The following is a 132,530-nucleotide window of genomic DNA, read 5'->3' on the forward strand; positions in this document are numbered from 1 at the left end:
AGTTATAGTAGTGGTAGTGACTGGTTATAGTAGTGGTAGTGACTGGTTATAGTTATAGTAGTGGTAGTGACTGGTTATAGTAGTGGTAGTGACTGGTTATAGTAATAGTAGTAGTAGTGTCTATAGTAGTAATGGTAGTGACTGGTTATAGTAGTGGTAGTGACTGGTTATAGTTATAGTAGTGGTAGTGACTAGTTATAGTAGTGGTAGTGACTGGTTATAGTAGTGGTAGTGACTGGTTATAGTAGTGGTAGTGACTGGTTATAGTAGTGGTAGTGACTGGTTATAGTTATAGTAGTGGTAGTGACTAGTTATAGTAGTGGTAGTGACTGGTTATAGTTATAGTAGTGGTAGTGACTGGTTATAGTAGTGGTAGTGACTGGTTATAGTAATAGTAGTGGTAGTGTCTATAGTAGTAATGGTAGTGACTGGTTATAGTAGTGGTAGTGACTGGTTATAGTTATAGTAGTGGTAGTGACTGGTTATTTATTTTTTATTTATTTTATTTTTATTTTACCTTTATTTTACTAGGCAAGTCAGTTAAGAACAAATTCTTATTTTCAATGACGGCCTAGGAACAGTGGGTTAACTGCCTGTTCAAGGGCAGAACGACAGATTTTGTACCTTGTCAGCTCGGGGATTTGAACTTGCAACCTTTCGGTTACTAGTCCAATGCTCTAACCACTAGGCTACACTGCCGCCCCCTATAGTTATAGTAGTGGTAGTGACTGGTTATAGTTATAGTAGTGGTAGTGACTGGTTATAGTAGTGGTAGTGACTGGTTATAGTAGTGGTAGTGACTGGTTATAGTAATAGTAGTGGTAGTGTCTATAGTAGTAATGGTAGTGACTGGTTATAGTAGTGGTAGTGACTGGTTATACTTCAAATAGTGGTAGATAGATGGGAAAATTGATTGATTGATTGATTGATTGGTTGGTTGGTTGGTTGGTTGAATTGGATATCCTGAACATGTGAAAGTTGGTTTTATACTTGAATGGTTGAAGAGTTACTGTTGGTGTGTTATGCTAATATTGCAATGTTATATTTTATAGTTGATTAAAGAAATCTAGTTGTGCTTTGCCTTCAGCACGTTTCATTTGATTATTGTAGCGTCTGTTCTGTTATTTGTCGGCTATGCTGGACATACGAACCCTACATTGACAGGCATGACGATGTCTAGCTTCCTCCTTTTGTTATTCTGAGCAGATTGTTCTCCGGCTCTGCATCACTCCTTGCTGTGGTGACGTGCTGTGCTTGGGAGCTGTCCCAGGAATCATGGCACTGAAACTGCAGCGTGAGCACAAAATCACCAGCCAATGATCACACAGACAGACACCTAGAAGGAATGCATGCGCCTAACATTAGGACAGTCTGAAAGCTGGGATGAAATATAGTTCATGGATACACACGCACCATTGTGTTCTTTGAGGATGGAAATTCGGTGGTTGCGAAAGCGCCGGGGATGTAAAACTAACGACAGCTCCCTGGAAGCTTTGAACAGCACGCCAACGACAGACAGAGTTTCGCTTTGGATAGTTATCTATGAACAGATTCTTTGATTCATCATTTGTGATGAATGGCACATCTATGAGAAACCCATACAGATATTCTCAACCAGACTTCAACAATGAACCAATGGGATGATGCCTGTCTCTTGGACCACTCTGGAAGATACTGTGGGAGTAGATTCATCTTTGGGGATGAAATTATGAAAGCCTGTTTTAACTATTTGTTGATGTTCTAGCCGAAACGACCCGAATATCCAATGTGTTCAGATACTTGTTTGCGCCAATGGAATATGTTATTAATGGGAAAGGTGCCAAGGCAGTTTAGACTTTTTTTAGGGGGTAACACTTCCTGTAAGTAGACATCACATTTTATTCAATGATTTGTAGAGGAGCTTTTTAGCCTTCGTGTCATCGCATGGTGCTGCTAATTCCTCAGTGATGCTGCGTGGTCCAGACATGCTGAAGAGCCGCTGCTGCGTCCTATTTGGTGACCTGAAGGTGCTGTTACTCCGGCCCCCGTCTCCGGTAACGGTATTGATCCCCATGACCGGACACGTACCGGACAGCCATGGGGTCCCTTCAGACGTCAGTGGACCGGACAACAACACGTTAATGACCCATCAGGGTCCGGGGGACATACGGACTGCCCCGCCACCGGGGGGTGCTAGCGGGCCGGAGAGAGACAGACTGGCGGGGGGCTCAGGCTGGGTTGATGCGGCAGAGCCATCGGGGGTATTACGCTGCAGCAGCTCCTCTGATAGCTGGGCTAAGGACAAGCTGGAACAGAGGTTCTCCTTGTGCAGTTATAGTGAGAGTGGCAGCCTCAGGACACCTGTCTGCAGGATCTGCTTCCAGGGACCTGAAACGGTGATATTGGATAGACCCTTAACACAACACTGGCTTTGTTTTGCTGTTATGATCTGAGTCCTCAGGTGGCATCACCCAAGAGCCACGGTAGGGTTGGTGTCAGAATCGTCAGCTGTCATGTGGCTGAGGAGCTTTTCATCTCAGTAAAGGCTACTTATTCTAGAAGGTGTGACATTTTGTCTGAATTAATGGCCCTTAGACGTTCCTTTGAGTAATAATCCTACACCGCTCCAGTACTCTCAGAATGGCTCCCCTGCAACCCGCATCCATCTGTAAGGCATGCCTGGAGAGAGCCCAAATAAGTGGGTGGTCTGTGGTCTCTGGGTAAACAGGGGTCACCATATCAGTGATCGCTGGGCAGATAAACCTGCTGTCCCTCTAGTTGATTAATTAGAGACAAACAGAACTACCAAAACAGATTATAGACTGACATTGAGTGTGAACATAAAACATAGAAACAATTACATGCAGGAGAAATCAAATAATGTTTCCCACTCATTCACACACTGCCTGAAACAGTACAGGACACTGGGAAGTCGGGACCTGTACCTAGGACTATAATTATCCCATCTTTAGTCATGCTATTGTTTGTCTTGGAGACGATATTGATTAATATGTCTCACTACACTATTCAGGAGGAACATGAGAGACAATAATTTAAGGTTGAGAGAAATCATCCAACTCATCATGTAATGCAAACTGGAACCCTTGTTTTTCACATCTTCCAACAAGTTCCAATTTCCATTCTTCACTTTAGTTTTCAGGTTGTCCTCTCACCCAGTTGTTCTGTTCTTAGCTGGAGTGCTGACTAGTTATCAGGTTGTCCTCTTAACTCACCCAGTTGTTCTGTTCTTAGCTGGAGTGCTGACTAGTTATCAGGTTGTCCTCTTAACTCACCCAGTTCTGTTCTTAGCTGGAGTGCTGACTAGTTATCAGGTTGTCCTCTTAACTCACCCAGTTGTTCTGTTCTTAGCTGGAGTGCTGACTAGTTATCAGGTTGTCCTCTTAACTCACCCAGTTGTTCTGTTCTTAGCTGGAGTGCTGACTAGTTATCAGGTTGTCCTCTTAACTCACCCAGTTCTGTTCTTAGCTGGAGAGCTGACTAGTTATCAGGTTGTCCTCTTAACTCACCCAGTTGTTCTGTTCTTAGCTGGAGTGCTGACTAGTTATCAGGTTGTCCTCTTAACTCACCCAGTTGTTCTGTTCTTAGCTGGAGTGCTGACTAGTTATCAGGTTGTCCTCTTAACTCACCCAGTTGTTCTGTTCTTAGCTGGAGTGCTGACTAGTTATCAGGTTGTCCTCTTAACTCACCCAGTTGTTCTGTTCTTAGCTGGAGTGCTGACTAGTTATCAGGTTGTCCTCTTAACTCACCCAGTTGTTCTGTTCTTAGCTGGAGTGCTGACTAGTTATCAGGTTGTCCTCTTAACTCACCCAGTTGTTCTGTTCTTAGCTGGAGTGCTGCTCATTATTGGAATTTTTCTCCTGCAGTCAAGTTACAGTGCTTGACACAGCTGGGTTTGCATCCCAATGGCACCCTAATACCTTTATGGTGGACTACTTTTGACCAGGGCCGATAGGGAATAGGGTGCCGTTTGGGACCCTTAGTGTAAAGAATGAGAGTACCCAGTAGTTGAGAGGCGATGTGACATGAAGTGACCCTCTGAAATCCCTGGAGTTTAATAATAAATAATATGTTAAATTCACCCCCGACACTAGAAACCTTTTACACTGTTAAAGCTTTGAAGTTTTTTTTCTCAGCCAGGAAATTGATATTCAACACAAGCCAGAGAGGAAGCACGCATAGAGAGGAGGGATTCTTCAAGGCCACACTTCACTTAGAGTGATTCACACGGAGCTTGTTTTATTCAGTAGTGTTCTCTCAGGTGTTGTCCTAAATGGCAGCCTATTCCCTGTATAGTGCACTACTTTTGTCCAGTGTCAAAAGTACAGTGTCTCTGTATTTCTCTGTATTTCCTCTCTACTCTGTATTTCCTCTCTGCACTGTATTTCCTCTGTATTTCCTCTGTATTTCCTCTGTATTTCCTCTGTATTTCCTTTCTTATCTGTATTTCCTCTGTATTTCCTCTCTGCTCTGTATTTCCTCTCTACTCTGTATTTCCTCTCTACTCTGTATTTCCTTCTGCTCTGTATTTCCTCTCTACTCTGTATTTCCTTCTGCTCTGTATTTCCTCTGTATTTCCTAACTGCACTGTATTTCCTCTGTATTTCCTCTCTGCACTGTATTTCCTCTGTATTTCCTCTCTACTCTGTATTTCCTCTGTATTTCCTCTCTGCACTGTATTTCCTCTGTATTACCTCTCTGCACTGTATTTCCTCTCTGCTCTGTATTTCCTTCTGCTCTGTATTTCCTCTGTATTTCCTCTCTGCTCTGTATTTCCTCTCTGCACTGTATTTCCTCTGTATTTCCTCTCTACTCTGTATTTCCTCTCTGCTCTGTATTTCCTCTGTATTTCCTTTCTTATCTGTATTTCCTCTGTATTTCCTCTCTGCTCTATATTTCCTCTCTGCTCTGTATTTCCTCTGTATTTCCTCTCTGCACTGTATTTCCTCTGTATTTCCTCTCTGCTCTATATTTCCTCTCTGCTCTGTATTTCTTCTGTATTTCCTTTCTGCTCTGTATTTCCTCTGTATTTCCTCTCTACTCTGTATTTCCTTTCTGCTCTGTATTTCCTCTGTATTTCCTCTCTGCTCTGTATTTCCTCTCTGCTCTGTATTTCCTTTCTGCTCTGTATTTCCTCTCTGCTCTGTATTTCCTCTCTACTCTGTATTTCCTTTCTGCTCTGTATTTCCTCTCTGCTCTGTATTTCCTCTGTATTTCCTCTGTATTTCCTTTCTGCTCTGTATTTCCTCTCTACTCTGTATTTCCTCTCTGCTCTGTATTTCCTCTGTATTTCCTTTCTGCTCTGTATTTCCTTTCTGCTCTGTATTTCCTTTCTGCTCTGTATTTCCTCTCTGCTCTGTATTTCCTTTCTGCTCTGTATTTCCTCTCTGCTCTGTATTTCCTCTGTATTTCCTCTGTATTTCCTTTCTGCTCTGTATTTCCTCTGTATTTCCTTTCTGCTCTGTATTTCCTCTCTGCTCTGTATTTCCTCTGTATTTCCTCTGTATTTCCTTTCTGCTCTGTATTTCCTCTGTATTTCCTCTCTACTCTGTATTTCCTCTCTGCTCTGTATTTCCTCTGTATTTCCTCTCTGCTCTGTATTTCCTCTCTGCTCTGTATTTCCTCTCGACTCTGTATTTCTTTTCTGCTCTCTATTTCCTCTCTGCTCTGTATTTCCTCTCTGCTCGGTATTTCATCTGTATTTCCTCTCTGCTCTGTATTTCCTCTGTATTGCCTCTGTATTTCCTTTCTGCTCTGTGTTTCCTCTCTGCTCTGTATTTCCTCTCTACTCTGTATTTCCTCTGTATTTCCTCTCTGCTCTGTATTTCCTCTCTACTCTGTATTTCCTCTGTATTTCCTTTCTGCTCTGTATTTCCTCTCTACTCTGTATTTCCTCTCTGCTCTGTATTTCCTCTCTACTCTGTATTTCCTCTCTGCTCTGTATTTCCTCTCTACTCTGTATTTCCTTTCTGCTCTGTATTTCCTCTCTGCACTGTATTTCCTCTGTATTTCCTCTCTGCTCTGTATTTCCTCTCTGCTCTGTATTTTCTCTCTCCTCTCTGTATTTCCTCTGTATTTCCTTTCTGCTCTGTATTTCCTCTCTGCTCTGTATTTCCTTTCTGCTCTGTATTTCCTCTCTGCTCTGTATTTCCTCTGTATTTCCTCTCTGCTCTGTATTTCCTCTCGACTCTGTATTTCCTTTCTGCTCTCTATTTCCTCTCTGCTCTGTATTTCCTCTCTGCTCGGTATTTCATCTGTATTTCCTCTCTGCTCTGTATTTCCTCTGTATTGCCTCTGTATTTCCTCTGTATTTCCTTTCTGCTCTGTGTTTCCTCTCTGCTCTGTATTTCCTCTCTACTCTGTATTTCCTCTCTACTCTGTATTTCCTCTGTATTTCCTCTCTGCTCTGTATTTCCTCTCTACTCTGTATTTCCTCTGTATTTCCTTTCTGCTCTGTATTTCCTCTCTACTCTGTATTTCCTCTCTGCTCTGTATTTCCTCTCTGCTCTGTATTTCCTCTGTATTGCCTCTGTATTTCCTCTGTATTTCCTTTCTGCTCTGTATTTCCTCTTTGCTCTGTATTTCCTCTCTACTCTGTATTTCCTCTCTGCTCTGTATTTCCTCTGTATTTCCTCTGTATTTTCTCTGTATTTCCTTTCTGCTCTGTATTTCCTCTCTGCTCTGTATTTCCTCTCTGATCTGTATTTCCTCTCTGCTCTGTATTTCCTCTGTATTTCCTCTGTATTTCCTTTCTGCTCCGTATTTCCTCTCTGCTCTGTATTTCCTCTCTACTCTGTATTTCCTCTGTATTTCCTCTCTACTCTGTATTTCCTCTCTGCTCTGTATTTCCTCTGTATTTCCTCTGTATTTTCTCTGTATTTCCTTTCTGCTCTGTATTTCCTCTCTGCTCTGTATTTCCTCTCTGATCTGTATTTCCTATCTGCTCTGTATTTCCTCTGTATTTCCTCTCTATTTCCTTTCTGCTCTGTATTTCCTCTCTGCTCTGTATTTCCTCTCTGCTCTGTATTTCCTCTCTGCTCTGTATTTCCTTTCTGCTCTGTATTTCCTCTCTGCTCTGTATTTCCTCTCTACTCTGTATTTCCTCTCTGCTCTGTATTGCCTCTGTATTTCCTCTCTGCTCTGTATTTCCTCTCTGCTCTGTATTTCCTCTGTATTTCCTCTGTATTTTCTCTGTATTTCCTTTCTGCTCTGTATTTCCTCTCTGCTCTGTATTTCCTCTCTGATCTGTATTTCCTCTCTGCTCTGTATTTCCTCTGTATTTCCTCTGTATTTCCTTTCTGCTCTGTATTTCCTCTCTGCTCTGTATTTCCTCTCTACTCTGTATTTCCTCTGTATTTCCTCTCTACTCTGTATTTCCTCTCTGCTCTGTATTTCCTCTGTATTGCCTCTGTATTTCCTCTGTATTTCCTTTCTGCTCTGTGTTTCCTCTCTGCTCTGTATTTCCTCTCTACTCTGTATTTCCTCTCTACTCTGTATTTCCTCTGTATTTCCTCTCTGCTCTGTATTTCCTCTCTACTCTGTATTTCCTCTGTATTTCCTTTCTGCTCTGTATTCCTCTCTACTCTGTATTTCCTCTCTGCTCTGTATTTCCTCTCTGCTCTGTATTTCCTCTGTATTGCCTCTGTATTTCCTCTGTATTTCCTTTCTGCTCTGTATTTCCTCTTTGCTCTGTATTTCCTCTCTACTCTGTATTTCCTCTCTGCTCTGTATTTCCTCTGTATTTCCTCTGTATTTTCTCTGTATTTCCTTTCTGCTCTGTATTTCCTCTCTGCTCTGTATTTCCTCTCTGATCTGTATTTCCTCTCTGCTCTGTATTTCCTCTGTATTTCCTCTGTATTTCCTTTCTGCTCTGTATTTCCTCTCTGCTCTGTATTTCCTCTCTACTCTGTATTTCCTCTGTATTTCCTCTCTACTCTGTATTTCCTCTCTGCTCTGTATTTCCTCTCTGCTCTGTATTTCCTCTCTGCTCTGTATTTCCTCTCTGCTCTGTATTTCCTTTCTGCTCTGTATTTCCTCTCTGCTCTGTATTTCCTCTCTACTCTGTATTTCCTCTCTGCTCTGTATTTCCTCTGTATTTCCTCTCTGCTCTGTATTTCCTCTCTGCTCTGTATTTCCTCTGTATTTCCTCTGTATTTTCTCTGTATTTCCTTTCTGCTCTGTATTTCCTCTCTGTCTGTATTTCCTCTCTGATCTGTTTTTCCTCTCTGCTCTGTATTTCCTCTGTATTGCCTCTGTATTTCCTCTGTATTTCCTTTCTGCTCTGTATTTCCTCTCTGCTCTGTATTTCCTCTCTACTCTGTATTTCTCTGTATTTCCTCTCTACTCTGTATTTCCTCTGTATTTCCTCTCTGCTCTGTATTTCCTTTCTGCTCTGTATTTCCTCTCTGCTCTGTATTTCCTCTCTGCTCTGTATTTCCTCTGTATTTCCTCTGTATTTCCTCTCTACTCTGTATTTCGTCTCTGCTCTGTATTTCCTCTGTATTTCCTCTGTATTTTCTCTGTATTTCCTTTCTGCAATGTATTTCCTCTCTGCTCTGTATTTCCTCTCTGATCTGTATTTCCTCTCTGCTCTGTATTTCCTCTGTATTTCCTCTGTATTTCCTCTCTGCCCTGTATTTCCTCTCTACTCTGTATTTCCTCTCTGCTCTGTATTTCCTCTCTGCTCTGTATTTCCTCTGTATTGCCTCTGTATTTCCTCTGTATTTCCTTTTGCTCTGTATTTCCTCTCTGCTCTGTATTTCCTCTCTGCTCTGTATTTCCTCTCTACTCTGTATTTCTTCTGTATTTCCTCTCTGCTCTGTATTTCCTCTCTACTCTGTATTTCCTCTCTGCTCTGTATTTCCTCTGTATTTTCTCTGTATTTCCTTTCTGCTCTGTATTTCCTCTCTGCTCTGTATTTCCTCTCTGATCTGTATTTCCTCTCTGCTCTGTATTTCCTCTCTGCTCTGTATTTCCTCTCTACTCTGTATTTCCTCTGTATTTCCTCTCTGCTCTGTATTTCCTCTCTACTCTGTATTTCCTCTCTGCTCTGTATTTCCTCTGTATTTCCTCTGTATTTCCTCTGTATTTCCTTTCTGCTCTGTATTTCCTCTCTGATCTGTATTTCCTCTCTGCTCTGTATTTCATCTCTGCTCTGTATTTCCTCTCTGCTCTGTAGTTCCTCTGTATTTCCTCTGTATTTCCTTTCTGCTCTGTATTTCCTCTCTGCTCTGTATTTCCTCTCTCATCTGTATTTCTTCTATGCTCTGTATTTCCTCTCTGCTCTGTATTTCCTCTGTATTTTCTCTGTATTTCCTTTCTGCTCTGTATTTCCTCTCTGCTCTGTATTTCCTATGTATTGCCTCTGTATTTCCTCTGTATTTTCTTTCTGCTCTGTATTTCCTCTCTTCTCTGTATTTCCTCTCTGCTCTGTATTTCCTCTCTGCTCTGTGTTTCCCCTCTGCTCTGTAGTTCCTCTGTATTTCCTCTCTGCTCTGTATTTCCTCTCTACTCTGTATTTCCTCTCTACTCTGTATTTCCTCTCTGCTCTGTAGTTCCTCTGTATTTCCTCTGTATTTCCTCTGTATTTCCTCTCTGCTCTGTATTTCCTCTCTGCTCTGCATTTCCTCTCTGCTCTGTATTTCCTCTCTGCTCTGTATTTCCTCTGTATTTCCTCTCTACTCTGTATTTCCTCTGTATTTCCTCTCTGCTCTGTATTTCCTCTCTGCTCTGTATTTCCTCTCTACTCTGTATTTCCTCTGTATTTCCTCTCTGCTCTGTATTTCCTCTCTGCTCTGTATTTCCTCTCTGCTCTGTATTTCCTCTCTACTCTGTATTTCCTCTGTATTTCCTCTCTGCTCTGTATTTCCTCTCTACTCTGTATTTCCTCTGTATTTCCTCTCTGCTCTGTATTTCCTCTCTGCTCTGTATTTCCTCTCTACTCTGTATTTCCTCTCTGCTCTGTATTTCCTCTGTATTTCCTTTCTGCTCTGTATTTCCTCTCTGCTCTGTATTTCCTCTCTGCTCTGTATTTCCTCTGTATTTCCTCTCTGCTCTGTATTTCCTCTCTGCTCTGTAGTTCCTCTGTATTTCCTCTGTATTTCCTTTCTGCTCTGTATTTCCTCTCTGCTCTGTATTTCCTCTCTACTCTGTATTTCCTCTTTATTTCCTCTCTACTCTGTATTTCCTCTCTGCTCTGTATTTCCTCTGTATTTCCTCTGTATTTTCTCTGTATTTCCTTTCTGCTCTGTATTTCCTCTGTATTTCCTCTCTGATCTGTATTTCCTCTCTGCTCTGTATTTCCTCTGTATTTCCTCTCTGCCCTGTATTTCCTCTCTACTCTGTATTTCCTCTCTGCTCTGTATTTCCTCTCTGCTCTGTAGTTCCTCTGTATTTCCTCTGTATTTCCTTTCTGCTCTGTATTTCCTCTCTGCTCTGTATTTCCTCTCTGATCTGTATTTCTTCTCTGCTCTGTATTTCCTCTCTGCTCTGTATTTCCTCTCTACTCTGTATTTCCTCTCTGCTCTGTATTTCCTCTGTATTTCCTCTGTATTTCCTCTGTATTTCCTTTCTGCTCTGTATTTCCTCTCTGCTCTGTATTTCCTCTCTGATCTGTATTTCCTCTCTGCTCTGTATTTCCTCTCTGCTCTGTAGTTCCTCTGTATTTCCTCTGTATTTCCTTTCTGCTCTGTATTTCCTCTCTGCTCTGTATTTCCTCTCTGATCTGTATTTCTTCTCTGCTCTGTATTTCCTCTCTGCTCTGTATTTCCTCTGTATTTTCTCTGTATTTCCTTTCTGCTCTGTATTTCCTCTGTATTGCCTCTGTATTTCCTCTGTATTTCCTTTCTGCTCTGTGTTTCCTCTCTTCTCTGTATTTCCTCTATGCTCTGTATTTCCTCTCTGCTCTGTATTTCCTCTCTGATCTGTATTTCCTCTCTGCTCTGTATTTCCTCTCTGCTCTGTATTTCCTCTCTACTCTGAATTTCCTCTGTATTTCCTCTCTGCTCTGTATTTCCTCTCTACTCTGTATTTCCTCTCTGCTCTGTATTTCCTCTGTATTTCCTCTGTATTTCCTCTGTATTTCCTTTCTGCTCTGTATTTCCTCTCTGCTCTGTATTTCCTCTCTGATCTGTATTTCCTCTCTGCTCTGTATTTCGTCTCTGCTCTGTATTTCCTCTCTGCTCTGTAGTTCCTCTGTATTTCCTCTGTATTTCCTTTCTGCTCTGTATTTCCTCTCTGCTCTGTATTTCCTCTCTGATCTGTATTTCTTCTCTGCTCTGTATTTCCTCTCTGCTCTGTATTTCCTCTGTATTTTCTCTGTATTTCCTTTCTGCTCTGTATTTCCTCTGTATTGCCTCTGTATTTCCTCTGTATTTCCTCTGTATTTCCTCTCTGCCCTGTATTTCCTCTCTACTCTGTATTTCCTCTCTGCTCTGTATTTCCTCTCTGCTCTGTATTTCCTCTCTACTCTGTATTTCCACTGTATTTCCTCTCTCCTCTGTATTTCCTCTCTACTCTGTATTTCCTCTCTGCTCTGTATTTCCTCTGTATTTCCTCTGTATTTTCTCTGTATTTCCTTTCTGCTCTGTATTTCCTCTCTGCTCTGTATTTCCTCTCTGATCTGTATTTCCTCTCTGCTCTGTATTTCCTCTCTGCTCTGTATTTCCTCTCTACTCTGTATTTCCTCTGTATTTCCTCTCTGCTCTGTATTTCCTCTCTACTCTGTATTTCCTCTCTGCTCTGTATTTCCTCTGTATTTCCTCTGTATTTCCTCTGTATTTCCTTTCTGCTCTGTATTTCCTCTCTGCTCTGTATTTCCTCTCTGATCTGTATTTCTCTCTGCTCTGTATTTCCTCTCTGCTCTGTAGTTCCTCTGTATTTCCTCTGTATTTCCTTTCTGCTCTGTATTTCCTCTCTGCTCTGTATTTCCTCTCTGATCTGTATTTCTTCCTCTGCTCTGTATTTCCTCTCTGCTCTGTATTTCCTCTCTACTCTGTATTTCCTCTCTGCTCTGTATTTCCTCTGTATTTCCTCTGTATTTCCTCTGTATTTCCTTTCTGCTCTGTATTTCCTCTCTGCTCTGTATTTCCTCTCTGATCTGTATTTCCTCTCTGCTCTGTATTTCCTCTCTGCTCTGTAGTTCCTCTGTATTTCCTCTGTATTCCTTTCTGCTCTGTATTTCTTCTCTGCTCTGTATTTCCTCTCTGCTCTGTATTTCCTCTGTATTTTCTCTGTATTTCCTTTCTGCTCTGTATTTCCTCTGTATTGCCTCTGTATTTCCTCTGTATTTCCTTTCTGCTCTGTGTTTCCTCTCTTCTCTGTATTTCCTCTATGCTCTGTATTTCCTCTCTGCTCTGTATTTCCTCTCTGATCTGTATTTCCTCTCTGCTCTGTATTTCCTCTCTGCTCTGTATTTCCTCTCTACTCTGTATTTCCTCTGTATTTCCTCTCTGCTCTGTATTTCCTCTCTACTCTGTATTTCCTCTCTGCTCTGTATTTCCTCTGTATTTCCTCTATATTTCCTCTGTATTTCCTTTCTGCTCTGTATTTCCTCTCTGCTCTGTATTTCCTCTCTGATCTGTATTTCCTCTCTGCTCTGTATTTCCTCTCTGCTCTGTATTTCCTCTCTGCTCTGTAGTTCCTCTGTATTTCCTCTGTATTTCCTATCTGCTCTGTATTTCCTCTCTGCTCTGTATTTCCTCTCTGATCTGTATTTCTTCTCTGCTCTGTATTTCCTCTCTGCTCTGTATTTCCTCAGTATTTTCTCTGTATTTCCTTTCTGCTCTGTATTTCCTCTGTATTGCCTCTGTATTTCCTCTGTATTTCCTTTCTGCTCTGTGTTTCCTCTCTTCTCTGTATTTCCTCTCTGCTCTGTATTTCCTCTCTGCTCTGTATTTCCTCTGTATTTCCTTTCTGCTCTGTGTTTCCTCTCTTCTCTGTATTTCCTCTCTGCTCTGTATTTCCTCTCTGCTCTGTATTTCCCTCTCTGCTCTCTATTTCCCCTCTGCTCTGTAGTTTGTCTGTATTTCCTCTGTATTTCCTCTCTGCTCTGTATTTCCTCTCTACTCTGTATTTCCTCTCTACTCTGTATTTCCTCTCTGCTCTGTAGTACCTCTGTATTTCCTCTGTATTTCCTCTGTATTTCCTCTCTGCTCTGTATTTCCTCTCTGCTCTGTATTTCCTCTGTATTTCCTCTCTATCTGTATTTCCTCTCTGCTCTGTATTTCCTCTCTGCTCTGTATTTCCTCTGTATTTCCTCTCTACTCTGTATTTCCCTCTCTGCTCTGTATTTCCTCTCTACTCTGTATTTCCTCTGTATTTCCTCTCTGCTCTGTATTTCCTCTCTGCTCTGTATTTCCTCTCTGCTCTGTATTTCCTCTCTACTCTGTATTTCCTCTGTATTCCTCTCTGCTCTGTATTTCCTCTCTGCTCTGTATTTCCTCTCTACTCTGTATTTCCTCTGTATTTCCTCTCTGCTCTGTATTTCCTCTCTGCTCTGTATTTCCTCTCTGCTCTGTATTTCCTCTGTATTTCCTCTCTACTCTGTATTTCCTCTCTGCTCTGTATTTCCTCTCTGCTCTGTATTTCCTCTGTATTCCTCTCTACTCTGTATTTCCTCTCTGCTCTGTATTTCCTCTTTATTTCCTCTCTGCTCTGTATTTCCTCTCTGCTCTGTATTTCCTCTCTGCTCTGTATTTCCTCTCTACTCTGTATTTCCTCTGTATTTCCTCTCTGCTCTGTATTTCCTCTCTGCTCTGTATTTCCTCTCTACTCTGTATTTCCTCTGTATTTCCTCTCTGCTCTGTATTTCCTCTCTGCTCTGTATTTCCTCTCTGCTCTGTATTCCTCTCTACTCTGTATTTCCTCTATATTTCCTCTCTGCTCTGTATTTCCTCTCTGCTCTGTATTTCCTCTCTACTCTGTATTTCCTCTGTATTTCCTCTCTGCTCTGTATTTCCTCTCTGCTCTGTATTTCCTCTCTACTCTGTATTTCCTCTGTATTTCCTCTCTGCTCTGTATTTCCTCTCTGCTCTGTATTTCCTCTCTACTCTGTATTTCCTCTCTGCTCTGTATTTCCTCTGTATTTCCTTTCTGCTCTGTATTTCCTCTCTGCTCTGTATTTCCTCTCTGCTCTGTATTTCCTCTGTATTTCCTCTCTGCTCTGTATTTCCTCTCTGCTCTGTATTTCCTCTCTGCTCTGTATTTCCTCTGTATTTCCTCTCTGCTCTGTATTTCCTCTCTGATCTGTATTTCCTCTGTATTTTCTCTGTATTTCTTTTCTGCTCTGTATTTCCTCTCTGCTCTGTATTTCCTCTCTACTCTGTATTTCCACTGTATTTCCTCTCTGCTCTGTATTTCCTCTCTACTCTGTATTTCCTCTCTGCTCTGTATTTCCTCTGTATTTCCTCTGTATTTTCTCTGTATTTCCTTTCTGCTCTGTATTTCCTCTCTGCTCTGTATTTCCTCTCTGATCTGTATTTCCTCTCTGCTCTGTATTTCCTCTCTGCTCTGTATTTCCTCTCTACTCTGTATTTCCTCTGTATTTCCTCTCTGCTCTGTATTTCCTCTCTACTCTGTATTTCCTCTCTGCTCCGTATTTCCTCTGTATTTCCTCTGTATTTCCTCTGTATTTCCTTTCTGCTCTGTATTTCCTCTCTGCTCTGTATTTCCTCTCTGATCTGTATTTCCTCTCTGCTCTGTATTTCCTCTCTGCTCTGTATTTCCTCTCTGCTCTGTAGTTCCTCTGTATTTCCTCTGTATTTCCTTTCTGCTCTGTATTTCCTCTCTGCTCTGTATTTCCTCTCTGATCTGTATTTCTTCTCTGCTCTGTATTTCCTCTCTGCTCTGTATTTCCTCTGTATTTTCTCTGTATTTCCTTTCTGCTCTGTATTGCCTCTGTATTGCCTCTGTATTTCCTCTGTATTTCCTTTCTGCTCTGTGTTTCCTCTCTTCTCTGTATTTCCTCTCTGCTCTGTATTTCCTCTCTGCTCTGTATTTCCTCTGTATTTCCTTTCTGCTCTGTGTTTCCTCTCTTCTCTGTATTTCCTCTCTGCTCTGTATTTCCTCTCTGCTCTGTATTTCCTCTCTGCTCTCTATTTCCCCTCTGCTCTGTAGTTTCTCTGTATTTCCTCTGTATTTCCTCTCTGCTCTGTATTTCCTCTCTACTCTGTATTTCCTCTCTACTCTGTATTTCCTCTCTGCTCTGTAGTTCCTCTGTATTTCCTCTGTATTTCCTCTGTATTTCCTCTCTGCTCTGTATTTCCTCTCTGCTCTGTATTTCCTCTCTGCTCTGTATTTCCTCTCTGCTCTGTATTTCCTCTGTATTTCCTCTCTACTCTGTATTTCCTCTCTGCTCTGTATTTCCTCTCTGCTCTGTATTTCCTCTCTACTCTGTATTTCCTCTCTACTCTGTATTTCCTCTCTGCTCTGTATTTCCTCTCTACTCTGTATTTCCTCTGTATTTCCTCTCTGCTCTGTATTTCCTCTCTGCTCTGTATTTCCTCTCTGCTCTGTATTTCCTCTCTACTCTGTATTTCCTCTGTATTTCCTCTCTGCTCTGTATTTCCTCTCTGCTCTGTATTTCCTCTCTACTCTGTATTTCCTCTGTATTTCCTCTCTGCTCTGTATTTCCTCTCTGCTCTGTATTTCCTCTCTGCTCTGTATTTCCTCTCTACTCTGTATTTCCTCTATATTTCCTCTCTGCTCTGTATTTCCTCTCTGCTCTGTATTTCCTCTCTACTCTGTATTTCCTCTGTATTTCCTCTCTGCTCTGTATTTCCTCTCTGCTCTGTATTTCCTCTCTACTCTGTATTTCCTCTGTATTTCCTCTCTGCTCTGTATTTCCTCTCTGCTCTGTATTTCCTCTCTACTCTGTATTTCCTCTCTGCTCTGTATTTCCTCTGTATTTCCTTTCTGCTCTGTATTTCCTCTCTGCTCTGTATTTCCTCTCTGCTCTGTATTTCCTCTGTATTTCCTCTCTGCTCTGTATTTCCTCTCTGCTCTGTAGGTCCTCTGTATTTCCTCTGTATTTCCTTTCTGCTCTGTATTTCCTCTCTGCTCTGTATTTCCTCTCTGCTCTGTATTTCCTCTCTGCTCTGTATTTCCTCTGTATTTCCTCTCTGCTCTGTATTTCCTCTCTGATCTGTATTTCCTCTGTATTTTCTCTGTATTTCTTTTCTGCTCTGTATTTCCTCTCTGCTCTGTATTTCCTTTCTGCTCTGTATTTCCTCTCTGCTCTGTATTTCCTTTCTGCTCTGTATTTCCTCTCTGCTCTGTATTTCCTCTCTGCTCTGTATTTCCTCTCTGATCTGTATTTCCTCTCTGCTCTGTATTTCCTCTGTATTTCCTTTCTGCTCTGTATTTCCTTTCTTCTCTGTATTTCCTCTGTATTTCCTCTGTATTTCCTTTCTGCTCTGTATTTCCTCTCTGCTCTGTATTTCCTCTCTACTCTGTATTTCCTCTCTGCTCTGTAGTTCCTCTGTATTTCCTCTGTATTTCCTCTGTATTTCCTCTCTGCTCTGTATTTCCTCTCTGCTCTGTATTTCCTCTCTGCTCTGTATTTCCTCTCTGCTCTGTATTTCCTCTGTATTTCCTCTCTGCTCTGTATTTCCTCTCTGCTCTGTATTTCCTCTGTATTTCCTCTCTACTCTGTATTTCCTCTGTATTTCCTCTCTGCTCTGTGACTGAGATGCTGCTCCTGCTGTCATAGACACCGGCATCCTGTTTCTATTCATCCAGTCCCTCTAAACAAAAAGGCTATGTAATCCTGTTCAACATACAACAACAGTCTAAAGTTTGGACACACCTTCTCATTCAAGTGTTCTTTTCTTTATTTCCTACATTGTAGAATAATAGTGAACACGTCAAACATATGCAATAACACAGATGGAATCATGTAGTAACCAAAAAGTGTTAAACAAATCAAAATATATTTTATATTTAGCCACCCTTTGCCTTGATGGCAGCTTTGCACACTCTTGGCATTCTCTCAACCAGCTTCATGAAGTAGTCACCTGGAATGCATTTCAATTAACAGGTGTGCCTTGTTAATTTGTGGAATTTCTTTCCTTATTTTCCTTTCCTTGAGTGAATCAGTTGTATTGTGACAAGGTATGGGTGGTATACAGGAGACAGACCTATTTGGTTAAAGACAAAGTCCATATTGTGGCAAGGTATGGGTGGTATACAGGAGACAGACCTATTTGGTTAAAGACAAAGTCCATATTGTGGCAAGAACAGCTCAAATAGGCAAACAGAAATGCCAGTTACTTTAAGACATCCCTCAACTCAAGGCCCATTTAACCAACATGGCTACCACAGCATTCTGCAGCGATACACCATCCCATCTGGTTTGCGCTTAGTGGGACTATCATTTGTTTTTCAACAGGACAATGACCCAACACACCTCCAGGCTGTGTAAGGGCTATTTAACCAATAAGGAGAGTGATGGAGTGCTGCATCAGATGACCTGGCCTCCACAATCACCCGACCTCATCCCAATTGAGATGGTTTGGGATGAGTCGTACCGTAGAGTGATAGAAAAGCATCCAAGTGCTCAGCATATGTGGGAACTCCTTCCAGACTGTTGCAAATGCAGGTGAAATTGGTTAAGAGAATGCCAAGAGTGTACAAAGCTGTCATCAAGGCAAAGGGTGGCTACTTTGAAGGATTTGTTTAACAGTTTTTTTGGTTACTACATGATTCCATATGTGTTATTTCATAGTTTTGATGTCTTCACTATTATTCTACAATGTAGAAAATAGTAAAAAATAAAGTTTTACTTTTGACTGGTACTGTATTATGCCAGTGAGGAATTATGGGCCTTTGGTTTCAACTGCTGTGTAATGTAATGTGTCCCACAGGGGGAGCTGCTGAGCCCATGTCGCTGCAGTGGGTCGGTCCGCTGTATCCACCAGCCCTGCCTCATCAAGTGGATCAGTCAGAGAGGATCCTGGGCCTGTGAGCTCTGCTACTACAAGTACCAGGTCATCAGCATCAGCACCAGGAACCCGCTACAGGTGAGCTACCACGCCAGCGGTAAAACAAAATACACCCTATTGAACAGCGGGAATGTGACGAGACAGACACACAGGCACAGACACACGCATACACACACACAGGTACAGACACACACATACACACACACAGGTACAGTACAGACATACGCATATATACACACACACATAGGTACAGACACGAGCATACACACACACAAAAGGCACAGACACACGCATACACACACACAGGTACAGACACACGCATACACACACACAGGTACAGTACAGACACGCGCATACACACACACAGGTACAGTACAGACACGCGCATATATACACACACACAGGTACAGACACATGCATATATACACACACACACACAGGTACAGACACACGCATACACACACACAGGTACAGACACGCGCATACACACACACAGGTACAGTACAGACACGCGCATACACACACACAGGTACAGTACAGACACGCGCATATATACACACACACAGGTACAGACACATGCATATATACACACACACACACAGGTACAGACACACGCATACACACACACAGGTACAGTACAGACACACGCATATATACACACACAGGTACAGTACAGACACACGCATATATACACACACACAGGTACAGACACACGCATACACACACACATTGATCCTGTAGATAAGGGGTAGTAGAGTGGTGGCCTGAAGGCACACACTGAATCAAATCACATCAAATGTATTTATAAAGGCCTTCTTACATCAGCTGATGTCACAAAGTGCTGTACAGAAACCGAGCCTAAAACCCCAAATAGCAAGCAATGCAGATGTAGAAGCACGGTGGCTTGGAAAAACTCCCTAGAAAGGCCAATACCTAGGAAGAAACCTAGAGAGTGCTACAGTGTGTTGTGAAATCTGTTGTGAATGTATTGTAATGTTTTTAAAATTGTATAAACTGCCTTAATTTTTTGGGACCCCAGGAAGAGTAGCTGCTGCCTTGCAGGAACTAATGGGGATCCATAATAAACCCCAGGAAGAGTAGCTGCTGCCTTGGCAGGAACTAATGGGGATCCATAATAAACCCCAGGAAGAGTAGCTGCTGCCTTGGCAGGAACTAATGGGGATCCATAATAAACCCCAGGAAGAGTAGCTGCTGCCTTGGCAGGAACTAATGGGGATCCATAATAAACCCCAGGAAGAGTAGCTGATGCCTTGGCAGGAACTAATGGGGATCCATAATCAACCCCAGGAAGAGTAGCTGCTGCCTTGGCAGGAACTAATGTGGATCCATAATAAACCCCAGGAAGAGTAGCTGATGCCTTGGCAGGAACTAATGGGGATCCATAATAAACCCCAGGAAGAGTAGCTGCTGCCTTGGCAGGAACTAATGTGGATCCATAATAAACCCCAGGAAGAGTAGCTGCTGCCTTGGCAGGAACTAATGGGGATCCATAATAAACCCCAGGAAGAGTAGCTGCTGCCTTGGCAGGAACTAATGGGGATCCATAATAAACCCCAGGAAGAGTAGCTGCTGCCTTGGCAGGAACTAATGGGGATCCATAATAAACCCCAGGAAGAGTAGCTGCTGCCTTGGCAGGAACTAATGGGGATCCATAATAAACCCCAGGAAGAGTAGCTGATGCCTTGGCAGGAACTAATGGGGATCCATAATAAACCCCAGGAAGAGTAGCTGCTGCCTTGGCAGGAACTAATGGGGATCCATAATAAACCCCAGGAAGAGTAGCTGCTGCCTTGGCAGGAACTAATGGGGATCCATAATAAACCCCAGGAAGAGTAGCTGATGCCTTGGCAGGAACTAATGGGGATCCATAATCAACCCCAGGAAGAGTAGCTGCTGCCTTGGCAGGAACTAATGGGGATCCATAATAAACCCCAGGAAGAGTAGCTGATGCCTTGGCAGGAACTAATGGGGATCCATAATAAACCCCAGGAAGAGTAGCTGCTGCCTTGGCAGGAACTAATGGGGATCCATAATAAACCCCAGGAAGAGTAGCTGCTGCCTTGGCAGGGACTAATGGGGATCCATAATAAACCCATTACAGCAGTAGATCTCATTTTCAAACAGACAATGGTGCATTTGTGTTTACAGTATCTCTGTCCCTCCCTCCCTCAGTGGCAGTCCATCTCCCTGGCGGTGATAGAGAAGGTTCAGATAGCTGCAGCGGTTCTGGGGTCTATGTTCCTGGTGGCCAGTCTGTCCTGGCTGGTCTGGTCCTCCTTCAGCCCCTCGGCACGCTGGCAGAGACATGACCTGCTTTTCCAGATCTGCTACGGCATGTACGGATTCATGGACATCGTCTGCTTCGGTGAGACTGAGCCCTGTTCTAGTTTACAACCGTGGCTCACTGACAGTCAATGTAATGGATGGCAGTTGCTTGTTCTTCAGATGATCTCACTCTGAAATCCCCTTTCTGTGTGTGAATGGAATGCTATAGACACTGAGAGAATGAATGGCAGAAATTATGAATGATCAATTTGATAGATCTGTATAGTTTTGCCTACAGGTCTAACGTGAGAATTCTTTGTCATTATATATTGATTTAGCTCATCTGGGCTTCAATCCTTTACTCCAGAGGTAGGCAACTCAGTTCCTTTCTTCATCTGTTTTAGAGAGTTTCTAGCCTTTAATCCTTTACTCCAGAGGTAGGCAACTCAGTTCCTTTCTTCATCTGTTTTAGAGAGTTTCTAGCCTTTAATCCTTTACTCCAGAGGTAGGCAACTCAGTTCCTTTCTTCATCTGTTTTAGAGAGTTTCTAGCCTTTAATCCTTTACTCCAGAGGTAGGCAACTCAGTTCCTTTCTTCATCTGTTTTAGAGAGTTTCTAGCCTTTAATCCTTTACTCCAGAGGTAGGCAACTCAGTTCCTTTCTTCATCTGTTTTAGAGAGTTTCTAGCCTTTAATCCTTTACTCCAGAGGTAGGCAACTCAGCTCCTGGAAGTGCCTCAGGAACTGTAGGATTTTGTCCCCACTCGGCATCACACCAGAACAGCTAATTGATCAGATCAGTGAATGACTAAATTCAACACACCTGGTCTTCCAGGTCAGTTCAATCAAAAACATGAAGTGGCTCCAGTGCCTGTGATCCTCCAGGACCAGGGTTGTCTACGCCTGATGTAGGACCAGGGTTGTCTATCCCTGATGTGGGACCAGGGTTGTCTACCCCTGATGAAGGACCAGGGTTGTCTATCCCTGATGTAAGACCAGGGTTGTCTCTCCCTGATGTAGGACCAGGGTTGTCTACCCCTGATGAAGGACCAGGGTTGTCTAACCCTGATGTAGGACCAGGGATGTCTACCCCTGATGTAGGACCAGGGTTGTCTACCCCTGATGTAGGACCAGGGTTGTCTACACCTGATGTAGGACCAGGGTTGTCTACGCCTGATGTAGGACCAGGGTTGTCTACCCCTGATGTAGGACCAGGGTTGTCTACCCCTGATGTAGGACCAGGGTTGTCTACCCCTGATGTATGACCAGGGTTGTCTACGCCTGATGTAGGACCAGGGTTGTCTACCCCTGACGTGGGACCAGGGTTGTCTACGCCTGATGTAGGACCAGGGTTGTCTACGCCTGATGTAGGACCAGGGTTGTCTACCCCTGATGTAGGACCAGGGTTGTCTACCCCTGATGTAGGACCAGGGTTGTCTACGCCTGATGTAGGACCAGGGTTGTCTACCCCTGATGCAGGACCAGGTTTGTCTACCCCTGATGTAGGACCAGGGTTGTCTATCCCTGATGTAGGACCAGGGTTGTCTACCCCTGATGTAGGACCAGGGTTGTCTACCCCTGATGTAGGACCAGGTTTGTCTACCCCTGATTTAGGACCAGGTGTGTCTACCCCTGATGTAGGACCAGGGTTGTCTATCCCTGATGTTGGACCAGGGTTGTCTACACCTGATGAAGGACCAGGGTTGTCTAACCCTGATGTAGGACCAGGGATGTCTACCCCTGATGTAGGACCAGGGTTGTCTACCCCTGATGTAGGACCAGGGTTGTCTACGCCTGATGTAGGACCAGGGTTGTCTACGCCTGATGTAGGACCAGGGTTGTCTACCCCTGATGTAGGACCAGGGTTGTCTACCCCTGATGTAGGACCAGGGTTGTCTAACCCCTAATGTAGGACCAGGGTTGTCTACGCCTGATGTAGGACCAGGGTTGTCTACCCCTGACGTGGGACCAGGGTTGTCTATGCCTGATGTAGGGCCAGGGTTGTCTACGCCTGATGTAGGACCAGGGTTGTCTACCCCTGATGTAGGACCAGGGTTGTCTACCCCTGATGTAGGACCAGGGTTGTCTACGCCTGATGTAGGACCAGGGTTATCTACCCCTGATGTAGGACCAGGGTTGTCTACGCCTGATGTAGGACCAGGGTTGTCTACGCCTGATGTAGGACCAGGGTTGTCTACCCCTGATGTAGGACCAGGGTTGTCTACCCCTGATGTAGGACCAGGGTTGTCTACCCCTGATGTAGGACCAGGGTTGTCTACCCCTGATGTAGGACCAGGGTTGTCTACCCCTGATGCAGGACCAGGTTTGTCTACCCCTGATTTAGGATCAGGTTTGTCTACCCCTGATGAAGATAGTGACTGTGGCCCTCCAGGACCAGGGTTGTCTACCCCTGATGTAGGACCAGTGTTGTCTACCCCTGATGAAGATAGTGACTGTGGCCCTCCAGGACCAGGGTTGTCTACCCCTGATGAAAATAGTGACTGTGGCCCTCCAGGACCAGGGTTGTCTACCCCTGATGTAGGACCAGAGTTGTCTAACCCTGATGAAAATAGTGACTGTGGCCCTCCAGGACCAGGGTTGTCTAACCCTGATGTAGGACCAGGGTTGTCTAACCCTGATGTAGGACCAGGGTTATCTACCCCTGATGTAGGACCAGGGTTGTCTACGCCTGATGTAGGACCAGGGTTGTCTACCCCTGATGTGGGACCAGGGTTGTCTATGCCTGATGTAGGACCAGGGTTGTCTACGCCTGATGTAGGACCAGGGTTGTCTACCCCTGATGTAGGACCAGGGTTGTCTACCCCTGATGTAGGACCAGGGTTGTCTACCCCTGATGTAGGACCAGGGTTGTCTACACCTGATATAGGACCAGGGTTGTCTACCCCTGATGTAGGACCAGGGTTGTCTACCCCTGATGTAGGACCAGGGTTGTCTACGCCTGATGTAGGACCAGGGTTGTCTACCCCTGATGCAGGACCAGGTTTGTCTACCCCTGATGTAGGACCAGGGTTGTCTATCCCTGATGTAGGACCAGGGTTGTCTACCCCTGATGTAGGACCAGGGTTGTCTACACCTGATGTAGGACCAGGTTTGTCTACCCCTGATGTAGGACCAGGGTTGTCTAACCCTGATGAAAATAGTGACTGTGGCCCTCCAGGACCAGGGTTGTCTAACCCTGATGTAGGACCAGGGTTGTCTAACCCTGATGTAGGACCAGGGTTATCTACCCCTGATGTAGGACCAGGGTTGTCTACGCCTGATGTAGGACCAGGGTTGTCTACCCCTGATGTGGGACCAGGGTTGTCTATGCCTGATGTAGGACCAGGGTTGTCTACGCCTGATGTAGGACCAGGGTTGTCTACCCCTGATGTAGGACCAGGGTTGTCTACCCCTGATGTAGGACCAGGGTTGTCTACCCCTGATGTAGGACCAGGGTTGTCTACGTCTGATATAGGACCAGGGTTGTCTACCCCTGATGTAGGACCAGGGTTGTCTACCCCTGATGTAGGACCAGGGTTGTCTACGCCTGATGTAGGACCAGGGTTGTCTACCCCTGATGTGGGACCAGGGTTGTCTACGCCTGATGTAGGACCAGGGTTGTCTACGCCTGATGTAGGACCAGGGTTGTCTACCCCTGATGTAGGACCAGGGTTGTCTACCCCTGATGTAGGACCAGGGTTGTCTACCCCTGATGCAGGACCAGGTTTGTCTACCCCTGATGTAGGACCAGGGTTGTCTATCCCTGATGTAGGACCAGGGTTGTCTACCCCTGATGTAGGACCAGGGTTGTCTACCCCTGATGTAGGACCAGGGTTGTCTACCCCTGATGCAGGACCAGGTTTGTCTACCCCTGATTTAGGATCAGGTTTGTCTACCCCTGATGAAGATAGTGACTGTGGCCCTCCAGGACCAGGGTTGTCTACCCCTGATGCAGGACCAGTGTTGTCTACCCCTGATGAAGATAGTGACTGTGGCCCTCCAGGACCAGGGTTGTCTACCCCTGATGAAAATAGTGACTGTGGCCCTCCAGGACCAGGGTTGTCTACCCCTGATGTAGGACCAGAGTTGTCTAACCCTGATGAAAATAGTGACTGTGGCCCTCCAGGACCAGGGTTGTCTAACCCTGATGTAGGACCAGGGTTGTCTAACCCTGATGTAGGACCAGGGTTATCTACCCCTGATGTAGGACCAGGGTTGTCTACGCCTGATGTAGGACCAGGGTTGTCTACCCCTGATGTGGGACCAGGGTTGTCTATGCCTGATGTAGGACCAGGGTTGTCTACGCCTGATGTAGGACCAGGGTTGTCTACCCCTGATGTAGGACCAGGGTTGTCTACCCCTGATGTGGGACCAGGGTTGTCTATGCCTGATGTAGGACCAGGGTTGTCTACGCCTGATGTAGGACCAGGGTTGTCTACCCCTGATGTAGGACCAGGGTTGTCTACCCCTGATGTAGGACCAGGGTTGTCTACCCCTGATGTAGGACCAGGGTTGTCTACGCCTGATATAGGACCAGGGTTGTCTACCCCTGATGTAGGACCAGGGTTGTCTACCCCTGATGTAGGACCAGGGTTGTCTACGCCTGATGTAGGACCAGGGTTGTCTACCCCTGATGCAGGACCAGGTTTGTCTACCCCTGATGTAGGACCAGGGTTGTCTATCCCTGATGTAGGACCAGGGTTGTCTACCCCTGATGTAGGACCAGGGTTGTCTACCCCTGATGTAGGACCAGGTTTGTCTACCCCTGATTTAGGACCAGGTTTGTCTACCCCTGATTTAGGATCAGGTTTGTCTACCCCTGATGAAGATAGTGACTGTGGCCCTCCAGGACCAGGGTTGTCTACCCCTGATGAAAATAGTGACTTTGGCCCTCCAGGACCAGGGTTGTCTACCCCTGATGTTGGACCAGAGTTGTCTAACCCTGATGTAGGACCAGGGTTGTCTAACCCTGATGTAGGACCAGGGTTATCTACCCCTGATGTAGGACCAGGGTTGTCTAACCCTGATGTGGGATCAGGGTTATCTACCCCTGATGTAGGACCAGGGTTGTCTATCCCTGATGTAGGACCAGGGTTGCCTACCCCTGATGTAGGACCAGGGTTGTCTATCCCTGATGTGTGACCAGGGTTATCTACCCCTGATGTAGGACCAGGGTTGTCTACCCCTGATGTAGGAACAGGGTTGTCTAACCCTGATGTAGGACCAGGGTTATCTATCCCTGATGTAGGACCAGGGTTGTCTAACCCTGATGTAGGACCAGGGTTGTCTAACCCTGATGTAGGACCAGGGTTATCTATCCCTGATGTAGGACCAGGGTTGTCTACCCCTGATGTAGGACCAGGGTTGTCTAACCCTGATGTAGGACCAGGATTGTCTAACCCTGATGTAGGACCAGGGTTGTCTAACCCTGATGAAGATAGTGACTGTGGCCCTCCAGGACCAGGGTTGTCTCCCCCTGATGTAGGACCAGGGTTGTCTACCCCTGATGTAGGACCAGGGTTGTCTACGCCTGATGTAGGACCAGGGTTGTCTACCCCTGATGTGGGACCAGGGTTGTCTATGCCTGATGTAGGACCAGGGTTGTCTACGCCTGATGTAGGACCAGGGTTGTCTACCCCTGATGTAGGACCAGGGTTGTCTACCCCTGATGTAGGACCAGGGTTGTCTACCCCTGATGTAGGACCAGGGTTGTCTACGCCTGATATAGGACCAGGGTTGTCTACCCCTGATGTAGGACCAGGGTTGTCTACCCCTGATGTAGGACCAGGGTTGTCTACGCCTGATGTAGGACCAGGGTTGTCTACCCCTGATGCAGGACCAGGTTTGTCTACCCCTGATGTAGGGCCAGGGTTGTCTATCCCTGATGTAGGACCAGGGTTGTCTACCCCTGATGTAGGACCAGCGTTGTCTACCCCTGATGTAGGACCAGGTTTGTCTACCCCTGATTTAGGACCAGGTTTGTCTACCCCTGATTTAGGATCAGGTTTGTCTACCCCTGATGAAGATAGTGACTGTGGCCCTCCAGGACCAGGGTTGTCTACCCCTGATGTTGGACCAGAGTTGTCTAACCCTGATGTAGGACCAGGGTTGTCTAACCCTGATGTAGGACCAGGGTTATCTACCCCTGATGTAGGACCAGGGTTGTCTAACCCTGATGTGGGATCAGGGTTATCTACCCCTGATGTAGGACCAGGGTTGTCTATCCCTGATGTAGGACCAGGGTTGTCTACCCCTGATGTAGGACCAGGGTTGTCTATCCCTGATGTAGGACCAGGGTTATCTATCCCTGATGTAGGACCAGGGTTATCTAACCCTGATGTAGGACCAGGGTTGTCTAACCCTGATGTAGGACCAGGGTTGTTTAACCCTGATGTAGGACCAGGGTTATCTATCCCTGATGTAGGACCAGGGTTGTCTAACCCTGATGTAGGACCAGGGTTGTCTAACCCTGATGTAGGACCAGGGTTGTCTAACCCTGATGTAGGACCAGGGTTATCTACCCCTGATGTAGGACCAGGGTTGTCTGACCCTGATGTAGGACCAGGGTTGTCTGACCCTGATGTAGGACCAGGGTTGTCTAACCCTGATGTACTCTGTTGAGTCTTTAGTTTTAAACATACTGTAACGTATTCCTTTCTGCAGATAAACTAATCCTCTGCAGTGTTTTATATACACTGACTAGAGTCCTTGTTAGGGCTGGAGAGTGAGTCTGTCTGATAGATGACTGACGAGAGTCCTTGTTAGGGCTGGAGAGTGAGTCTGTCTGATAGATGACTGACTAGAGTCCTTGTAAGGGCTGGAGAGTGAGTCTGTCTGATAGATGACTGACGAGAGTCCTTGTTAGGGCTGGAGAGTGAGTCTGTCTGATAGATGACTGACTAGAGTCCTTGTTAGGGCTGGAGAGTAAGTCTGTCTGATAGATGACTGACTAGAGTCCTTGTTAGGGCTGGAGAGTGAGAGTCTGTCTAATAGATGACTGACGAGAGTCCTTGTTAGGGCTGGAGAGTGAGTCTGTCTGATAGATGACTGACGAGAGTCCTTGTTAGGGCTGGAGAGTGAGTCTGTCTGATAGATGACTGACTAGAGTCCTTGTTAGGGCTGGAGAGTAAGTCAAATCAAATCAAATCAAATTTATTTATATAGCCCTTCGTACATCAGCTGATATCTCAAAGTGCTGTACAGAAACCCAGCCTAAAACCCCAAACAGCAAGCAATGCAGGTGTAGAAGCACGGTGGCTAGGAAAAACTCCCTAGAAAGGCCAATACCTAGGAAGAAACCTAGAGAGGAACCAGGCTATGTGGGGTGGCCAGTCCTCTTCTGGCTGTGCCGGGTGGAGATTATAACAGAACATGGCCAAGATGTTCAAATGTTCATAAGTCTGTCTGATAGATGACTGACTAGAGTCCTTGTTAGGGCTGGAGAGTGTGAGGCTGTCTGGTAGATGGCTGGAGTGTAAAACCCCAAACAGCAAACAATGCAGATGTCGAAGCACCTCTGCTGTTTCTACAGAAGCCCCCTCACCCAGCCACCCCTCCCAGCCCCCTCACCCAGCTAGCCTGCCCTCCCAGCCCCCCCTCCCAGCCCCCCTCCCAGCACCCCCTCCCAGCCCCCCTCCCAGCCCCCTCACCCAGCCACCCCTCACACAGCCAGCCCACCCTCCCAGCCCCCTCACCCAACAAGCCCGCCCTCCCAGCCCCCCTCCCAGCCCCCCCTCCCAGCCCTACCTCCCATTCTCTCCACCCAAGCCAAGACAAGCCTGTACCTACCTCCCATCCTCACCCACCCAAGCCAAGACAAGCCTGTCCCTACCTCCCATCCTCGCCCACCCAACCCAAGACAAGCCTGTCCCTACCTCCCATCCTTGCCCACCTTTGCCCACCCAAGCCAAGACAAGCCTGTCTCTACCTCCCATCCTCGCCCACCCAAGCCAAGACAAGCCTGTCCCTACCTCCCATCCTCGCCCACCCTTGCACACCCAAGCCAAGACAAGCCTGTCCCTACCTCCCATACTTGCCAACCCTTGCACACCCAAGCCAATCCAATCTTGGCCTATCAGCTAAGCCGAGAGCCCATGTGCTATTTAAGAGTGTCTGGCCCACTGCTCCAGTTGTATTGAGAAATGTGGAGGGTCAACTCATTTGATAGTTCCATAGTTTGAAGGTTACAAGGCGTTGGGTATTTAGCGTTCTTCTGTTCCACGTCGATCCTGTGGCATTGCTCTAGATCTTCTGGTGATAAACCAACATCAAGTTCCTCTATCACTTCGACAAAGTAAAAGGTCTCATTTTTCCTTGTCTTCCAGACTGGCCTCATAGACTAGACGAAACAAAGTAAACGTATATCTGGGACACTCAAACTAGTATGATATGTTACACTTGTTATGGTTACATAAGACCGACGTTTACTTAAGGCAAAAGTGAAAGTAGGGTGGTTGGTTGAGGTGGATGGAAGCACGTATAACGCGAAAGTCTAGCGACCTAAAGGTTGCATGTTGGAATCTCCTCACGGACAACTTTAGCATTTTAGATCATTAGCAACTTTACCTTCTACCTTTGAGCTACTTTGCAACTACTTAGCATGTTAGCTAACCCTTCCCCATAACCTAACCCTTTTATCAAAACCTTCTTAACATGAACCCTTTAACCTAACCTTAACCTCTAAACCCTACAGCTAGCTAATGTTAGTGTTAGCCACCTAGTCATCTAGCTAACGTTAGCAACAACAAATTTAAATTCTTAACACTAGTTTAGCAAATTTGTATCATATTGTTCATTTTTGCTGATTTGTAACATATTGAACAAATTGTAATTCGTAACATCCACAAATTAATACATACCATACGAAACGTAACATGTCATACTAAATTAATTGTCTGCAATTTATATACAGAATAATACGAAATGCTCAATATTGCGTCAATATTCTCAAGGACAATGTTCTCATGTTTCGTCTTATTCTGTTTTCTTGTTGGTCCCATTCTTCTTCTAAAGTTTGCAAATTTGTTTCCTAAATGCTATTTTTTTTTGTCTTGTTCATTCATGTGCACACCTTGTTTTGTGCATTTATGATACGATAGCCTCTACTGTCTTTTAGAGCTAATCAATTTCTTTAAACAGATTGTAGCAAGTTGTTGTGAGCGTTGAACATATTAGCTGTGTTTTACCAGATAGCATTTAGTTGTTCATTACTCTCGTCTCCAAGTGGCTCTTTGTCTTTTCCTGTTAGGGAAGCCATGACTTGTTGGATTATTGCACTGTTTTAGAAACTGATTGGGTCGCTGTTGGACAAAACAAATCACTCACACTCTCCCAGTTATGTGAGGATATGTTGATTTATCAAGTTGAGTCTTGATTTCAACTCTGTCTGGTTTCAGCATATAACCACAGTTGTGTTGGTACACGCAGAGCTACTCCCTCCCCATGCATCAACAACCAATCAGACAGAGCTACTCCTTCCCCAATGCGCCAACAACCAATCAGACAGAGCTACTCACTCCCCATGCGTCAACAACCAATCAGACAGAGCTACTCACTCCCCACGCATCAACAACCAATCAGACAGAGCTACTCCCTCCCCATGCGTCAACAACCAATCAGACAGAGCTACTCACTCCCCATGCGTCAACAACCAATCAGACAGAGCTACTCACTCCCCATGCATCAACAACCAATCAGACAGAGCTACTCACTCCCCATGCGTCAACAACCAATTAGACAGAGCTACTCACTCCCCACGCATCAACAACCAATCAGACAGAGCTACTCCTTCCCCAATGCGCCAACAACCAATCAGACAGAGCTACTCACTCCCCACGCATCAACAATAATCACATCTGACACCTGAGATGAGATATTATCGGGAACCCCTCTGTACGAATGTTTCACCTGTGGAAATCCCAGAACACAGATGTTGGCATGTCTCACTCACTGTCACAAACAGCGTATAGTATCATATTTATAATATCTTATGGGAAGGTTTATGGATCATATCAGAGCCATTTACTTCAAATGTGTCTAGATGTATCTATGCAGTAGGACTCTATGCAGTAAGACTCTATGCAGTAAGACTCTATGCAGTAGGACTCTATGCAGTAAGACTCTATGCAGTAGGACACTATGCAGTAAGACTCTATGCAGTAGGACTCTATGCAGTAAGACTCTATGCAGTAAGACTCTATGCAGTAGGACTCTATGCAGTAAGACTCTATGCAGTAAGACTCTATGCAGTAAGACTCTATGCAGTAAGATCCTGACTGTGCTACTGATTGTTTAATGCAAGATCATCTGACTACTATTCATATCTCTTATCTTCCCGCTGCAGCTCTAATCATCCATGAAGGACCTTCAGTGTTCCGTATCTTTAACCGGTGGCAGGCTGTCAACCAGCAGTGGAAGGTTCTCAACTACGACAAGACCACTGACAGTGAGAACCTGAAGACAGCAGCCACAGTGCGGACTCTCTCTCAGCCTCAGTCTAGCCAGAGAAACCAGGCTGGGACAGGATTAGGACCCTCCTCTGCCACCTCCCCTCTGGCTGCTGCCACCACAGCACCGGACTTAGCTACAGCATCACCAACCACAGGGATTGGGCTGGTCACACAGGGTTCCACTGAGCAGGCCAGGGGGACAGCTGGACCAGACCAACACTGTGCTGCCTACAATATCCTCCACCTTCTCAGCCACCTGAGGCAGCCAGAGGCCCACGGCTACCCCAGCCACAGCACCCGGGAGCTGGTCATGAGAGTCACTACAGTCTGAGGCTCTGACTGAGGCCTTGTCAAGGAGAGATTTGACATTGAAATGGAAGGCCTTGGTCTAAAATGACCAACAATGTTTAAAATGCACCATTGATGACCTTAAAGACAGTGTGTGTGTGGGGGGGGGGTCATTAAAAAAAATGAAACATAAAAAACATGATTCCCCCTGTGGAAACATCAGTGGGGGGGTGTCTCTGTATATATTAAAGCCCTTTTGTGTGGTAAAACTCATTCTGATTGGCTGAGCTCCCCAGTGGGTGGGCCTATGCCCTCCCTGACCCACCCATTGCTGAGCCCCTGCCCAGTCATGTGAAATCCATAGATTAGGGACTAAAACATTTATTTCAATTGACTGATTTCCTGATATGAAGTGTAACTCAGTAAACTCTTTGAAATTGTTGCATGTTAGCTTTCCTATTTTTGTTCAGTTTATTAGACTGGAGTGGATGAACACGTGTAGGTAGTCTACAAGAGACTACAGGAGACTCTACAGGAGACTCTACAGGAGACTCAAGGAGACTCTACAGGAGACTACAGGAGACTCTACAGGAGACTCTACAGGAGAATACAGGAGACTCTACAAGAGACTCTACAGGAGACTACAGGAGACTCTACAGGAGACTCTACAGGAGACAACAGGAGACTCTACAGGAGACTCTACAGGAGACTACAGGAGACTCTACAGGAGACTCTACAGGAGACTACAGGAGACTCTACAGGAGACTACAGGAGACTCCAGGAGACTCTACAGGAGACTCTACAGGAGACTACAGGAGACTCTACAGGAAACTACAGGAGACTACAGGAGACTACAGGAGACTCTACAGGAGACTCTACAGGAGACTACAGGAGACTCTACAGGAGACTACAGGAGACTCCACAGGAGACTCCACATGAGACTCTACAGGACACTACAGGAGACTCTACAGGAGACTTTTGAAGCATCTCCATCATATTAAACTGTTGTGACAGGTTGTGTTTGTCACATAAATGCTAATACGTTTCATTTTAAAAGTTAAATGACACATATTTAGGCTATATTGAAGCGTTATTCAAATGACATTTTCACTGCAGTTTACAGTCTAGAGTATAATTGTACTCACTAGAAAACAATAATGCAATATGCATTGTATTGTGGTGCTGTAGGTGTTCGAATCAGTGCGACCTGCACATTCATTAATTCAGAACCTATTTTTTAAGAGTCTAAAATCCTGATTTGGTCAAACAGTAAAGTACATTATCCTCATATAGTGAAAGCGTCTGCCTGCCTCTGTACCTGTTTTGCTTCTGTGTCAAGTGAGTCACTCTCTTTCTCTCCTTTCCTGGGGGAGAAAAATCCTGGAGATAGTGATCTGAGTTTACACTCAGTTGGTGAATCAGCCTATGACATTAGAGCACATAAAGATGAAGCCAATCTGTTGAACAAAAAAAACATCTGAACATTCGGGAGCCCAAATGTAACAGTAAAATATAACAATAACATAACAACCATCATGACAATCGCTGGATTAGAATGCACATTTTCTACATTCAAATATTTTTCATCACAACATGAAAAGATGAAGCGTGTTAGTCTGGAGCTACAAGGTGAATGTCCTCCATGTTAGTCTGGAGCTACAAGGTGAATGTCCTCCATGTTAGTCTGGAGCTACAAGGTGAATGTCCTCCATGTTAGTCTGGAGCTACAAGGTGAATGTCCTCCATGTTAGTCTGGAGTTACAAGGGGAATGTCCTCCATGTTAGTCTGGAGTTACAAGGGGAATGTCCTCCGTGTTAGTCTGGAGTTACAAGGTGAATGTCCTCCATGTTAGTCTGGAGTTACAAGGGGAATGTCCTCCATGTTAGTCTGGAGTTACAAGGGGAATGTCCTCCATGTTAGTCTGGAGTTACAAGGGGAATGTCCTCCGTGTTAGTCTAGAGTTACAAGGTGAATGTCCTCCATGTTAGTCTGGAGTTACAAGGTGAATGTCCTCCGTGTTAGTCTGGAGTTACAAGGTGAATGTCCTCCGTGTTAGTCTAGAGTTACAAGGTGAATGTCCTCCGTGTTAGTCTAGAGTTACAAGGTGAATGTCCTCCATGTTAGTCTGGAGTTACAAGGTGAATGTCCTCCGTGTTAGTCTGGAGTTACAAGGTGAATGTCCTCCGTGTTAGTCTGGAGCTACAAGGGGAATGTCCTCTTAGTCTGGAGCTACAAGGGGAATGTCCTCTTAGTCTGGAGCTACAAGGGGAATGTCCTCTTAGTCTGGAGCTACAAGGGGAATGTCCTCCATGTTAGTCTGGAGCTACAAGGGGAATGTCCTCTTAGTCTGGAGCTACAAGGGGAATGTCCTCCGTGTTAGTCTGGAGTTACAAGGTGAATGTCCTCCATGTTAGTCTGGAGTTACAAGGTGAATGTCCTCTGTGTTAGTCTGGAGTTACAAGGTGAATGTCCTCCGTGTTAGTCTGGAGCTACAAGGGGAATGTCCTCTTAGTCTGGAGCTACAAGGTGAATGTCCTCCGTGTTAGTCTGGAGTTACAAGGTGAATGTTCTCTTAGTCTGGAGCTACAAGGTGAATGTCCTCCATGTTAGTCTGGAGTTACAAGGGGAATGTCCTCCATGTTAGTCTGGAGTTACAAGGTGAATGTCCTCCGTGTTAGTCTGGAGCTACAAGGTGAATGTCCTCCATGTTAGTCTGGAGTTACAAGGTGAATGTCCTCCGTGTTAGTCTAGAGCTACAAGGTGAATGTCCTCCATGTTAGTCTGGAGTTACAAGGGGAATGTCCTCCGTGTTAGTCTGGAGTTACAAGGTGAATGTCCTCCGTGTTAGTCTGGAGTTACAAGGGGAATGTCCTCCGTGTTAGTCTGGAGTTACAAGGGGAATGTCCTCCGTGTTAGTCTGGAGCTACAAGGTGAATGTCCTCCATGTTAGTCTGGAGCTACAAGGTGAATGTCCTCTTAGTCTGGAGCTACAAGGGGAATGTCCTCCATGTTAGTCTGGAGCTACAAGGTGAATGTGCTCTTAGTCTGGAGCTACAAGGGGAATCTCCTCCGTGTTAGTCTGGAGCTACAAGGGGAATCTCCTCCGTGTTAGTCTGGAGCTACAAGGGGAATGTCCTTCATGTTAGTCTGGAGCTACAAGGGGAATGTCCTCTGTGTTAGTCTGGAGCTACAAGGGGAATGTCCTCTTAGTCTGGAGTTACAAGGTGAATGTCCTCTTAGTCTGGAGCTACAAGGGGAATGTCCTCTTAGTCTGGAGCTACAAGGTGAATGTCCTCTTAGTCTGGAGCTACAAGGTGAATGTCCTTCATGTTAGTCTGGAGTTACAAGGGGAATGACCCTCATAAAGTTTATAAACGTTTGTGAAGGTTTGGTGTGGTCGGTCTGGCTATCAGCCGAGTAAACTATGGTGTGAAGGCAGTATCTAACAATATAATGTTTATCTTTATAACAAATATATTATTGTAGAAAATGAACAAATTTGCCTCCTTCTGTAATTCATGTTGGTGTCGTAGCCACAGGCATATCTCTCTCTCTCTGGGGCCAGACCTTAGCTCCTCATCCTGTAGATGTCTCTCTCTCTCTCTCTCTATCTGGGGCCAGACCTTAGCTCTCTCTCTCTCTCTCTCTCTCTCTCTCTCTCTCTCTCTCTCTCTCTCTCTCTCTCTCCACCTCTCTCTCTCTCTCTCTCTCCCCCCCCCACCTCTCTCTCTCTCTCTCTCTCTCTCTCTCTCACTCCTCTCTATCTGTTCTCTCTCTCTCCCCCCCACCTCTCTCTCTCTCTCTCTCTCTCTCTCTCTCTGTCTCCTCTCTCTCTCTCTCTCTCTCTCTCTCTCTCTCCCCCCCACCTCTCTCTCTCTCTCTCTGTCTCCTCTCTCTCTCTCTCTTCTCACTCCTCTCTCTCTCTCTCTGTCTCCTCTCTCTCTCTCTCTCTCTCTGTCTCCTCTCTCTCTCTCTCTCTCTCTCTCTCTCTCTCTCTCTCTCTCTCTCTTCTCTCTCTCTCTCTCTCTCTCTCTCTCTCCCCCCCACCTCTCCTCCTCTCTCTCTGTCTCCTCTCTCTCTCTCTCTCTTCTCACTCCTCTCTCTCTCTGTCTCTCTCTCTCTGTCTCCTCTCTCTCTCTCTCTTCTCACTCCTCTCTCTCTCTCTCTCTCTCTCTCTTCTCACTCCTCCCTCTCTCTCTTCTCACTCCTCCCTCTCTCTCTCTCTCTCTCTCTCTCTCTCTCTCTGGCTCCTCTCTCTCTCTCTTCTCACTCCTCTCTCTCTCTCTGTCTCCTCTCTCTCTCTCTTCTCACTCCTCTCTCTCTCTCTGTCTCTGTCTCTCTCTCTCTGTCTCTCTCTCTCTCTCTCACTCCTCCTCTCTCTCTCTCTCTCTCTCTCTCTTCTCACTCCTCTCTCTCTCTCTCTCTGTCTCTCTCTCTCTTCTCACTCCTCTCTCTCTCTCTCTCTCTGTCTCTCTCTCTCTTCTCACTCCTCTCTCTCTCTCTCTCTCTCTTCTCACTCCTCTCTTCTCACTCCTCTCCTCTCTCTTCTCACTCCTCTCTCTCTCCCTCTCTTCTCACTCCTCTCTCTCTCTCTGTCTCTCTCTCTCTGTCTCCTCTCTCTCTCTCTCTTCTCACTCACTCCTCTCTCTCTCTCTCTCTCTCTCTCTCTCTCTCTTCTCACTCCTCTCTCTCTCTCTTCTCACTCCTCTCTCTCTCTCTCTCTCTCACTCCTCTCTCTCTCTCTCTCTCTCTCTCTCTCTCTCTCTCTCTCTCTCTCTCTCTCTCTCTCTCTCTTCTCACTCCTCTCTCTCTCTCTGTCTCTCTCTCTCTCTGGGTCTTTATTTTTTAAACATGAATATCACACAGTGGACATCCAAGTAAAACAATAGGCTATAAAGTTTTGAATATGTTCTGATGGCCTAATGGGTTATGCACCCAATGCATATAGATGACCGGTAAATTCATCATTTTTTTTACGGAAACCCTGCTATTTAGGATAATTGTATTGTCATAAAATAAAAGTCGTACTTTTATATAATAATATTAAACAACTCACCTAGAAGTGTTTCCTTCAGTCTGATTACTATAATCTAATGAGTTGCAATGTCCCAGAAATGGGGCGGCAGGTAGCCTAGTGGTTAGAGCATTGGACTAACAACCGAAGGGTTTTAAGATCGAATCCCTGAGCTGACAAGGTAAAAATCTGTTGTTCTGCTCCTGAACAAGGCTGTTAACCCACTGTTCCTAGGCCATCATTGTAAATGTTCTTGTTCCTAGTTAAATAAAGGTAAAATAAAAAAATGGTTCACCTGTCTTGGAGTACCTGATGGTCAAGTGCCAACCTGTCTACCTCCTGAGGGAATTTCAGCGGCACCTTCGTCACTGGTGGTGCCTGTGTCTGGAGCCTGATCTTCCTGTACCTTCATCACTGTGTCTGTGGCCGTAGTGACTATTACTATGAATTCAAAGTTGACGTCTCCAACCTTCCGTCCCTGCTCTGGATCGAGCAACGGGCTCAAGTTATCCCGCCTCTCGCACATCCATAAAGGGTTCTCCGAATCCTGTGAAGCATGGGAGTGGGTTGATATCCTCGTCCTTCTCGCCAGCAGTGATTTTGTGCAGCTGTTTCCTAATGTACTAGGTCAGAACATGGAAATCGTTCTATCGTAGTTCATATGGGGTTTAATGACATTATGAAGGGCAGCTCTGAACAGTTGAAACTGGATTGAGGAACACGATCTCCGACCGCGGTCCTCAGTTCTCGTCCCGGTGCTGTAAGGCATTCTGCACACTCATTGGGTCGTTGGCCAGCCTGTCTTCCGGGTTTCACCCCCAGTCTAACGGCCAGTCGGAACGAGCCAATCAGGACCTGGAGACGACTCTTCACTGCCTCGTCTCCACCAGCAACCTGGATCCAGCAACTCCTGTGGGTGGAATACGCCCGCAACACCCTCCCCTGCTCAGCCACTGGTCTCTCGCCTTTCCAGTGTTCGATGGGTTATCAGCCCCCGCTCTTCACTGACGAAGAGGTCAGCATAACCTCGGCCCAGATGTTTGTCCACCGCTGTCGCCGTACCTGGAAAAGAGCCCGGTCTGCTCTTCTCAACACCACCTCCAGGTATCAATGACAGGTGGACCACCACCGGACCCCGGCTACCCGTTATCGTCTTGGGCAGAGGGTATGGCTGTCCACTCGGGATCTGCCCCTCCTGGTGGAATCCTGCAAACTTTCCCCCCGTTTTATCGGCGCTTTCCCCATCTCTGAGGTCCTTAGCCCTTCTGCTGTGTGTCTTCTGTTGTCCCGCACCCTCCGTATACATCCCGCTTTTCATGTAGTATCAAGGATTAAACCTCTGTCTACTCTTTCCAACGCCGTTACCCCGGTCAACCAGGTGTGTGCCCAGGTAGGGGGGGTACTGTTACACCCTGATCTCTTTCACCTGTCTTGTGCTTGTCTTCACCCCCTCCAGGTGTCGCCCATTTTCCCCCATTATCTCCTGTGTATTTATACCTGTGTTTTCTGTCTGTTTGTTGCCAGTTCGACTTGTCTCATCAAACCTACCAGTGTGTTTTTCCGAACTCCTGATATCTTTAGTCCCTTTTTTCAAGTTCTCCCGGTTTTGACCATTCTGCCTGCCCTGACCCGGAGGCTGCCTGCCGTTCTGTACCTTATGGACTCTGCCTGCCCTGACCCGGAGGCTGCCTGCCATTCTGTACCTTATGGACTCTGCCTGCCCTGACACGAAGGCTGCCTGCCGTTCTGTACCTTATGGACTCTGCCCTAGATTACCGACCTCTGCCTGCCCTGACCCTGAGCCTGCCTGCCGTTCTGTACCTTACGAACTCTGCCCTAGATTACCGACCTCCGCCTGCCCTGACCCTGAGCCTGCCTGCCGTTCTGTACCTTACGAACTCTGCCCTAGATTACCGACCTCTGCCTGCCCTGACCCGGAGGCTGCCTGCCGTTCTGTACCTTACGAACTCTGCCCTAGATTACCGACCTCTGCCTGCCCTGACCCTGAGCCTGCCTGCCGTTCTGTACTTTACAGACTCTGCCCTGGATTACCGACCTCTGCCTTGACCTGTCATTTGCCTGCCCCCTGTTTTGTAAATACACTTCTGTGATTTCAACTGTGTGCATCTGGGTCTTATCCTGAGTTCTGATTTAGACCTGGGACACCAGGTGAGTGATATTAATGATCAGGTAGAACAGAAAACGAGCAGACCTCGTAGGGTCAGATTTGAATACTCCTGATGTAGAGGACAGGTGTTGACTATACAGTACAGTCTACAGAGCCAACATATATATTATTAGTATTTTTGAGGTCATCTGAGGTCATCTGATGCCGCACTACATCGCTCTCCTTCTTGGTCAAATAGCCCTTTCACAGCCTGGAGGTGGGTTTTGGGTCATTGTCCTGTTGAAAAACAAATGATAGTCCCACTAAGTGCAAACCAGATAGGATGGCGTATCGCTGCAGAACACTGAGGTAGCCATGCTGGTTAAGCGTGCCTTGAATTCTAAATAAATCACTGACAGTGTCACTAGCAAAAGTTCCCCCACACCATTACACCTCCTCCTCCATGCTTCATGGTGGGAACCACACATTCGGAGATCATTGGCTCACCTGCTCTGTGTCTCATGGAGACACGGCGGTTGGAACCAAAAATCTCACATTTGGACTCATCAGACCAAAGGGCAGATTTCCACCTGTCTAATGTCCATTGCTCAGGTTTCTTGGCCCAAGCAAGACTCTTCTTCTTATTGGTGTCCTTTAGTAGTGGTTTCTTTGCAGCAATTCGACCATGAAGGCCTGATTCGGCAGGGTAGCCTAGGGTTAGAGCGTTGGACTAGTAACCGGAAGGTTGCAAGTTCAAACCCCCGTGCTGACAAGGCACAGATCTGTCGTTCTGCTCCTGAGCAGGCAGTTAACCCACTGTTCCTAGGCCGTCATTGAAAATAAGAATTTGTTCTTAACTGACTTGCCTAGTTAAATAAAGGTTTTTAAAAAATCACGCAGTCTCCTCAACAGTTGATGTTGACATGTCTGTTACTTGAACTCTGTAAAGCTATTTATTTGGGCTGTAATCTTATTCTCTGAAGCAGAGGAAACTCTGGGTCTTCCTTTCCTGTGGCGGACCTCATGAGAGCCAGTTTCATCATAGCGCTTGAGGGTTTTTACGACTGCACTTCAAGAAACTTTCAAAGTTCTTGACATTTTCCAGATTGACTGACCTTCATGTCTTAAAGTAATGATGGACTGTCGTTTCTCTTTGCTTATTTGAGCTGTTCGTGCCATAATATGGACTTGGTCTTTTACCAAATAGAGCTATATTTTGTATACCACCTTGTCACAACACAACTGATTGGTTCAAATGTATTAAGAAGGAAAGAAATTCCACAAATTAACTTTTAACAAGGCACACCTGTAAATTTAAATACATTCCAGGTGATTACCTCATCTAGCTGGTTGAGAGAATGCCAAGAGTGAGCAAAGATGTCATCAAGGCAAAGGGTGGCTACTTTGAAGAATCTCAAGCTTAAAATAGATTTAGATTTGTTTTCCATTTTTCGGTTCCAACATGATTCCATGTGTGTTATTTCATAGTGTTGATGTCTTCACTATTATTCTACAACATAAAAAATGTAGAAATAAAGAAAAACCCTTGAATGAGTTGGTGTGTCTAAACTTTGGACTGGTACTGTACATCAAAACATTTTTTTCTAAAAGTAGTTCACTGGACCTTTACTAGTCCTGTATTAGAGGACCTTTACTAGTCCTGTATTAACAGACCTTTACTAGTCCTGTATTAACAGACCTTTACTAGTCCTGTATTAACAGACCTTTACTAGTCCTGTATTAGAGGACCTTTACTAGTCCTGTATTAACAGACCTTTACTAGTCCTGTATTAGAGGACCTTTACTAGTCCTGTATTAACCGACCTTTACTAGTCCTGTATTAGAGGACCTTTACTAGTCCTGTATTAACAGACCTTTACTAGTCCTGTATTAACAGACCTTTACTAGTCCTGTATTAGTGGACTGATATAGCAGTCTGTAACTCTGGGCCTTTACTAGTCCTGTATTAGTGGACAGATATAGGCGTCTATAGCAGTCCGTTTTTAAGCACCTACCCCAGATTACTTCATGCGGCTATGGTAGTAGGAACAGTAAGGACAGATACCACACTCTTCAAGACACTCTGACCTCCTAAACGGCACCCTATGGGCCCTGGTCAAAAGTAATGCACTACAAAGGGGTGCCATTTGGGACAGGAGAGGAGTCTCTCTCACTGCTACCATATAAGGTTAAAACCAGACATTTGGGACAGGAGTGGAGTCTCTCTCACTGCTACCATGTAAGGTTAAAACCAGACATTTGGGACAGGAGTGGAGTCTCTCTCACTGCCTCCACCTAAGGGTAAAACCAGACATTTGGGACAGGAGTGGAGTCTCTCTCACTGCCTCCCCCTAAGGGTAAAACCAGAGAGCTGTGAGGCTGAACTTCCACAGAATCCTGCTAAGTTTATACCAACCCAGTTCACCAACTACTTCTCAGACAGAGTTCAGTGTGTCAAATCGGAGAGCCTGTTGTCCGGACTTCTGTCAGTCTCTATGGGGGTGCCACAGGGTTAAATTCTCAGGCCGACTCTTTTCTCTGTATATGTCAATGATGTGGCTCTTGCTGCTGGTGAGTCTCTGATCCACCTCTACGCAGACGACACCATTCTGTATACTTCTGGCCCCTCCTTGGACACTGTGCTAACAAACCTCCAAACAAGCTTAAATGCCATACAACACTCCTTCCGTGGCCTCCAACTGCTCTTAAATGCTAGTAAAAACTAAGTGCATGCTCTTCAACCGATTGCTGCCCGCACCCTCCCACCCGACTAGCAACACTACTCTGGACGGTTCTGACTTAGAATATGTGGACAACTGCTAGGTGTCTGGTTAGACCTATTTCGCAACAATGCCTTCTTCACTCATGCTGTCAAACATACCCTCGTCAAACTGATTATCCTACCGATCCTTGATTCTGCGATGTCATTTACAAAATAGCCTCCAACACTCTACTCAGCAAACTGGATGCAGTCTATCACAGTGCCATCCGTTTTTGTCACCAAAGCACCATGTTCTACCAACCATTGCGACCTGTATGCTCTCGTCGGCTGGCCCTCGCTACAGATTCGTTGCCAAACCCACTTGCTCCAGGTCCTCTATAAGTCTTTGCTAGGTAAATCTCCGCCTTATCTCAGCTCACTGGTCACCATAACACCCACCCATAGCACACGCTCCAGCAGGTATATTTCACTGGTCATCCCCAAAGCCAACACCTCCTGGGAATCATACTTAGGTAGCCTTTTTCCCTGTTGTGATTGTGGGTAGTTGTCTTTGTTAGGGGCACTATAGCCCTTGTTTGTTGCTTCACGGTCGTTTTCTTTATTTCTTGTTTTGTTGGTGACATTCTAAATAAAAAGGGAAAATGTACCACGCTGCACCTTGGTCTCATTCCGACGACGGCCGTAACAACTACCTACCTCATCCCCATATTGTTTTTATTTACTTTGTTGCTCATTTGCACACCAGTATCACTACCTACACATCATCATCATTGTAGCTTCTTCATCATCATCTCCTGCACATCTATCACTCCAGTGTTAATGCAATATTGTAATTATTTTGCCTCTATGGCCTATTTATTGCCTTACCACACTCTTCTGCATTTGCACACATTGGACATAGATCGTTCGATTTTTCTATTCTATTGTATTACTGATTGTATGTTTGTTTATCCCATGTGTAACTCTGTTTTGTTGTTTAAGTTGCACTGCTTTGCTTTATCTTGGCCAGGTCTCAGTTGTAAATGAGAACTTGTTCTCAACTGGCCTACTTGGTTAAATAAAGGGTTATGGTTATATATATATAAATACCTGGTTAAATAAAGGGTTATATACATAAATACCTGGTTAAATAAAGGGTTATATATATAAATACCTGGTTAAATAAAGGGTTATATATATAAATACCTGGTTAAATAAAGGGTTATGTATATAAATACCTGGTTAAATAAAGGGTTATATACATAAATACCTGGTTAAATAAAGGGTTAGGGTTATATATATAAATACCTGGTTAAATAAAGGGTTATATATATAAATACCTGGTTAAATAAAGGGTTATATATATAAATACCTGGTTAAATAAAGGGTAAATAAATAAAACATAGAATCCTAAAACGGACTGTAATTGTGTTACTCCCAAGTGGTACCTTATTCCCTAGGTAGTGCGCTACTTTTGACCAGGACCCTGGGAATAGGGTGCCATTTGGAAAACATACCAGGTGTTTACTCCCACCAGCTGCTCCTCTTGATATGAAAGAGAGAGAGAGAGAGAGAGAGAGAGAGAGAGAGAGAGAGAGAGAGAGAGAGAGAGAGAGAGAGAGAGAGAGAGAGAGAGAGAGAGAGAGAGAGAGAGAGAGAGAGAGAGAGAGAGAGAGAGAGAAAGAGAGAGAGAGAGAGTAATGTATAAACCCTGCTGCATTCCCCACCACAATCTTCTCCTATACCTTCCTTTCTACTTTCTTTTATGTTCAAACTAATTACACTGTAAGAGATAACAGCAGGACTTACAGGGAAACCTCTGGCTGTCTTACATGGTTAAAGAATTTACCTTCCAGAAGGCAGAGACATATAAACTAAATAAACGTCACTGTCAACTGGGTTTATTTTCAGCAAACTTAACATGTGTAAATATTTGTATAAACATAACAAGATTCAACAACTGAGACATAAACTGAACAAGTTCCACAGACATGTGACTAACAGAAATTGAATAATGTGTCTCTGAACAAATCTTGGGTCAAAATCAAAAGTAACAGTCAGTATCTGGTGTGACCACCAGCTGCATTAAGTACTGCAGTGCATCTCCTCCTCATGGACTGCACCAGATTTGCCAGGTCTTGCTGTGAGATGTTACCCCACTCTTCCACCAAGGCACCTACAAGTTCCTGGACATTTCTGGGGGGAATGGCACTAGACCTCACCCTCCGATCCAACAGGTCCCAGACGTGCTCAATGGGATTGAGATCCGGGCTCGTCACTGGCCATGGCAGAACACTGACATTCCTGTCCTGCAGGAAATCCCGCACAGAATGAGCAGTATGGCTGGAGGCATTGTCTTGCTGGAGGGTCATGTCAGGATGAGCCTGCAGGAAGGGTACCACATGAGGGAGGAGAATGTCTTCCCTGTAATGCACAGCGTTGAGATTGCCTGCAATGACAACAAGCTCAGTCCGATGATGCTGTGACACACAGCCCCAGACCTTGACGGACCCTCCACCTCCAAATCGATCCCACTCCAGAGTACAGGCCTCGGTGTAATGCTCACTCCTTCAACAATAAACGCGAATCCTACCATCAAATCAAATCAAATCAAATGTATTTATATAGCCCTTCGTACATCAGCTGATATCTCAAAGTGCTGTACAGAAACCCAGCCTAAAACCCCAAACAGCAAGCAATGCAGGTGTAGAAGCACGGTGGCTAGGAAAAACTCCCTAGAAATGCCAAAACCTAGGAAGAAACCTAGAGAGGAACCAGGCTATGTGGGGTGGCCAGTCTTCTTCTGGCTGTGCCGGGTGGAGATTATAACATCACCCCTGGTGAGACAAAACCGCGACTCGTCAGTGAAGAGCACTTTTTGCCAGTCCTGTCTGGTCCAGCGACGGTGGGTTTGTGCCCATAGGCGACGTTGTTGCCGGTGATGTCTGGTGAGGACCTGCGTTACAACAGGCCTACAAGCCCTCAGTCCAGCCTCTCTCAGCCTATACAGTCTGAGCACTGATTGAGGGATTGTTCGTTCCTGGTGTAACTCGGGCAGTTGTTGTTGCCATCCTGTACCTGTCCCGCAGGTGTGATGTTCGGATGTGCCAATATTGTGCAGGTGTTATTACACGTGGTCTGCCACTGCGAGGACAATGAAGATCTGTGAAGTTATTTGGATTTTTACGAATTATCTTTGAAAGACAGGGTCCTGAAAATGGGACCATTTATTTTGCTGAGTTTATAAAGGCCAGTCTGAAGCATACTCTGTGACAGGATGTTGATATGAAGCTGTGTCTGTATACCTCTGTGACTGACAGGATGTTGATATGAAGCTGTGTCTGTAGCAAACCTCTGTGACAGGATGTTGATATGAAGCTGTGTCTGTAGAATACCTCTGTGACAGGATGTTGATATGAAGCTGTGTCTGTAGCATACCTCTGTGACAGGATGTTGATATGAAGCTGTGTCTGTAGCATACCTCTGTGACTGACAGGATGTTGATATGAAGCTGTGTCTGTAGCAAACCTCTGTGACAGGATGTTGATATGAAGCTGTGTCTGTAGAATACCTCCGTGACAGGATGTTGATATGAAGCTGTGTCTGTAGCAAACCTCTGTGACAGGATGTTGATATGAAGCTGTGTCTGTAGCAAACCTCTGTGACAGGATGTTGATATGAAGCTGTGTCTGTAGCAAACCTCTGTGACAGGATGTTGATATGAAGCTGTGTCTGTAGCATACCTCTGTGACTGACAGGATGTTGATATGAAGCTGTGTCTGTAGCAAACCTCTGTGACTGACAGGATGTTGATATGAAGCTGTGTCTGTAGCATACCTCTGTGACTGACAGGATGTTGATATGAAGCTGTGTCTGTAGCAAACCTCTGTGACAGGATGTTGATATGAAGCTGTGTCTGTAGCATACCTCTGTGACAGGATGTTGATATGAAGCTGTGTCTGTAGCATACCTCTGTGACAGGATGTTGATATGAAGCTGTGTCTGTAGCATACCTCTGTGACTGACAGGATGTTGATATGAACCTGTGTCTGTAGCAAACCTCTGTGACTGACAGGATGTTGATATGAAGCTGTGTCTGTAGCATACCTCTGTGACTGACAGGATGTTGATATGAAGCTGTGTCTGTAGCATACCTCTGTGACAGGATGTTGATATGAAGCTGTGTCTGTAGCATACCTCTGTGACAGGATGTTGATATGAAGCTGTGTCTGTAGCATACCTCTGTGACAGGATGTTGATATGAAGCTGTGTCTGTAGCATACCTCTGTGACAGGATGTTGATATGAAGCTGTGTCTGTAGAAAACCTCTGTGACAGGATGTTGATATGAAGCTGTGTCTGTAGCAAACCTCTGTGACAGGATGTTGATATGAAGCTGTGTCTGTAGCATACCTCTGTGACTGACAGGATGTTGATATGAAGCTGTGTCTGTAGCAAACCTCTGTGACAGGATGTTGATATGAAGCTGTGTCTGTAGCAAACCTCTGTGACAGGATGTTGATATGAAGCTGTGTCTGTAGCAAACCTCTGTGACTGACAGGATGTTGATATGAAGCTGTGTCTGTAGAAAACCTCTGTGACAGGATGTTGATATGAAGCTGTGTCTGTAGCAAACCTCTGTGACAGGATGTTGATATGAAGCTGTGTCTGTAGCAAACCTCTGTGACAGGATGTTGATATGAAGCTGTGTCTGTAGCATACCTCTGTGACTGACAGGATGTTGATATGAAGCTGTGTCTGTAGAAAACCTCTGTGACAGGATACTGCAGTGTTGTTGACATCAGGGAAAACCAAAGGGAGAAATAGCAGAGTGGCTGTTGACGTTGAGAATAAGCCAAAGACAACACTCAGTTAGCTTCTCTTCAAAGCAGAGCAAGACAGCAATTCCAAAGTGCATTGTGTTTGGGTGAAGCTTACACAAATCAGACACTTCTTTTACATCAATATCCACAAACTATCTCTTCTCTGTAACCCTGATATACATCTCTCTGTCCATCTCACTTCTCACGCTGGATATTACATAGGGATTATTACATAGGGAATATTACATAGGGGATATTATATAGGGGATATTATATAGGGGATATTATAAAGGGATTATTACATAGGGGATATTACATAGGGATTATTACATAGGGGATATTACATAGGGGATATTATATAGGGATTATTACATAGGGGATATTATATAGGGATTATTACATAGGGATTATTACATAGGGGATATTACATAGGGGATATTATATAGGGGATATTATAAAGGGACTATTGCATAGGGGATATTATATAGGGGATATTATAAGGGATTATTGCATAGGGGATATTACATAGGAGATATTACATAGGGATTATTACATAGGGGATATGACATAGGGGATATTACATAGGGGATATTATATAGGGATTATTGCATAGGGGATATTACATAGGAGATATTACATAGGGATTATTACATAGGGGATATTACATAGGGGATATTACATAGGGGATATTACATAGGGGATATTACATAGGGGATATTACATAGGGGATATTACATAGGAGATATTACATAGGGATTATTACATAGGGGATATTACATAGGGGATATTACATAGGGGATATTATATAGGGATTATTACATAGGGATTATTACATAGGGGATATTATATAGGGGATATTATATAGGGATTATTACATAGGGATTATTACATAGGGATTATTACATAGGGGATATTACATAGGGGATATTATATAGGGATTATTACATAGGGATTATTACATAGGGGATATTATATAGGGGATTATTACATAGGGATTATTACATAGGGATTATTACATAGGGGATATTATATAGGGGATATTACATAGGGGATATTATATAGGGATTATTACATAGGGATTATTACATAGGGGATATTATATAGGGATTATTACATAGGGATTATTACATAGGGATTATTACATAGGGATTATTACATAGGAGATATTACATAGGGATTATTACATAGGGGATATTACATAGGGGATATTATATAGGGATTATTACATAGGGGATATTATATAGGGATTATTACATAGGGATTATTACATAGGGGATATTACATAGGGGATATTATATAGGGATTATTACATAGGGATTATTACATAGGGACTATTACATAGGGGATATTATATAGGGGATATTATATAGGGATTATTACATAGGGGATATTACATAGGGGATATTACATAGGGATTATTACATAGGAGATATTACATAGGGATTATTACATAGGAGATATTACATAGGGATTATTACATAGGGGATATTACATAGGGATTATTACATAGGAGATATTACATAGGGATTATTACATAGGAGATATTACATAGGGATTATTACATAGGAGATATTACATAGGGATTATTACATAGGAGATATTACATAGGGATTATTACATAGGGGATATTACATAGGGGATATTACATAGGGGATATTACATAGGAGATATTATATAGGGGATATTACATAGGGGATATTACATAGGGGATATTACATAGGAGATATTACATAGGGGATATTACATAGGGGATATTACATAGGAGATATCATATAGGGGATATTATATAGGGGATATTATAAAGGGACTATTGCATAGGGGATATTATATAGGGGATATTATAAGGGATTATTGCATAGGGGATATTACATAGGAGATATTACATAGGGGATATTACATAGGGATTATTACATAGGGGATATTACATAGGAGATATTACATAGGGGATATTACATAGGGATTATTACATAGGGATTATTACATAGGAGATATTACATAGGGGATATTACATAGGGGATATTACATAGGGGATATTACATTGGGATTATTACATAGGGGATATTACATAGGGATTATTACATAGGAGATATTACATAGGGATATTACATAGGAGATATTACATAGGGGATATTACATAGGGATTATTACATAGGGGATATTACATAGGAGATATTACATAGGGGATATTACATAGGGATTATTACATAGGGGATATTACATAGGAGATATTACATAGGGGATATTACATAGGGATTATTACATAGGGATTATTACATAGGAGATATTACATAGGGGATATTACATAGGGGATATTACATAGGGGATATTACATAGGGATTATTACATAGGGGATATTACATAGGAGATATTATATAGGGGATATTATATAGGGGATATTATAAAGGGACTATTGCATAGGGGATATTATATAGGGGATATTATAAGGGATTATTGCATAGGGGATATTACATAGGAGATATTACATAGGGGATATTACATAGGGATTATTACATAGGGATTATTACATAGGAGATATTACATAGGGGATATTACATAGGGGATATTACATAGGGGATATTACATAGGGGATATTACATAGGGATTATTACATAGGGGATATTACATAGGGGATATTACATAGTGATTATTACATAGGGATTATTACATAGGGATTATTATATAGGGATTATTACATAGGGGATATTACATAGGAGATATTATATAGGGGATATTATATAGGATATATTATATAGGGATTATTACATAGGGATTATTACATAGGAGATATTACATAGGGATTATTACATAGGAGATATTACATAGGGGATATTACATATCCAGCCTGAGCCTCCTAACTCCGTACCACAGAATTTAATAAACCACTGTGACTTCCCAGCAAACCAATAACTGATTCTGTAGAATTTCTCAAAAGATTTGTTAGATTGCAGCAATGCTCTCGGTCAGATCATACTGAGGATTATTAGAGACATGAGTTACAGGGAGTTGTCTGGTATTCACATGTTGTTCTTTAAGAAGTTACGCAGAACTTTCCCACAGTGTTCCACATTTTCCAAATAAGCCTGTTTTTATGACGTTCGTAGCAGGGTTAACATAATGTACCATTTGTACGTTAACACTTTATTTTACACCTAGCGTCATAAACATGTCATGACACGGTCATAACCATGTCATAATATTGTAATGACACATATATTTAGACCTGTTGTGACCAATGATGTTGTGATATGTAACAGTTAAGCTTCCGTCCCTCTCCTCGCACCAACCCAGGCTCGAACCAGGGACCCTCTGCACACATCAACAACTGCCTCCCCACGAAGTATCGTTACCCATCGCTCCACAAAAGCCGCGGCCCTTGCAGAGCAAGGTGAACAACTACTTCAAGGTCTCAGAGCGAGTGACGTCACCGATTGAAACGCTATTAGCGCTTACCACCACTAACTAGCTAGCCATCGGTTACACATATTAACCCTAGATTGCTGTTGCTAAGTGTTGGCCAGTGAGAGGCTTTAAGCCACTCCACAGTAGAAATGAATGGAATTCTACAGTCACATCCTGACCTTAGTTCCTTTTTTATGTCTCTGTTTTAGTTTGGTCAGGGCGTGAGTTGGGGTGGGCATTCTATATTTTGTGTTCTATGTTTTCTATTTCTATGTGTTTGACCTGGTATGGTTCCCAATCAGAGGCAGCTGGCAATCGTTGTCTCTGATTGAGAGCCATACTTAGGCAGCCTGTTTTCCTACTATGGGTTGTGGGTAGTCATTTTCTGTATAGTGTTTTTGTTGCACCTTACAGAACTGTTCGTTTGTCGGTTAGTTGTTTTTGTTCAGTATTCATCTTTATTAAAGTTATTATGAATACGTACCACGCTGCTCTTTGGTCCTCTTTCGTTACAGCATTAAAGCATCTCTATGCTCCTAGCCCTGCCCATGAGTACAGCACAGACTTCAGCACAGCCCAGTTCATGATCTCATCTCAGCTATTTTAATCTCATCCTCTGCCTCCTAGACTGTTGACCACAGCCCAGACCCGTCAGAATACCCAGATGGAAGATATCTGACCCCAGATATATAAGCTGTGTGTGTTTGCAGATACAGTAGGATTCTTTGGTGCTAGGTTGTCCTCGGGTTCGTCTTAGGTGGAATTCCATGTAAATCCACTTGTGTGCTTTTGGGTCTTTGCTTTTGGGTCTTTGCTTTTGGGTCTTTGGCGATTACTTGGGGTGAGTATTATATTATTATATTATATTATTTGAACGGTTTTATGGATTTTCATGATCAAGTTTTGTGAATTGTGTGGAAGGCTCTTAATGTTTGTTACCGTTGCTGCCGTCACATTCAGAAAGTCTATTCCAACGTGACTTATCAGTGTTTACGGAAAGTACTGTATGTTGATTTAAACTTAACATTGAGGCGTGTATGCACGCATGGCTATTCGTCACGTAGGATAAAAGCATCTAGCATAAATAACATGTTGTGGACGATCACTTTGATGTAGAGCACATTCAATTAATTGAGTAACTACAGCCATACATTGGCATGCACTTAGAAGAAGTAGGCTCACTTATTGGTCATACAACTTAAAGATGATTTCCCAGGTATACTGAATTAATTGATCAATCAACAATAATGTGATACTAGAGTGATTAAGTAACTAACCTACTTCTCAAGGTAATGTACATCTCAGTTAGGGTTCTGTCTTTAAAACAGATGCTACTGCAGATTCTACAGTATTGAATGTTTGTTGTTAGGCTACACAACAAGTCTCTAACTATGTCATAACAATTGTACAGTTGTAAAGATGTCATGTTTAATGTACAGAATAGTTAGCTTTGACAGTGGTTATCTGTTTGGAGAAATGTCCTTTCCTCATATCTGTGTCCCAAATGACACCCTACTTCCTATATAATGCACTACTTTTGACGAGATAGTACACTACTAGTGTACAGTGTACACTGAGTCTAAAACATGTACAGTATACAAATGCATCATTGGTCAAAACTGGAGGGAACTATTTATACATCCCAAATGGCACCCTGTTCCATAGAGTCCTATGGGTCCTGGTCTAAAGTAGTGCACTGTATAGGGAATAGGGTTTGGGACAAAGCCATAGTGCTCTCCTGTTTAGACTCCGGGTGTCAGTTCTCTGTCATCCCGTCATCTCGGTAACACTTTATTTGGATAGTCCCAAATAGATGTTTTTTTAGATGCTTTAATATATATATATATATATTGTATATATATTACCTTTACTTAACTAGGAAAGTTAGTTAAGAACACATTTTTATTTACAATAATGGCCTACCCCAGACAAACCCGGATGATACTGGGCCAATTGTGTGCCGCCCTATGGGACTCCCAATCACGGCCGGTTGTGATACAGCCTGGATTCGAACCAGGGTGTCTATAGGAGAGTCCATAGATTCCAACATTTCAACTAATTATCCACTAACCACAATCTTAACCTATATCTTAACCCTACCCTACCCCTAACCTTAATCCTAATCTTAACCTGTATCTTAACTCTACCCTACCCCTAAACTTAATCCTAATCTTAACCCTTATCTAAACCCTACCCTACCCCTAACCTTAATCCTAATCTTAACCTGTATCTTAACCCTACCCTACCCCTAACCTTAATCCTAATCTTAACCCTTATCTAAACCCTACCCTACCCCTAAACTTAATCCTAATCTTAACCTGTATCTTAACCCTACAATACCCCTAACCTTAATCCTAATCTTAACCTGTATCTTAACCCTACCCTACCCCTAACCTTAATCCTAATTTTAACCCTTATCTAAACCCTACCCTACCCCTAAACTTAATCCTAATCTTAACCCTTATCTAAACCCTACCCTACCCCTAAACTTAATCCTAATCTTAACCCTTATCTAAACCCTACCCTACCCCTAACCTTAATCCTAATCTTAACCCTTATCTAAACCCTACCCTACCCCTAATCTTAACCCTTATTTTAGCTTCTTCCCCTACCCTAACCTTAATCCTTATCTTAACCATAATCCTAACCCTAATCTTAACCTATATCTTAACTCTGCCCTAACCCTTAAACCCGACCAGGGCTACAAGTAGAACACAAATCATTTGACATAAACAGTTGCGTTAACCCTAAACTCATTCATGAGTTTTATTGACAAATATCAATAATAAAAACATGGTCCTTCAAGCAAAAACCTGATCATGAATTTATAAGAATGTTGTAAGTACAGAAATTGTTTGCTGAGTGGGAAATAAATATCTAACTAGTCAGTGATAACTGTGTGGAGTTTGGAGTTTGTGACAGCAACTATGTGATCTTATTACAGTATTATAGACACTATGACCTGGGATATACTATGGTCTACTATGTAGAAGAACCCCTTACAGTATTATAGACACTATGACCTGGGATATACTATGGTCTACTATGTAGAAGAACCCCTTACAGTATTATAGACACTATGACCTGGGATATACTATGATCTATGTAGAAGAACCCCTTACAGTATTATAAACACTATGACCTGGGATATACTATGGTCTACTATGTAGAAGAACCCCTTACAGTATTATAGACACTATGACCTGGGATTTACTATGATCTATGTAGAAGAACCCCTTACAGTATTATAGACACTATGTCCTGGGATTTACTATGATCTATGTAGAAGAACCCCTTCCAACAACTATACGGTGGCTTGTGAGGGTCAAAGAGCAAAAATGACATGTACTGTACGTGTTTGTGAGAGTCTCAGCTTTTCATAGATGGGTCACAATAGTTTGTATCCAAAACAATTCTGTCTCAACATACAGTGCATTTGGAAAGTTTTTTTGACTTTTTCCACATTTTGTTATGTTACAGCCTTATTTAAAAATAGTTTTTTAAATCGATCAATCTACACATAATATCCCATAATGACAAAGCAAAAACAGTTTTTTATTTTTTTTATTTGCAAATTTACACAAGTATTCAAATCCTTTATTCAGTTGAAACTCCTTTGGCAGTTTTTTACCTTTATTTAACTAGGCAAGTCAGTTAAGAACAAATTCTTATTTACAATGACGGCCCACCGGGGAACAGTGGGTTAACTGCCTTGTTCAGGGGAACAGTGGGTCAACTGCCTTGTTCAGGGGAACAGTGGGTCAACTGCCTTGTTCAGGGGAACAGTGGGTCAACTGCCTTGTTCAGGGGAACAGTGGGTCAACTGCCTTGTTCAGGGGAACAGTGGGTCAACTGCCTTGTTCAGGGGAACAGTGGGTTAACTGCCTTGTTCAGGGGAACAGTGGGTCAACTGCCTTGTTCAGGGGAACAGTGGGTTAACTGCCTTGTTCAGGGGAACAGTGGGTCAACTGCCTTGTTCAGGGGCAGAATGACAGATTTTTACCTTGTCAGCTCGGGGATTCGATCTTGCAACATTTCGGTTACTAGTCCAAAGCTCTAACTACTAGGCTACCCTGCCGCCTCTACACTCTAACCACTAGGCTACCCTGCCGCCTCTACACTCTAACCACTAGGCTACCCTGCAGCCTCTACACTCTAACCACTAGGCTACCCTGCCGCCTCTACACTCTAACCACTAGGCTACGCTGCCGCTGTAAGGCAGTAATTGCAGCCTCGAGTCTTTTTGGGTATGACGCTACAAGCTGGGCACACCTGTATTTGGGGAGTTTCTCCCATTCTTCTCTGCAGATCCAGTCAAGTTATGTCAGGTTGGATGGGGAGTGTCACTGCACAGCTATTTTCAGGGCTCTCCAGAGATGTTCGATCGGGTTCAAGTCCGGGCTCTGGCTGGGCCACTCAAAGACATTCAGAGACTAGTCCCGAAGCCACTCCGGAGTTGTCTTGGCTGTGTGCTTAGGGTCGTTGTCCTGTTGAAAGGTGAACCTTTGCCCCAATCTGAGGTCCTGAGCGCTCTGCTGCAGGTTTTCATCAAGGATCTCTCTGTACTTTACTCCGTTCATCTTTCCCTCGATCCTGACTAGTCTCCCAGTCCCTGATGCTGAAAAACATCCCCACAGCATGATGCTACCACCACCATGCTTCACTGTAGGGATGGTGCCAGGTCTCCTCCAGATGTGGCGTTTGGCATTAGGCGAAAGAGTCCAGTGTGGTTTTATCAGACCAGATAATCTTGTTTCTCATGGTCTGAGAGTCCTTTAGGTGCCTTCTGGCAAACTCCAAGCGGGATGTCATGTACGTTTTACTGAGGAGTGGCTTCCGTCTGGCCACTCTACCATAAAGGCCTGATTAGATGGTTGTGCTTTTGAAAGGTTCTCCCATCTCCACAGAGTAACTCTGGAGCTCTGTCAGAGTGACCATCAGGTTCTTGGTCACCTCCCTGACCAAGGCCCTTCTCCCCCGATTGCTCAGTTTGGTCGAGCAGACAGCTCTAGGAAGAGTCTTCGTGGTTCCAAACTTCATCCATTTAAAAATGATGGAGGCCACTTTGTTCTTGGGGACCTTCAATGCTGCAGAAATATTTTGATACCCTTCCCCAGATCTGTGCCTCGACACAATCCTGTCTCAGAGCTCTATGGACAATTCCTTCGACCTCATGGCTTGGTTTTTGCTCTGACATGCACTGTCAACTGTGGGAACTTATATAGACAGGTGTGTGCCTTTCCAAATCATGTCCAATCAATTGAATTTACCACAGGTGGACTCCAATTCAAGTTGTCGAAACATCTCAAGAATGATCAGACTGCACCTGAGCTTAATTTCGAATCTCATAGCAAAGGGTTTTTCTTTATTTTTACTATTTTCTACATTGTAGAGTAATAGTGAAGACATCACAACAGACACTATGACCTTGGATTTCCTAGTATCTTCTATGTAGAAGAACCCCTTACAGTATTATAGACACTATGACCTGGGATTTCCTATGATCTTCTATGTAGAAGAACCCTTAACAGTATTATAGACACTATGTCCTATGTTATACACTATGTTATATAGACTGTGAAATAACACATATGGAATCATGTAGTAACCACAAAAGTGTTAACAGCTTTGCACACTCTTGGAAACATCTGTGTCTTAACATTACTGTCAGATGAGAAACACCGGTCTTAACATTACTGTCAGATGAGAAACATCTGTGTCTTAACATTACTGTCAGATTAAAAACACCGGTCTTAACATTACTGTCAGATGAGAAACACCGGTCTTAACATTACTGTCAGATGAGAAACACCGGTCTTAACATTACTGTCAGATGAGAAACATCTGTGTCTTAACATTACTGTCAGATGAGAAACACCGGTCTTAACATTACTGTCAGATGAGAAACACCGGTCTTAACATTACTGTCAGATGAGAAACACCGGTCTTAACATTACTGTCAGATGAGAAACACCGGTCTTAACATTACTGTCAGATGAGAAACACCGGTCTTAACATTACTGTCAGATGAGAAACATCTGTGTCTTAACATTACAGTCAGATGAGAAACATCTGTGTCTTAACATTACTGTCAGATGAGAAACACCGGTCTTAACATTACTGTCAGATGAGAAACACCGGTCTTAACATTACTGTCAGATGAGAAACATCTGTGTCTTAACATTACTGTCAGATGAGAAACACCGGTCTTAACATTACTGTCAGATGAGAAACACCGGTCTTAACATTACTGTCAGATGAGAAACACCGGTCTTAACATTACTGTCAGATGAGAAACACCGGTCTTAACATTACTGTCAGATGAGAAACATCTGTGTCTTAACATTACAGTCAGATGAGAAACATCTGTGTCTTAACATTACTGTCAGATGAGAAACACCGGTCTTAACATTACTGTCAGATGAGAAACACCGGTCTTAACATTACTGTCAGATTAAAAACATCTGTGTCTTAACATTACTGTCAGATGAGAAACATCTGTGTCTTAACTAACTTCCCTCTCTTTTATCTCCTTCTCCAGACCTGGAGGAACACGGCTATGAAACCAGTGGCTGTGTTAATGTGCTGCCTTGCAGCGACCCTTTCACAACAGCCTGGAAGACTAGACCCACATAATGATCCAAAAAGTCACGAAGGACCAGGACCCCACACTCACACTCACACAGAAATCATCACCATCATACGCAATTGGACCCACGAAGATGTCCATCCTCCACCCCCTCCTCCATCCCCCTGTGATGGTAAGTCTTTTAGAGCCCTGTCTGTGACCATCCCCCTGTGATGGTAAGTCTTTTAGAGCCCTGTCTGTGACCATCCCCCTGTGATGGTAAGTCTTTTAGAGCCCTGTCTGTGACCATCCCCCTGTGATGGTAAGTCTTTTAGAGCCCTGTCTGTGACCATCCCCCTGTGATGGTAAGTCTTTTAGAGCCCTGTCTGTGACCATCCCCCTGTGATGGTAAGTCTTTTAAAGCCCTGTCTGTGACCATCCCCCTGTGATGGTAAGTATTTTAGAGCCCTGTCTGTGACCCTCCCCCTGTGATGGTAAGTCTTTTAGAGCCCTGTCTGTGACCATCCCCCTGTGATGGTAAGTTTTTTAGAGCCCTGTCTGTGACCATCCCCCTGTGATGGTAAGTCTTTTAGAGCCCTGTCTGTGACCATCCCCCTGTGATGGTAAGTCTTTTAAAGCCCTGTCTGTGACCATCCCCCTGTGATGGTAAGTCTTTTAGAGCCCTGTCTGTGACCATCCCCCTGTGATGGTAAGTCTTTTAGAGCCCTGTCTGTGACCATCCCCCTGTGATGGTAAGTCTTTTAGAGCCCTGTCTGTGACCATCTCCCTGTGATGGTAAGTCTTTTAGAGCCCTGTCTGTGACCATCCCCCTGTGATGGTAAGTCTTTTAAAGCCTTGTCTACGACCTATCCTATCTTAAATTTATAACATGGCTACATTGACACAAATAATAAAACCACATAGAATTTAAATAAACAATTAGAGTAAAAATTACAACATGGCTATGTACAGGAAGAACCAGGTAATAACATGGTTATATACAGGAAGTACCAGGTAATAGCATGGCTATATACAGGAAGTACCTGGTAATAGCATGGCTATGTACAGGAAGAACCAGGTAATAACATGGTTATATACAGGAAGTACCAGGTAATAGCATGGCTATATACAGGAAGTACCTGGTAATAGCATGGCTATGTACAGGAAGAACCAGGTAATAACATGGTTATATACAGGAAGTGCCAGGTAATAGCATGGCTATATACAGGAAGTACCTGGTAATAGCATGGCTATGTACAGGAAGAACCAGGTAATAACATGGTTATATACAGGAAGTACCAGGTAATAGCATGGCTATATACAGGAAGTACCTGGTAATAACATGGCTATATACAGGAAGTACCTGGTAATAGCATGGCTATGTACAGGAAGTGCCAGGTAATAGCATGGCTATATACAGGAAGTACCTGGTAATAACATGGCTATATACAGGAAGTACCTGGTAATAGCATGGCTATGTACAGGAATAACCAGGTAATAACATGGCTATATACAGGAAGTACTAGGTAATAACATGGTTATATACAGGAAGTACCCGGTAATAACATGGCTATATACAGGAAGTACCAGGTAATAACATGGCTATATACAGGAAGTACCAGGTAATAACATGGCTATATACAGGAAGTAGATGTCCTCTGTCTTCCTGTATAAGTGACTGAGTGTCCCATTGATCTGTACTTCAAAAGCAGTGCACTATGTATTGAATAGGGTGCCATTTGGGAAACAGATAATATGATGTCCTCTGTCTTCCTGCAGAAGTGACTGAGTGTCCCATTGACTTGTACTTCGTGATGGACTCCTCTGAGAGCATCGCCCTGCAGCAGCCCCCTCCAGGAAGCCTGGTGAAGAAGGTGGCAGATTGGACAAGGGAGTTTGCCCTGAGGCTCCGGGAGGAGGTGTACAACAGACAGGTGAAAATCAGCTGGTTTCTGGGGGGACTCCACTTCTCCCAGACACAGGAGCTCATCAGTGAGATCACCAGCAGAGAAAACTTTGTCAGGAAAATGGATGGCATTGACTGGTTAAAGTCTTACCTGGGTAAAGGTAAGATCGCCAAGACTCATTTGCATGCTTCTTCTTCATGGATCTTCTGTTGTTTTCTTCCATTGAATATGTGACTCTGGGATGTCATTGATCTGTACTGTAATGTGTTGAGAGCCTGTCAGTCATCATGTCATTGATCTGTACTGTCAGTCATCATGTCATTGATCTGTACTGTAATGTGTTGAGAGTCTGTAAGTCATCATGTCATTGATCTGTACTGTAATGTGTTGAGAGCCTGTCAGTCATCATGTCATTGATCTGTACTGTCAGTCATCATGTCATTGATCTGTACTGTAATGTGTTGAGAGTCTGTCAGTCATCATGTCATTGATCTGTACTGTCAGTCATCATGTCATTGATCTGTACTGTAATGTGTTGAGAGTCTGTCAGTCATCATGTCATTGATCTGTACTGTCAGTCATCATGTCATTGATCTGTATAGTACTGTGTATCCTGGGCATATGACAGATAAACATTGATTTGATTTGAGGTACCTACACTGACTGTGCCCTGGACAAGATGACCGAGGAGATGCAGCGCCACGACCTCCGGGGACACAACTCTGTCCGCTTCGCTGTGGTGGTCACTGACGGCCATGTGACTGGCGCCCCCTGTGGGGGGATCAAGGTGTCTGCAGAACGGGCTAGAGACCAGGTAAGAGGGACAGACACAGGAGAGGGTTTTGTTTTTAGCCTTTTAATCAGTGATGTTACTGTCATTCATCTCCTGAGATTGTTTATTTGATTTGACCAGCGCATCAGCCTGTTCTCAGTAGCTGCCTCCAAGGTGGTGGAGGAAGCAGGGATGGAGCTGATCGCTAGCTCGCCTGCGGGGGTCTACCGTTCCAACTACATGGCTGTCAATGTCACAGGTGTTTAACCTAACAAGTCATTTCATTGGTTACTTGACAGATCATGTGATTCTAACTCTGTGTATTTATAGTCCAGAGGCGGAGCCCAGGGTTTTTAGCATGTGACTTGCTTTGTGGATAATGGAATTGTTTGAGCTATGGAGATGATGGACGTCTAACTCTTGGGCTGCATCACTTGCTGTATCCCTTTACATTGTCTTGGTTTGTTTTGTTTGTTGGTCTGATTTAAACTAGCATAGTTGTTAGAGTTCAAAAGTAAGAGAAATTATATTTATAGAAACAAAAACATTGAACAAAAAATGGGAACTGCAATGTGTTTGAAACTAAATAAATGTTGAAAAATGTCCTTTTGTTTTCTACCTCTTCTTCACTGTGCTCAACCCAGACCTTAACACCTGTCACAGTCCACCATGTGACGCCCCCACTGGGAAAATAGTCACATCATCCATCAACCAAATTATCAACGCTATGGTGATTATATGTTGTGTTTTATCCAGCTTTGAATATTCATGTCCGAAGCATTTTCTATTACCATTTATCTAGGGCTGTCAAACTATTTGCAATTCATTCGCAAATTCAGAATTAGCTCAAAATGAGTTGTAATTGTAAGATTTTTCAGTCATAAGATTTTTGTCTATAAGTAGGAAAATTGGGGATATCCCACTTTATTTAACCTAAGTCAACGTAGCATTGTAGATTTGAGTTGTATAGATATATTTTTGGTACCATTGTTCCCCCCCCCCCCAAATATATTTTTTATTGAAGTCTTTTTGTTTGTCCTTCTCTACAGAAATATCAAGCCTATTTGCAGGTAACTAATAGTTATTCTCAGGGATGCAGTCAGAATCTGTAACGTGACGCTTCTAAGCCTTTCTATCAAACTGATCTTCATTTTCCTGCTGTGAAATGTTGTTTCGTTCACAAAGTTTTTAATCCATCATTATTCCAGTGCTCCAAACTCCAGTGTCTGGAGCTTCCAGGACCCCCTGGTCTGAAGGGAAACCGAGGACTAAAAGTGAGCTCCTTTGTTAATAATAAGTAAAACATCTGAGATATTTGCAAGAATGAAATGTGTTTATTCATGTTTGTTTTATGAACAGTTTGTTGTTTATGTTTATCTTAAAGTATCTGTTTATTGTAGGGAACGAAAGGAGGAGTTGGACTTGCTGGCGCTAAAGGGACCAAGGGCAAACAGGTGGACTGGGCGTTCTGACCACGGAAACACTGACAAGAGAACCTAAACATTTATATATATATATATATATTGTTGTTGAAATAACATATTTTCTTCCACAGAATGTAGATGATAGTGTTGTTATTATTTGTGCCACAGGGGGACTCTGGTATTGAAGGTGCAATCGGTCCCGCAGGTCACAAGGTTGGTGTCCTCTCTAACCAATACGGATATTCACCTTACAGTGTATCCTGACTATTTTAACAACCCGTCTTCTATTTGCTTCTGTTTAGGGTGCGATTGGCCTGAAAGGTGAAAAGGTAAGAAGAACTAAACATTATTCTAGTAAATATCATGTGTAAATCTTACATGAGATATGCTTTTTTTATCAACGTTTTTAAACATTATTTGATGAATGGATTTCATCTTTCCCCAGGGTGAATTTGGATCAGATGGAACCAAGGTAAACTACATGATTGACTCTGACAGTATACAGTACGTTCTGTGTGTGTACAGATACACCTTTTAGTTATGTCTCGCTGGATATGCTTACTTTCATCGTTAACACACTCCGAATGACCTCTCAATCACCAGGGAGCGTCAGGAGGACACGGCAGGAATGGAACGGATGGGCAGAAGGTAAGAGACCATCACTAGGTGCTGCAACGCTTTCCCTTGAACTGTAACAGGAGCCAAGGGTAGCCCTGAGACTGTAACAGGAGCCAAGGGGGGCCCTGAGACTGAAACAGGAGCCAAGGGGGGCCCTGAGACTGAAACAGGAGCCAAGGGGAGCCCTGAGACTGAAACAGGAGCCAAGGGGAGCCCTGAGACTGAAACAGGAGCCAAGGGGGGCCCTGAGACTGAAACAGGAGCCAAGGGGAGCCCTGAGACTGAAACACGAGCCAAGGGGAGCCCTGAGACTGAAACACGAGCCAAGGGGGGCCCTGAGACTGTAACAGGAGCCAAGGGGAGCCCTGAGCTTTCAACTCAATGAAGATGACCACTGACCTGGCACACTGTTACAGGTCCATTGGGTCTATACAGGAGTGTTGAATCATGTTGAACCTAATAGGAATCTTTTCTGTGTTAATTCTCAGGGTAAAATTGGTCGAATCGGAACTTATGGTTGTAAAGGAGATCCAGGAGAAAGGGTCAGTAAAACGTTGTCCTACACACACACACACACACACACACACACACACACACACACACACACACACACACACACACACACACACACAATAATGAATGCAGTAAAACGTTGTCCTACACACACACACACACACACACACACACAATAATGAATGCAGTAAAACGTTGTCCTACACACACACACACACACACACACACACACACACACACACACACACACACACACACACACACACACACACACACACACACACACACACACACACACACACAATAATGAATGCAGTAAAATGTTGTGATAAAAAGGAATTGTCTCTGATGTTTTTTGAAAGGGCCCAGATGGTTATCCAGGAAGTGCTGGTGATATGGGACTGGCCGGTGTCAACGGAGAGAAGGTACCTGAGAGAACCTTCAGTCTGTCAAGGCTACTACAATACCTTCTGTACTACACAAACTCCAGACTCCAGACTTTATGTACAGTGTTTTATAGACCACTGGGTTTACTAAACCTAGTTTATGTACAGTGTTTTATAGACTAGTGGGTTTACTAAACCTAGTTTATGTACAGTGTTTTACAGACCAGTGTGTTTAATGTGTGATGCTGATATTCCTAGGGAGACCCTGGTCATAACGGAAAGCCAGGTCCCACTGGCCCTCTTGGAGAAGCTGGACCACCGGTACAGTAACGACATCATAACACACTCTTACCTGGACCTAACAGAAACATCATGCAGATTTAATGTGCACTAGCTAACGACATCACAGCTCAAGAAGGATTCTCTCTCTGAAGATGTCATGAAGAGCCACTTGTTATCACATTGATAAATCATCTAATCTTTCTTCTTCCTTTCAGAGTTATCCAGGAAGTCCTGGGATTCCAGGCTCACCAGGAAGGAAGGGAATACCAGTGAGTGACTTATAGACCTGGCTATCCTTGTCATTAACCGTTCTGTAATTGAGTTCAGTAGTTCATTGGTTCAGTAGTACTGTAGTTCAGTAGTGCTGTAGTTCAGTAGTGCTGTAGTGCTATAGTTCAGTAGTGCTGTAGTTCAGTAGTGCTGTAGTTCAGTAGTGCTGTAGTTCAGTAGTTCAGTAGTGCTGTAGTTTAGTAGTACTGTAGTTCAGTAGAGCTGTAGTTCAGTAGTGCTGTAGTTCAGTAGTGCTGGTGTTCAGTAGTGCTGTAGTGCTGTAGTTCAGTAGTGCTGTAGTTCAGTAGTTCAGTAGTTCAGTAGTGCTGTAGTTCAGTAGTTCACTAGTGTTGTAGTTCAGTAGTGCTGTAGTGCTGTAGTTCAGTAGTGCTGTAGTTCAGTAGTGCTGTAGTTCAGTAGTTCAGTAGTTCAGTAGTTCAGTAGTGCTGTAGTTCAGTAGTTCTGTAGTTCAGTAGTTCAGTAGTTCAGTAGTGCTGTAGTTCAGTAGTTCACTAGTGCTGTAGTTCAGTAGTGCTGTAGTTCAGTAGTGCTGTAGTTCAGTAGTTCAGTAGTGCTGTAGTTCAGTAGTTCAGTAGTGCTGTAGTTCAGTAGTTCATTGGTGCTGTAGTTCAGTAGTGCTGTAGTTCAGTAGTTCAGTAGTGCTGTAGTTCAGTAGTGCTGTAGTTCAGTAGGGCTGTAGTTCAGTAGTTCAGTAGTGCTGTAGTTCAGTAGTGCTGTAGTTCAGTAGTGCTGTAGTTCAGTCGTGCTGTAGTTCAGTAATGCTGTATTTCAGTAATGCTGTAGTTCAGTAGTGCTGTAGTGCTATAGTTCAGTAGTGCTGTAGTTCAGTAGTGCTGTAGTTCAGTAGTTCAGTAGTTCAGTAGTTCAGTAGTGCTGTAGTTCAGTAGTTCTGTAGTTCAGTAGTTCAGTAGTTCAGTAGTGCTGTAGTTCAGTAGTTCACTAGTGCTGTAGTTCAGTAGTGCTGTAGTTCAGTAGTGCTGTAGTTCAGTAGTTCAGTAGTGCTGTAGTTCAGTAGTTCAGTAGTGCTGTAGTTCAGTAGTTCATTGGTGCTGTAGTTCAGTAGTGCTGTAGTTCAGTAGTTCAGTAGTGCTGTAGTTCAGTAGTGCTGTAGTTCAGTAGGGCTGTAGTTCAGTAGTTCAGTAGTGCTGTAGTTCAGTAGTGCTGTAGTTCAGTAGTGCTGTAGTTCAGTCGTGCTGTAGTTCAGTAATGCTGTATTTCAGTAATGCTGTAGTTCAGTAGTGCTGTAGTGCTATAGTTCAGTAGTGCTGTAGTTCAGTAGTGCTGTAGTTCGGTAGTTCAGTAGAGCTGTAGTTCAGTAGTTCAGTAGTGCTGTAGTTTAGTAGTTCAGTAGTGTTGTAGTTCAGTAGTTCAGTAGTGCTGTAGTTCAGTAGTGCTGTAGTTCAGTAGTGCTGTAGTTCATTAGTGCTGTAGTTCAGTCGTGCTGTAGTTCAGTAGTTCAGTAGTGCTGGTGTTCAGTAGTGCTGTAGTTCAGTAGTTCAGTAGTGCTGGTGTTCAGTTCTGCTGTAGTTCAGTAGTTCAGTAGAGCTGTAGTTCAGTAGTGCTGGTGTTCAGTAGTGCTGTAGTTCAGTAGAGCTGTAGTTCAGTAGTGCTGTAGTGCTGTAGTTCAGTAGTTCAATAGTTCAGTAGTGCTGTAGTTCAGTAGTGCTGTAGTTCAGTAGTGCTGTAGCTCAGTAGTGCTGTAGTTCAGTAGTGCTGTAGTTCAGTAGTTCAGTAGTTCACTAGTGCTGTAGTTCAGTAGTGCTGTAGTTCAGTAGTTCAGTGGTGCTGTAGTTCAGTAGTGCTGTAGTTCAGTAGTTCAGTAGTGCTATAGTTCAGTAGTGCTCTAGTTCAGTAGTTCAGTAGTGCTGTAGTTCAGTAATGCTGTAGTTCAGTAGTGCTGTAGTTCAGTAGTGCTCTAGTTCAGTAGTTCAGTAGTGCTGTAGTTCAGTAATGCTGTAGTTCAGTAGTGCTGTAGTTCAGTAGTGCTGTAGTTCAGTAGTTCAGTAGTGCTGTATTTCTTCATTCTAAACTAACTGATTCCTAATTCTTTCAGGGACTCAACGGTGAACCGGGACTAAAAAGCCAACCAGTACGCAAACTTGGCTAAGTGATACATTCTGAAATGATAAGTTAAATATTAAATGCGAAGGGATGACCTTTGTTAAACAATAATTATTGTTTATATGTCTGTCGTTAGGGGAGACCAGGAGACCCTGGACTTAAGGGACTTAACGGACCAGGCGGACCTAAAGGAGGCATGGTCCGTCACCGTTCACACCTCTAAGCTTCTGCTATGCCTACAGAGGGTGGTTGTGTGATACAGTAGATACTACATAGGAATGTTATGCTACAGTCTTAGAAATGTTTCTTCCACCTACATCCTATAGCTTTCATTGGCTGTTCCTGTGGGAGAACCCTTTGAAGAAGTAGAACCCTTTCCGCAGAGGCTTCTAAATGTCTACATGGAACCCAAAAGGGTTCTTAAAAAGGCTTTTCCCATGGGAACCTTCATTTCCAATTGTGTACATGCTGTAATACCAATAGATGAAATACCATCTGTTTCAGTTCCTGCTGCATTCAGACACATTCCAGGCAAACTGCCCATAAGAAGAACAATGGCTGACTGAAAATATGATGTCTGTTTGTGTAAATATTTGACCATGAATATTGAGGTCAAACAAAGGCTAACATGTATTCTGTCATTCCCAGGGTGAAAATGGTCTACAGGGGAAGCCAGGTCTTCATGGGGATCTCGGCCCCAAAGGATCCAAGGTCAGAGAAGCTTCCTCTTTAATGGTGGGGGAGCAGAGGAGAATTTTGCATTGCATTCTGGGTACATGATTCAGCAGTAACTCTCAGGGAAACAGACAACATGGGGAGTTTCTCCACTAAGATACAGTACACTCCTTCTTTCATAGAACATTGTGTGTGTGTGTGTGTGTGTGTGTGTGTGTGTGTGTGTGTGTGTGTGTGTGTGTGTGTGTGTGTGTGTGTGTGTGTGTGTGTGTGTGTGTGTGTGTCCTCCCTCTGTTTGTTTAGGGAGGTCCAGGGCTGCCCGGTCCAAGAGGACATCAAGGAGATAATGGGCCAGATGGACAGATCGTATGTTGCTACTATTACTAATGCTTCTACTAGAAATACTACTCTACGACTCCTACTCTACTATTGTTAATATATTGTCACTGCTAATCTAATAATCTACTAATCTGCTAATCTAATAAAACACTAATCTACTAATCTGCTAATCTAAAACACTACTAATCTGCTAATCTACGAACCTGCTAATCTAATAAACTACTAATCTGCTAATCTAATAAACTACTAATCTACCAATCTGCAAATCTACTAAACTACTAATATGCTAATCTAATAAACTAATAATCTGCTAATCTAATAAACTACCAATCTACTAATCTGCTAATCTACTAATCTGCTAATCTAATAATCTACTAATCTAATAAACTAGTAATCTACTAATCTGATAATCTACTAATCTGATAATCTAATAAACTACTAATCTGATAATCTTTTTATCTGCTAATCTGCTAATCCACTAATCTGCTAATCTAATAAACTGCAAATCTACTAATTTGCTAATCTAATAAACTATTAATCTGCTAATCTACTAATCTAATAATCTAATAAACTGCTAATCTGCTAATTTAATAAACTACTAATCTGCTACTGCTTATACTATACTGCTACTACTAATGTTGTTGTATTGTCACTACTAAACTACTAATCTGCTACTGCTACTTCTATTGCTACTGCTACGAAACTACTACTCTGCTACTACTGTTACTACTACTTCTACTACTACTCTAGCTACTGCTACCACTACTTCTACTTGTACTACTAATACTACTTCTACTACTACTACTACTACTTATTCTACTACTACTAGTACTACGACTACTAGTCTACTTCTAATACTACTACTTGTTTACTTCTACTACTACTACTACTACTAGTCTACTACTACTACTACTACTACTAGTCTATTACTACTACTACTACTACTACTACTACTATTAGTCTACTACTACTATCACTACCACTACTACTACTACTACTAGTCTACTTCTACTACTACTACTACTACTACTATTACCACTTCTACTACTACTTCTTCTATGACTACTTCTACTACTACTACTAGTACTACTACTACTACTACTACTACTACTACTACTGGCATACTTCTACTACTACTAGTCTACTTCTAATGCTACTACTTGTTTACTTCTACTACTACTACTACTACTACTACTACTACTACTACTACTACTACTACTACAACTACTACTACTACTACTACTAGTCTACTACTACTAGTCTGCTAGTCTACTTCTACTCCTACTACTACTACTAGTCTACTTCTAATACTACTACTTGTTTACTCTCTACTACTACTACTACTACTACTAGTCTAATACTACTAGTCTACTACTACTACTACTACTACTAGTCTATTACTACTACTACTACTACTACTAGTCTACTACCACTACTACTACTACTACTACTACTACTACTACTACTACTACTACTACTACCACTACTACTACTACTACTAGTCTACTTCTACTACTACTACTACTACCACTACTTCTACTACTACTACTACTACCACTACTACTACTACTTCTACTACTACTACTAGTAGTAGTCCTACTACTGGTCTAGTTCTCCTCCTCCTCCTCCTCCTACTACTACTACTACTACTAGTCTACTTCCACTACTACTTCTACTACTAGTCTACTACTACTACTACTACAACTACTGGTCTACTACTACTACTACTACTATTACCACTTCTACTACTACTACTTCTTCTACTACTACTAGTCTACTTCTACTACTACTAGTAGTATTACTACTACTACTACTACTACTACTACTACTAGTCTACTTCTACTACTACCACTACTTCTACTTGTACTACTACTACTACTTCTACTACTACTACTACAACTACTGCTGCTACTGGCCTACTTCTACTACTACTAGTACTATTACTACTAGTCTACATCTAATACTACTACTTGTTTACTTCTGCTACTACTACTACTACTACTACTAGTCTACTACTACTAGTCTACTTCTACTACTACTGGTAGACTAGTCTACTACTACTACTACTATCCTACTTCTACTACTACTACTATCCTACTTCTGCTACTACTACTACTACTACTACTACTACTACTCTCCTACTTCTACTACTACTACTACTACCACTACTACTACTACTTCTACTACTACTACTAGTAGTAGTCCTACTACTGGTCTAGTTCTCCTCCTCCTCCTCCTCCTACTACTACTACTACTACTAGTCTACTTCCACTACTACTTCTACTACTAGTCTACTACTACTACTACTACAACTACTGGTCTACTACTACTACTACTACTATTACCACTTCTACTACTACTACTTCTTCTACTACTACTAGTCTACTTCTACTACTACTAGTAGTATTACTACTACTACTACTACTACTACTACTACTAGTCTACTTCTACTACTACCACTACTTCTACTTGTACTACTACTACTACTTCTACTACTACTACTACAACTACTGCTGCTACTGGCCTACTTCTACTACTACTAGTACTATTACTACTAGTCTACATCTAATACTACTACTTGTTTACTTCTGCTACTACTACTACTACTACTACTAGTCTACTACTACTAGTCTACTTCTACTACTACTGGTAGACTAGTCTACTACTACTACTACTATCCTACTTCTACTACTACTACTATCCTACTTCTGCTACTACTACTACTACTACTACTACTACTACTCTCCTACTTCTACTACTATCCTACTTCTACTACTACTACTTCTACTACTACAACCCTACTTCTACTACTACTACTATCCTACTTCTACTACTACTACTACTACTATCCTACTTCTACTACTAGTCTACATCTACTACTACTACTTCTACTACTACTACTACTATCCTACTTCTACTACTACTACTAGTACTAGTCTACTTCTAATACTACTACTTGTTTACTTCTACTACTAGTCTGCTAGTCTACTTCTACTACTAGTAGTACTACTATCCTACTTCTACTACTACTTGTCTACTTCTACTACTTCTACTACTACTTCTACTACTACTACTACTACTTCTACTACTACTACTACTATCCTACTTCTACTACTACTACTAGTACTACTATCCTACTTCTGCTACTACTGGTCTACTTCTACCACTCTACTCTATTCTATGATATCCTCCTGTTTTGTACCTTTTGTTTAGTCAGAATACATGTTGCCATGTCTACATTTTGAGCATACTGCGACAGTCTTCTTGTCTAAGTAAAAGGTTAAATAAATACATCTACATTTCGGGAATTGTTTATTTATTGACGGTAGTCTATACCTATGTATTTCAGTGACTATGACTGCCATGTGGGTATATAATATTTTTCTTTATTTGAATTCTTTATGCATATAGCATTCCGTATGGCATCTCTGTGTTACAGGGAACTGCTGGAGAGCCTGGTGATCCTGGACAGATTGGACCCCATGGAGATCGTGGACCAAAGGTGGGGTTGAGTTATATAGATCCTGGACCAAAGGTGGGGTTGAGTTATATAGATCCTGGACCAAAGGTGGGGTTGGGTTATATTATAGATCCTGGACCAAAGGTGGGGTTGAGTTATATTATAGATCATGGACCAAAGGTAGTGTTGGGTTATATTATAGATCCTGGACCAAAGGTAGGGTTGGATTATATTATAGATCATGGACCAAAGGTGGGGTTGGGTTATATTATAGATCCTGGACCAAAGGTAGGATTGAGTTATATTATAGATCATGGACCAAAGGTGGGGTTGGGTTATATTATAGATCCTGGACCAAAGGTGGGGTTGGGTTATAATATAGATCCTGGACCAAAGGTGGGGTTGGGTTATATTATAGATCCTGGACCAAAGGTGGGGTTGAGTTATATTATAGATCCTGGACCAAAGGTAGGGTTGGATTATATTATAGATCATGGACCAAAGGTAGGTTGAGTTATATTATAGATCATGGACCAAAGGTGGGGTTGGGTTATATTATAGATCCTGGACCAAAGGTGGTGTTGGGTTATATTATAGATCCTGGACCAAAGGTGGTGTTGGGTTATACTATAGATCCTGGACCAAAGGTAGGGTTGGATTATATTATAGATCATGGACCAAAGGTGGGGTTGGGTTATATTATAGATCCTGGACCAAAGGTAGGGTTGGGTTATATTATAGATCATGGACCAAAGGTGGGGTTGGGTTATATTATAGATCCTGGACCAAAGGTAGGGTTGGATTATATTATAGATCATGGACCAAAGGTAGTGTTGGGTTATATTATAGATCCTGGACCAAAGGTAGGGTTGGGTTATATTATAGATCCTGGACCAAAGGTAGGGTTGGATTATATTATAGATCCTGGACCAAAGGTAGTGTTGGGTTATATTATAGATCCTGGACCAAAGGTGGGGTTGAGTTATATAGATCCTGGACCAAAGGTAGTGTTGGGTTATATTATAGATCATGGACCAAAGGTAGTGTTGGGTTATATTATAGATCATGGACCAAAGGTGGGGTTGAGTTATATAGATCCTGGACCAAAGGTAGTGTTGGGTTATATTATAGATCATGGACCAAAGGTAGTGTTGGGTTATATTATAGATCATGGACCAAAGGTGGGGTTGGGTTATATTATAGATCCTGGACCAAAGGTGGGGTTGAGTTATATTATAGATCATGGACCAAAGGTAGTGTTGGGTTATATTATAGATCCTGGACCAAAGGTAGGGTTGGATTATATTATAGATCATGGACCAAAGGTGGGGTTGGGTTATATTATAGATCCTGGACCAAAGGTAGGATTGAGTTATATTATAGATCATGGACCAAAGGTGGGGTTGGGTTATATTATAGATCCTGGACCAAAGGTGGGGTTGGGTTATAATATAGATCCTGGACCAAAGGTGGGGTTGGGTTATATTATAGATCCTGGACCAAAGGTGGGGTTGAGTTATATTATAGATCCTGGACCAAAGGTAGGGTTGGATTATATTATAGATCATGGACCAAAGGTGGGGTTGGGTTATATTATAGATCCTGGACCAAAGGTAGGGTTGGGTTATATTATAGATCATGGACCAAAGGTGGGGTTGGGTTATATTATAGATCCTGGACCAAAGGTAGGGTTGGATTATATTATAGATCATGGACCAAAGGTAGTGTTGGGTTATATTATAGATCCTGGACCAAAGGTAGGGTTGGGTTATATTATAGATCCTGGACCAAAGGTAGGGTTGGATTATATTATAGATCCTGGACCAAAGGTAGTGTTGGGTTATATTATAGATCCTGGACCAAAGGTGGGGTTGAGTTATATAGATCCTGGACCAAAGGTAGTGTTGGGTTATATTATAGATCATGGACCAAAGGTAGTGTTGGGTTATATTATAGATCATGGACCAAAGGTGGGGTTGAGTTATATAGATCCTGGACCAAAGGTAGTGTTGGGTTATATTATAGATCATGGACCAAAGGTAGTGTTGGGTTATATTATAGATCATGGACCAAAGGTAGTGTTGGGTTATATTATAGATCCTGGACCAAAGGTGGGGTTGAGTTATATAGATCCTGGACCAAAGGTGGGGTTGGGTTATATTATAGATCCTGGACCAAAGGTAGTGTTGGGTTATATTATAGATCATGGACCAAAGGTAGGGTTGGGTTATATTATAGATCATGGACCAAAGGTAGTGTTGGGTTATATTATAGATCCTGGACCAAAGGTAGGGTTGGGTTATATTATAGATCATGGACCAAAGGTAGGGTTGGGTTATATTATAGATCATGGACCAAAGGTAGGATTGGGTTATATTATAGATCCTGGACCAAAGCTGGGGTTGGGTTATATTATAGATCCTGGACCAAAGGTGGGGTTGAGTTATACAGATCGTGGACCAAAGGTAGTGTTGGGTTATATTATAGATCATGGACCAAAGGTAGGGTTGGGTTATATTATAGATCATGGACCAAAGGTAGGGTTGGGTTATATTATAGATCCTGGACCAAAGCTGGGGTTGAGTTATTTCTTATATAAATCTTGAAAGAGGGAAGGACTATTGGTCAGTAAAGTGGACACACTTCCCACAGTGTACTGTAGTTAGTGGACACTTCCCACAGTGTACTGTAGTTAGTGGACACTTCCCACAGAGTAATGTAGTTAGTGGACACTTCCCACAGTGTAATGTAGTTAGTGGACACTTCCCACAGTGTACTGTAGTTAGTGGACACTTCCCACAGTGTACTGTAGTTAGTGGACACTTCCCACAGTGTACTGTAGTTATTGGACACTTCCCACAGTGTAATGTAGTTAGTGGACACTTCCCACAGAGTAATGTAGTTAGTGGATACTTCCCACAGAGTAATGTAGTTAGTGGACACTTCCCACAGTGTACTGTAGTTAGTAGACACTTCCCACAGAGTAATGTAGTTAGTGGACACTTCCCACAGAGTAATGTGGTTAGTAGACACTTCCCACAGAGTAATGTAGTTAGTGGACACTTCCCACAGAGTAATGTAGTTGGTGGACACTTCCCACAGAGTAATGTAGTTAGTAGACACTTCCCACAGTGTAATGTAGTTAGTGGACACTTCCCACAGTGTACTGTAGTTAGTGGACACTTCCCACAGTGTACTGTAGTTAATCTTCTTCTGTGTTTTAGGGTGACAAAGGAAGAGATGGGTTCAACTATCCGGGACTAAGAGGCGAAACGGTACCGTTTGACATTTGACAAGATGAATGTCGTCAGCTCAAGAGTTCACAATACTGTTGTACTGTGATGCTGTTCTGTCTGTTTGTCTGTCTGTCAGGGAGCTACAGGGGACAATGGACGTCCAGGCCCTTGGGGAAGCAGAGGGAATTGTGGTGACAAAGGAGAAGCTGGGATGAAAGGTCCAAACGGTGAACCGGTAAGCTCCAGCTGCTGTCATGAACAGCTGAATGTACACTTGGATTAGTTTGTATTCATTAATGTGGATGGTTAGCCTAGGATTTGCTTTGGTAGTTGCCAAGCCTGAGATAAATATTCTTGAGAACTGAGTCAGTGTTCTGAAGATGTCTATGTATGCTGTGGACTCAACACTACACATGTCAGCTACCACAGCAAGTGAAATGACTGCGACACTTAACAAAGATCTGCAGTCAGTTTCAGAATGGGTGCCAAGAAATAAGTTAGTCCTAATTTAGTGAAATCATTCACTAAACACCAAACCTCAACTAAATCTTGTAATAAATAATTTAGAAATTGAGCAAGTTGAGGAGAGTAAACTGCTTGGAGTAACCCTGGATTGTAAACTGTCATGGTCAAAACATATTGTCGGTCTATAATAAAATGCTGCTCTGCATTCTTAACAACATTATCAACAAGGCAGGTCCTACGGGCCCTAGTTTCTACCTTCTTAACAACATTATCAACAAGGCAGGTCATACAGGCCCTAGTTTCTACCTTCTTAACAACATTATCAACAAGGCAGGTCCTACAGGCTCTAGTTTCTACCTTCTTAACAGCACTATCAACAAGGCAGGTCCTAGTTTCTACCTTCTTAACAGCACTATCAACAAGACAGGTCCTACAGGTCCTAGTTTCTACCTTCTTAACAACATTATCAACAAGGCAGGTCCTACAAGTCCAAGTTTCTACCTTCTTAACAGCACTATCAACAAGGCAGGTCCTACAGGTCCCAGTTTCTACCTTCTTAACAGCACTATCAACAAGGCAGGTCCTACAGGTCCTAGTTTCTACCTTCTTAACAGCACTATCAACAAGGCAGGTCCTACAGGCCCTAGTTTCTACCATCTTAACAACATTATCATCAAGGCAGGTCCTACAGGTCGTAGTTTCTACCTTCTTAACAACATTATCAACAAGGCAGGTCCTACAGGTCGTAGTTTCTACCTTCTTAACAACATTATCAACAAGGCAGGTCCTACAGGCCCTAGTTTCTACCTTCTTAACAACATTATCAACAATGCAGGTCCTACAGGTCCTAGTTTCTACCTTCTTAACAGCACTATCAACAAGGCAGGTCCTACAGGCCCTAGTTTCTACCTTCTTAACAGCACTATCAACAAGGCAGGTCCTACAGGCCCTAGTTTCTACCTTCTTAACAACATTATCATCAAGGCAGGTCCTACAGGCCCTAGTTTCTACCTTCTTAACAACATTATCAACAAGGCAGGTCCTACAGGCCCTAGTTTCTACCTTCTTAACAACACTATCAACAAGGCAGGTCCTACAGGTCCTAGTTTCTACCATCTTAACAACATTATCAACAAGGCAGGTCCTACAGGTCGTAGTTTCTACCTTCTTAACAACATTATCAACAAGGCAGGTCCTACAGGCTACAGGTCCAAGTTTCTACCTTCTTAACAACATTATCAACAAGGCAGGTCCTACAGGTCGTAGTTTCTACCTTCTTAACAACATTATCAACAAGGCAGGTTCTACAGGCCCTAGTATTGTCACACCTGGACTACTGTTCAATCGTGTGGTCAGGTAACACAAAAAGGGACTTAGGAAAATTCCAGTTGGTTCAGAACAGGGCAGCACAGCCGGCCCTTAGATGTACACAGAGAGCTAATATTAATACTATGCATGTCAATCTCTCCTGGCTCAAAGTGGAGGAGAGATTGACTTCATCACTACTTGTATTTATGAGAGGTATTGGCATGTTGAATACACAGAGCTGTCTGTCTAAATTACTAGCACACAGCTCAGACACCCATGCATACCCCACAAGACATGCCACCAGAGGTCTCTTCACAGTCCCCAAGTCCAGAACAGACTCTGGGAGGCACACAGTACTACATAGAACCATGACTACATGGAACTCTATTCCACATCAGGTAACTGATGGAAGCAGTAGAATCAGATTTTAAAAAATAGGTAAAAATACACCTGATGGAACCTGATGGAACAGCGGGGACTGTGAAGAGACACAAACAGGCACAGACACACACGCTAACACACAAACTCGACACAGACAGAATGGTGGTATTATAAACATCGTATTTAAAGATATGTACTAATGTAATAATGTTACATGTACTGTTTGACTTGATTCAATTCATTTGTTTGGAGGAAGAGCTAATGAGGATCCTTAATAAATACTACGTCATCCAATTTGTGCAATATGTTAGGAATGTTGTGCTTAAGATCCCAGAGTGCATCTTTAAGAGGTGAAGTCCAGGGTTACCTTGGCAGCTGCTAACCTTAGAGCATTCTAGAAGGAAGGAATCAGTGCTCTAAAGAGGTGAAGTCCAGGGTTACCTTGGCAGCTGCTAACCTTAGAGCATTCTGGAAGGAAGGAATCAGTGCTCTAAAGAACATGTTTGTGTTCTATTCTTGAGAAGTGGTGAGCTAACCCAGCTGAGTAACATGTGTTTGGGCTCACTGAAGAACCTGTCTTTGTGTTATTGTTGTCCAGGGACATCCAGGTCAACAGGGAGTGAATGGGAGGAGAGGATCCAGAGGAGGCCCTGGAGCTCCTGTAAGTATACTACCACAGGACACATCACTGGCTGCCTGTGTTACTCTGACTCTGATCAGACAGCAGAAGAACATTTTACTTCATTTTTATTTATCCTTTATTTAACTAGGCAAGTCAGTTAAGAACTAATTCTTATTTACGATGACGGCCTAGGAACAGTGGGTTACTGCCTTGTTCAGGGGCAGAACGACAGATTTTTACCTTGTAAGTTCAGGGATTCGATCAAGCTACTTTTCGGTTACTGGCCCAACACTAAGCTACCTGCCGCCCCAATGTCTGTTTACCGATCGGTACATTTTTCTTACAGGGTAATCCTGGACCAGAGGGAGACCCTGGCCTTTCTGTAAGTCAACTGTATAAACTTTATATTAAAAACATCATGATATGAAGACATTCAATCTGTTCCTATCGTGTCATATCCGATGAATAATACTACTGATCAATAATGCTACTGATCTGATCCTATAGTGTCATATCCGATGAATAATACTACTGATCAATAATACTACTGATCTGATCCTATAGTGGCATATCTGATCAATAACACTACTGATCAATAATACTACTGATCTGATCCTATAGTGTCATACCTGTTTAACACTACTGATCAATAATACTACCGATTAATAATACTACTGATCTGATCCTATAGTGTCATATTTGATGAATAATACTACTGATCAATAATACTACTGATCAATAATACTACTGATCTGATCCTATTGTGGCATATCTGATCAATAATACTTGTGAGCGGACCAAGTAATTGGGCGTCACTCTAAAGCGGGAAGGTGGAATAAACGAGTCAGGAGTAGGTTTTCTTGATTGAACACAGTTCTCTATTGAGGGCATTTGGTCAACACAAACACTCCAACATAATCAATGAAAATCTTCTAAGGAATAAACATACATCTTCTTCTCCAGATGAAACAGGAACACAATAGGATTATCTTTAAACTACAACAAAAAGTCACGGGATTGTCACCGTCTTAGTGGTTCTTCCTGGATAGCTCCTCTCTCTCGGTGGCCATCTTCCAGAGATAGTTTCCCCCCCCTCTCTGCTGGTTCCATTCTCTCTCTTATAGGGGAAGGAGAGTATGTCATTAGTACCGTCAGCTGTGCTTAATTGCCTCTGGTTACCTTGTCTCCCATGCCTTGTTGGGCTACTATCCATGAGCCCAGCCTGCCCTCTGGTGGTCCTTCCACATACTACTGATCAATAATAATACTGATCTGATCCTATAGTGGCATATCTGATCAATAATACTACTGATCAATAATACTACTGATCTGATCCTATAGTGTCATACCTGTTTAACACTACTGATCAATAATACTACTGATCAATAATACTACTGATCTGATCCTATAGTGGCATATCTGATCAATAATACTACTGATCAATAATACTACTGATCTGATCCTATAGTGTCATACCTGTTTAACACTACCGATCAATAATACTACTGATCAATAATACTACTGATCTGATCCTATAGTGGCATATCTGATCAATAATACTACTGATCTGATCCTATAGTGGCATATCTGATGAATAATACTACTGATCAACAATACTACTTATCAATAATACTACTGATCTGATCCTATAGTGGCATATCTGATCAATAATACTACAGATCAATAATACTACCGATCAATAATACCACTGATCAATAATACTACTGATCTGATCCTATAGTGGCATATCTGATCAATAATACTACTGATCAATAATACTACTGATCTGATCCTATAGTGTCATACCAGTTTAACACTACTGATCAATAATACTACTGATCAATAAAACTACTGTTCTGATCAATAATGCTACTGATCTATAATACTACTGATCAATAATACTACTGATCAATAATACTACTGATCTGATCCTATAGTGGCATATCTGATCAATAATACTACTGATCGATAAAACTACTGATCTGATCCTATGGTGTCATATCTGATCAATAATACTAATGATCAATAATACTACTGATGAATAATACTACTGATCTGATCCTATAGTGTCATATCTGATGAATAATACTACTGATCAATAATACTACTGATCAATAATACTACTGATCTGATCCTATAGTGGCATATCTGATCAATAATACTACTGATAAATGATACTACTGATCTGATCCTATAGTGGCATATCTGATGAATAATACTACTGATCAATAATACTACTGATCAATAATACTACTGATCTGATCCTATAGTGGCATATCTGATCAATAATACTACTGATAAATGATACTACTGATCTGATCCTATAGTGGCATATCTGATCGATACTACTACTGATCAATAATACTACTGATCTGATCCTATAGTGTCATATCTGATCAATAATACTACTGATCAATAATACTACTGATCTGATTCTATAGTGGCATATCTGATCAATAATACTACTGATCAATAATACTATCGATCTGATCCTATGGTGTCATATCTGATCAATAATACTACTGATCAATAATACTACAGATCAATAATACTACTGAACTGATCCTATAGTGTCATATCTGATTAATCAAATCAAAGTTTATTTGTTACATGCGCCGATTACAACAGGTGTAGACCTTACAGTGAAATGCTAATTTACAAGCTCTCACCAACAATGCAGTTTTAAGACACCCCCCCCCCCCCCCCCCCCCCCCCCCCAAAAAAAAGTAAGAGATAAGAATAACAAATCTTTAAAGAGCAGCAGTAAATAACATATCAGTGAAGACACTTGCCAGTTGGTCAGTGAATGCTCGGAGTACACATCCTGGTAATCCGTCTGGCCCTGCGGCCTTGTGAATGTTGACCTGTCTGAGGTCTTACTCACATCGGCTGCGGAGAGCGTGATCACACAGTCGTCCGGAACAGCTGGTGCTCTCATGCATAATAATACTACTGACCTGTTCCTGTTCCTGTTGTGTCTGTTTGTGTTTGTTTATAATACTGATCTGCTTTGATTTAGGACTGTGATGTTATGAGCTACATCAGAGAGACATGTGGTTGTTGTGGTAAGTGATGATGACTTAGGACTGTGATGTCATGTGGTAAGTGATGATGACTTAGGACTGTGATGTCATGTGGTTGTTGTGCTAAGTGATGATGACTTAGGACTGTGATGACATGTGGTTGTTGTGGTAAGTGATGATGACTTAGGACTGTGATGTCATGTGGTAAGTGATGATGATTTAGGACTGTGATGTCATGTAGTAAGGGATGATGATCTAGGACAGTGATGTCATGTGGTAAGTGATGATGACTTAGGACTGTGATGTCATGTGGTTGTTGTGGTAAGTGATGATGACTTAGGACTGTGATGTCATGTGGTTGTTGTGGTAAGTGATGATGACTTAGGACTGTGATGTCATGTGGTAAGTGATGATGACTTAGGACTGTGATGTCATGTGGTAAGTGATGATGACTTAGGACTGTGATGTCATGTGGTAAGTGAGGATGATTTAGGACTGTGATGTCATGTGGTAAGTGATGATGACTTAGGACTGTGATGTCATGTGGTTGTTGTGGTAAGTGATGATGACTTAGGACTGTGATGTTATGTGGTAAGTGATGATGACTTAGGACTGTGATGTCATGTGGTAAGTGAGGATGATTTAGGACTGTGATGTCATGTGGTTGTTGTGGTAAGTGATGATGACTTAGGACTGTGATGTCATGTGGTTGTTGTGGTAAGTGATGATGACTTAGGACTGTGATGTCATGTGGTTGTTGTGGTAAGTGATGATGACTTAGGACTGTGATGTCATGTGGTTGTTGTGGTAAGTGATGATGACTTAGGACTCTGATGTCATCTGGTTGTTGTGGTAAGTGATGATGACTTAGGACTGTGATGTCATGTGGTTGTTGTGGTAAGTGATAATGACTTAGGACTGTGATGTCATGTGGTAAGTGATGATGATTTAGGACTGTGATGTCATGTGGTAAGTGATGATGACTTAGGACTGTAATGTCATGTGGTAAGTGATGATGATTTAGGACTGTGATGTCATGTGGTTGTTGTGGTAAGTGATGATGACTTAGGACTGTGATGTCATGTGGTAAGTGATGATGATTTAGGACTGTGATGTCATGTGGTTGTTGTGGTAAGTGATGATGACTTAGGACTGTGATGTCATGTGGTAAGTGATGATGATTTAGGACTGTGATGTCATGTGGTTGTTGTGGTAAGTGATGATGATTTAGGACTGTGATGTCATGTGGTTGTTGTGGTAAGTGATGATGACTTAGGACTGTGATGTCATGTGGTAAGTGATGATGATTTAGGACTGTGATGTCATGTGGTTGTTGTGGTAAGTGATGATGACTTAGGACTGTGATGTCATGTGGTTGTTGTGGTAAGTGATGATGATATCCAGGTATGTAGTCTTCTATGTGTAGATACGCCAAATGAAATTTCCCCTCGAGGGACAATGACATTGTATTGAATTGACAGACATTTTGGTGGCTATGATATGTATGAAGATTTAAAACCGTGCAAGTTTCCAATGCTGCTCCTAATCCATCCTGTTTCTGTGTTTCCCCTGCAGACTGTGAGAAGAGATGCGGGGCGCTGGACATTGTGTTCGTGATTGACAGCTCAGAGTCAGTGGGTCTGACCAACTTCACCCTGGAGAAGAACTTTGTCATCAACACCATCAACAGGCTGGGATCCATGGCAACACACCCACATTCAGAGACAGGTAAAAGATGACCTCTTTAGGTACAGCCCTTTCTAACTACCTGTGTGACAGACTGCATGGGTCTGCTGAGCTAAAGCCTGAGCAATAAAGTCTCATGAATGATGACTCATCACATCAGCATGGTTCACCAAACCACTTCTGGTTCCCATGTACAGACATTCTCATAGATCCCTCTTCTCTCCTCAGGAACCAGGGTTGGTGTTGTGCAGTACAGTCACAACGGGACATTCGAGGCCATCCGACTTAATGACTCCAACATAGACTCCATCTCTGCCTTCAAGGTCCGTGTAGCTGGTTCAGTGACTGGCATTACTCCGCAAGCTAATGCTTTTAGCTCAGCAGGCTTAACAGTCTCCATCTCTGACTTGCAGGTGGCTGTGAAGAACCTCCAGTGGATAGCCGGGGGCACCTGGACTCCCTCCGCTCTGAAGTTTGCCTATGACCACCTGATCAGGGACAGCCGGCGGACCAGAGCCAAGGTGTGCTGTGAACCACTTAGCTAGCCTATGATTATGTCTGTTCTTGCTATATAGTATCTATGGGTCTGAGGCCTGGCTAAATAATCTGTAACATGGTCGCTGCTGCCCCCATGTGGATGGGAAAGTGAACTCTGTCTTGCTGTGGCCTAACACTCCATTCTTAACAGGTGTCGGTCGTGGTCATCACGGACGGCCGCTTCGACCCGCGGGATGATGACTCTCTGCTGACCTACCTCTGCGACGACCCCAGCGTGGACGTGAACGCCATCGGGGTCGGGGATATGTTCGGCCGGGAGGGACAGCACGAGAGCCTCGAGTCCATCGCATGCCAGAGGCATGATCGCGTGACGGGGATGACACGTTTCGCTGACCTGGTGGCGGATAACTTTATAGACAGGATGGAGTCGGTGCTCTGCCCCGGTGAGACTATTATTAATATAAACGTATCTCCTAAAGCAAGAGATGGTGTCTTTAGACATGTCAATATTGGCCTCCCGAGTGGCGCAGCGGTCTACGACACTGCATCGCAATGCTTGAGGCGTCACTACAGACCCAGGTTTGACCTCGGGCTGTGTCGCAGCCGGCCGCGACCGGGAGACCCATGAAGCAGTGCACAATTGGCCCAGCGTCGTCCGGGTTAGGGGAGGGTTTGGCCGCATGTTCTTGTCCCATCGCGCTCTAGTGACTCCTGTGGCGGTCCGGACGCATGCACGAAACGGTCGCCAGTTCTACGGTGTATTAGACTGGCTTCTGGACTAAGTGAGCAATGTGTCAAGAAGCAGTGTGACTTGGCAGGGTGGTGTTTCGGAGGATGCATGGCTCTCGACCTTCGCCTCTCCCGATTCCATACAGGAGTAGCAGCGATTTGACAGACTAACTACATGTTGGATATCATGAAATTGGGGAGAAAGTAAAACTATAATAAAACACGTCAACATCCTCGTGTTGTACTGACCTAAGACTGGTGTTGTACTGACCTCAGACTGGTGTTGTACTGACCTCAGACTGGTGTTGTACTGACCTCAGACTGGTGTTGTACTGACCTCAGACTGGTGTTGTACTGACCTCAGACTGGTGTTGTACTGACCTCAGACTGGTGTTGTACTGACTTCAGACTGGTGTTGTACTGACCTCAGACTGGTGTTGTACTGACCTCAGACTGGTGTTGTACTGACCTCAGACTGGTGTTGTACTGACTTCAGACTGGTGTTGTACTGACCTCAGACTGGTGTTGTACTGACCTCAGACTGGTGTTGTACTGACCTCACACTGGTGTTTGTACTGACCTCAGACTGGTGTTGTACTGACCTAAGACTGGTGTTGTACTGACCTCAGACTGGTGTTGTACTGACCTCAGACTGGTGTTGTACTGACCTCAGACTGGTGTTGTACTGACCTCAGACTGGTGTTGTACTGACTTCAGACTGGTGTTGTACTGACCTCAGACTGGTGTTGTACTGACCTCAGACTGGTGTTGTACTGACCTCACACTGGTGTTGTACTGACCTCAGACTGGTGTTGTACTGACCTAAGACTGGTGTTGTACTGACCTCAGACTGGTGTTGTACTGACCTCAGACTGGTGTTGTACTGACCTCAGACTGGTGTTGTACTGACCTCAGACTGGTGTTGTACTGACCTCAGACTGGTGTTGTACTGACCTCAGACTGGTGTTGTACTGACCTCAGGACTGGTGTTGTACTGACCTCAGACTGGTGTTGTACTGACCTCAGACTGGTGTTGTACTGACCTCAGACTGGTGTTGTACTGACCTCACACTGGTGTTGTACTGACCTCAGACTGGTGTTGTACTGACCTCAGACTGGTGTTGTACTGACCTCAGACTGGTGTTGTACTGACTTCAGACTGGTGTTGTACTGACCTCAGACTGGTGTTGTACTGACCTCAGACTGGTGTTGTACTGACTTCAGACTGGTGTTGTACTGACCTCAGACTGGTGTTGTACTGACCTCAGACTGGTGTTGTACTGACCTCACACTGGTGTTGTACTGACCTCAGACTGGTGTTGTACTGACCTAAGAATGGTGTTGTACTGACCTCAGACTGGTGTTGTACTGACCTCAGACTGGTGTTGTACTGACCTCAGACTGGTGTTGTACTGACCTCAGACTGGTGTTGTACTGACCTCAGACTGGTGTTGTACTGACCTCACACTGGTGTTGTACTGACCTCAGACTGGTGTTGTACTGACCTCAGACTGGTGTTGTACTGACCTCAGACTGGTGTTGTACTGACTTCAGACTGGTGTTGTACTGACCTCAGACTGGTGTTGTACTGACCTCAGACTGGTGTTGTACTGACTTCAGACTGGTGTTGTACTGACCTCAGACTGGTGTTGTACTGACCTCAGACTGGTGTTGTACTGACCTCAGACTGGTGTTGTACTGACTTCAGACTGGTGTTGTACTGACCTCAGACTGGTGTTGTACTGACCTCAGACTGGTGTTGTACTGACCTCAGACTGGTGTTGTACTGACCTCAGACTGGTGTTGTACTGACTTCAGACTGGTGTTGTACTGACCTCAGACTGGTGTTGTACTGACCTCAGACTGGTGTTGTACTGACCTCAGACTGGTGTTGTACTGACTTCAGACTGGTGTTGTACTGACCTCAGACTGGTGTTGTACTGACCTCAGACTGGTGTTGTACTGACCTCAGACTGGTATTGTACTGACCTCAGACTGGTGTTGTACTGACCTCAGACTGGTGTTGTACTGACCTCAGACTGGTGTTGTACTGACTGGTGTTGTACTGACCTCAGACTGGTGTTGTACTGACCTCAGACTGGTGTTGTACTGACCTCAGACTGGTGTTGGTGGTGAGCCTCAGACTGGTGTTGTACTCAGACAGGACATGATGGGTGTCTGACTGGTGCTACTAGACTAGAGCAGGACATGATGGGTGTCTCAGACAGGACATGATGGGTGTCTCAGACAGGTCAAGATGGGTGTCTGACTGGTGCTACTAGACTAGAGCAGGACATGATGGGTGTCTCAGACAGGACATGATGGGTGTCTCAGACAGGACATGATGCGTGTCTCAGACAGGACATGATGGGTGTCTCAGACAGGACAGGATGGGTGTCTCTGACTGGTGTTACTAGACTAGAGCAGGACATGATGGGTGTTTCAGACAGGACATGTTGGGTGTCTCAGACAGGACATGATGGGTGTCTCAGACAGGACATGATGGTTGTCTCAGACAGGACATGATGAGTGTCTCAAACAGGACATGATGGGTGTCTCTGACAGGATGTCTCAGACTCAGTCAAGAGCTTGTAATGCCACCACCAATTGTAGGTAGAACCTAACCTTTTTCCATTTCTCTTCTAGAGCCCGTTATTGTTTGCCCTGACTTGCCCTGCGTAACAGGTCAGTTTTTACTTGTTACTGTATACTCTATTGTCATTGTACAAGATTAGTCTTTCATCCGAGTTATACTGTCTGACAAAATACACAATAGGTCAATTTGTACTACATTATACAGTAATGATAAGGTTTCAAACTAAAATATATGACTGAGCGTTCACTGACTTTGCCTTCATCAGAACCAGAGGTGGCACAGTGTATTGACAGACCTGTTGATCTGGTGTTTCTTCTGGACGGTTCTGAACGTCTCGGTCATGAGAACTTCAACCAAGTCCGTGACTTCGTCCAGCACTTGGCGAACCACTTGACGCTGGCGCAGGACAAGAACGACCGCCAGGGAGCCCGCATGGCGCTGCTACAGTACGGAGGAGAAGCTGAGCATCACCTGGCCTTTCACATGACCCACGACCTTCCGTCCATCCTAGAGGGTCTGGCCAGCATGGACTATCATGACATGTCTTCTTCTATGGTGGGGGCGGCCATCTCACACACCGTAGACCACGTTCTGACGCGGCTCAACGTGCGCCAGACCAGACACCACGCCGAGCTCAACTTCGTCTTCATCACTGACGGCGTCACCGGGAGGAAGGGGCTGGAGGAGGGGGTCGACGCCATGCGAAACAACCAGGCAGTCTCCACGGTGATCGCCATGGGGACCGACGTGGAACAGGAAGTGTTGGAGAAGCTGGCCTTAAAGGACCAGTACGCCATCTTTAAAGGAACAGACTTCTATGAGCTCAACAAGCACAGCTTCCTAGATCGGTTCCATCAGTGGGTCTGTTAAAGGGGACATTTTGATTTGGACTGTCACGTTTATGGATTTCACGGTATTAAAATGATTGAGGTCAAGTTAATGTTGATAATGAATGGATTAGGGTTAGTTTGAGGGTCAGGGTGTAAAGGTCAGGGGGTAAAGGTTGTTTAAGGGTTAGTGTAAGGGTGTACATTTCCCTCATTGAGATCATACATGTCTGCATTGATTTACCATCAAGTGAAACCTCAAGCATAAGCAATAGTCAATACAAGATCAGTCACAGGGCTGTTTGTTTGTGTTTCAATGGATTTTGCAGAATATTGTATTAATTACGTACAAACTGGATATGTTTTATAAGAATTCATTAAAGAAATGTAAGTAGTGTTTAGCAAACATACCTATATAGAGTGATGGACGGCTGAATCTGTACTGTTTGGGCACGTTCACATTCTTCTCCTTCCTCCTCCTCCTCCCCCTCCTTGTCTTCTACCTCACATCCAAGAAGAACCATGTTTAAACTCCAACATCACACCACACACAAGTCAGGTAGAGCGCCCATACAATACTGCAGCAAAGGTACCACTTACCAAGTCGTCCACATCTCCAGTATCGTACAACACAGGAGCTGCTGCTACTTCTCTTTTCCTCAGCAGTCAGGAACTGAGGACATAATCAAGCTCCAGCCAGGGTTGATCAGTCACATGAGGACAGAATCAAACTTCAGTCTGGATGATCGGTCAATGGAGACTAACTGCTAGGATGAAGTTAGGGAACAGCCAGGCTGAAGATAAAGGTACAGCCAGGCTGAAGATAAAGGAACAGCCAGGCTGAAGATAAAGGAACAGATAAAGGAACAGCCAGGCTGAAGATAAAGGAACAGACAGGCTGAAGATAAAGGAACAGATAAAGGAACAGCCAGGCTGAAGATAAAGGAACAGCCAGGCTGAAGATAAAGGAACAGATAAAGGAACAGCCAGGCTGAAGATAAAGGAACAGCCAGGCTGAAGATAAAGGAACAGATAAAGGAACAGCCAGGCTGAAGATAAAGGAACAGCCAGGCTGAAGATAAAGGAACAGCCAGGCTGAAGATAAAGGAACAACTAGGCTGAAGATAAAGGAACACATAAAGGAACAGCCAGGCTGAAGATAAAGGAACAGATAAAGGAACAGCCAGGCTGAAGATAAAGGAACAGCCAGGCTGAAGATAAAGGAACAGCCAGGCTGAAGATAAAGGAACAGCCAGGCTGAAGATAAAGGAACAGATAAAGGTACAGCCAGGCTGAAGATAAAGGAACAGCCAGGCTGAAGATAAAGGAACAGCCAGGCTGAAGATAAAGGAACAGCCAGGCTGAAGATAAAGGAACAGCCAGGCTGAAGATAAAGGAACAGCCAGGCTGAAGATAAAGGTACAGCCAGGCTGAAGATAAAGGAACAGCCAGGCTGAAGATAAAGGAACAGCCAGGCTGAAGATAAAGGAACAGCCAGGCTGAAGATAAAGGAACAGCCAGGCTGAAGATAAAGGAACAGCCAGGCTGAAGATAAAGGAACAGCCAGGCTGAAGATAAAGGTACAGCCAGGCTGAAGATAAAGGAACAGCCAGGCTGAAGATAAAGGAACAGCCAGGCTGAAGATAAAGGAACAGCCAGGCTGAAGATAAAGGTACAGCCAGGCTGAAGATAAAGGAACAGCCAGGCTGAAGATAAAGGAACAGATAAAGGTACAGCCAGGCTGAAGATAAAGGAACAGCCAGGCTGAAGATAAAGGAACAGCCAGGCTGAAGATAAAAGTACAGCCAGGCTGAAGATAAAGGAACAGCCAGGCTGAAGATAAAGGAACAGCCAGGCTGAAGATAAAGGAACAGATAAAGGTACAGCCAGGCTGAAGATAAAGGAACAGCCAGGCTGAAGATAAAGGAACAGCCAGGCTGAAGATAAAGGTACAGCCAGGCTGAAGATAAAGGAACAGCCAGGCTGAAGATAAAGGAACAGCCAGGCTGAAGATAAAGGAACAGCCAGGCTGAAGATAAAGGTACAGCCAGGCTGAAGATAAAGGAACAGCCAGGCTGAAGATAAAGGAACAGATAAAGGTACAGCCAGGCTGAAGATAAAGGAACAGCCAGGCTGAAGATAAAGGAACAGCCAGGCTGAAGATAAAAGTACAGCCAGGCTGAAGATAAAGGAACAGCCAGGCTGAAGATAAAGGAACAGCCAGGCTGAAGATAAAGGAACAGATAAAGGAACAGCCAGGCTGAAGATAAAGGTACAGCCAGGCTGAAGATAAAGGAACAACTAGGGTGAAGATAAAGGAACAGCCAGGCTGAAGATAAAGGAACAACTAGGCTGAAGATAAAGGAACAGCCAGGCTGAAGATAAAGGAACAGCCAGGCTGAAGATAAAGGAACAAATAAAGGTACAGCCAGGCTGAAGATAAAGGAACAGCCAGGCTGAAGATAAAGGTACAGCCAGGCTGAAGATAAAGGAACAGATAAAGGAACAGCCAGGCTGAAGATAAAGGAACAGCCAGGCTGAAGATAAGGAACAGCCAGGCTGAAGATAAAGGAACAACTAGGCTGAAGATAAAGGAACATATAAAGGAACAGCCAGGCTGAAGATAAAGGTACAGCCAGGCTGAAAATAAAGGAACAGCCAGGCTGAAGATAAAGGAACAGCCAGGCTGAAGATAAAGGTACAGCCAGGCTGAAGATAAAGGAACAGCCAGGCTGAAGATAAAGGAACAGCCAGGCTGAAGATAAAGGAACAGATAAAGGAACAGCCAGGCTGAAGATAAAGGTACAGCCAGGCTGAAGATAAAGGAACAACTAGGGTGAAGATAAAGGAACAGCCAGGCTGAAGATAAAGGAACAACTAGGCTGAAAATAAAGGAACAGCCAGGCTGAAGATAAAGGAACAGCCAGGCTGAAGATAAAGAACAAATAAAGGTACAGCCAGGCTGAAGATAAAGGAACAGCCAGGCTGAAGATAAAGGTACAGCCAGGCTGAAGATAAAGGAACAGATAAAGGAACAGCCAGGCTGAAGATAAAGGAACAGCCAGGCTGAAGCTAAAGGAACAGCCAGGCTGAAGATAAAGGAACAACTAGGCTGAAGATAAAGGAACAGATAAAGGAACAGCCAGGCTGAAGATAAAGGAACAGCCAGGCTGAAAATAAAGGAACAGATAAAGGTACAGCCAGGCTGAAGATAAAGGAACAGCCAGGCTGAAGTTAAAGGAACAGCCAGGCTGAAGATAAAGGAACAGATAAAGGAACAGCCAGGCTGAAGATAAAGGTACAGCCAGGCTGAAGATAAAGGAACAACTAGGCTGAAGATAAAGGAACAGATAAAGGAACAGCCAGGCTGAAGATAAAGGAACAGATAAAGGAACAGCCAGGCTGAAGATAAAGGAACAGATAAAGGAACAGCCAGGCTGAAGATAAAGGAACAGACAAAGGAACAGCCAGGCTGAAGATAAAGGAACAGCCAGGCTGAAGATAAAGGAACAACTAGGCTGAAGATAAAGGAACAGATAAAGGAACAGCCAGGCTGAAGATAAAGGAACAGCCAGGCTGAAGATAAAGGTACAGCCAGGCTGAAGATAAAGGAACAGCCAGGCTGAAGATAAAGGAACAGCCAGGCTGAAGATAAAGGAACAGCCAGGCTGAAGATAAAGGTACAGCCAGGCTGAAGATAAAGGAACAGCCAGGCTGAAGATAAAGGAACAGATAAAGGTACAGCCAGGCTGAAGATAAAGGAACAGCCAGGCTGAAGATAAAGGAACAGCCAGGCTGAAGATAAAAGTACAGCCAGGCTGAAGATAAAGGAACAGCCAGGCTGAAGATAAAGGAACAGCCAGGCTGAAGATAAAGGAACAGATAAAGGAACAGCCAGGCTGAAGATAAAGGTACAGCCAGGCTGAAGATAAAGGAACAACTAGGGTGAAGATAAAGGAACAGCCAGGCTGAAGATAAAGGAACAACTAGGCTGAAGATAAAGGAACAGCCAGGCTGAAGATAAAGGAACAGCCAGGCTGAAGATAAAGGAACAAATAAAGGTACAGCCAGGCTGAAGATAAAGGAACAGCCAGGCTGAAGATAAAGGTACAGCCAGGCTGAAAATAAAGGAACAGATAAAGGAACAGCCAGGCTGAAGATAAAGGAACAGCCAGGCTGAAGATAAGGAACAGCCAGGCTGAAGATAAAGGAACAACTAGGCTGAAGATAAAGGAACATATAAAGGAACAGCCAGGCTGAAGATAAAGGTACAGCCAGGCTGAAAATAAAGGAACAGCCAGGCTGAAGATAAAGGAACAGCCAGGCTGAAGATAAAGGTACAGCCAGGCTGAAGATAAAGGAACAGCCAGGCTGAAGATAAAGGAACAGCCAGGCTGAAGATAAAGGAACAGATAAAGGAACAGCCAGGCTGAAGATAAAGGTACAGCCAGGCTGAAGATAAAGGAACAACTAGGGTGAAGATAAAGGAACAGCCAGGCTGAAGATAAAGGAACAACTAGGCTGAAAATAAAGGAACAGCCAGGCTGAAGATAAAGGAACAGCCAGGCTGAAGATAAAGGAACAAATAAAGGTACAGCCAGGCTGAAGATAAAGGAACAGCCAGGCTGAAGATAAAGGTACAGCCAGGCTGAAGATAAAGGAACAGATAAAGGAACAGCCAGGCTGAAGTTAAAAGGAACAGCCAGGCTGAAGCTAAAGGAACAGCCAGGCTGAAGATAAAGGAACAACTAGGCTGAAGATAAAGGAACAGATAAAGGAACAGCCAGGCTGAAGATAAAGGAACAGCCAGGCTGAAAATAAAGGAACAGATAAAGGTACAGCCAGGCTGAAGATAAAGGAACAGCCAGGCTGAAGATAAAGGAACAGCCAGGCTGAAGATAAAGGAACAGATAAAGGAACAGCCAGGCTGAAGATAAAGGTACAGCCAGGCTGAAGATAAAGGAACAACTAGGCTGAAGATAAAGGAACAGATAAAGGAACAGCCAGGCTGAAGATAAAGGAACAGATAAAGGAACAGCCAGGCTGAAGATAAAGGAACAGACAAAGGAACAGCCAGGCTGAAGATAAAGGAACAGCCAGGCTGAAGATAAAGGAACAACTAGGCTGAAGATAAAGGAACAGATAAAGGAACAGCCAGGCTGAAGATAAAGGAACAGATAAAGGAACAGCCAGGCTGAAGATAAAGGAACAACTAGGCTGAAGATAAAGGAACAGATAAAGGAACAGCCAGGCTGAAGATAAAGGAACAGATAAAGGAACAGCCAGGCTGAAGATAAAGGAACAGATAAAGGAACAGCCAGGCTGAAGATAAAGGAACAGATAAAGGAACAGCCAGGCTGAAGATAAAGGAACAGACAAAGGAACAGCCAGGCTGAAGATAAAGGAACAACTAGGCTGAAGATAAAGGAACAGATAAAGGAACAGCCAGGCTGAAGATAAAGGAACAACTAGGCTGAAGATAAAGGAACAGATAAAGGAACAGCCAGGCTGAAGATAAAGGAACAGATAAAGGAACAGCCAGGCTGAAGATAAAGGAACAGCCAGGCTGAAGGTAAAGGAACAGCCAGGCTGAAGATAAAGGAACAGATAAAGGAACAGCCAGGCTGAAGATAAAGGTACAGCCAGGCTGAAGATAAAGGAACAGCCAGGCTGAAGATAAAGGAACAGCCAGGCTGAAGATAAAGGTACAGCCAGGCTGAAGATAAAGGAACAGCCAGGCTGAAGATAAAGGAACAGCCAGGCTGAAGATAAAGGAACAGCCAGGCTGAAGATAAAGGTACAGCCAGGCTGAAGTTAAAGGAACAGCCAGGCTGAAGATAAAGGAACAGATAAAGGAACAGCCAGGCTGAAGATAAAGGAACAGATAAAGGAACAGCCAGGCTGAAGATAAAGGAACAGATAAAGGAACAGCCAGGCTGAAGATAAAGGAACAGCCAGGCTGAAGATAAAGGAACAGCCAGGCTGAAGGTAAAGGAACAGCCAGGCTGAAGATAAAGGAACAGCCAGGCTGAAGATAAAGGAACAGATAAAGGAACAGCCAGGCTGAAGATAAAGGAACAGCCAGGCTGAAGATAAAGGAACAGCCAGGCTGAAGATAAAGGAACAGCCAGGCTGAAGATAAAGGAACAGATAAAGGAACAGCCAGGCTGAAGATAAAGGAACAGCCAGGCTGAAGATAAAGGAACAGATAAAGGAACAGCCAGGCTGAAGATAAAGGAACAGATAAAGGAACAGCCAGGCTGAAGATAAAGGAACAGCCAGGCTGAAGATAAAGGTACAGCCAGGCTGAAGATAAAGGAACAGATAAAGGAACAGCCAGGCTGAAGCTAAAGGTACAGCCAGGCTGAAATAAAGGAACAGCCAGGCTGAAGATAAAGGAACAGCCAGGCTGAAGATAAAGGAACAGCCAGGCTGAAGATAAAGGAACAACTAGGCTGAAGATAAAGGAACAGCCAGGCTGAAGATAAAGGAACAGATAAAGGAACAGCCAGGCTGAAGATAAAGGAACAGATAAAGGAACAGCCAGGCTGAAGATAAAGGAACAGATAAAGGAACAGCCAGGCTGAAGATAAAGGAACAGCCAGGCTGAAGATAAATGAACAGCCAGGTTGAAGATAAAGGAACAGATAAAGGAACAGCCAGGCTGAAGATAAAGGAACAGCCAGGCTGAAGATAAAGGAACAGCCAGGCTGAAGATAAAGGAACAGCCAGGCTGAAGATAAAGGAACAGCCAGGCTGAAGATAAAGGTACAGATAAAGGAACAGCCAGGCTGAAGATAAAGGTACAGCCAGGCTGAAGATAAAGGAACAGCCAGGCTGAAGATAAAGGAACAACTAGGGTGAAGATAAAGGAACAACTAGGGTGAAGATAAAGGAACAACTAGGGTGAAGATAAAGGAACAACTAGGGTGAAGATAAAGGAACAACTAGGGTGAAGATAAAGGAACAACTAGGGTGAAGATAAAGGTACAGCCAGGCTGAAGATAAAGGAACAGCCAGGCTGAAGATAAAGGAACAGCCAGGCTGAAGATAAAGGAACAGCCAGGCTGAAGATAAAGGAACAGCCAGGCTGAAGATAAAGGAACAGCCAGGCTGAAGATAAAGGAACAGATAAAGGAACAGCCAGGCTGAAGATAAAGGAACAGCCAGGCTGAAGATAAAGGAACAACTATGGTGAAGATAAAGGGACAGCCAGGCTGAAGATAAAGGAACAGCCAGGCTGAAAATAAAGGAACAGCCAGGCTGAAGATAAAGGAACAACTAGGGTGACGATAAAGGAACAGCCAGGCTGAAGATAAAGGAACAGCCAGGCTGAAGATAAAGGAACAGCCAGGCTGAAGATAAAGGAACAGATAAAGGAACAGCCAGGCTGAAGATAAAGGAACAGCCAGGCTGAAGATAAAGGAACAACTAGGGTGAAGATAAAGGTACAGCCAGGCTGAAAATAGAGGAACAGCCAGGCTGAAGATAAAGGAACAACTAGGGTGAAGATAAAGGAACAGCCAGGCTGAAGATAAAGGAACAACTAGGGTGAAGATAAAGGAACAACCAGGCTGAAGATAAAGGAACAGATACCTGGTACTGGGGATGTGGTAACTACCTGGAACAGTCTCTGGTACTGGGGATGTGGTAACTACCTGGAACAGTCTCTGGTACTGGGGATGTGGTAACTACCTGGAACAGTCTCTGGTACTGGGGATGTGGTAACTACCTGGAACAGTCCTGGTACTGAGGGTTGGGGATGTGGTAACTACCTGGAACAGTCTCTGGTACTGGGGATGTGGTAACTACCTGGAACAGTCCTGGTACTGGGGATGTGGTAACTACCTGGAACAGTCTCTGGTACTGAGGATGTGGTAACTACCTGGAACAGTCTCTGGTACTGAGGGTTGGGGATGTGGTAACCACCTGGAACAGTCTCTGGTACTGAGGGTTGGGGATGTGGTACCTACCTGGAACAGTCTCTGATACTGAGGATGTGGTAACTACCTGGAACAGTCTCTGGTACTGAGGGTTGGGGATGTGGTAACCACCTGGAACAGTCTCTGGTACTGAGGGTTGGGGATGTGGTAACTACCTGGGACAGTCCTGGTACTGGGGATGTGGTAACTACCTGGAACAGTCTCTGGTACTGAGGGTTGGGGATGTGGTACCTACCTGGAACAGTATCTGATACTGAGGATGTGGTAACTACCTGGAACAGTCTCTGGTACTGGGGGTCGGGGATGTGGTACCTACCTGGAACAGTCTCTGGTACTGGGGATGTAGTAACTATCTGGAACAGTCTCTGGTACTGAGGGTTGGGGATGTGGTAACCACCTGGAACAGTCTCTGGTACTGAGGGTTGGGGATGTGGTAACCACCTGAAACAGTCTCTGGTACTGGGGATGTGGTAACTACCTGGAACAGTCTCTGGTACTGTGGATCGGGGATGTGGTAACCACCTGGAACAGTCTCTGGTACTGGGGATGTGGTAACTACCTGGAACAGTCTCTGGTACTGGGGATCGGGGATGTGGTTGACCTTGAAGAGATCATTATTCTCTCCATCCTCATCTACCAACATCATGGAGTCAGAGAGTTCACCTCTACCCTTCTTTAACCAGGAAATACAACCATCAAAAACAACTTCTGAAGGCCTTTGCAGGGTGATAACATTCAGACAGAATACCAGGGATTGTGCAACACAAGTTGAGCAGGGAGGTGCGACACGAAAGTCAGAAATACCGATTTTAAAAATGCCTTACCTTTGATGATCTTCTTCTGTTGGCACTCCAAAAGGTCCCAGTTACATCACAAATGGTCCTTTTGTTCGATAATGTCCTTCTTTATATCCATAAAAACTCAGTTTAGCTGGCGCGCTTCAGTCAATAATCCATCCAGTTTCTCTCCATCAAAATGCATACAAAAGGATCCCAAATGTTACTAATAAACTTTTCCAAACAAGTCAAACAACGTTTATAATCAAACCTTAGGTATCCTAATACGCAAATAAACAATCAAATTTAAGACAGAGAATAGTATGTTCATTACTGGAAATAAATAAGAAAGAACGAGCTTTCCTCCACACGCTTGGAAACACCACAGCCAAAATGGGAGCCACCTAGAAAAACTACAATTTCTGGGTTATTACAAAAATAAAAACAGCCTTAAACTCTTTCTAAAAACTGTTGGCATCTAGTGGAAGCCCTAGGAACTGTTGGCATCTAGTGGAAGCCCTAGGAACTGCAATCTGGGAGGACTTGGCCTTATGATTAAAATTCTAGCCATTGAAAATAGCAGTAAGCTGAATTCTTTGGGGGGGGGGGGGGGTGGTTTGTCCTCGGGGTTTTGCCTGCCATATCAGTTCTGTTATACTCACAGACATAATTTTAACAGTTTTAGAAACTTTTGAGTGTTTTCTATCTAAATCTACCAATTATATGCATATCCTAGCGTCTGGGCCTGAGTAGTAGACAGTTTATTTTGGGCAAGCTTTTCATCCGGACGTGAAAATACTGCCCCCTATCCCTAAGAAGTTTTAACAATTGACATGAATACTGGATCCTAGCTTTCACCTGGATTCACCTGGTCAGTGTGTCATGGAAAGTGCAGGTGTTCTTAATGTTTTGTAAACTCAGTGTATGTCATGGAAAGAGCAGGTGTTCTTAATGTTTTGTACACTCAGTGTATGTCAGACCCTCACAAATCTAGAATGTTTAGATAATGGCAGCCATCTTGGACAGGGATATACTTTATTTCACTGTATGGACAGATCCCTCTCCCCTTCTATCCTCCTGTCCATCCTTCTGTCCCTCTCATCTTGTGTCATCATTGAGACATCACACAACATCTCTCTCCACGTCATCTTTCTGGCGTGTCTGTGCATCTACCACAACTTCCTGGGCCTCTCCTCACAGACCTGCAGGGTGCAGGGGTCAGACACAGTCAGTAAGTTCCCAACCAGAGAGTCAGCACCATATTACTGGCTAAATACTCATTCACACTCTCAGTCTTCTGTGGCCTCTTCAGCCAATCACATGGTTCAGTAGCCTGGATCAAATCAAATGTTATTTGTCACCGGCTTCGTGTAGACTAACAGTGAAATGCTTACTCATGGGCCCTTCCCAACAATGCAGAGAGAAAAATAATAAGGGGAATAAATCCACAATGAATAACGATATCTTGGCTATATGCACAGGGTACCCGTACTGAGTCAATGTGCATGGGTATGAGGTAATAACTTGGTTATATACACAGGGTACCATTACTGAGTAGACGTGCAGGGGTACGAGGTAATAACTTGGTTATATACACAGGGTACCAGTACTGAGTCGACGTGCAGGGGTACGAGGTAATAACTTGGATGTATACACAGGGTACCAGTACTGAGTCGACGTGCATGGGTATGAGGTAATAACTTGGTTATATACACAGGGTACCAGTACTGAGTCGACGTGCATGGGTATGAGGTAATAACTTGGCTGTATACACAGGGTGCCAGTACTGAGTCGACGTGCAGGGGTACGAGGTAATAACTTGGCTATATACACAGGGTACCAGTACTGAGTAGACGTGCAGGGGTACGAGGTCATTAGCCCCCTAGAGTCAATGTCCGCCGCCCCAGAGGAAATCACATTTTCATAATAACAAAAATCCCCATAAAAATCCATCAGTTTAAGAGATATATTTTTTTCTGCATTGGATGAGTCTCGAAGCACCTCATCCGCCAATGTCGCACTAAGGCGTCTGCGGTGACACTCTCACGTACATGTTGGTTGTTTGTTTGGCTCTAGGACGCACTCCTCACAAGACTCGTCTGAATGTCTCCCGGTACCAATTGAAAGAATTGATGGAAGAATACAGTATATCAAATTGAATTGTGTTTGTCACATGAGCCAAATACAACAGTGAACTGCTTACAAGCCGTTAACCAACAATGGAGTTTAAAAAAATAAAAAATTAAATACAGATAAGAATAAGACATAAAAGTAACAAGTAATTAAAGAGCTGCAGTAAAATAACAATAGTGAGACTATATACAGGGAGGTACCGGTACAGAGTCAATGTGGAGGCTATATACAGGGTATTACGGTACCGAGTCAATGTGGAGGCTATATACAGGGGGTACCGGTACAGAGTCAATGTGGAGGCTATATACAGGGGATACCGGTACAGAGTCAATGTGGAGGCTATATACAGGGGATACCGGTACAGAGTCAATGTGGAGGCTATATACAGGGGGTACCGGTACAGAGTCAATGTGGAGGCTATATACAGGGGATACCGGTACAGAGTCAATGTGGAGGCTATATACAGGGGGTACCGGTACAGAGTCCATGTGGAGGCTATATACAGGGTGTACCAGTACAGAGTCAATGTGGAGGCTATATACAGGGTATTACGGTACAGAGTCCATGTGGAGGCTATATACAGGGTATTACGGTACAGAGTCAATGTGGAGGCTATATACAGGGGGTACTGGTACAGAGTCAATGTGGAGGCTATATACAGGGGGTACCGGTACAGAGTCAATGTGGAGGCTATATACAGGGGGTACCAGTACAGAGTCAATGTGGAGGCTATATACAGGGGGTACCGGTACAGAGTCAATGTGGAGGCTATATACAGGGGGTACCAGTACAGAGTCAATGTGGAGGCTATATACAGGGTATTACGGTACAGGGTCAATGTGGAGGCTATATACAGGGGGTACCGGTACAGAGTCAATGTGGAGGCTATATACAGGGTATTACGGTACAGAGTCAATGTGGAGGCTATATACAGGGTATTACGGTACAGAGTCAATGTGGAGGCTATATACAGGGTATTACGGTACAGAGTCAATGTGGAGGCTATATACAGGGGGTACCGGTACAGAGTCAATGTGGAGGCTATATACAGGGGATACTGGTACAGAGTCAATGTGGAGGCTATATACAGGGGGTACCGGTACAGAGTCAATGTGGAGGCTATATACAGGGGGTACCGGTACAGAGTCAATGTGGAGGCTATATACAGGGGGTACCGATACAGAGTCAATGTGGAGGCTATATACAGGGGGTACCGGTACAGAGTCAATGTGGAGGCAATATACAGGGGGTACCGGTACAGAGTCCATGTGGAGGCTATATACAGGGTGTACCAGTACAGAGTCAATGTGGAGGCTATATACAGGGTATTACGGTACAGAGTCAATGTGGAGGCTATATACAGGGGGTACTGGTACAGAGTCAATGTGGAGGCTATATACAGGGGGTACCGGTACAGAGTCAATGTGGAGGCTATATACAGGGGGTACCAGTACAGAGTCAATGTGGAGGCTATATACAGGGGGTACCGGTACAGAGTCAATGTGGAGGCTATATACAGGGGGTACCAGTACAGAGTCAATGTGGAGGCTATATACAGGGTATTACGGTACAGAGTCAATGTGGAGGCTATATACAGGGGGTACCGGTACAGAGTCAATGTGGAGGCTATATACAGGGTATTACGGTACAGAGTCAATGTGGAGGCTATATACAGGGTATTACGGTACAGAGTCAATGTGGAGGCTATATACAGGGTATTACGGTACAGAGTCAATGTGGAGGCTATATACAGGGTATTACGGTACAGAGTCAATGTGGAGGCTATATACAGGGGGTACCGGTACAGAGTCAATGTGGAGGCTATATACAGGGGGTACCGGTACAGAGTCAATGTGGAGGCTATATACAGGGTATTACGGTACAGAGTCAATGTGGAGGCTATATACAGGGGGTACCGGTACAGAGTCAATGTGGAGGCTATATACAGGGGGTACCGGTACAGAGTCAATGTGGAGGCTATATACAGGGTATTACGGTACAGAGTCAATGTGGAGGCTATATACAAGGGGGTACCGGTACAGAGTCAATGTGGAGGCTATATACAGGGGGTACTGGTACAGAGTCAATGTGGAGGCTATATACAGGGTATTACGGTACAGAGTCAATGTGGAGGCTATATACAGGGTATTACGGTACAGAGTCAATGTGGAGGCTATATACAGGGTATTACGGTACAGAGTCAATGTGGAGGCTATATACAGGGTATTACGGTACAGAGTCAATGTGGAGGCTATATACAGGGTATTACGGTACAGAGTCAATGTGGAGGCTATATACAGGGTATTACGGTACAGAGTCAATGTGGAGGCTATATACAGGGTATTACGGTACAGAGTCAATGTGGAGGCTATATACAGGGTATTACGGTACAGAGTCAATGTGGAGGCTATATACAGGGTATTACGGTACAGAGTCAATGTGGAGGCTATATACAGGGTATTACGGTACAGAGTCAATGTGGAGGCTATATACAGGGTGTTACGGTACAGAGTCAATGTGGAGGCTATATACAGGGGGGTACCGGTACAGAGTCAATGTGGAGGCTATATACAGGGGGGTACTGGTACAGAGTCAATGTGGAGGCTATATACAGGGGGGTACCGGTACAGAGTCAATGTGGAGGCTATATACAGGGTGTTACGGTACAGAGTCAATGTGGAGACTATATACAGGGTGTTACGGTACAGAGTCAATGTGGAGGCTATATACAGGGTATTACGGTACAGAGTCAATGTGGAGGCTATATACAGGGGATACCGGTACAGAGTCAATGTGGAGGCTATATACAGGGGGTACCGGTACAGAGTCAATGTGGAGGCTATATACAGGGTATTACGGTACAGAGTCAATGTGGAGGCTATATACAGGGGGTACCGGTACAGAGTCCATGTGGAGGCTATATACAGGGGGTACCAGTACAGAGTCAATGTGGAGGCTATATACAGGGTATTACGGTACAGAGTCAATGTGGAGGCTATATACAGGGTGTTACGGTACAGAGTCAATGTGGAGGCTATATACAGGGGGTACCGGTACAGAGTCAATGTGGAGGCTATATACAGGGGGTACCAGTACAGAGTCAATGTGGAGGCTATATACAGGGGGTACTGGTACAGAGTCAATGTGGAGGCTATATACAGGGGGTACCGGTACAGAGTCAATGTGGAGGCTATATACAGGGTATTACGGTACAGAGTCCATGTGGAGGCTATATACAGGGTGTACCAGTACAGAGTCAATGTGGAGGCTATATACAGGGTATTACGGTACAGAGTCCATGTGGAGGCTATATACAGGGTATTACGGTACAGAGTCAATGTGGAGGCTATATACAGGGGGTACTGGTACAGAGTCAATGTGGAGGCTATATACAGGGGGTACCGGTACAGAGTCAATGTGGAGGCTATATACAGGGGGTACCAGTACAGAGTCAATGTGGAGGCTATATACAGGGGGTACCGGTACAGAGTCAATGTGGAGGCTATATACAGGGGGGTACCAGTACAGAGTCAATGTGGAGGCTATATACAGGGTATTACGGTACAGGGTCAATGTGGAGGCTATATACAGGGGGTACCGGTACAGAGTCAATGTGGAGGCTATATACAGGGTATTACGGTACAGAGTCAATGTGGAGGCTATATACAGGGTATTACGGTACAGAGTCAATGTGGAGGCTATATACAGGGTATTACGGTACAGAGTCAATGTGGAGGCTATATACAGGGGGTACCGGTACAGAGTCAATGTGGAGGCTATATACAGGGGATACTGGTACAGAGTCAATGTGGAGGCTATATACAGGGGGTACCGGTACAGAGTCAATGTGGAGGCTATATACAGGGGGTACCGGTACAGAGTCAATGTGGAGGCTATATACAGGGGGTACCGATACAGAGTCAATGTGGAGGCTATATACAGGGGGTACCGGTACAGAGTCAATGTGGAGGCAATATACAGGGGGTACCGGTACAGAGTCCATGTGGAGGCTATATACAGGGTGTACCAGTACAGAGTCAATGTGGAGGCTATATACAGGGTATTACGGTACAGAGTCAATGTGGAGGCTATATACAGGGGGTACTGGTACAGAGTCAATGTGGAGGCTATATACACAGGGGGTACCGGTACAGAGTCAATGTGGAGGCTATATACAGGGGGTACCAGTACAGAGTCAATGTGGAGGCTATATACAGGGGTACCGGTACAGAGTCAATGTGGAGGCTATATACAAGGGGGTACCAGTACAGAGTCAATGTGGAGGCTATATACAGGGTATTACGGTACAGAGTCAATGTGGAGGCTATATACAGGGGGTACCGGTACAGAGTCAATGTGGAGGCTATATACAGGGTATTACGGTACAGAGTCAATGTGGAGGCTATATACAGGGTATACGGTACAGAGTCAATGTGGAGGCTATATACAGGGTATTACGGTACAGAGTCAATGTGGAGGCTATATACAGGGTATTACGGTACAGAGTCAATGTGGAGGCTATATACAGGGGGTACCGGTACAGAGTCAATGTGGAGGCTATATACAGGGGGTACCGGTACAGAGTCAATGTGGAGGCTATATACAGGGTATTACGGTACAGAGTCAATGTGGAGGCTATATACAGGGGGTACCGGTACAGAGTCAATGTGGAGGCTATATACAGGGGGTACCGGTACAGAGTCAATGTGGAGGCTATATACAGGGTATTACGGTACAGAGTCAATGTGGAGGCTATATACAGGGGGTACCGGTACAGAGTCAATGTGGAGGCTAATATACAGGGGGTACTGGTACAGAGTCAATGTGGAGGCTATATACAGGGTATTACGGTACAGAGTCAATGTGGAGGCTATATACAGGGTATTACGGTACAGAGTCAATGTGGAGGCTATATACAGGGTATTACGGTACAGAGTCAATGTGGAGGCTATATACAGGGTATTACGGTACAGAGTCAATGTGGAGGCTATATACAGGGTATTACGGTACAGAGTCAATGTGGAGGCTATATACAGGGTATTACGGTACAGAGTCAATGTGGAGGCTATATACAGGGTATTACGGTACAGAGTCAATGTGGAGGCTATATACAGGGTATTACGGTACAGAGTCAATGTGGAGGCTATATACAGGGTATTACGGTACAGAGTCAATGTGGAGGCTATATACAGGGTATTACGGTACAGAGTCAATGTGGAGGCTATATACAGGGTGTTACGGTACAGAGTCAATGTGGAGGCTATATACAGGGGGGTACCGGTACAGAGTCAATGTGGAGGCTATATACAGGGGGGTACTGGTACAGAGTCAATGTGGAGGCTATATACAGGGGGGTACCGGTACAGAGTCAATGTGGAGGCTATATACAGGGTGTTACGGTACAGAGTCAATGTGGAGACTATATACAGGGTGTTACGGTACAGAGTCAATGTGGAGGCTATATACAGGGTATTACGGTACAGAGTCAATGTGGAGGCTATATACAGGGGATACCGGTACAGAGTCAATGTGGAGGCTATATACAGGGGGGTACCGGTACAGAGTCAATGTGGAGGCTATATACAGGGTATTACGGTACAGAGTCAATGTGGAGGCTATATACAGGGGGGTACCGGTACAGAGTCCATGTGGAGGCTATATACAGGGGGGTACCAGTACAGAGTCAATGTGGAGGCTATATACAGGGTATTACGGTACAGAGTCAATGTGGAGGCTATATACAGGGTGTTACGGTACAGAGTCAATGTGGAGGCTATATACAGGGGGTACCGGTACAGAGTCAATGTGGAGGCTATATACAGGGGGTACCAGTACAGAGTCAATGTGGAGGCTATATACAGGGGGTACTGGTACAGAGTCAATGTGGAGGCTATATACAGGGGGTACCGGTACAGAGTCAATGTGGAGGCTATATACAGGGTATTACGGTACAGAGTCAATGTGGAGGCTATATACAGGGTATTACGGTACAGAGTCAATGTGGAGGCTATATACAGGGTGTTACGGTACAGAGTCAATGTGGAGGCTATATACAGGGGGGGTACCGGTACAGAGTCAATGTGGAGGCTATATACAGGGTGTTACGGTACAGAGTCAATGTGGAGGCTATATACAGGGGGGGTACCGGTACAGAGTCAATGTGGAGGCTATATACAGGGGGGTACTGGTACAGAGTCAATGTGGAGGCTATATACAGGGGGGTACCGGTACAGAGTCAATGTGGAGGCTATATACAGGGTGTTACGGTACAGAGTCAATGTGGAGACTATATACAGGGTGTTACGGTACAGAGTCAATGTGGAGGCTATATACAGGGTATTACGGTACAGAGTCAATGTGGAGGCTATATACAGGGGGTACCGGTACAGAGTCAATGTGGAGGCTATATACAGGGGGGTACCGGTACAGAGTCAATGTGGAGGCTATATACAGGGGGGTACCGGTACAGAGTCAATGTGGAGGCTATATACAGGGGGTACTGGTACAGAGTCAATGTGGAGGCTATATACAGGGGGTACCAGTACCTAGTCAATGTGGAGGCTATATACAGGGGATACTGGTACAGAGTCAATGTGGAGGCTATATACAGGGGGGTACCAGTACCTAGTCAATGTGGAGGCTATATACAGGGGGGTACCGGTACAGAGTCAATGTGGAGGCTATATACAGGGGGTACCAGTACAGAGTCAATGTGGAGGCTATATACAGGGGGTACCAGTACAGAGTCAATGTGGAGGCTATATACAGGGGGTACCGGTACAGAGTCAATGTGGAGGCTATATACAGGGGGTACCAGTACAGAGTCAATGTGGAGGCTATATACAGGGGGTACCGGTACAGAGTCAATGTGGAGGCTATATACAGGGTATTACGGTACAGAGTCAATGTGGAGGCTATATACAGGGGATACCGGTACAGAGTCAATGTGGAGGCTATATACAGGGGGTACCGGTACAGAGTCAATGTGGAGGCTATATACAGGGGGTACCAGTACAGAGTCAATGTGGAGGCTATATACAGGGGGTACCGGTACAGAGTCAATGTGGAGGCTATATACAGGGGGTACCAGTACAGAGTCAATGTGGAGGCTATATACAGGGGGTACCGGTACAGAGTCAATGTGGAGGCTATATACAGGGTATTACGGTACAGAGTCAATGTGGAGGCTATATACAGGGGATACCGGTACAGAGTCAATGTGGAGGCTATATACAGGGGGTACCGGTACAGAGTCAATGTGGAGGCTATATACAGGGGGTACCGTTACAGAGTCAATGTGGAGGCTATATACAGGGTATTACGGTGCAGAGTCAATGTGGAGGCTATCTACAGGGGATACCGGTACAGAGTCAATGTGGGGGCTATATACAGGGGGTGCCGGTACAGAATCAATGTGGAGGCTATATACAGGGTATTACGGTACAGAGTCAATGTGGAGGCTATATACAGGGGGTACCGGTACAGAGTCCATGTGGAGGCTATATACAGGGGGGTACCAGTACAGAGTCAATGTGGAGGCTATATACAGGGTATTACGGTACAGAGTCAATGTGGAGGCTATATACAGGGTGTTACGGTACAGAGTCAATGTGGAGGCTATATACAGGGGGTACCGGTACAGAGTCAATGTGGAGGCTATATACAGGGGGTACCGGTACAGAGTCAATGTGGAGGCTATATACAGGGGGTACCAGTACAGAGTCAATGTGGAGGCTATATACAGGGGGTACCGGTACAGAGTCAATGTGGAGGCTATATACAGGGGGGTACCTGCACAGAGTCAATGTGGAGGCTATATACAGGGGGTACTGGTACAGAGTCAATGTGGAGGCTATATACAGGGGTACCGGTACAGAGTCAATGTGGAGGCTATATACAGGGGGTACCAGTACAGAGTCAATGTGGAGGCTATATACAGGGGGTACCAGTACAGAGTCAATGTGGAGGCTATATACAGGGGGGTACCGGTACAGAGTCAATGTGGAGGCTATATACAGGGGGTACCAGTACAGAGTCAATGTGGAGGCTATATACAGGGTATTACGGTACAGAGTCAATGTGGAGGCTATATACAGGGGATACCGGTACAGAGTCAATGTGGAGGCTATATACAGGGGGTACCGGTACAGAGTCAATGTGGAGGCTATATACAGGGTATTACGGTACAGAATCAATGTGGAGGCTATATACAGGGGGTACCGGTACAGAGTCAATGTGGAGGCTATATACAGGGGGTACCAGTACAGAGTCAATGTGGAGGCTATATACAGGGGGGTACCGGTACAGAGTCAATGTGGAGGCTATATACAGGGTATTACGGTACAGAGTCAATGTGGAGACTATATACAGGGGGTACCGGTACAGAGTCAATGTGGAGACTATATACAGGGTATTACGGTACAGAGTCAATGTGGAGGCTATATACAGGGTATTACGGTACAGAGTCAATGTGGAGACTATATACAGGGGGTACCGGTACAGAGTCAATGTGGAGACTATATACAGGGTATTACGGTACAAAAAAAAAATCACCTTTATTTAACCAGGTAGGCTAGTTGAGAACACCTTTATTTAACCAGGTAGGCTAGTTGAGAACACCTTTATTTAACCAGGTAGGCTAGTTGAGAACACCTTTATTTAACCAGGTAGGCTAGTTGAGAACAAGTTCTCATTTGCAACTGCGACCTGGCCAAGATAAAGCAAAGCAGTTCAACACATACAACACAGAGTTACACATGGAATAAAACAAACATACAATCAATAATACAGTACAGAATGTGCAAATGAGGATAAGAGAGGTAAAGCAATATATAGGCCATGGTGGCAAAGTAATTACAATATAGCAATTAAACACTGGAATGGTAGGATGTGCAGAAGATGAATGTGCAAGTAGGGATACTGGGGTGCAAAGGAGCAAGATAAATAAATAAATACAGTATGGAGATGAGGTAGATTGGATGGGCTATTTACAGATGGGCTATGTACAGATGCAGTAATCTGTGAGCTGCTCTGACAGCTGGTGCTTAAAGCTAGTGAGAGAGGTAAGAGTCTCTAGCTTCAGAGATTTTTGCAGTTCGTTCCAGTCATTGGCAGCAGAGAACTGGAAGGAGAGGCGGCCAAAGGAAGAATTGGCTTTGGGGGTGACCAGTGAGATATACCTGCTGGAGCGTGTGCTACAGGTGGGTGCTGCTATGGTGACCAGTGAGCTGAGATAAGGCGGGGCTTTACCTAGCAGAGACTTGTAGATGACCTGGAGCCAGTGGGTTTGGCGACGAGTATGAAGCGAGGGCCAGCCAACGAGAGCATACAGGTCGCAGTGGTTGGTAGTATATGGGGCTTTGGTGACAAAATGGATGGCACTGTGATAGACCTCATCCAATTTGTTGAGTAGTGTTGGAGGCTATTTTGTAAATGACAACGCCGAAGTCGAGGATAAAGGGTTAGGGTTATATATATAAATACCTGGTTAAATAAAGGGTTATGGTTATATCTATATAAATACCTGGTTAAATAAAGGGTTATATATCTAAATACATGGTTAAATAAAGGGTTAGGGTTATATATATAAATACCTGGTTAAATAAAGGGGAGATAAATAATAAGGGACCAGTTAGGATGTGACCCCCCAGTGTAGATAAATCAAATCAAATCAAATGTATTTATATAGCCCTTCGTACATCAGCTGATATCTCAAAATGCTGTACAGAAACCCAGCCTAAAACCCCAAACAGCAAGCAATGCAGGTATAGGAAAAACTCCCTAGAAAGGCCGAAACCTAGGAAGAAACCTAGAGAGGAACCAGGCTATGTGGGGTGGCCAGTCCTCTTCTGGCTGTGCCGGGTGGAGATTATAACAGAACATGGCCAAGATCTTCAAATGTTCATAAATGACCAGCATGGTCAAATAATAATAATCACAGGCAGAACAGTTGAAACTGGAGCAGCAGCACGGCCAGGTGGACTGGGGACAGTAAGGAGTCATTATGTCAGGTAGTCCTGAGTCATGGTCCGAGGGCTCAGGTCCTCCGAGAGAGAGAAAGAAAGAGAGAAAGAGAAAATTAGAGAGAGCGTACTTAAATTCACACAGGACACCGGATAGGACAGGAGAAGTACTCCAGATATAACAAACTGACCCTAGCCCCCGACACATAAACTACTGCAGCATAAATACTGGAGGTTGAGACAGGAGGGGTCAGGAGACACTGTGGCCCCATCCGATGACACCCCCGGACAGGGCCAAACAGGAAGGATATAAGGTTAAATCTAGACTTGGTTTCCTCTATCGTAATCACTCCTCTTTCATTCCAGCTGCCAAACTAACCCTGATTCAGATGACCATCCAACCCATGATCAATTACTGAGACGTAATTTATAGATCAGCAGGTAGGGGTGCTCCCGAGCGGCTACATGTTCTTTACCATTCGGCCATCAGATTTGCCTCCAATGCTCCTTCCAGGACACATCACGGCACTCTGTAAACTGGTCGTCTCTGTATACCCGTCGCAAGACCCACTGGTTGATGCTTATTTACGAAACCCTCTTAGGCCTCACTCCCCCCTATCTGAGATATCTATATCTGTCCAATGATGTTTGTACCATGTTTTGTGCTGCTACCATGTTGTGCTGCTGCCATGCTGTGTTGTCATGTGTTGCTGCCTTGCTATGTTGTTGTCTTTGGTCTCTCTTGATGTAGTGTTGTCTCTCTTGTCGTAATGTGTGTTTTGTCCTATATTTTATTTTTCTCCTCAGTCTGGATGAAATCAGGCTACTGAAAGCGCATAGTGGGCGAAGTCATCAGCACTCCTGTCACGTTCTGACCTTTATTTCCTTTGTTTTGTATTTATTTAGTATGGTCAGGGCGTGAGTTGGGTGGGCAGTCTATGTTTGATTTTCTATGATTTGGGATTTCTATGTTTCGGCCTAGTATGGTTCTCAATCAGAGGCAGGTGTCATTAGTTGTCTCTGATTGAGAATCATACTTAGGTAGCCTGGATTTCACTGTTTGTTTGTGGGTGATTGTCTATGTTGATGGCTTGTTTCAGCGGTGGTTGTTTTGTTTACTGTTTTTGTACAGTGTTTCAGTGTTTTCTTTATTAAAATTCACTATGAACACATATCACACCGCATTTTGGTCTTCCGATCCTTCTCGCCTCTCCTCTTCAGATGGAGAGGAGGACGACCGTGACAACTCCTCCCACAAGTCTCCAGAAAACATGTGTATCACAGGCTGACCACATCACTTGCATCATGTGCGCGTTGCAAAATACATTTAGAAATCTATGTTATTCAATTATTGCTCACGCGTCAACGAGCATCTGCGTTGCCAAGGGCTAAAATAGAAGTCAGTTCTATTTCTGACGCAGATCACGCTGCAAGTCCTAACTAATCCATCTCCTCATTGGTTTATAGAAACAGGTACCCATGTGCCATCTCCTCATTGGTTATACCCATCTGGGTGACTGAAAGACGAACAAAGTCAGTGGCGGTAATACACCTAATTTATTCAAGTTGTCAATCGCAATATAAAGTCAAGAGAAGAAAAGGCCTAGAAGGAGGAGAGATGACTAGAAATTATTCGTTTGACCGTTTTATGTGTGGATTCATTGGTGGAGTAGAGGACCTTGTGCATTTCAGGTAAAATAACAACTCAATGTTTATATCCCAGGACAAATTAGCTAGCAACAGCAAGCTAGCTAAAGAGGACGAATTAGCTAGCAAGTGCAAGCTAGCTAGCTAAATTGCCATAAATGTTTAATGCTTTTCGACCTGTCCCCAAATTAATGTAATTGGTTCAGAGTTTGTTTTGATATTTTAACCAGCGTGTCATGATCGCGTTTGGTGTGAACAAAATACATTTATGCACGATGGCACACGCGCGCAACCGGTTTGGGTTCAGTGTTAGGAACGAGAGGCACCTTTTCATTACAACGTTGGAGGAAATGCTTCCTAGCATGTGAAGAACGTGTTTGCTGGCCTCATAAATGCTAGCCATAGCTAATATTTAGAAAAACAATTTGTTGTTTGGCAAGAGTTATGCTAATCTGTTTGCAATCCCTTTAGTGTTGCTTTCTAGCTTGCTGGCTAGCTACCGAGGTTAGCTGGCTAATTAGCTACAGTAGTTAGCTACTGCCATCAGTTGATGTTATGTTATAATCATATTTATCTTATTCCACCATTTGTAAAATGCATACTGGCATTTGAATATAGTGAAGGAAAAGGGAATCTGGACACACTGTGGACAAGGTAGACACATTTAAATGTAGGTGTAGATCAGTGGCAGTCATTCATATTCTATTCACCCTGTTCAATGTAACATCCATAGGTTTAGGTCTACATGATACTAGAATTGTCCCTATACCCATCATGAGGTTGCTACAACCTAGCCTCTGAATGAAAGTTTACAACGTAGGTGACAGACAGTGACACATTCAATACCATCTTACACACTCTTGAATACATCTAGCTGATATAGGGTGCAATCATTAGTCTAACAGTTGCAAACAAATTTCTGTTGGGCAAACTCAGGTATGTTTATCCCTTTTCGTTCCATTTGCTTCCATTTAAGAAACGTTTTTCAACAGAATCGACATCAGTCTTCAGTGAGTTCAAGACAACTGGGAACTTCAGTGAGATCAACTGGGAACTTCAGTGAGTTCAAGACAACTGGGGAAAAAAGAGCTCCATCTGCGAAAATAAGTTTTGAACAGTCATCCAACTCAGGAACACGGGCCTCTTTCTAGACCTCTGACCAGAAGACAGACCACTGACATCATGATTCAACCTGTTTTTTTTCAGAGATCCCAGTTGTCTTGACACCATAAATCCAGAGAATGACAGACTTTGATGACAAAGTTTGATGAAAAACTTTTCCCACAAGAAGGACCACCTTACTTTTCAAGTGAGCACAGCACATCAGTGAGTCCAAAAATGTATTGTATGCTGCTGCATAAATTATGTAATATGCCAGGGTGATGTGTATACTGTAGCTAAGAAAGTAATACTCAGTGTATGTTGTGTAGTAAGCTGTTAGTAGCCCATGTGCCTCACCCTAATAATTTGGTCCCTTTCCCCCTAATAACTTAGCCCACTGTTCTGACTTGATGGTGCACATGTAGCCTATAGCCTGTTTTAGAGAAATGTCATCATCGAATATTGTAAGAGCTTTCATTGTCTGCTTATATGCCCCCTTTGTTTATCTTACGGTTCTGACTTGGTGTACAGGGAGAATAATGTAAGAACGGCACATTTTCTGAATTCTGTCGCTGTACATTTCAGAAGTGCTGAACAAATACAGTGCCTTGCGAAAGTATTCAGCCCCCTTGAACTTTGCGACCTTTTGCCACATTTCAGGCTTCAAACATAAAGATATAAAACTGTATTTTTTTGTGCAGAATCAACAACAAGTGGGACACAATCATGAAGTGGAACGACATTTATTGGATATTTCAAACCTTTTTAACAAATCAAAAACTGAAAAATTGGGCGTGCAAAATTATTCAGCCCCTTTACTTTCAGTGCAGCAAACTCTCTCCAGAAGTTCAGTGAGGATCTCTGAATGATCCAATGTTGACCTAAATGACTAATGATGATAAATACAATCCACCTGTGTGTAATCAAGTCTCCGTATAAATGCACCTGCACTGTGATAGTCTCAGAGGTCCGTTAAAAGCGTAGAGAGCATCATGAAGAACAAGGAACACACCAGGCAGGTCCGAGATACTGTTGTGAAGAAGTTTAAAGCCGGATTTGGATACAAAAAGATTTCCCAAGCTTTAAACATCCCAAGGAGCACTGTGCAAGCGATAATACCACTACCACTGCAAATCTACCAAGACCTGGCCGTCCCTCTAAACTTTCAGCTCATACAAGGAGAAGACTGATCAGAGATGCAGCCAAGAGGCCCATGATCACTCTGGATGAACTGCAGAGATCTCCAGCTGAGGTGGGAGACTCTGTCCATAGGACAACAATCAGTCATATATTGCACAAATCTGGCCTTTATGGAAGAGTGGAAAGAAGAAAGCCATTTCTTAAAGATATCCATAAAAAGTGTCGTTTAAAGTTTGCCACAAGCCACCTGGGAGACACACCAAACATGTGGAAGAAGGTGCTCTGGTCAGATGAAACCAAAATTGAACTTTTTGGCAACAATGCAAAACGTTATGTTTGGTGTAAAAGCAACACAGCTCATCACCCTGAACACACCATCCCCACTGTCAAACATGGTGGTGGCAGCATCATGGTTTGGGCCTGCATTTCTTCAGCAGGGACAGGGAAGATGGTTAAAATTGATGGGAAGATGGATGGAGCCAAATACAGGACCATTCTGGAAGAAAACCTGATGGAGTCTGCAAAAGACCTGAGACTGGGACGGAGATTTGTCTTCCAACAAGACAATGATCCAAAACATAAAGCAAAATCTACAATGGAATGGTTCAAAAATAAACATATCCAGGTGTTAGAATGGCCAAGTCAAAGTCCAGACCTGAATCCAATCGAGAATCTGTGGAAAGAACTGAAAACTGCTGTTCACAAATGCTCTCCATCCAACCTCACTGAGCTCGAGCTGTTTTGCAAGGAGGAATGGGAAAAAATGTCAGTCTCTCGATGTGCAAAACTGATAGAGACATACCCCAAGCGACTTACAGCTGTAATCATAGCAAAAGGTGGCGCTACAAAGTATTAACTTAAGGGGAATTTTTCAGTTCTTGATTTGTTAAAAATGTTTGAAATATCCAATAAATGTCGTTCCACTTCATGATTGTGTCCCACTTGTTGTTGATTCTTCACAAAAAAATACAGTTTTATATCTTTATGTTTGAAGCCTGAAATGTGGCAAAAGGTTGCAAAGTTCAAGGGGGCCGAATACTTTCGCAAGGCACTGTAGTTATATTGACCACATCCGTTTTTAGCTCTGTCAGTGTCTTAATTGAAATGACAGATTACCCCTTATCCGCTCATCGTTCCCTCATGCCATAGTTTGTACATCTCAATTGTCAGTAGAAACTACATTAGATTAAGCAAGTCAGCCATATCAGCTATGTTTTTTTAAAGGCAGTAAATGAGGCTGAATGTTTGACTGCCAGACAAGGCTCCGCTTATAGCCAGGTGTAGCAGAGGATTCACTCCATGGTACTGAATAGAAAGCTCTGCTGTTGAGACAGCTTTATATAGGCCCTAACAGTCTGTGGGCACCATTTGTCACGGTTGCAGTGAAGTTAATGTATTGTTTAGTGATGTTTTACATTGTGTAGTGGCTTTGCTGGCATGTATCAACAACAAAAATTTGTTTGTCCCACCAAGATTTACATGCTAAGATTTGCCACTGACCCTGGCAATAAATTAGTAAAACCAAACGCTTACCTTGACTTGGAAGAGTTCCAGTGTTGGATAGACAAAGCCAGCTAGCCAACATAGCATCATTCTGTTATAGCCAGCTATCCATCTCTCCGTTTGAGCCGGGTGTTTGAGTAGGCTAAACTAGCTAGCTGCATTTGCTAGCTAAGTAAGTTAATTTTTGTAATGAACTATAGCTATCTCTATCTCTTGCTCCTTCCTTTGTGAAGAAATTAATTTGTTCAAAACTTTTCTTTCTCTCTCTTTGAGTCAACTACTCACCACATTTTATGCAGTGCAGTGCTAGCTAGCTGTATCTTATGCTTTCAGTACTAGATTAATTCTCTCAACCAACATGTCAGTTGATGCTGCAAGAGCTCTGATAGGCTGGAGGATGTACTCTGGGAGTTGTCATAATTACTGTGTAAGTCTATGGAAGGGGGTGAGAATCATGAGCCTCCTAGGTTTTGTACTGAAGTCAATATACCCAGAGGAGGATGGAAGCTAACTGTCCTCTGGTTAAACCTTGGTGCTACCCTACAGAGTGCTGTTGAGGCTACTGCAGACCTTCAGTGAAAAACAGTGTTTTAATCAATTATTTGGTGACGTGAATATATGTTGTGTAAATTTATCTCAAATTGATAACTTTTTAAATATTTCACTATTTTTATGAAATTCACAGGAGCATGGTCCTCCCCTTCCTCCTCTAATGAGCCTTCACTGACACAGGCTGGCTCTGAAATGAGGATGGTCCTCCCTTTCCTCCTCTGAGGAGCCTCCACACGGGCTGCCTCAGAAATGAGGATGGTCCTCCCCTTCCTCCTCTGAGGAACATGGTCCTCCCCTTCCTCCTCTGAGGAGCATGGTCATCCCCTTCCTCCTCTGAGGAGCCTCCACACGGGCTGCCTCTGATATGAGGCGGGTCCTCCCCTTCGTCCTCTGAAATGAGGAGGGTCCTCCCCTTCCTGCTCTGAAATGAGGATGGTCCTCCCCTTCCTCCTCTGAAATGAGGATGGTCCTCCCCTTCCCCCTCTGAAATGAGGATGGTCCTCCCCTTCCTCCTCTGAAATGAGGATGGTCCTCCCCTTCCTCCTCTGAAATTAGGCAGTCCTCTCCTTCCTCCTCTGAAATGAGGATGGTCCTCCCCTTCCTCCTCTGAAATGAGGCAGGTCCTCCCCTTCCTCCTCTGAAATGAGGATGGTCCTCCCCTTCCTCCTCTGAAATGAGGCAGGTCCTCCCCTTCCTCCTCTGAGGATGTAGATGCATGACGCATTGTGAATTCCATGATCAGAACTTTACTAATACTAAAGCTGCATGAACTGTCAAGTTTAGAAACGATCTGATGTCTGTGGCACATTTGAAGATCAGGAAGTGTCCTTAATGTGTGTGGCCATCTTGCTACATGGAGTTCTTGGAAAGTCATGCACAGTTTGAGCTATTGTAGGTAGTGACGTTGCAGGCTAGCTCAGTGCTGCCCCCTCACATCCCAAGTGGAAGGCCAACCAGGGTACTGCAGGCTGCCATTAGCTACTAAATTATTCTCAGAACTTTGTTTGTGTGTGATTTTAAAGTCATCGGTTCAAAGAGATACATCTGGTGAAATAGAAGCAAGGTGCCATGATTATGGAAAAAATGATATATCCACAAATATTGACCACGAAGATGGTCTATATTCTGTCTATAATGGGGTATCAAAATATTATAAAATGTAATGTAAACAAAAATGAGCTTTTTGGTTGTAATTTAAGGTTAGGGTAAGACATAACGTTAGCAGAGTGGTTAAGGTTAGGGTAAGACATAACGTTAGCAGAGTGGTTAAGGTTAGGGTAAGACATAACGTTAGCAGAGTGGTTAAGGTTAGGGTAAGACATAACGTTAGCAGAGTGGTTAAGGTTAGGGTAAGACATAACGTTAGCAGAGTGGTTAAGGTTAGGGTAAGACATAACGTTAGCAGAGTGGTTAAGGTTAGGGTAAGACATAACGTTAGCAGAGTGGTTAAGGTTAGGGTAAGACATAACGTTAGCAGAGTGGTTAAGGTTAGGGTAAGACATAACGTTAGCAGAGTGGTTAAGGTTAGGGTAAGACATAATGTTAGCAGAGTGGTTAAGGTTAGGGTAAGACATAACGTTAGCAGAGTGGTTAAGGTTAGGGTAAGACATAACGTTAGCAGAGTGGTTAAGGTTAGGGTAAGACATAACGTTAGCAGAGTGGTTAAGGTTAGGTTTAAAATCAGATTTAAAAAAGAGACATTTTAGAAATTGGCAGGGTTTAGCCATAATTATGACTGACCTACCACTGATAACACACCTGATCACCGACAACAATGAGGCCTATAGGGAGGGGGTCAGAGACCTGGCAGTGTGGTGAGCAAGACAAACGTGACCTTTTGGTTACTAGTCCAACACTCTAACCACTAGGCTACCTGCCACCCATGCATAGACCAGGGTCTTTCACATATCCCGTGCATATACTGTACATAAGACATAACCTAAATCCAATATAAAACCAGTCAAATAACAACACAACTATTCAAGAAAAACTATTACATTCCTCAATAAGAAGGTCCTCAATCAATATTTAAATTGCCCGAGCGGCACCAGAACATCCAATTGTAATGTATTTTGTAGTTGGTTCTAGCAATGAGTTGCTTTAAAACTAAAAGTGGATTTACCTAGTTCGGTGGAGACCCGAGGAAGCTCAAGAGTTAACCAAATGGGTTTCCATGGTCAAGCAGCCGCACACAAGCCTAAGATCAACATTCGCAATGCCATGCGTCGGCTGAAGCAAGTCCCTGCAGCAATGATCCTTCATCTAGTGGAAAGCCTTCCCAGAAGAGTGGAGGCTGTTATAGCAGCAATGTTCCAACATCTAGTGGAAAGCCTTCCCAGAAGAGTGGAGGCTGTTATAGCAGCAATGTTCCAACATCTAGTGGAAAGCCTTCCCAGAAGAGTGGAGGCTGTTATAGCAGCAATGTTCCAACATCTAGTGGAAAGCCTTCCCAGAAGAGTGGAGGCTGTTATAGCAGCAATGTTCCAACATCTAGTGGAAAGCCTTCCCAGAAGAGTGGAGGCTGTTATAGCAGCAATGTTCCAACATCTAGTGGAAAGCCTTCCCAGAAGAGTGGAGGCTGTTATAGCAGCAATGTTCCAACATCTAGTGGAAAGCCTTCCCAGAAGAGTGGAGGCTGTTATAGCAGCAATGTTCCAACATCTAGTGGAAAGCCTTCCCAGAAGAGTGGAGGCTGTTATAGCAGCAATGTTCCAACATCTAGTGGAAAGCCTTCCCAGAAGAGTGGAGGCTGTTATAGCAGCAATGTTCCAACATCTAGCGGAAAGCCTTCCCAGAAGAATGGAGGCTGTTATAGCAGCAATGTTCCAACATCTAGCGGAAAGCCTTCCCAGAAGAGTGGAGGCTGTTATAGCAGCAAAGGAGGGACCAACTCCATATTAATACCCATAATTTTGGAATGAGATGTTAAACGAACAGGTGTCCACATACTTTTAGCCTTGTAATATACTTTTAGTGTATATACTTTTAGTATTGTAATTTATATGGAATGATAGGTTAAACGAGCAGGGGTCCATGGGATGTTAAACGAGCAGGGGTCCATGGGATGTTAAACGAGCAGGGGTCCATGGGATGTTAAACGAGCAGGGGTCCATGAGATGTTAAACGAGCCGGAGTCCACAAACTTTTGGTCATGTAGTGGTACCTAATCATCATAAAGATAAAACGATAAAACGTGACAAAATGACCCCACTGTTGAACTGTGAAAATGATTCAGGTTTTATTTCCATACATTTTATCTCATGGTGAGCAACAAACATGATGTGAAGAGTGAGTGAACAACACACACAGGTGAACCTTTATATAGAGAACAGAGGTACTGACTAAAATCCTTTTAAATCCTTCAAATCTTAATTCTACATTCTTGTCTGTTGAATCAACGCCCCAGAGTTCCTGCCACAGTTTAAAATGTCTCTTCAACCCGAAAGAGAGAAAGGTCAAGTATTACTTCATGCGGGTACAGTACATTAGATATAAAAGTTAACTTCCTGCCTGTCCTATTGAGGATTTCAGTGCAACAGTTTTTCAACAGAAATCTATCAATATGTTTGATAGATAGGTCTTGTGTTTGATCCTCCGTGACGTATACAGTAAACTTTAGGCAGTATTGTAGCGACCCTCATGTTGCAGTATATTTCATTTAAACACATTTTAATAGCCCGTCCTATGATACAAAACATCCATTGACAACACTTACAACTAAACTAGCTAGTGGTTGAAATATTCAAATAAATAAGACCATTTTAAACACAACAACATGGTGATTGGCCCAGTAAACACAGAGTTCACTTCAATAACAACCAGTAAGAATGCGAGGTTAGATAAATTAGTAGGAAGTGTAAGTTAAAACAATAACCGGCTTTTTTGATGGTATCGAAAAATGTGAAAGTATGACAACTATGCCAATTTGTGTGTTTGTGTCCATGATGCCAGTCCAGGGTTATATTCATTAGTGGGTACACCAATGCAAAAAGTGTTTCTTATTAACGGATAAGTTCAGGTAGTTCTAACCTGTTTCGACCCGTTTGCTTCCTAGTGAATACAACCCAGTCTCACACAGAGGACGTCTGAGCATCCTCGCCGGGGGCCTTGTTATTCCCTTGCATGCTCCCTGAGAAGTTGTCAGAGTCCAGCAGCTCCACAATACTATATGGAGAACAGTCCTCCAGCCCCAGCTTCCCACAGGCCCAGCCACAGAACCCCTTCTCCAGGTCGCGGACAGACAGCCACCACTCACTAAAGACCCAGGAGACCTGCGCCAGGGTGGAGTACAGAGCCAGGGACAGGGCCATGGGCATGATCAGCATGGGGTAGAAGATGATGAGGAAGGGGCAGATGGTAATCTTGTGCCAGAATGTTCTCTCCTCGTTGTAGACCAGGAACACGTTGTACCAGGTGAGCGTTCCATAGTAAAATGACGTGATGAAGGCGATAAGGAACACCAGAGGAGCACACAATAGGCTCCAGAGGATCACATGGGGGCCCTGAAAGAACCCCAAGCCACAGGAACACTTGGAGCCCTGCCCCCTCTCACACTCAGCGTCCAGACGTTCTTTAGAGAGGGCCATGTCCCGGAGTTCTCTCTCTGTTAGAGTAACGTGGATGTCTACCACCTGACCCTTCTTCTTCCCCCTGGTGATGGTGCCGGTCAAGGTCACATAACGGCTGTCTGGGGGCATGCTCCTGTCACTCCAGCCTCCTGGAGATAAACAACAACAACAACATTATGACACTAGTAAGCTCCAGCCTCCTGGAGATAAACAACAACAACATTATGACACTAGTAAGCTCCAGCCTCCTGGAGATAAACAACAACAACAACATGATGACACTAGTAAGCTCCAGCCTCCTGGAGACAAACAACAACAACATTATGACACTAGTAAGCTCCAGCCTCCTGGAGATAAACAACAACATTATGACACTAGTATGCGCCAACCTCCTGGAGATAAACAACAACAACATTATGACACTAGTAAGCTCCAGCCTCCTGGAGACAAACAACAACAACAACATTATGACACTAGTAAGCTCCAGCCTCCTGGAGACAAACAACAACAACAACATTATGACACTAGTAAGCTCCAGCCTCCTGGAGATAAACAACAACAACATCATGATGACACTAGTAAGCTCCAGCCTCGTGGAGATAAACAACAACAACAACATGATGACACTAGTAAGCTCCAACCTCCTGGAGATAAACAACAAAACATTATGACACTAGTAAGCTCCAGCCTCCTGGAGATAAACAACAACAACATTATGACACTAGTAAGCTCCAGCCTCCTGGAGACAACCAACAACAATAACATGATGACACTAGTAAGCTCCAGCCTCCTGGAGGTAAACAACAACAACATTATGACACTAGTAAGCTCCAACCTCCTGGAGACAAACAACAACAACATGATGACACTAGTAAGCTCCAGCCTCCTGAAGATAAACAACAACAATATTATGACACTAGTAAGCTCCAGCCTCCTGGATAAACAACAACAACAACATGATGACACTAGTAAGCTCCAGCCTCCTGGAGACAAACAACAACATTATGACACTAGTAAGCTCCAACCTCCTGGAGACAAACAACAACAACATGATGACACTAGTAAGCTCCAGCCTCCTGAAGATAAACAACAACAATATTATGACACTAGTAAGCTCCAGCCTCCTGGATAAACAACAACAACATGATGACACTAGTAAGCTCCAGCCTCCTGGAGACAAACAACAACATCATGACACTAGTAAGCTCCAACCTCCTGGAGATAAACAACAACAACATGATGACACTAGTAAGACAGAATACAAAAACATACACAGCACAGTTCACCAAATACATTTTAGAATTATTATTCTTTGCATAGAAGTGGGCTTGCTATCAGAGGGAAGAGGCAGCTAAACATATTGTAGTGAGAACATCATGTCAGATATCTGCTATGTTATGGAAACAACCCAACGATACACCTGTCGTACCATACCACTGATGTCTCACCTTCGCCGGTGGGTGTGTTGAGGAACTTGGCCCCCTCTTCAGTGCTCCTCTCAGCACCTCCCTCCTCTCCCACCTGCTCCTCCCCAGGCCCCCGCTCATTGTCTGAGCGATACACAATGATGGACTCAGGTCTGGGCTCCTTCCTCCTCCTCTTCCTCCGGTTGGCGGAGCCCACCTCTGCGTGGTTCCCTGATGCCTCTGACCTCTCCGACTGGAGGGAGATGAGCTGGGGGCTGTTATCCCCACTGGGCTGGGCCTCCGCCTGGGCCATACTGACTGACTAAGGGGAAAGACACCTCTCCGGGCCTTACTCCTGACTGGGGCTGGGACACCTCTCTAGGCCTTACCTCCTGACTGGGGCACCTCTCTGGGCCTTACCTCCTGACTGGGGCACCTCTCTGGGCCTTACCTCCTGACTGGGGCACCTCTCTGGGCCTTACCTCCTGACTGGGGCACCTCTCTGGGCCTTACCTCCTGACTGGGGCACCTCTCTGGGCCTTACCTCCTGACTGGGGCACCTCTCTGGGCCTTACCTCCTGACTGGGGCACCTCTCTGGGCCTTACCTCCTGACTGGGGCACCTCTCTGGGCCTTACCTCCTGACTGGGGCACCTCTCTGGGCCTTACCTCCTGACTGGGGCACCTCTCTGGGCCTTACCTCCTGACTGGGGCACCTCTCTGGGCCTTACCTCCTGACTGGCTTGGGACTAATGATCACTTGGGAAACAATGCTGCCTACATGTGTCCATTCTGTGTGAGAGCAGGTATTCCCAGAAGGAAAGCACTGACAGAATTGTACAAAGGAAAGAAACAGTCAGAATTTTAGGAGTGCTTCGAATATATTTCTGCCACTGTAATGTATCCAGTAATAACACGGGTTAGGTTACACTTCATGTTACTGCATTATTTAATTGAATACATTTATTTTTCATATCGATTTATATGCACATTGACAATACCATTGCAAATGTATATAGGCATAGACAACTACATTTCATATAATTTAATGAATGAAAGGGTTGTCCGCGTCGACACCATTTTTTGCAGTGGATCACGTTTATCCCACCAATGTACTAATGTAACCTCACCACGGCTTTGACAACGATGGAACCGTGAAAACCCACCATTACAACATAAGTACATTTTCAACATGGAGGCCACATTATGCATCAATGCATCAGACAAAAGGTTTACAGTAGATTGTATCAGCATTAAATGGTAGCGGAGAAACTAACGTAAGGGGCAATGTTTCCATTTAAATCACATCACACCCAGATATCTGTTCTTTTGTCTAAATAAATACCCGCGGCGTGGAAAACGTTTGCATTTACACTCAAAGACAATATGCCTTACCTTAAAATGGTTTACCACCGAAACTGAGGTATAGTAGTTGTGTTATTTTCGTGTGTAGTTATTTTATCCGACACTCCTTCGATAGACGTTGGTTCCACACCACTACGCTGTTCACCGATGTGGGCAGGGTTGCCAGGACCACACCATTTGTATCCCATTGACCGTACAAAACCAGCACAAAATGACTAAAAAGAAACATATTTTTTTCCACGGGAAGAGAGGAGTTGCCACATTTATACAATAAACAATTATCCCATAATTTTACCGAGCCAATTAAGAAGGAATATCGTAACTTGTAACGCAAAATGTGGGTTACGTCAAAATAATAATTATTGCGATCTAAGACATGACTTAAACTAATTTGATTATGTCGCAAGAGAAAAGATAATTTGCCCTTATTAAACTGCCCAGATAATTTTCTATCAGTGGATGATTGAACTAATTTGACTGCTCTGAATAAGCAATAAGGCATGACGGGGTACGGTGCTAAAGGCTGTTCTTGACATGACCCAACGTGGAGTGATTAAACAATAAGGCACGAGGACAGCACCATCGCGGAAAGAGATGGGGTGCCTTGTGAGGATCCACTGACAAGTGGCTAATCTGCCTTTGCCATCCGTTCCATTGGCCAGCATACAATCACTGGATAATAAATTGGACGAACTAAAAGCACATATATCCTACCAACGGGACATTAAAAACTGTAAAATCATATGTTTCACAGAGTTGTGGCTGGATGATGACATGAATAACATACAGCTGGCGGGTTATACACTATCAGCATGACAGAACAGCAGCCTCTGGTTAGACAAGGGGTGGCGGTCTATGTATATTTGTAAACAACAGCTGGTGAACGATATCTAAGGAAGTCTCGAGGTTCTGCTCGCCTGAGGTAAAGTCTCTCATGATAAGCTGTAGACCAAGCTATCTACCTAGAGAGTTTTCATCTGTAGTTTTCGTAGCTGTCTACATACCACCACAGACTGATGCTGGCACTAAGACCGCACTCAATGAGCTGTATACGGCCATAAGCAAACATGAAGACACTCATCCAGAGACACCTAGTGGCCAAGGACTTTAATGCAGGGAAACTTAAATCAGTTTTACCAAATGTGCAACCAGAGAGAAAAAAATCTAGACCACCTTTACTCCACACACACAGAGACGCGTACAAAGCTCTCCCTCTCCCTCCATTTGGCAAATGTGAACATAATACCATCCTCCTGATTCCGGCTTACAAGCAAAAACTAAATCAGGAAGCACCAGTGACTTGGTCAATAAAAAAGCAGTCAAATGAAGCAGATGCTGAACTACAGGACTGTTTTGCACAGACTGGGGATATGTTCCGCAATTCTTCCGATGGCATTGAGGAGTACACCACATCAGTCACTAGCTTCATCAATAAGTGCATTGATGATGTCGTCCCCACAGTGACTGTAAGTACATACCTCAACCAGAAGCCATGGATTACAGGCAACATCCTCACTGAGCTAAAGGCAAGAGCTGCCGCTTTCAAGGAGCGGGACTCTAACCCGGAAGATTCTTAGAAATCCCGCTATGTCCTCCGACGAACCATCAAACAGGCATAGCGTGGACTAAGATTGAATCATACTACACCGGCTCCGACAAGCGTCGGCTTACAAACTATTGCAGATGACAAAGGGAAGCATAGCTGAGAGCTGCCCAGTGGCACAAGCCTGCCAGACGAGCTAAATTTCTTCTATGCTCACTTCGAGGCAAGTAACACGGAAACATGCATGAGAGTATCAGCTGTTCCGGATGACTGTGTGATCAAGCTCTCCGCAACCAATGACCTTTAAACAGGTCAACAATCACAAGACCGCAGGGCCATACAGATTATCAGGATGTGAACTCCTAGCATTCGCTGACCAAATGGCAAGTGTCTTAACCTCTCCCTGTCTGAGTCTGTAATACCAACTAGTTTCATGCCGACCACCATAGTGCCTGTGCCGAAGAACACTAAGGTAACCTACCTAAATGACAACCGACACGTAGCACTCACATCTGTAGCCATGAAGTGCTTTGAAAGGCTGGCCATGGCTCACATCAACACCATTATCCCAGAAACCCTAGAACCACTCCAATTTGCATACCGCCCCAACAGATCCACAGATGATGCAATCTCTATTGCACTCCACACTGCACTTTATCCACCTGGACAAAAGGAACACTTATGTGAGAATGTTGTTCACTGACTACAGCTCAACGTTCAACACCATAGTGAACTCAAAGCTCATCACTAAGCTAAGGACCCTGGGACTTAACACCTCCCTCTGCAACTGGATCCTGGACTTCTTGACGGGCCTCCCCCTGGTGGTAAGGGTAGGTAACAACACATCAGCCACGGGGGCCCCTCAGGGGTGTGTGCTCAGTCCCCTCCTGTACTCCATGTTCACTCATGACTGCACGGCCAGGCACGACTCCAACACCATCATTAAGTTTGCCGATGACACAACAGTGGTAGGCCTGATCACCGACAACGACGAGACAGCATTAAGGGAGAAGGTCAGAGACCTGGCTGTGTGGTGCCAGGATAACAACCTCTCCCTCAATGTGATCAAGACTTGTGATTGTGGACTACAGGAAAAGGAGGACAGTGCATGCTCACAATCTCATCGAATGGGCTGTAGTGGAGCAGGTTGAGAGCTTCAAGTTCCTTAGTGTCCACATCACCAACAAACTAACATGGTCAAAGCACACCAAGACAGTCGTGAACAGGGCATGACAAAACCTATTCCCCCTCAGGAGACTGAAAAGATTTGGCATGGATACTCAAATCCTATAAAGGTTCTACAGCTGCACCATCGAGAGCATCCTGACTGGTTACATTACTGCCTGGTACGGCAACTGCTTGGCCTCCGACCGCAAGGCGCTACAGAGGGTAGTGTGAACAGCCCAGTACATCACTGGGGCCAAGCTTCCTGCAATCCAGGACCTCTATACCAGGCGGTGTCAGAGGAAGGCCCTAAAAATGGTCAAAGACTCCAGCCACCCTAGTCATAGACTCTTCTCTCTGCTACCGTATGGCAAGCGGTACCGGAGCACCAAGTCTAGGTCCAAGAGACTTCTAAACAGATTCTACCCCAAAGCCATACGACTGAACATCTAGTCAAATAGCTACCCAGACTATTTGCATTGCCACCCCACACTGCTGCTACTCTCTGTTATTATCTGTGCATAGTAATTTTAATAACTCTACCCAATATGTATATATTTGACCTTAATTACTTCCACTAACCGGTGCACAGCACATTGACTCTGTACCGGTACCCCCTGTATATAGCCTCCACATTGTACCAGTACCCCCTGTATATAGCCTCCACATTGACTATGTACCGGTACGCCCTGTATATAGCCTCCACATGGACTCTGTGCAGGTACCCCCTGTATATAGCCTCCACATGGACTCTGTACTGGTACCCCCTGTATATAGCCTCCACATTGACTCTGTACCGTAACACCCTGTATATAGCCTCCACATTGACTCTGCACCGTAATACCCTGTATATAGCCTCCACATTGACTCTGTACCGTAACACCCTGTATATAGCCTCCACATTGACTCTGTACCAGTACCCCCCTGTATATAGCCTCACTATTTGTATTTTACTGCTGCTCTTTAATTATTTGTTACTATTATTTTTTAGGCATTTTTCTTAAAACTGCATTGTTGGTTAAGGGCTTGTAAGTCGGCATTTCACTGTAAGGTCTACACCTGTTGTATTCGGCCCATGTGACAAATAAAATTTGTTCTTAACATGACACAACGTGGAGTGCCTGGATACAGCCATATATTGGCCATGTACCACAACCCCCCAGGGTGCCTTATTGCTATTATAAACTGGTTACCTATGTAAAAGTCATTTTTTGTCATACCCATTGTATACGGTCTGATATACAACGGTTTTTGTCCAATCAGTATTCATGGCTCAAACCAAGTTTATAATTGTAAATAAATCCATTTTACGCAGGTGCATAACTATAGATAAATCTGACAAGAGAGTTTGAATGAGGAAAGTTGGACAGAGGAAATCTCTGAGAAAGAAACATTTTGACGAATTAAAAAAAACGAATGTTAGGCTATTTTCTGGCAATTGTGCCGTTAATATGTGCCAGATGTTAAGACTACAAACAGTTAGAAATGACCCATTTAATTTCAATGGGTTTATGATTGTAATTAAACTTTGCCATGGTTTGCTTAGTTAGATGTATTCAGCCTATAGCCCCTGATAGGTCTACATCTCATATCAGATAGTCTACAGTAGTACAAGATGATTTCAGCAGCTTGCTTAGCTCAAATTAACAGAGTCATTCATTCAACATGAATAGTTTGATTTTGAGGTAAGTAGTACTTGTGTTTCCCAATAGCCAGCTGGAACAGACTACTGAGGATGTGGTCATCATTTCAATCACTGAATTAAATAATAATATGTAAATGAACCAAATGTGCTTGTCAACAACAGCCAGAGCTTCTTTAAAAAAAACTACTTTAGCCTAATCTGACTGACTGTTACTGTCAATCTGTGATTGAGCTTTAATAACTGCCAATTTAATGAACTAAACAAGGTTACAACAACAACAATAACACAAGGTTACAACAACAATACACTGAAGTTGTAGGCTATATATTAAATGTGTTTGACAGCTCCAGGTAGGCTACACAAGTGGCACAAATTGATTTGCAAGGACTCCAGTTATATAGTCATTTCAACATCAACCCATGAATCAAGTGGTAGCCAACTATGGAATATAAATAGGCTACTTGATGGCCAACAGATGCAAATGTATCATTCTCCATATTTAATGTCAATTTCATTGAGTACTTTTCCTCATCACAGAAGCACGAGAGGGAGTTCCAAAACCTCCATTTCAAAATGTCCACTTTCAAATGTCCACAAAATGTCCAAAATGTCCAGGCATTATGACAAGCTAAATAGCAAGCAATTTAGCCAATAGTGGACTAAACTACATGCTGCTGTGCACTACTAACAAGACACACACACCCCTCCGGCCCTCCCCACCACCCACTCGCTCAGCAACAGCCTGCTCCTGCCTGAGAAACGCCATGGCGGCCGCGGTGCAATTTAGTAGCCCAAAAACCGGCAACCCGTTAACAATACATTTTCAACCGCAACATCGTTTTCCCAAGTAGCCCGATTTGACTGAAAACTGCGGATATGGCAACCCTGGGTGTGGGATTCCAGATGGGCGTCGTAAACTGTATTCCAGAATACCATTAACCCCGCCCCTCCACCGCTGTCCTGGCCAATCCCGTGTAGATATGGAACTGCGATGAAAACGCTAATCCACAGCAAGGTTTGCCTGGGAGAGGGGAGAATTGCGTTGAAGGACTGCGGATGCGGTGAAGATGGCGGACAAGGGAAAAAGGAAGAAACTGGAACATAGTATGAATAAATATGAAGCGGGCAGTGGCGATTTTAGCATATCAATCTTGGTGGGACAAAAAATAAAATAAGTGGGATAAATGCCAGCAAAACCACTGCACAACACAAAAAAATACATGAATTTCACTATAATGGTGACCACAAACTGTTAGGGCCTGTATAAAGCTGTCCCAACATCTTACCACTGCTACACCTGGCTATCAGCGGACTAATTTACTGCCTTTAAAAAAGCATAGCTGATATGGCTGACTTGCTTAAACAAATATGGTTTCTAATGACAATTGAGATGTACACACTATGGCATAAGGGGACGACAAGCGGATAAGAGGCAATCCGTAATTTTGATAAAGACATGACGTACGGACGTAGACAATATAACTATTTGTTTAGCACTTTTGAAAACGTACAGCAACAGAATTCAGACCAAGTCAGAACCGTAGGATAAAAAAAGGTGTCATATAAGCAGACAATGAAAGCTCTTACAATATTCAATGATTTCACTTCTCTAAAACAGGTTATAGGCTACATGTGCACCACCAAGTCAGAACAGTAGGTGAAATTAAGAGGTGAAAATAGACCAAATTATTAGGGTGAGGCACATGGGCTACTAACAGCTTACTACACAACATACACTTAGTATTACTTTCTTAGCTACAGTATACACATCTCCCTGGCATATTACATCATTTATACAGCAGCATACAATACATTGTTGGACCTTGTTGTGCTGTGCTCACTTGAACAGGAAGGTGGCATGGTGGTCCTTCGTGGGAAAATTTTGTCATTAAAGTCTGGTATTCTCTGGATTTATTTCAAAACAACTGGGAACTCGGGGAAAAAAACAAGGTCAAATCATGATGGCGTCATTGATCTTCAGCTCTAGAAAGAAGCTTTACAATTCTGAGTTGGATGACTGTTCAAAACGTATTTTCCACAGTAGGAGCTCATTTATTCCCGACTTCCCAGTTGAACTCACTGAAGTCAAGTTTTCGCAGTTCTGAGTTAACAGTTGTTTTGAGCATGGCACAAAGCATGCTTCATTGAGGCCAATATTTTAATGTTAATCATTTTAATCTTGGAAAAGAGCCCCTTAATACCAGATTTTGGACCATAAAGCCACGGTCACTGATTCCTTCCAATCCACTCATTGTTAAATTTGTGATTTCCCCCATGTTGTGTAATGTTTATGTCCGATGAGAACCGATACATTCTATTTATCTATCATTATTTCTCTTCTAAAAGGGATTTGCCAGTAGATTGTCAACTTGATTCATGATGAGATTTTGAAAGAAAGATGTTGACATGATAAGTCCAATCAAAGCTACTGTAGATATGTGATTTGACATCCTTTTTTTCTGTGGCCAATGACCTTGAGCCTTTTTGGATGGGCACTTCTCATGTAACTCTATGGCAGCACCCAAATGGCTTGAATTTGTTTTGCTCTAACCATAGACTTAGTAATGACGTAGTGTCCCCATGAGTGATAGAACACTGAACCAATCACTGTGAAATACTCATTATTTCCCCACCACCACAGAAAGCACTGAGCCAATCACGGCGCAATGCTCCTACTTCCTGCTGGTTCGCCCCACCACCACAGAAAGCACTGAGCCGGGCTGAATCACCTGCATTTTGGAGCTGCTTTACTCAAGAAAACAAAGAAGAGACCATGTTTGTATGCGGCTTTATTAACTTATGGAATGATCTGCCTACCCATGTGAGAGACACAGACTCTGTATCAACCTTTAAGTCTTTACTGAACTCGTCTCTTCAGTAGGTCCTATGATTGAGTGTAGTCTGGGCCAGGGGTGTGAAGGTGAACGGAAAGGCACTGGAGCGATGAACTGCCCTTGCTGTTTCTGCCTGGTCGGCTCCCTTCTCTCCTCTGACCCTATTACAGGGGCTGAGTCACTGGTACTCTTCCATGCCTTCCCTAGGAGGGGTGCGACACTTGAGTGGGTTGAGTCACAGACGTGATCTTCCTGTCCGGTTTTCGCCCCCCTCGGGCTTGTACTGTGGAGGAGATCTTCATGGGCCTTGTCTCATCAACTTCAGTGTCCCATCATTATAATTAAAAAAATGTAAGTCAGTTAAGAACAAATTCTTATATACAATGACGGCCTACCAGAAGGCCTCCTGCGGGGACGGGGGCTGGGATTAAAAATATAAATACAGGACAATACACACATCACCACAACACTACATAAAGAGAGACACCACATCACCACAACACTACATAAAGAGAGACACCACATCACCACAACACTACATAAAGAGAGACACCACAACACTACAACACTACATAAAGAGAGACACCACATCACCACAACACTACATAAAGAGAGACCTAAGACAACAACATAGCATGGCAGCAACACATAAAACTATAGGACAAAACACACATCACCACAACACTACATAAAGAGAGACCTAAGACAACAACATAGCATGGCAGCAACACATAAAACTATAGGACAATACACACATCACCACAACACTACATAAAGAGAGACCTAAGACAACAACATAGCATGGCAGCAACACATAAAACTATAGGACAATACACACATCACGACAAGAGAGACACCACAACACTACATAAAGAGAGACCTAAGACAACAACATAGCATGGCAGCAACACATAAAACTATAGGACAATACACACATCACCACAACACTACATAAAGAGAGACCTAAGACAACAACATAGCATGGCAGCAACACATAAAACTATAGGACAATACACACATCACCACAACACTACATAAAGAGAGACCTAAGACAACATAGCATGGCAGCAACACATAAAACTATAGGACAATACACACATCACCACAACACTACATAAAGAGAGACACCACAACACTACATAAAGAGAGACACCACAACACTACATAAAGAGAGACACCACAACACTACATAAAGAGAGACACCACAACACTACATAAAGAGAGACACCACAACACTACATAAAGAGAGACACCACAACACTACATAAAGAGAGACACCACAACACTACATAAAGAGAGACACCACAACACTACATAAAGAGAGACCTAAGACAACAACATAGCATGGCAGCAACACATAAAACTATAGGACAAAACACACATCACCACAACACTACATAAAGAGAGACACCACAACACTACATAAAGAGAGACACCACAACACTACATAAAGAGAGACCTAAGACAACATCGCATGGCAGCAACACATAAAACTATAGGACAATACACACATCACGACAAGAGAGACAACACTACATAAAGAGAGACCTAAGACAACAACATAGCATGGCAGCAACACATAAAACTATAGGACAATACACACATCACGACAAGAGAGACACCACAACACTACATAAAGAGAGACCTAAGACAACAACATAGCATGGCAGCAACACATAAAACTATAGGACAAAACACACATCACGACAAGAGAGACAACACTACATAAAGAGAGACCTAAGACAACAACATAGCATGGCAGCAACACATAAAACTATAGGACAATACACACATCACGACAAGAGAGACACCACAACACTACATAAAGAGAGACCTAAGACAACAACATAGCATGGCAGCAACACATAAAACTATAGGACAAAACACACATCACGACAAGAGAGACACCACAACACTACATAAAGAGAGACCTAAGACAACAACATAGCATGGCAGCAACACATAAAACTATAGGACAAAACACACATCACGACAAGAGAGACACCACAACACTACATAAAGAGAGACCTAAGACAACAACATAGCATGGCAGCAACACATAAAACTATAGGACAAAACACACATCACGACAAGAGAGACACCACAACACTACATAAAGAGAGACCTAAGACAACAACATAGCATGGCAGCAACACAGCATGGTAGCAATACTACATGACAACAACATGGTAGCAACACAACATGGCAGCAACACAACATGGTAGCGGCACCAAATAGGGTACAAAAATTATTGGGCTCAGACAACAGCACAAAGGGCAAGAACAACAATACATCGAGACAACCATACATCACGCAAAGCAGCCACAACTGTCAGTAAGTGTCCATGATTGAGTCTTTGAATGAAGAGATTGTTGCAGCTCGTTCCAGTCGCTAACTGCAGCAAACTGAAAAGAGGAGTGACCCAGGGATGTGTGTGTGTTGGGGAGCTTTAACAGAATGTGACTGGCAGAACGGGTGTTGTATGTGGAGGATGAGGGCTGCAGTAGCTATCTCAGATAGGGGGGAGTGAGGCCTAAGAGGGATTCATAAATAAGCATCAACCAGTGGGTCTTGCGACGGGTATACAGAGACGACCAGTTTACAGAGTGCCGTGATGTGTCCTGGAAGGAGCATTTGAGGCAAATCTGATAGCCGAATGGTAAAGAACATGTAGCCGCTCGAGAGCACCCCTACCTGCTGATCTATAAATTATGTCTCTGTAATCTAGCATGGGTAGGATGGTCTTAGTTTGGCAGCTGGGGTGAAAGAGAATGATTACAATAGAACAAACCAAGTCTAGATTTAACCTTAGCCTGCAGCTAAGTGCTGACAGAAGGACACTGCACCGTCTAGCCATACTCCCATGTACTTGTATGAGGTGAATACCTCAAGCTCTAAACCCTCAGAGGCAGTAATATTATTTCATGAAAAAACTGAACACTGAATAACAAACAGCAAAGAAACAACCGAACAGTTCTGTCTGGTGCAGACACACAAAGACTGAAAACAACCACCCACAAAACACAATGGAAAACAGGCTACCTCTGAGAACCATACCAGGTCAAACACAGAAATAGAAAATCATAGACAAACAAACATAGACAACCCATCCCAACTCATGCCCTGACCATACTAAAACAAAAGACAAAAAAGGAACAAAGGAACAGGCCTTCCGGATAACCTGAGTGCACATATTTCTAATTTGCCTGAACATGCATCTGCCGAGCCTTTTGCCAAATGCAATTCTTGAGGTGGAGTAACTCTGCAAGATCACGGTCGAACCAGGGGCTGAACCTGTTTTTAATTCTCATTTTCTTTATGGGGGTGTGTTAACAATACCACTGAAAATATAAAAAAAGAAGGTCCAAGCATCTTCGAAAGAGGGGATCAAGCTGATTCTATACCATCTTATAGAGGCCAGTTCATGAAGGAAGGCTTGCTCAGTAAAGTCTTTTAGCTAGCGTCTATGACAGGTCAGGACAGGTCGTTTCACTGAGCAGCCATTACGAACACAGGCTGTAAAAACAGTGATCAAGGTCATTCCAGAAAACACCAGACTGATACCTGTTAGGATTGTTTGTGAGGATAACATCAAGAAGAGTAGTCTTTTCTGGGTGTTAAAAATTATACCTTGTGGGATTGGTCATAATCTGAGAACGATTTATGGAGTCCCATTGCTTTAGGACTTGGTCAGGCGGTTTAAGCATGTCCCAGTTTAGGTCACCAAGCAGGACACATTCAGACTTGGTGTAAGGGGCCAGGAGAGAGCTTTAGGGCAGGTAAGGTACCGGTGCTTATTGAGGACGATTGCACCCAGCAAAAAAAGCTTTTTCAAAGTTCTATGCTTAAAACCAGCAAATCAAATTGTTTTTTTTATTTTATTTTTTTATTTCACCTTTATTTAACCAGGTAGGCTAGTTGAGAACACCTTTATTTAACCAGGTAGGCTAGTTGAGAACAAGTTCTCATTTGCAACTGCGACCTGGCCAAGATAAAGCATAGCAGTGTGAGCATACAACAAAGAGTTACACATGGAGTAAACAATTAACAAGTCAATAACACAGTAGAAAACGAAGGGGGGGTCTATATACAATGTGTGCAAAAGGCATGAGGAGGTAGGCAAATAATTACAATTTTGCAGATTAACACTGGAGTGATAAAAGATCAGATGGTCATGTACAGGTAGAGATATTGGTGTGCAGAAGAGCAGAAAAGTAAATAAATAAAAACAGTACGGGGATGAGGTAGGTGAAAAGGGTGGGCTATTTACCAATAGACTATGTACAGCTGCAGCGATCGGTTAGCTGCTCAGATAGCTGATGTTTGAAGTTGGTGAGGGAGATGAAAGTCTCCAACTTCAGCGATTTTTGCAATTCGTTCCAGTCACAGGCAGCAGAGTACTGGAACGAAAGGCGGCCAAATGAGGTGTTGGCTTTAGGGATGATCAGTGAGATACACCTGCTAATTGGAGACAGACTTGGTGGGGACAACTGAGCATTGAAGGTGATCCTTGGTAAAGATTGCCACTCCCCCACCTTTGGAAGATCTGTCTTGATGAAAAAGGTTATAACCAGAAAGGTTAACATCAGTATTCAAAACACTCTTCCTTAACCCCCCTTGGGTAGGGGTCAGTATTTTGAAATCTGGATGAAAAGCATGCCCAGAGTAATCTGCCTGTTACTCAGGCCCAGAAGCTAGGATATGCATATAGATAGAAAACACTCTGAAGTTTCTAAAACTATTAAAATCATGCCTGTGAGTGTAACAGAACTGATTTGGTAGGCGAAAACCAGAGGACAAACCATCCAGGAAAAAAAGAATTGAGGTCATAGGATTTTCCAATAGTTTTCTATGAGACTCCTTTATTGTTAGGAACCTGGTTGCAGTTCCTATGGCTTCCACTAGATGTCAACAGTCTTTAGAAATTGTTCAATGTTTTTCTTTTGAGAAATGAAGAAGTAGTCCTATTCATTGTAAGTGTCACTCCAGGTGGACTCTACTGTTTGGTGCGCGTGAACAGGAAAGTGCTCCACGTTTTTTTTAATCCGGTATTAGAAACAATTTATTCCATTTTAAATTTGATTGATTATTTACGTTTTAGGATACCTGAGGTTGGATTAGGAACGTTGTTTGAAATGTTTGGACCAAGTTTACAGGTAACTTATTAGATACTTTGTAGGCATGTTGGGCGAGTTGAAACCGGTGTATTTCTGAATCAAACGCACCAAATAAATTGACATTTTTGGGACATAAAGAAGGACATTATCCAACAAAAGGACCTTTTGTGATGTTTCTGGGACATTTTGGAGTACCAGCAGAAGAAGATCTTCAAAAGGTAAGACATGAATTATATCGCTATTTCTGACTTTTGTGTCGCACCTGCCTGGTCGGAAAAATATTTTCATGTGTTTATAAGCAGGGCGCTGTCCTCAGATCGCGTGGTGTGCTTTCGCCGTAAAGCCTTTTTGAAATCTGACACAGCGGCTGGATTAACAAGAAGTTAAGCTTTATTTTGATGTATAACACATTTTCAAGAATGTTAAATATTTGAATTTAGTATTTTTGAATTTCACACACTGCAATTTCACCGGATGTTGGCCAGGTGGGAAGTTAACCATGTCTCAGTAATGACCAACACATCTGGATTGGAGCTGTGAACCCACACGTTTAATTGATCCATTTTTAGGTATAAGCTTCTCGAGTTAACGTGCAGAAAACCCTGGCTTTTTACGATAGCAGAAATCAGTGAAGTAGATATCAGAGCACACGTCAGAATTGAGGCTAGCAACAGTAGATGAGCCAGGGTGTACATGCACATTTCCAGACATCATCCACAGTAATACAATCAAAGCATGGCAGAGGACAGGGAGAGCTCCGCAGTGCGGATTTATGACATCTGAATGTGCATCAGATGGCAACAAGATCATATTATACAGCAATTTTATCAGGTAACATGAATACAAAGCCGGTGAGAGGTGGTTAGAATAGGATGGGAGGCCAAAAGTCTGTGTAACCAATAGAGAGTCAGAGTCCCGAATGTGGGAACAAACATAGTTTGTCTCACGGTTGGGTACAGAAAATTCATAGTCAACAAAGCATGCAGGAGTCATGAGGCAAATAGCAAAATAAATGTTTTTGATATATAACGACTTGGGGCTAGCCATTGTTCAGAGTCACTCACCCCAACAGGTATGTGTGCTAGAGGTGAGCGAAAGCTCGGGAGAAAGGGGGAAGTGTGGTGGGCGTACCTGTACCAGACAGGGGGAGACAGACCAGGGAGAGAGGGGTGAGTGTGGTGGAGGTACCTGTACCAGAAAAGGGGAGACAGACCAGGGAGAGAGGGGTGAGTGTGGTGGAGGTACCTGTACCAGACAGGGGGAGACAGACCAGGGAGAGAGGGGTGAGTGTGGTGGAGGTACCTGTACCAGACAGGGGGAGACAGACCAGGGAGAGAGGGGTGAGTGTGGTGGAGGTACCTGTACCAGAAAAGGGGAGACAGGCCAGGGAGAGAGGGGTGAGTGTGGTGGAGGTACCTGTACCAGACAGGGGGAGACAGACCAGGGAGAGAGGGGTGAGTGTGGTGGAGGTAACTGTACCAGAAAAGGGGAGACAGGCCAGGGAGAGAGGGGTGTGTGTAGTGGGGGTACCTGTACCAGAAAGGGGGAGACAGACCAGGGAGAGAGAGGTGAGTGTGGTGGGGGTACCTGTACCACACAGTGGGAGACAGACCAGGGAGAGAGGGGAGAGTGTGGTGGAGGTACCTGTACCAGACAGGGGGAGACAGACCAGGGCAGACGGTGAACAGAGAGAGGTGAGTGTGGTAGAGGTACCTGTACCAGACAGGGGGAGACAGGCCAGGGAGAGAGGAGGGAGTGTGGTGGGGGTACCTGTACCGGACAGGGGGAGACAGGCCAGGGAGAGAGGAGGGAGTGTGGTGGGGGTACCTGTACCAGACAGGGGCAGACGGGGAACAGAGAGGGGGGAGTGTGGTGGGGGTACCTGTACCAGACAGGGGGAGACAGACCAGGGAGAGAGGGGTGAGTGTGGTGGGGTACCTGTACCAGAAAGGGGGAGACAGACCAGGGCAGTGTGGTGGGCGTACCTGTACCAGACAGGGGGAGACAGACCAGGACAGACGGGGAACAGATCGCCAGGTGGAATCCAAGCAGCAGTGTAGCAGGTAATGGGAGTAGGTGTCACACCCACTTGGGAGAAGCTTATATTTCTGGAGGCAGATTTCTTGTAGAAAATGCCAGTGAATGGTCTTAAACAGGAGGGCGCATCAAAGACTCCTGCCACTTGTTGGGCCCAAAGGCCTCGACACCTTTTACTTCACATATCGGTGCTAATGGAAGTTGTATCTGGTCTGTCCTTTCAAGCCTGGCAGCTCAGTTCCAGGTTGGATGGTGTCCTCAGGTCTCTGCTGTTTGTTAGCTAAAGCACCATCGGTGTAGCTTGGAAAAAGGAAACCTTTGTAGCTGTAATCTCTCCGGTTAATTTGGGTCAAATATGAGTTGTAGGTTATGAGTTTTGATCTGGAGTGAAAGGCCATGCTGTGGAGGGTAGCATCCTGCATATGTC

At 43.9% G+C, this 132,530-nt stretch overlaps 3 protein-coding genes and 1 long non-coding RNA gene across 5 annotated transcripts; 3 read left to right on the forward strand and 1 right to left on the reverse strand.

Annotated features, from left to right (window-relative positions):
• Positions 1-1,330: 1,330 nt before the first annotated feature.
• On the forward strand, positions 1,331-32,249 carry marchf4b (membrane associated ring-CH-type finger 4b). Its single transcript, XM_031806320.1, has 4 exons — positions 1,331-2,375; positions 17,859-18,014; positions 20,130-20,322; positions 30,564-32,249. Exons 1-4 carry the CDS (start codon positions 1,947-1,949, stop codon positions 30,998-31,000), a joined length of 1,215 nt encoding a protein of 404 aa, XP_031662180.1. The 5' UTR covers positions 1,331-1,946; the 3' UTR covers positions 31,001-32,249.
• A 17,401-nt stretch (positions 32,250-49,650) lies between these two features.
• Positions 49,651-84,084, forward strand: LOC109870781 (collagen alpha-2(VI) chain). Its single transcript, XM_031805908.1, has 33 exons — positions 49,651-49,842; positions 55,543-55,762; positions 57,349-57,636; positions 58,127-58,290; positions 58,390-58,507; positions 58,893-58,978; positions 59,298-59,318; positions 59,457-59,522; positions 59,649-59,702; positions 59,841-59,885; positions 59,975-60,001; positions 60,118-60,144; positions 60,276-60,320; positions 60,779-60,832; positions 61,166-61,228; positions 61,448-61,510; positions 61,687-61,740; positions 63,816-63,851; positions 63,960-64,022; positions 64,472-64,534; positions 64,802-64,864; positions 68,277-68,339; positions 71,522-71,572; positions 71,670-71,768; positions 74,286-74,348; positions 74,656-74,691; positions 77,329-77,374; positions 78,908-79,060; positions 79,247-79,341; positions 79,432-79,539; positions 79,707-79,959; positions 82,892-82,930; positions 83,107-84,084. The coding sequence occupies exons 2-33, from the start codon at positions 55,561-55,563 to the stop codon at positions 83,709-83,711; spliced, it is 3,213 nt and encodes a 1,070-aa protein (XP_031661768.1). The 5' UTR covers positions 49,651-49,842; positions 55,543-55,560; the 3' UTR covers positions 83,712-84,084.
• Positions 84,085-85,041: 957 nt separating this feature from the next.
• Positions 85,042-88,605, forward strand: LOC116357720 (uncharacterized). Its single transcript, XR_004205651.1, has 3 exons — positions 85,042-85,087; positions 86,805-86,966; positions 88,446-88,605. It is a non-coding gene; the product is annotated as an uncharacterized LOC116357720 (long non-coding RNA).
• A 25,036-nt stretch (positions 88,606-113,641) lies between these two features.
• On the reverse strand, positions 113,642-118,296 carry tmem169b (transmembrane protein 169b). 2 transcript variants are annotated; one of them, XM_031806219.1, is made up of 4 exons: positions 117,794-118,296; positions 116,820-117,224; positions 116,442-116,788; positions 113,642-115,142 (listed from the first exon to the last, which is right to left on the reverse strand). In XM_031806219.1, exons 3-4 carry the CDS (start codon positions 116,710-116,712, stop codon positions 114,496-114,498), a joined length of 918 nt encoding a protein of 305 aa, XP_031662079.1. In that variant the 5' UTR covers positions 116,713-116,788; positions 116,820-117,224; positions 117,794-118,296; the 3' UTR covers positions 113,642-114,495. The 2 variants fall into 2 exon arrangements, with proteins under 2 accessions (XP_031662079.1, XP_031662080.1); XM_031806220.1 differs by having other exon boundaries at positions 116,442-117,098; positions 117,130-117,224; positions 117,794-118,295.
• Positions 118,297-132,530: the final 14,234 nt, after the last annotated feature.

This window comes from Oncorhynchus kisutch, linkage group LG26 (genome assembly GCF_002021735.2).
Source record: "Oncorhynchus kisutch isolate 150728-3 linkage group LG26, Okis_V2, whole genome shotgun sequence".
Lineage (NCBI taxonomy): Eukaryota > Metazoa > Chordata > Actinopteri > Salmoniformes > Salmonidae > Oncorhynchus > Oncorhynchus kisutch.

Excerpts from the sequence above, each read along its gene's own strand:
- LOC109870781 (XM_031805908.1), top strand. The coding sequence starts at position 55,561 with ATGAAACCAGTGGCTGTGTTAATGTGCTGCCTTGCAGCGACCCTTTCA. Across the intron at positions 79,960-82,891 it reads GGAGTCGGTGCTCTGCCCCG|AGCCCGTTATTGTTTGCCCT; the intron begins GTGAGACTATTA and ends TTTCTCTTCTAG. Across the intron at positions 82,931-83,106 it reads TGACTTGCCCTGCGTAACAG|AACCAGAGGTGGCACAGTGT; the intron begins GTCAGTTTTTAC and ends TGCCTTCATCAG.
- tmem169b (XM_031806219.1), bottom strand. The coding sequence starts at position 116,712 with ATGGCCCAGGCGGAGGCCCAGCCCAGTGGGGATAACAGCCCCCAGCTC. Across the intron at positions 115,143-116,441 it reads CAACACACCCACCGGCGAAG|GAGGCTGGAGTGACAGGAGC; the intron begins GTGAGACATCAG and ends GTTTATCTCCAG.
- marchf4b (XM_031806320.1), top strand. The coding sequence starts at position 1,947 with ATGCTGCGTGGTCCAGACATGCTGAAGAGCCGCTGCTGCGTCCTATTT. Across the intron at positions 2,376-17,858 it reads GCTTCCAGGGACCTGAAACG|GGGGAGCTGCTGAGCCCATG; the intron begins GTGATATTGGAT and ends TGTGTCCCACAG. Across the intron at positions 18,015-20,129 it reads GCACCAGGAACCCGCTACAG|TGGCAGTCCATCTCCCTGGC; the intron begins GTGAGCTACCAC and ends TCCCTCCCTCAG.